Source organism: Corapipo altera, unplaced genomic scaffold, assembly GCF_003945725.1.
Source record: "Corapipo altera isolate COAL_440 unplaced genomic scaffold, ASM394572v1 0, whole genome shotgun sequence".
In the NCBI taxonomy this organism is placed as follows: Eukaryota; Metazoa; Chordata; class Aves; order Passeriformes; family Pipridae; genus Corapipo; species Corapipo altera.
In genome coordinates, this window is record NW_020884872.1 from 54,751,752 (window position 1) to 54,895,930 (window position 144,179).

Sequence of the window (144,179 nt, forward strand, 5' to 3'; positions counted from 1 at the left end):
AAAGAGATGGAAAGGGGAAAAGAAAGAAAAGATGAAAGGGAAAAGAGAGAAACAAAAGAAAATGGAAAATAGAGACAAAAGGAAAAGAGAAAAAATAAAAGAAGGAGGGTAAGGGAAGAAAAAGAGAAGAAGAAGAAAATTATGAATCAGGACTAGCTATTGTTCCCAAATACACTGCAGGGGGAGACAGGTCAGTCCAGGGAGGGACCAGGAGCTTAAGCTCATTTGGAGGTCTATTCCTCAGATAAGAGAAGAAACCTAATTCGTTCTAAAGATTGCCATGCATTTTTTCTAGCATAAATGCAGTAATCTGTGAAGATCTTCACCAATTAAACAACCAACATCAATTCTGGCTGTAGGATTAGTCCAGTGGTTGATGTTTATTACAAAAAACACTTTATGAATATAGCATCCTGGAAACATGCTCACCATATTCTTGAACAAGACTTTAAGTACACTGTCAGATACCTTAGACATGCATGTGGGACACACACATGGTCAGTCTGCACTCAAAGCTCTGCTGCAATGGGGCAAAGTTAAGAGCCATCCTATGCTCTGAGACCTGGTGAGGAACACAGTCTATCACAAGTCCCCTGTTTTTCTCCACAAGGTGAATTTTACCTCAACTGCCACATAAACAATCTCAGTTCTATATTTTAATATCACACTTCGGTGCCCTTGTGTTGTCAGAGCACCTTGGGATGCATTATAATATTTTATTTCATTCACATTTTGAGTAAAAGGTTCCTATATAGGAAGCTGTGAAATAAATTTCTATCTCCATCATGTTCTATCTTAAACCATGGGTCTAAGGCTCTGGAACATTTAACCCTCTATATCTGGAAGGTCTGGGTAAGAGGTGAAGGGCAGGTATCCTTGTGTAGCCTAAATATACTTCAACAGACCATCTCAAAATATATTCTCCAAGTGCGTATTTCTCCCTTAAGCCCTATAAATGAAATCCCTTAACAGTAATTAGGCTTTCTCCAGTTGGTTTTTTTGGGTTGTTTTTTTCTGGAATGAGGATTCTCCACATTTGCACCTAACTTCCTAGGTCTGTATCTTTGTAGACATCTCTCAAATGATTCCTTTTTTTTTCAAACAAAGTGTCATATACAAAGTGTGCTTTTTATTCTATTTGTACTTTTAATTCTTACACAAACAAAATATTTGTTCCGATTCCCTTGTAATTTCTTGTTGATTGGTTCATTGTCCAGCTATAAGCTCACAGATCAAAATATTCAGAGGAGAGGGCTTTCAGGAGGTCATCTAGTGGTGCCCAAAGGCAGAGTTGACTATACATCAGCTGTTCTTGGCAGCCGCTTGTCTAACCGGTTCTTAAAAACCTCTAGTGATGGAGATTTCATCATTTCCCTAGGCAACCTGTGCCAGAGCATAACTGTCCTTATCATTAGAAAGCTTTTCTTCCCAGAAAGTAGGATCATCTACTGGAAGACGTATCGATCACTGAGAAATGCTTTGAGATAATGCTGCGCTGTCATCCAAATCCACCAGGTGCTTACTTAGGCTTAATGTTTGGTAAGAAGTATGCCATCCTTGAAAGATACAGAAATGTTTTTGAACCACTCCCAAGACAACAACTGATAGCAACTGATTAAGATTCAATTAGCTATTGGATCCTTAGTGGCAATAAATATCTCACTGTCTGCTCCTGGATGTCCTCCACACAATGAATGAGTGAACTGGGAACAACGCTTCTCCAAAATACTTAATTCTTAAAGAATAGCCATTAAGGGAAAAAAACATTGCCTGGATCAAATACGGAGAGCATCCAGCCCATGATGAGATCCAGATGGCATTGTGAAACAGATCAGATTAGGCTGGATTAAGCCAAATATATATTCCAAGTTGTTTTGCCAATGAGCAAAAAGAAGAAGCTTCCAAGAAGGCCTACTGAGTTTGCAATTTAAACTGGCACTCCATGCAACATAATCAAACCACTTTAGTGACAGGCAGCCTTGTGAATGTGTGGCTTATTTCATGTGTGGCTGTTCTAAAGAAAAAATAGAGCAGTTGTTTAAGGGCATTTTCAGTGGTGTTCTGACTAACAGCTTTTATTTGCTCTGCACATTTCAAGAAGGAAAATGGAGGCCAGGAGAAATCAATCTATTTTGGCTAATTCAATTTTCCATGCCTGGGATTTTTGACTTTAAAAAGAAAGAGACAGAGATGCATCTTATTTCTTTATTAACTTTTGTAAGAAAAATATTGAAGCTGTTCTCCAGCTCTATTGAAAAACCTTTCCATGGAAACCAGCTAATAAAGGTTAAAATAGAAAAAGAAATAGATAAAAAACCAAGCAGAAACTCCAAATCTCAATCACAAACCCTCCACTAAAATTTTATTCTATTCAGATCCTAACATTCACTTGGTCCCCACCCAAATGATACCTGAGAGATGCTGCTGACTCACCTACTTTTTTCTTCCATTATCTGTCAGGAAAATCAGCAAGCTCTGTGCTAGTGTGGAGGCTCAAACACATGCAGGGAGGCTATGTACAAGGAAATCCTACAACCCCAAGAATGAACCAGACATCATATGAAACACTACAGGTGTGAAAGCAGATGAATACTACAGTGGTTTTCAGTGGTCCCATTCTGGACTTCCAGGGCGCTTGTGCTTGAATTCACCCCCTCTAACTCAGGCATGTAATTGAAGTGCCTCTTCACCCTTGGTGACCTCATTAGTCAGTGGAGGGAGACGGAGATTTCCAGCCCACCCAAGCCTTGTGTTACTCTCAGAGATCTCACTCTTACACTATTGCTGACAGTAGAACTTCGTAGCATCCAGTTCCTAAATTAGATGCTTCCTTTAAGAGGCAAAAATTAGATAAGAATGCAACCAGAGTTTACAGCACAGTGGAATGCAACAGGGCATCTTAGCTAGGCAATTTCATGCTTTTTGCAATGTATGGTGGAATCTGGGGGATGCATCAACCTGTGAAAGAGTGGGGATGCCTGTAAGCTGTTCTAAGAAATAACCTCTAAGAAAGTTTAGAACTTGACTCCAGAATGCAGAAAGGGCTTTTCACTCCTTTGAGATTCTCCAGGACATGGACAACATGGCAATCCTGAGACTCAGTTGGAGAAAGGCAATGCAAGAAACCCCTGACCAGAGTACTCCTTGTTGACACCAGACAAGGAGTCCATGGCAAGCCCTCCTCCTGCCTGAGGGCGTTTCAGGTCACTTCTCCTACAAAACAGCTGTAATCACAAAGGCATGGAGCACCCAGATGAGCTCCATTCAATTTTGGCCATATAGCCCCCATCTTGGCAGGCCAGGTGATCATTTCTGTAGCTGTGATTAGAATATGTCAACAGGGTAGGTCCTAGAGCAAAGCTGAAGCAATACCTAGCTGAGGGTCCACTTTCTGACTCTCTGTGGATTTGCACACATAGGCATGTCTGCATTTCCCTGTGGATTCCTTACCAAGGACCTGAAAAGCTGAAGTTGAGACTGTCCCAAAATAATGTATCCTAGGTTTTAAATCAAACCTCTCATTTGCTGGCAGTAGGAACTTAGTCAGCATTCTGTTAGTGTTCGCACGTTGCAGACATGATCATTAAAAAAGGCTTAGGGTTGTCTGCAGCCAAGACTCCCTTTTAGACCCCTTCATCTTTCAGTACTGAGGCTGTGTCCTGGAGAGACTGGCAGCATCCCCTAATCCTTTAAACTCAACCATTCCAGACCACCAAGGACAAAAAAGATTGGCTATGGTTCAGCCTGTGTTTTTTCAGTTGCATTTTAGACTACCTTGTTTTCACTGTCCCCAGCCCAAGACTGACATTTTAGGCTGCAGCAGCTCTGGTGTTTATCTTGCAGAGGGGACTGCCAGAAGGGCAGCCACCATCTTGCCCTGGAGCAGTGTGGCCTGGGAGGAAGCAGCAGAGCCACTCTCTCCTACAGCCCTGAAGGAGCAGTCCCTGCCTGTTTGAGGAGTGCTGTAATGTGTGAGTGCCAACTTTGACATTTCTAGTGTGTTTTGAATTCATACTCCTCTCCGCCTGAACTTGAGCTCAAAACTCAGCTGGTGGGGAAAATTGTCCTCTTTCTTTTTTCTTTTCAGTTACTTGCTGAGACACCATGCTTCAAGTCTGACTCACCACCTCATAGAAAGACCCAGAAGGAGTTAACTTCCTTGTCACCCTGCTTTGAGGTTTTCTGCTTTGATACTGCAGATACTCTTCATATCAAATGAATAAGAGAAGGCAGAGGGGGGTGAAGCCCTTCTAGTTGTAACACCTGGTCACAATCTGCTTGCATGAATAAAAATTACACTCCTCTCTCTTGAGTTGAAGATAATCAGGACTATTTACCTGCAACCACAATTAAATAAGCATACAGCCAGGCTGAGAGGAGAATGAGGAACTGCACATCAGTCAGTGTCTGGGGTCCAAGCTGCTATTGGCTTCAGCAGCTCTACCTGTATGCTGCAGTGGGGGGATGTACAGACCAGCCCATATTCACGATTCTTTGGGACTAACCCTTTGATGGCAGAGAGGCTATATCTGTATTATGTAGACATGGCCCTGGATCTCTGTCACTGTGGTCCCCTATAAGAGTATCAGACTCATAGAATCATAGAATATCTTGAGCTGGTAAGGAACCATAAGGATCATCGAGTCCAACTCCTTCCTCCTCACAGGACTACCTAAAGCTAAACCACATGACTAAAAGTGTCTTCCAGATGGTCCTTGAACTCTTGACAGGCTTGGTGCCATGATGCTTTCTCTGGGGAGCCTGCTCCAGTGATTATTATTATTTTTCATGCATTTCTTAACTGAAATTTTCTGAAGTAATGAGGACTTTGCTCCAGCCCAAGCGTTTAGTGTCATGGCACCAAGAGTCCATGTCACAAACTCTTGGGGTGACAAGAAGGTGTGCAGGCATGTTTGAGGACACAAAGCCCTCTGAGATAGCGCTGGATGACTGCTCAGGGCATGCACACCTGATGCCCTCCTGGTGGACAATATGAGCTGTTCCAGGTAATCTGCTGGGACCGTGTCTTGGACTCAGCTCACTGAGAGAGCCAGGGAATGAGTTACGCTGTAGAGTCAGCCATGACTTCAGCTCCCACAATTATTTCTCTGACTTTTCTATTTGACACTGTGGACATACCTGATGTGGCTGAGGGTGTGGAGTGCCCATGCACAGACACACCTTTCTGGGAATGTCCACAGTGGCATGCCTGCAAGGCATTTGTCACTGGGAAACTGGACCTAGCAAGGATATAAGACCCACTTAACTCAAATGAGCCAATCCATGTCAGTTAGGTATAAGTCTGCTGTCTGTACATGCAAAGAGGGCCTGTTTAAACCACAGTAACAAGGGGTTAAGCTGGGTCAGATTTCCTCCCATGTGCCAAAGAGTAGAAGCATGCACTCAGTTACTGCACCCCAGCTGCTAGTCAATGTATTTATTGTGCTACAATATGCTGATCATAAGTCTGAGCCTCAAGAAATGATTAACATTTCTGGTTTGATTAAGTGAAGGTCCCTTTTGAAGCTGCAAATGATGCCGCTACAATCTATCAAGTAAATATGTATTTATGAATATTTAAAAATGCTAGTTATGCAAATGTACGCTTAGGGAATTTAAAAATACATGTAATTAATCTCTTTGGGGTTGCTGTGATCTGTTGAGTGAATATATATCCAAGGAGAATAATCAAGTCAATAAGCCAACAATGACTATTGCAGAAGAATATTCAGTTGTACCTCCCTTCTCCACAGATGATGGTAACACACAGTGGTTCTGGAGTAGATAGTTATCTTATGTCTTCAATCATTTCTCTGCTAGGCTGATGAAACATTCTCTGCCACAGCCATACTTAATCAGGGCATTAAGACTCTCAACAAAATCATTGATGCAAAAAAGAAAAAGGGTAATAAAGAATCTTTTCTAGGCTAAATGTTTGTGTTCACATCCTTCATTCCACCATTCATTTCAGACAAAATCCTTGAAGTGTGCAATGCTTATTTTTGTGATATGTGACCCCACAACACCTCAGTCTCTTGTGGAATCCTCATCCCTAAGTGCATGCAATGCCCAAGGAGTGTGGATTGTCTAAAGGAAGAAATCCTGGAAAACCAACCAGGTTGGGATTCACTTAAGCTAGCAAAGACATAAAGGAAAGAGATGGTGCTTAAAGCATATAAGGGTTGTTTCCCTTATCTAATAGCTTACTTTCCATGCTTACTCCTGCATCTTGGTCCTCTTGCACCTATCCTCCATCTGTATTACTTCACACCTAGGATCTCTTTTGTAGAAGGCAACAAGATAAAACACCAACACAGTAATAGCAGGGCAGACTTAGCCTAAGAGGCTGAATGTATCAGCAGCACCTGTCTCTGATCACTTAGCATTCCCACACACTAGCTGCCCAGCTGCTCTCTTATGACTTGCACCTAAGCCTATGAGTCTGTCCTTGTGGAGCAAACAAACAGCTCTAGGAGCTACACATGGTCTCCGGGCTATAGAGTGTAAAGGACCATTGGAGAAATCTGGTATCTTTGAGACTTCTTTCTGTTTGCTTAATTTGATTGAAATTAGATAAAGCATTTAAAATTTATCGGGGGCTGGGGCAGGGGGAAGAGCTAGCAAGAACATATGCCCAGAATGTATTCTCAGAAGACTTTCGTATCATTTTCTCAGAAGACAGCATTTTAAAAAGTATATTTGCACATTAGTCTCCTTGGTTACTTACCTGATGAGTAAATAAGAATCTGAGATTCTTCTACCTGAGTTGGAGCGGACCAAACACATCTCCTCTTAACCTTTCAGACATCCTAGGGTGAGCTTCCAGCTAGATCTATTTCACTTCTTCCCTTATCCATGTCAATTGGTAATTGGTTTCATATTCTGTTCAATTAGGCTTTCATCTGAGGTACAAGAGATTGAGGATCAGATCCTTCTCATAAGCCATTTGAACAGTGTTCAACAGCCAAGATTAAGAAAGCCTTACACCATAATTCTCCACAGACAACAGTTCACCTTGTTATTTAGATCGAAGAGAAGAATTTGAACCTGATAGAAGAAGCTTTTGACTGTCCATGTTCCATTCTTTCTGCCTGTTGGACAAATAGCCTTCGCTAAGACATGGTCTGAGTGCACACTTTAGGTTTGACTGGAGACCATCTGCCCCAATGATTGGAGCCAGCACAGCACCCATCCTGTGTGCATGCTCGGCATTTGATTTTCCAGATTTGGTAGCCATAATTTTCAAGACACGAAGAGAACTTCGTTGAAATATCTTCCGATGAGGCAGTGCCTCATGCATAACTGCAGTAATGGTGGAAAAGTACTGTTCTCCTACCTCCATGGTTTTCATGCCACACTTTGCCTGCTTATTCAGTGACAGAGCTTAAGTCCTTATAGGTCCTGTTCTTGGAATAGTCTCACATGGAAACATCCTTTCCACAGCTTGCAGAGGATTCAGCGTGCAGCAGGCCAGTACTGAATACTGGGGGTCACTGGCATCTACTGCTGGCCTGTCCTTTAAGCCCATCAGCCCGCACTGCCCACATGCTTGAGCAGTTAGGCTCCAGGACAGGAATCCAAGAAACAGAACAACTATTTAGTCCTCACACTCAGAAGATAACACTAAGCCCCAAATATTACACACTGACAGCTCTGTATAAGGACCATAGTTAATTTTTTATTTATTTCACATATCAAATAAGACAAGCAGTCAATTTCCACCTCCAGACTTGTCAGAGTAAAACAGAAAGCATGAAAGAACCAGCTAAATTTTCAGTGACAAAAATGAGAATGCAGTAAAGGTATTTAAAAATAATTGCTTTGAAAACATGGGAGCTGGATCAATTCTTTCTGGAAGTGAAAGGTATATCAGGATCCTTCAAAAGGCATTGAACAGGCTACAGACCTGGGATACAGAGAGTAAGGGCAAAATTGATTCTCATTAAGATGTCTGCAGTAAATTTGGGCTGAACTGAAGCCCACAGTCCACACAGTCCTAAGAACTCTCCATCACACACATCATAACACAAACTCTCTGCACTTACGGTAGCCACCCCACACGGGAGCAGTGCTGGTCCCAGAGCAGGTTTAGGAAATGTAAGGGCAACTGGGTACCAATACAATGCAGCAGATGATACCGTGGATGGTTACACTGACTTAGCAATTCCTTTCCAAAAGCATGTAAAGGCAGCACAGTCTTTCACAAAACTGGTGGTGAAATCTAGACCTAGGGCCAGGCTTGTGCGGAGAGGTGAAGTTCAACCTTTAGGGAACAGCAGTAGTTTTGTAGATACCTTTATTAGTTACATCAGAATCCATCACTACCACACTCATGACCAAAGGAGAAGCAAATGTACCTTTAAACCCCGCATGGAAATCTGATCAGTGTGAAAGGGACCAATGAACCTCAGCACAGTTCAGCAGACTGACTAAAGTTTAAGAATTGACAGCCTGTTTCTAATTTCAGATGTCTGTGAGAAAAAAACAAAATCAGGACCATCATGTTCAGCAGTGCACAGACTGGCATTTTCATATGTTAAGTTTCAGTAACAAAACCACTTACCTCTAGTGGAAATATTGACATAAATACAGTGACACCAAATACTTTTAGAAAGGCATTTTATTTCTGAGCTTATGACTTACTGTTTCAAGCGACCATGACTAGTAGATCTCTTAAGCAAATTAAGTCCAATTAGCTGATGTCTAAATTAGAATCTTCTCCCTCCTCAGCTCCATTTGCAGCAATTTTTAGCACAAGAGCAGTAACAGTTACACACACTTACCTAATTACAGATAATGATCTTTATAAAGAGCTGCTAGAATATGCTAAGCATCTTAGCATAAACATACTCATTTATTCCTACAGGAAGATTATGGTAAAGCCTAGTGATTGTGGCACATAGTATCCCCATGGAAGCTCAGTACAAAATACTGTGTTAGTTGAATGACCTATATCCTCCCTTTCTTACATCCCATCAGCTGCAGGTGATCATTCCCAGGTCAGAGAGAAGATCTCAGTCCTTCCCTCACACCAACAGTTTTGTGGAAAGCATCTTTTATTGCCTCTGATTTGTGACACTGTCTCTTACTGCTGCCATGAGGCAGGCCAGTCTGAAGATCCTATTTTGTCCCAGACCTCACACTGCTCACACTGTCAGACAAAAATTAATGGCCAAATTCTTCTACTAGGGCAGACTAAAGTCACCACTTGTCACAAAAGGGCCAAATTTCTACAGTATGATTGGGACTGTCAACATAATAGACCTCCATTTCTCTCCACTACTACTCCTTCCCTTCTTTAATCTTTGTAGTCTGATTCTGATGTCACATAAAAATAATGTATGAAGAAATCTTTTGGCACCAAATGATTGTGGATGAAACTATAACTGCACTGTATCCCATACACTGAAATTTAACCTGCACATTATAGATTTTTCCTCACTGAAGGGTTCTTTCTAGTAAGTACAGCTCAAAGAAAGAGATCTCCTATCCACTTGTAAAATAGAAGCCTGTGCCCAAATGCGGCACTTGGGGACCTGTGGAAGGCTATGGATACATGAGGAAAAGCCCTACCTCCAAGCAGCTCTGTGTCCCAACAGTGCTCAAGGCACAGCCCTATATCCCTGTGATGTCCAGGACTCCTCAGCTGCTGCTGTTCCCCAACCCACAGCAACCTTGCAGGTAAAGCTAAAGGCTCCCCAGCAACAGTAAGCTTTCCAGATAACTTCAGGGAGCTGGAAAGGGAGAGGATAAATACGTTATAAATACAGATTCCCCAACACCTTGGCAGTGGAGCAACATCAAGATCATGCCTTTGCTTCTCCTGACATTGCATCCTAGGAGCTCGGGAGTAAATGCTGCTGGTTGCTAAGATGGTCAGTGTCACACTTTCCAGCCCTCCCTGCATGACAAGACCAGTTTCATCTCACTGGAAAGACAATATCTCCTTCTGCCACCATGAACTCCCATTGGCACGTCTCTGAAAAACAGATGTGCTGCTAGCAGAGCGCTAAAAGGAAGTGAAACACAGTCCCTGTGTGAGCAGGAGCAGCTGCTGAGGTCCTGGGATAGTCCTTTGTGTGGTTTTGGAGCACCCAGATCCTAACGTGCTATCTGGAGCACACACACATTTTTATGTCTGAGGACCACAACTACAAGATCTAGGGAAGCAGGCAGAGCAGCAAGTGCATTTCCTCCCCTTGCTGCCAGCAGACCTGAAAAACCACAAACCATGGGGCTGGGAGGGACTGTGGGAGCAACCTCTTCACCAGAAAGTGGCCTAGCATCTGCACCTGACACAAGAGCCTCCCAAGAAAGATTGTACTACTCAAAAAGTTTTGCCAGAGTGGTCTGTGCTCTTGTAGCTTTGATAGCACTGGGCTCACCTCCTTAAGAAATTATTCCTGCTTTGTATCCCAATGAAATAACAAAAGAGAAGAAGCCTAGTGCAGATCTTGGTTCACAGTTCTGTGCTCCCATCCAACAAACTGCCAGCAGCTGCCTCAGGGTTTTATGCAATGAGGGTATGACAGCAGCCTGAAGTAGAAAATTTTGCTACCCTCATCATCTAGTAGAAACAGAAATTCCTGCACAGGACATTGTGAGAAGCACCACATGGGACACTTAAAAGATGTGTTTCCATGAGTTGTTGAGAATATAAATAACCCACTTGTGTCAGGAGAAATATGCAAGGAAAGCACCTTTGCTGCTGTCAGGAACAAGAAGAGATGCAGCAATAAGAGAAAATTAGTAAATGACCCCATTAAGGCCTCAGCTGTTCAATACTGCTACATTATAAGGTCAACTCCGAGAACAGCATGATGCTGAAACAAAACTGCTTTGAGAGGCCAAACCCATGCTTGGGAGAAATAGTAGAGATGAGGGTGTTACAAAAGAAGTATGTTTGGTGAAGGACCTGCTTCTACGTGTGGTACTGCATCTGTGTGAATATCAGCTCCTATGCCAACTCATATGACAAGTTACTGTGCAAAACCTTTCGTAACATAGAGGTGAGGTTGCAAGACTGCTAACCTCACCATCACAAACCTCAACACTGTAGGTAAACCCATCTTGTGGCTGCTCCTTGCAGCCTACAGCCAGACCCTCCCCACTGTCTCTGTACAGAGCAACCATGCAATGTGTTTTTAGGAAACTCACACTAATAGTGTGCAGAACAGATGAGCGTGTAGCTGGTGTGCTGGGTTATGAAGATTTCCTGCCTCTTACCCAGGAAGGGCATGGTCTGCAGGTGTCATCTGGGGTGAAAAATAAAGTGCAGTGACTTATTCCTAGTTACTGCTTTGACTTTCAAGGTTTGTGTTACTGAGAGAAACCTTGCTGTATTTATATGGAAATATAAATGTCTAGAGTAGATGTGATAGTAGGGAAAAGAAGAACCGTATTATTTTGGGCAGACAGAGTGCAATTGCAGCTACGCATACACAAAACTCCACTCCTTGCAGTGATAGAAGAATGTACAGGCCTGTTTCCAGCACTTGAATATGTGTCTGCAGTGCCTTTGCATGACTGATGAAAAAAATAGAGATCCCACAATTGAGGGAGACTTTCCACCTAAGCCATCTGCACCATAGCAGCTCTGTGAGAATCACCCAAGAACAACCTCAGCTGGGTGGATTTAACTGTCAAAAAAAAAGGCATTTCCTGCTGGTATGAGCAACAGCACTAACTCTTTCCTGCTCAGAAATTTTTTTGTCCCATTTTACATATTAAGAAATGAAGAAAAAGAAAAGGGCTGTGACTCACCTGACCTAGAGTCAGGCCTAGGACTCATCTGCATTGGTGAAGAGATTGCACTGTCTGTTCCTGATTCAGGACTTTCTCTTCAAAGCAACACACCAGCAGAATCAATATTAATAGCATCAGCCCGAAGCTATTCTCTGGTGAGTGCACACAGATGCACATTTTTCAGTACCTGAAACTGCAGATTTTCTCCCAAATGAGCTCTGAAAAGTGATCTGAAATACTCAATCAAATACAATCTTGATTAAATGAAGCTTTCCATAAAATAGTTCCTTTGCATAACTAGGAAATGTGAAGGGCATGTTCCCTTCCGCGTACACAGGCCTCCTGCTGCACGGGTCCAATAGGCTTTAACAATTCTACTGTTGAAAACTACTTGCCATAGACCTAATCTTGAACAATAATTCTAGTAACTTCCTTGAATAGTTTCATCTCATTTATTACAAAGCTCATTCTTTACTTTCAATTGCTAATCTCTTTTTCTGCAGCTAGTCCTATACTTTGCAGAAAAGATGGCCTAATTTATGTTATTACTGCAAGCATTTATTAAGATAGTGCTTTAAGGATATCAAGGTGCAGTGGGTCAGGTTTCCACCTCCAAGGCCAGGGCTGCAGAGTACAATAACATCTGTTTTACTAAGCAAAATCTAAGCTAGCAAGATGACCTGGAAGGATTGTGAATGGGTATGAGGCATTTTCTTTCTCTTCTCCTGCCTTTTTCAAAAGAAAAGCAAACCCAGCATGCTCTTCTAACTAACTGAAAGAATAAGGAAGTTGTTCTATAGTGGGACACATCAAGGGGCACTATATTTCACCCAGAGACAGCAGAGAATTTGACTTGGTTACAACATTATCAGTGGACAGGACAAAATCCTTTTATCTGCTTCTAAGCACAGTTTTCATCTCTCTTGGACAATGAATTAAAAGGAAGTAAAGAAGCAAAACCCACAGTGATTTATAGACTGATGATGATATCAAATGCCATTGTTCAGAGCAAGAAGATCTCCCTGGCTGTTCTGAACTTTCCTGTTATGATGTGCCCAGCACCCTTCAGGCCTCATTCCCTAGTGACCACCTATTTATGCAGTCTCTGGAGATTCCTCAGACAGGCAGTGAGGAGCAAGATGAGCATTTCTTTTGCTACACTAAGTGGGAAAGTTTGCAAGCACTGTTCTTTCATTTTATGCTGTCATGTCATGTCTGCCCTCACACAGGCATGTCCACCAGAGAGGTAGAGCCAAGAAAGACCACACAAAGCTGTGCAGCATACTGCACAGTGACGCATGAATATCCTGTAGCCCTGGAACTCCATGCCTTCAGGCCTACGCAAAGTATCTTTAGCACAAGGAAAACAGGATCATGGCAGACCTACATTTTGAATACTATGGCATATTTTGGCCCTATCATTTCAAAAAGTATATAGCAGAATTGAAAAGAGTAGAGTGAAGGACCAATACAAAGTCAAAAACTTGAAGCTACTTCTGTGTAAGCAATAGTCAAGGATACAAAAACACTTCAGTTCAGAAATTATTTTGACTTGTGTGAAACAGGACATCCTTGTCTCTAAACTGGAGAGACATGGATTTGACAGATCAACCACTTAGTGGATAAGAAATTGGCTAGATGGTTGTGCTCTATAGTTGTGGTCAAAGGTGCAATATTCAGGCAGAGGCCAGTCATGAGTGGCATTCCTCTACGGTCGGTACCAGGACCAGTGCTGTTTAACATCTTTGTTGGCAATGTGGGCAGTGGGATGGAGTGCACCCTCAGAAAGTTTGCAGGTGAAACTGAGCTGTGTGGTGTGGTGTGGTTGATGTGCTGGAGGGAAAGGATGCTACCCAGAGGGAGCTGGGCAGGCTTGAGAGGTGGACCTGTGTGAACCTCATGAAGTTCAATAAGGCCAAGTGCAAGGTCCTGCACCTGGGATGGGGCAATCCCAAGCACAAATACAGGCTGGGTGAAGAATGGATTGAGATCAGTCTTGAAGCGAAGGACATGGGGTTGTTGGTTGGAGAGAAATTCAACATAAGCTGACAGTATGAACTTGCAGCCCATAAAACCAACCATACCCTGGGTTGCATCAAAAGCAGCATGGTCAACAGGTCAAGGGAGGTGATTCTGCCCCTCTACACTGTTCTCATGAGACCCCACCTGGAGTACTGCAACCACATCTGGGGCTCCCAACATAAAAGCATTGACCTGTTGGAGGAAGTCCAGAAGAAGACCATGAAGATGATTTGAGGGATGGAACACCTCTCTTGTGAAGACAACTTGAAAGAGTTTGGGCTGTTCAGCCTGGAGAAGAGCAAGTTCCAAGGAGACCTTGGAGTAGCCCTCCAGCACTTGAAGAAGAGCTTGAAGGCTGGACTTTTTACAAGGGCATGCAGTAATAGAACAAGGGGTAATGGAACTGAGTGAGGCTGGGTTTAGATTAGATATTAGGAAGAAATTCTTTACTGTGAGGGTGGTGAGACACTAGCACAGGTTTCCCAGTGAAGATGTGGATGCCCCATCCCTGGAAGTGTTCAAGGCTACATTAGATGGGACTGTGAGAACCTGGTGAAGTGGAAGGTGTCTCTGCCCATGGCAAGGGGGGGTTAGAACCAGATGACCTTTAAGGTCCCTTCCCAGCCAAGCCATCATACGACTCTATGAAAAACAGGGACTGAGAGGGAATATGACATTACATATGTATCAAATATGCATGTATCAAATACATGTATCAAATGTGTACATGTGTATCAAATACACACGTATACAATACATACATGTATCAAATACACATGTATCAAACACAGGTATTAAATACACATGTATCATATCTTGAGAAATACAGAGGAAACAGGGAACTTTTCTACATTTGTCTCCTCATATGCAAAGAATTAGGGAGCATTTTATAAAATTAGCAGATGGCAGATTCCAAACAAATGAAGACACACTTCACACAAAGTTCAGCTGTGCTCCTCACAACTGACTACTGTGGATGTTAAACAGTTTAAAAAGCAATCCTACAAGTTCACAAAATTTATGAAAACTTTGAGAGCCTGTGAAAAAGAAATAATCTATTGACAGATATTAAGCACAAGGCAATACCCCTTCCTCCCAACCGAGGAAGTGCCTAGAAGGATAACTCTTGGAAGTCGGGTAAAATTTCCCAGAAAAAGGTGTCCACTTTCCCTTTGTAGCCTCATCCTTAGGTACCCACTGAGGAGGGAAGGGGAGGAAAGGGGAGTGGAGGGGATAGCTCAACCCTGTTGACAGACTGCATCTGTTCCTAAAGTTTTCCATTTAATTCCTAATTGTCTTGATGCATAAGCCTTATGTATTACCTTACATGTAAGATTTAGTTTTGCACCTGCTTGCAAAGCTTGTTTCCATTAGATGTTGCTTCCCTCTGAGGTTCTGAGCTTCATCCACTTTCATCCACTTAGGAGTTGAGCTGCATTTCACAATGAGAATGAGCTGGAGGTGATGGCAACTGCATAAACATCAGGAAGAGTGTATTTTCTCTCCAGCACAAATCACTTCACTTGACTGGGTCTGTGTCAGCCTCATTTATAGAGGTGAATATATTTACCCTCTTTGGGAATCTACAAACACAAAAGCATGAGGTAAGTGTTAAGTATTAGCTGCGGGATGGTAACACTACAAAGAGACATTGCCACCAGCTGCAACTTCCTTTAGCAATAAGTAAAAGACATTGCTGTGAGTAGAGAAAGAAAATAAAATTCCTTCTTATTCACTCACCTACAGTATAATTGTAAATCATCCTTGACCAGATGACATGAGAGGAAGAAATGCTGTTTCTAAACTTGCTTAAAAATTAGTGTCACTAGCACCAAGTGTTCCAAACAGGGACAGTAAAACTACAGTCCTTGCCATGCACACTAGCAATGACAGATAATGTAACTAAACAGCTTCTATTCTGCAAATTAAATGCAAGTGTTCTCAAAGGGATGTGTTTGTATTCATTTGTATTCATTCAACGAACAGCCACAGGGCAAATGATTACTGAGTGTACACAGCAGAAAAATTCTCTTTCTTTGCAGGCAGGTGATTTAAACTATAGACCCCGCACTGCTACTAGAAGGTGCACATCCTAGGACCTGTAGCATTCTGTCCATTTATGCCAATGGGAAGTCTATCCAATTACAATCAATGTGCATATCATTGTTCAAGTCTCTGTAAAACACACACACATACCACAGGTTGGAGGAAATCACAAGTGAGCCATTATAATGATTAAGTAACCAAGCAACCTCTTGAGAAGTTCCAAGTAATTTAGTTTTCCCTGGGGCCACGCTACTGAGTCCATAGAGAGAGCAGTGCAGCAAGACAGTGAGGGGCTGGCTGGGAGGGCAGCCATCCTGCAACTCTGCTTGTGCATGCAAAGAGCGTTTCTGGAACATTCACTTCCTTAACCACTCATCCACCGAGTACACATTTCAAAGCTACAACTATATTACACGCTTCTGCCAAAAACACAGCTGACACATGACGAAATTTTAAAGAATTTTATTTGCAGTCTGACTACAGTGCTTGACCGGCCCCACATCACTTCTCTTGGTAACTTCATGGAAAGACAATTTTTCTTTGGCCAGTTTCTGTAAATAAGGGCTGGGGAAGTGAGCACTTGGATGGCAGACTTTCTTGCCAACTTTCTTCCTTTAGAACACTGATTTTCAAGAAACAGGGAACATTCTGCTGAAACAAAGAGAGACACTGACTTCATTATATTTAAAGTACTTATTAGTCCAGTCTGGGTGATTAAGAAATGAAATGTTAGAGATTGGTTGCAATTTAGCTATGAGCAACTCCACAGGAGAGGCACATGGAAATGAGTATCCAGAAAAACCCAGCTTAGCATCTGGAAGTGCCTACACTGCTGTGGTCCTCTGAAACAAACCCATAAAGTGTGGGTGTGCAAGTGGCACTACTCCATGTACACAGAAATAACTGCACAGGACCTACACACAGACCTATTAGACAATTTCAAATGTCTCTCACAACACAGCGAAGTATCTAAAAGGCTGGAAGGAAGGAAATGGGTATCCATCACAGGAGGTGTTCCCTGCTCAGTGAAATCAGGTCCCTGGAACCGTCATCTCCAACACACAAGAGCATCCTCAGGTGCTAGATACTTCTGTAACTCCAATCCAAACCAAACTTCAGTCACTGGGGAATCTCCACAAGTGCTGTCCTCATCTTCATCTGCAAAATAATCAGGTTCTGATCACCCTTCTTTTAAGGGTCACATGTTCTCAAAAATATCTCTTAACTTGCCAGAATATAGCAATAGCCTTGTAATTTACCTCACATTACATGGAAAAATATCAATGAAATAGCAAAACCTTATGACTTTAACTACAGACTGCCGATTACTGTTCAGAAGCAAATGAAGTCTTAACCAAAGGTGATAAGTGTCACTGTGTCATTTTTCTAAATGAGACAGAAGCAAAAACCAAAATTTGAAACTAATACAGTTTTCCATCTTTTTCATGAAAGAAAACAAATATTTGGCTATGAAAGTAGATTTGCTCTTTCAAAAAAAGACCCGAATGGCATTTTTTGTTATATTAATGCTAGCCCATCACCATCATCACTGAAGTCAAAGGCATGGGGACACAGCAGATGATTTTGGTAGAGTTAGGTTCAACTAGTGTTACCTGTTTTTAAAGACCCAGGCCCTGCTCAGAAGGTCCTCCACATGCACAGGTTGTGCAAAATCAGGGCCCAAATAACAGAACTTCAAGTGAGAAGGAAGTAGGTAAAGAAGAGACTGTAGTGAGTTTTGATGAAAGGGGAACTATCAGTCTGTAGAGAGGCTCCTAATAGAAATATTCAGAGAGCAGCCTTGGCTCCATTTTCTTTAATGTTTTTGCAAGTGAGCATGATATGCAAAGTGAGCGCGCTGCTGGTATTTGCTCATAGCATAAAGGAGACAGGTCCCATTTTTGTAGGAGAGGTTTGCAAAACCAAGAACTGGAGGAGCAAGGTGACTGGAGACAGAAAAATGGGATGAAATTCAAAGCTACTCAACAAAAGATCATGTATTTGTGGAGTAATAGTGAGAACTGCTACCATAAGCTCAGAGCTCATTAAATGGAGATGACTGAGGAGGAGAAGAAGCAGGGAGCATTAGGTAATTATAGGATGACTTAAGCTACCAGGTGATGCAACTATGAGAAAGAGCAAATGTGATCCTACGATATGTCAGCCAAGATATTTCCAGAGAAGGCATACAGTGGTTGTCATGACATAAAGCAGTGGTGCAGCATGGAATGGTAATAACATAGAAATGGCTGTACTAATTCAAATCAAGAGTCCTCCTAGCCCACTACCATTTCTTCAGCTGTGGCCAGAGTAAGAACAGGAAGAATAAGAATAGGACAAGCACATTTAAGACTTCCTTCTGATACTCTCACAGCCTTGAAACATTTTCAGCTCAGGGGATTTCCTTCGTTAGGAGGGTGGTTTTACTATTAAGTAACCCACAATGTTTTTCTCTTCCAAATTATTTTCAATCTACTTGTGAGCCAATGTAAATTACTTGAATATACTGTGTCCTTCTGCAAGGACTTCCTCACATTTACTGCTTATCACATGGAGAATCACTCCCTTTCTTTTCCTTTTGACCTTAGTTCCAAAGTTTCATAATGTGCCCCCCAATTCTTGTTCAGGATGAAACAAGGAACAGTCATTCCCCATCAACCTTTTCCCAAATTTTTTGATCTTCTCTCATATGTTCCCAAGTGGGCTCTCTTCCAGGCCAAACACGTCCCATGTCTTCAGTCACTCCATACCCCTGATCATCCCCGCTGCCCTACTCTCAGTTTAAATAGACCCTTTCTGAGCTAAGGAGAGCAGGACAGATTTCGATAGTGTCATAAAGATGTTGTGTTCTCTTTCTGCTCCTAATAGTTCCTGTATTTGATATGGATGGGGATTTTTCTTTTGCTTTCTGATGAGTATAAATCACTAGTCCACTCATCCATGCCCAAGAAATGTTAGCTTCACCTTGAAGAGGAACAGAAGTACAAAATCAAGCTGAGATAATGAGTGACATGAAGATTTCATCATGTGTTGAGTTTAAAAGAAAAGTTATGACTCCTCTCTGTACATATCGCTGAAAGTACCAGCTAAGGAGTAGAGTTATTGGAAACGAAAGGCAGTGTTAGGACAAAGATGTAAACTGGGTTTAGATGTAAATGAAGCTTGGATATAGTCAGATTGGCGATCAAAACACAGCCTGGAGACTGAGAGACTCTGGAACAGCCTCTCAACAGAAAAGGGTGTAAAAAATTAAATTAGTTACAGGATGCGGCAGAGTCAGTTTGTGAAAGGATGGTTACCTACAGTACCGGGAGATTCATAACACAGGAAGGCCCCACCTAGGTATGCATTTAATAACATAGGAGGTGCTTCACACCAGCTCTCTCTATGGCTGTGTTTAGGCCTTCCCAAGGACAATGCTGCTTGCTCGCCTTGTAGGACAGAGTACAATTCTTTGCACATAGATATCCAGAGATCTACTGAAAGCATTCACAAAGAAGTAAAGGTAGACAAAGGCTGTAGAGCTTGCTGCTGGTTAGGGTTACAAGCCATTACAAGATGAAGAATTAGCATGAGAAGATTCATGAGAGTAAGAAACCTACATTAATCCTACTGCAGAGCAATGTGGTGGGAGGAGCAGGCTACATAATCCCTAACCATTTAAATAATACAGTACTTATTAAACAGTTAAATCATTTAAGCAATTATTTATGGATTGACTAATCCCCTCATTTATTGTTCCTTGTGTAGACAATCTCGGAGTAACCATTACTTCAAATACCCGAGTTTATAATAGATCAGGTAACAGGAGTGTATAACTAGGTATTGGATGGACAAAGAAACTGATTTGGCTTGGGATAAGGGGCTTTTTGGTAGGGTTTGGTTTTCTGGGTTTTTTTTTTTTTGGTTGGTTGGTTGGTTGGGGTTTTTTTTCATCAACCTCAGCATTTATAAAACCTCAGACTACTACCACATTAAAGAGAAAAAAAAAAAAACAAGACAGAGCTGCCAGATGTCTTCAGGATCACTATTTTCCTTATCACTTGATATATGATTAAAACACTGGAGGATACATTCTGGAAAGACAACTAGTCGAAGGTGTTATTGTATACACTGGAATAACACAGGCACATTTCAGAGAACTGTAAGGCAACTTTAAGACATTTATTTCTCTTGGGAAGTCAGAAAACTTGGAGGATCATTTCCATATGCTCAAAGAGATCCTGTCTCACAGGCAGGAAGATTAAAAGTCTTACTTACTAAATTACCAGTAGAGATGACAACCCTGATTCAAAAGGGTGAGATTAGTCCTGTAAAACTCTCTTTACCTCAGTTGTCAAACAACTGCTCTTTAATGTCAAAAGATTCAGTCTAGTGACATTGGTTGTAATGGTCATAATGCTATGTTTTAGTACCAAGTCACCCAGGCAAAACTAGTGACTAGAAGGACAAAGATTTAGAGCTGGTAGATCTGGTTAAATAATCTTGCAACATGAAAATATGAAATGTGAAAAAATAATGTCACTTTTCTATAAGGTACTTGGAAAAAAAGCATGTAAAGGTTGTTGAAAATTATTTATTTCATTACTTGGTGTATATATAGGCAGTGCACAAATTATTCTTTTCTCAACAAAAATACATACTGCCTCTCCCAGAAACACACAAATGTGAGTCTAACGATTGCCCTCTCTATTGTTCTTTAAAGAGTAGAGGAGGGGTGTATCACAAAGGCAGCTGCAGAATTTTGGAGGTAAATATTCACTTCACCCAGCTATTGACACCTCACAAAGAAGCTCCAGCTTGCACATGCATAGAGATCAGTAGAGCACAATAAAACCTCTCTAAAACACAGTCCCAGTAAATCAAAATTCTTGAAATCTTGTTTGGAAAACAAACAAAACAAAAAAAAGGGGGGGGACCCAAACAAACAAAACAAAAACCCTCACAATTTCTGTTCTATTCCCACTGGGATTGTGTCATCTCATCATCAAGAATAACAATAAAATCAATTCATTATGTTCCATTGAAGGCAGCCTCAGGAGAGAGATCAAAGAATGACAGGAAATGAAAGCTGAGCGACTTTATCACCTTTGGAGCCAGTCCCAAAGATCTCAAATTAATTTAGATTGGTGGGGCAGTGCATAAAAGCTGGCAAGCCCTTTACCAGTGCAGAGTCTCTATACAAACCAGTGAAGTGCTGTTGTCTCTGGGGTCTTTCAGTAAGCAAAACCTTTTTGTGAGTGCTAAGTACTTTTTCCTTTGGTCATTTCAAGTTTATTATTGGATACGGGGGGAATACTTTCACGTTTTCCTCTCGAATTCTGCAGGGAGCCATCTCTCTCTCCTGAAGGACCCAGCTGTGACATCTCTGCGAGAAAACCCTTCCCCTGTGGGAGACTGCCGGTCGTCGGCCCTTTCTGCTACCGGCAGCAGCCCTGACTGGCCAGCGACCCTGGGAGAGCATCCCAAGCAGACAACGGCGCCCGCAGGAACTGGGGGCTGCCTGCAACGAGGCTTTCTCTCTGCTCGAGAGAGCAAAGCAACTCCCCAAAGCTGCAAGTCACAGGGAGCTTCCCAGGGTTGCTGTGGTGCAAAAACTCTCTGTGGGACACTGTGACCCGAGGGTGCTGCTCACATGGGGAGCAGGGATCCCCCCTCCATCGACTACAGTAGGCAGCACAAAACCCCAACCTCCCTTCCCTCATTCACAACAGATCCTGGAGATCCCTCACCCTGCTCTTTATTTTTATCGCTTTCCTACAAATTTGACTTCAGATGCTTGAGAACAGCCCTCTGAGTACTAGTTTTCCCTCCGGACTTTCCTTGCAATGCCTTATTGTGTTTCATTTTCAAACCAGGTCACTATTTCCTTTTTAGCCTTTGATTTATTCCCCAGGCCTTAGACAACTAGACATGATACTGGCTCTGTGCAACTGCCCTGCCTCATCCCAGGCCAAATTTCACAGCATCTGTGGTACCACATGCCAGAGAGAGAGAGAGAGAAGATCCTGGCAGATACCTTCCCTTCCCTCCCCTCACTTCCTTGGCAAACAGCTGCTTCTTGGAAACACCCAGTTAGTCAGTGGATCCCATTAACCCCAGTGATTCAAGGCTGTGTCATCTGGTACTGCCTTTTTCCCCTCCACTGCCAGCAACTGCCAGCAACTCTCTGAATGGCATGAAAGTATTAAGCATCTCTGACCTGATTTCTTAGCAGCCCGCTACACAGAGTCTGAGCCTACAACGCTGGAGTATCTCCCTCAAAATAAGATGTGCTTGATACCTTAATACCTTCTACATGAGCTATAGGATGCTTTGAACTGCATGTTTTAGAGATGCTTTGGACTGCATGTTTAGGCAGCTACGCATTCCTCTCCATGTGATAGAGCCCCACCACTAAACCCAGGGCCCTATGAAAGGATTCTTTTTCATCTACTCACTGAACATTCAACAAAAGTTGAATTCCTTCATTCAGTCCCAGTTCTACTTTCAGAAGAGGTAAAACCTCATGAAAAAAATGTATTTTATGGAATAGTTCCTGAATTCCAACTTAACTTACCACCTGAGGACTCCCACAAGGAGCCCCACAGAGACTGTACAAAGTTTACATATCCTACTGCATCAGCCAATTTTGAAGGCTCAGCCATGAAAGAAAGCTGCTATGAAGAGTTAAGAAAAGATGTACTTATTGCCATCAAAAATCTCTACTCTTCACAACCAGCTTGAAAACCAACACTTTCTTTTGCTAGTCCCCTCACCATGTTGCCTCACTGGAGAGCAGCTAATATTTGTGGAGGGTCTCCCTGCCTGTTATTCCCAAAGCATAGTGGAAATACATCATGAATAATCCTTGCCATGAGCTGTGTGCTCCCAAAAGAGAAACTCTGTCCTGAGTCCATCTCTTGATCCACAGGCATTCAAATTTGTGTGCAAATAAAAAAAAAAAAAAGATTTGAGACTCTTTTTTTAACTGTCTGGCAGCTGTTCCTTGACTTGAATGTGAGGAGGAGTCACTTGTCTCAGAGTAGCTCCTGGTGGATATATGCACATGATCAAAACCACTTTCAAAAGCAAAGGGTACTCAGGCTGCTGGCAAGCTCAGAGGACAGAAGGGAAGAGAGACAGAAGGACTTTTCAGCTGCTTTTCCTGGTGGTCAGCTGAGTGTCAAAGTACAGCGACAGTCTAAAGCAGAGATGCTCTCACTGGCGCTTGCCTGCCTTGCCTGTAAATAAATAAAAGGCATCATTTTCCTCTGCCATGAATCTGGCACTTTTCACCAACACTAAATTGATTTAAAACCTTCCAAAGGAAAAGCCTCAATGTTTAATTTCTCTGGCTAGCCTTAGATTCTTGGCTCTACTTTTATTTTCCGTAACATCCAGTTTATTTCTTTTGACATTTGTTATCCTTCAAAAATACTATTGTAATTAGATCATGACACTCTACAACTATCTCCAAACTTAAATATTCCCTTTCAAGACACTTCATGTGTAAATTTCATGAGATTATGAACAATGTTATCTTGAAAGTACACTGTGTTCAGAGCCAGGGTGAAAGGAAAATAAACTCATAGAAAATAAAAAGCAATTCTTTTGATCCTCCAGAATAATTTACTTGATTTTATTTATTTTCCCATTCTTCTTTGCTTCCTCTGTTCAGACTAGGAGGGAAACTCTGAAATATGGTATGAAAAAAACTATTTTTTACTGTATTTTCAGCTCAGCAAGGACTGGAAAATTAAAGAGAAAGTAGTGTGACCTGAAAGTAATCTCCATTCATTCACCTCAGGAAAGTTGTCCGACTAAGGGCTGTTATGTAATAAATTATCTGAAATATGGATCTGTCCATTTCAAACCGGTGTGATTCCACAGACTCACCTAAGGTCACTGGCTGGTACTGCCAAACTCATTCCTCCCCAAATTACTTTGAGTTCATCCTCACATACTTCAACATCAAATAGTTCTCTTTTTACCAGAGTGGCTGTGGCCTAAAACCAGAAGACTGCTTTCTTTTCCCAATTAAATTAATCTGCTAAGGAAACCTCTACAAAAGCAAGCAAACTAAATTGGCTATTTTTGAAAGATGAAAGATTCATGGTCAGCCTCTATTTGTCTCCAAGTGCACACAACTGCTTGGAAGTTTGGCTGGAACCTCTCTCTAACTGCTAGCTATCAGCCTTGAGGGCCCCTTTCCACACCAGCATCCAGGGGTGCATCCATAAATTTCCCCTTGAGTTTATGTATGGGCCAGAAGCAGGTGCTGGCCTTGACTTGGCAAAGCTGGGTGACCAGTCACATAAATACACCCTCAAAACACTGAATACGAATGAATGCAGGGAGAGGAATCTCTGAGCTGCTCTCAGGCCATGTGAAAGAAAGAAGAGGTAGAAAAGAAAAAAAAAAGCATGCAAGAAAAAATATTGGAACCAAGTCCAGTAATGTTCCCACTGCCTTTGTATACTACTGGCACCAAATTTCTGCAAACTAGTGACCCACCAAAACAAAGAATGATGTTATGGGTAGGGTTATACAAAGATCCCAAAGCCTCAAGACAAGCAACAGAGTCCTAGAGGTGGTTCCTTTTACCACAGGCACATTATGGGATCCAACCACAATAACCAACAGACTATCTGACCTACTTGATCCTGATGCTACACAGCAGCCCACTGTGCTGGACAGGACTCAGATTTTATATTCATGCTCTGGGTATACAATCTCTACATAACCTGCTCAAACTGCTATTTAAATCACAGGCTTGCCATGTAGGCTTGGTTTCCATGAAGTTTCTGACTATGCTCAGGCTCCCAACTCTCCCACTCAACCCTTGGAAACAAACCCACTCCATGACACGGTATCTAGAAATTAGCATTTCTAGAGCCTGAAAGGATACCAAGCTCATTTCTTAACATGTTAAGAAGAGAAGAGACCTTTCTTTACCATCGATGTGCTCAGCTTTTAGGAGCCCAAGCTCCCAAAATTTAAGGCACTTGGCTTTGGAGCAATTGCCGTAGAAATCTGGTAATTTGGTGATTTGTTTCATGTTGATTGGTAGTTTTCAAAGCAGATGAAGATACCTTTCTGGCACATTTTGTATGTGAAAAGCATATTTCTTGGGCCTGCCTGTGAGGTCATCCTTCCCCTTCCAAAGCAGACTGCCTTTAACAGCTGGGCTTCATTGCCCAGACCATGAGCTGTTCCTCTGAAATTGTTTCTTCTCCCTGTAAAACTTCTTAGAGTATATTAAAAAAAAGAAAAATCCTCAAGCATGTTAAGTAATCAGTTCAGAATCATTAGGATAAAGCTGTCACTGAAACCCACAGGCATTTTGTCTCAAGGGTCAAAAGGAGTGACCATTACTAGGTTCTTCTGAAGGCTTCCCCTTTAAAACCTCTTTGTCATAGTCCAGTCTAGTCCCTAGGAGCAAACACATGGTAATAGCATTAATCCCCTTCTCTGCCAAACAGGTTTGTTTCCTTCCTCTGCTGATATGCAGTACAACTCCCAACATCAATTCACGACTAGAAGGAAAGGTTGTGAATGAGCAGTAGCGTCAGACGTTTCAGCTCCTCTCACCTTTCAGGGCACTGGGGTACTCCTCAAAACATAGTTCCACACCTCCCAGTTTGAGTGCCATCAGAGGGTATCCTACCTCCTCTCTTACTTTTCCTCTTCTGAAAAAAAAAACAGTTCATACTGGGAGGAAATTCATTCAGGCTTAATGCCCCCAGTATAAAACTTAATAACACTTTGGGTGTTCTACGAACAGATCAGAGGGACTAAAAGTGTACCTTGTACAATTCAACTAAGTGCAATTCAAATTTTAAAAATGTGTGAAAATAGCAGAAGTGCAAGGTTCCTGGGATAAAACTGGCCTCTTTCTTCTGCTGTTAAAGGAGTTAAAGGGATTGTTCTTTCCAATTAACAATGGTAATACACTTAGTGTGTCCTAGGGTCAAAATTCGCCTTCAGTTCCTGCAAGTACAAGATGGAAAGAATTTCATGAGACATTATCAGAAAGAATTCACAGTGAGATAAACACTTACTTCTTCCATTTGTTTTCATTCAGGCTTGACTTGTCACCAGTAATTATGACAGAGGATGTGATAAATGTCCGCTCAACATTCGTAAGAACAATATGCTTTACCCAAACAAGAGAACAGACAGGAAAAAAAGGCTAATCATAAGCTAATTATTTCTTTCACTAGTTGTTACTGTTCTGAGTCACTGTTTCTATGAATTGCCTCACTTTTTTTTTTCCTTCAGGAATGAAGCAAAGGAATATTTCAATCTTGTTGTGTTTCTTACCTTGCATCTTTTTCTTTTAATGATATGTATTTTATTTCTCCTTGTCAAGAGTTTGTTGATGTTCCAAAACCTACATTTGAGTTTTACAGCCTTCAAAAATCTATTTAATGGCCAAGAAAAGTGAAAATACCAAAATGCTGTGTTTTCTTTCATCCAGAATGTCACTCCTGGGAGCTACACTCTTTTCATGGACTTGGATGGAGCTTGAATGACAATTTAGACCTTTAATTTAGACACTTTACTCCTCTTTCACCTGCCACTTTTCCAGGGGGTAGAAAAGCTCTTTTGACATAGAGATAAGACCTGTTCTTATTTTGGGCCTCTGCTTTGCATTCATACCTTAACAATAGGTGAAACATCTCGAGCAGGCCACTTTCTCACCATTTCTGAATGAAAAATAAATATGATACATTGAAAGTCTTGACACTTCCTGCTTCCAGGAGAATGAAAGTCATACCAACAGCCTTGGAGAGCAGGTGCCATAGGTAGGTGGTGAAGAAAATGACACAGGCTCTGTTGGAAGATTATATTTGTTGAACCAAATACATTTAGAAAAGTTGACATTTCACTGAGTTGAATATTTCCTTCAGGAACTGTTGTGGCTCTTTCATCAAAGCAACTGTGTAAAATAGCAAAACTGAACAAACATTTTGGGGTCTTGTAATTGCCAAGAGAGTTTTACAGACACTGATGCTTGCCCTTCTTCTAGGTACATTCTGTGGAGCCTATGTGGACTCTCAAACCCACCATCGCGCTGTCCAGAAATGGAACCAGGTATGCTGCTGGACACCTCCAGGGTTTTGTGCTGCTAAGCAGGTTTTCTACGTATCTTATTATTTCTTCTTAAATGACAAAGTCTAGATTCTGCAACTAACTGTATAGCTCCTGTGCTACTGAGGGCTCTCACCTTTTCTTGGCTTCCTAAGAAGTGCAGGATTCACAGTGCTTTACAGTGGATTCTCAGCAACCCGCTGGATTTACTCCTCAATAAAAATTTAGGAAAGTCAGGTCTGTCGTTTACTTAACATTTGGGAGATATGAGAAGTTCTGGATAGTCCACAATCTCTGGGGAAAAGAAAAAAAACACCAACCACCAACAAATGAACCAGGGAAAAATTAACATATTGTTCTTTAGAAGCTGCACAGACTGACAATTACACAGCAATTTGGAGTTATTATCAACAACCGTATCACCTTGGAGACTGGCTGACGCTGCACAGAAATATTAGATGGGAAATTAAGGTTAACAAAGGGTTTCCTACTGTTGTTCCTAGTAATATAAGCACTTTACACAGCAGTTCTAATTCTGTTGAACTGAGAAAAAGGAAATGGGAGAAGACAATTTAAACAGGGACCACCGATTAAAATTGGAGGCACCCCGTCCTCAATAGACTCACTTTCCCACCAGAAAATCACAGCTGCAGTCTTGCTTTACCTTGGTTGACTTCTTCAGAGGCAGTCTTTTGATTGGAATTGCTTTAAAGTTCTGTGATTTTGCCATTAACCCAAGTTCAATAGCTGTTCTTCAGCAAGGTGTTGATTCTGTACAGGTAGAAACATGATATGGCAATGCCCTCAAAGACAGGACAAATTGTTTATCCAAAAGCTATGTCAGGCCTGATGTTGAGAGGCAATGGCAAGCCTGACAAGCAGTGCCATTGATGCAATGCTGTCTCAGCACTGCTCATCCCAGTGTACATCAAACGTTCCAACTGAATATGAACTCAAGTCTCTTGATAACAGCTGAGTTGTGTTTTGCTTTCCAGCAAGACTCTGGTGTGAATGAAGTGAAAGACAAAAATTCCCATTTCTCTTACATATATGCATCAGCACTAATAAAAATATTTCAAGAGATCTAGGAATTCATTTCCAGTTAGACTGTCTTTTCTGCTGTTTTCTCAAAGTACTGTAATGTTGCCATCTTGCACTGAGAAACCCTCAGGTGTTCAGAGATCATACTGGTAAATCCACATTAATATGAGCGGTTATGGTTCTCCATGTTCTCACATGCTTGGGAAAAAAATTGGTTATTTTGAAGTAGAAGTAGCACAGCATGCCTGCTTAGTGCATCTTTCATCAGGACCCTGAGATGGAGCAAACATTTTCCAGGTCAGAATCCTGTCCAAAGAGAAAAGCCTTTCAGCTTTCTCCTCATTTACATGGAGAAGAACACGTCCAACCTTGGACACTGAACGTTCCTAAGGCACCTGGGCCAAATGAACCTTAAACATCAAGTCTTAAGTTCTGCTCTCACTCAAAGACTCACAACCATCCTGAGAGTGCTGTTAGTTGCACTCTTAAGGATAAAGGTGTTCACAGAAAATCAGGACAGGGAAAAAACAAAACCATATTTGGTCTGTGAAACCTCTGTCATCCCTGGCTGCAGTCGCTGCTGACATGTAGTATCCTGATCCTTTTTGTTGTATTAGCCTCTCACTTCATTTTACCTTTGAATTCAAAGAAATTTGGAGATGGATCCATCTATTTGTACAGTATAACATATGCCTGGTAGAGAATTACACACAATAAACTTTCAGATAACATTTTTATAATTTAGAATTCATGATACTGGAAGTCTGAAATTTTTTAGAACTTTTACTTCTTTTGAACAGTATAAACCTGCTTTAAGAGAACTGTGACAGAATGGAAATCACAAAGACTGAATAGCACAGAAATTATCTGCCAGTAGCAAGAGAGCTGATCAAATTCAGGCATTCTTGATACAGACCTACAGCAGGTTTGTATTCCTTACCCGTCTCAAGCTACATCATGTTCAGCTACCTAGACCACGCCTCTGCAACCTAGTCTATATTCCAGACCTCCTCCCTCCACTTGACTCCAGTTTTCCTTGTTCAGTCAGTCCCAGCCTCCCCTTCTCTTCAGTCACATATCTGATTCTAGCTGCCTTCCCATCTACCTCCCTCTTTGTTAAATCCTTCATCCACTAAAACTGACTTTATCCCCATTTAACCTTTCAACACTGTTTCTCTTCCCTCTTACCACCTTTACCTGCTGAGGTCCTTATAAACCTCCCCATAATTGGATAAGACAGCTTTCTCCTCCATGCTATGGGGGCATCAGGAAAAGATCATGTGCAGAAGAGCTGTTCTCCATTTTGTTCTCACTTCCAGCAGCTGCCCACAGCAGTTCAAAACACAGTCACAGGAGTTGCTTTCCAGCCCACCACACACTCAGATGTTCTGCAGGGGGGTGGAGCATGCACATGAAACGAGAGCATTAAAAAAAATCACTATAGGTATAATAAATTTTAATTTTTCTTTTTATCTTGAATTCTTCTTTGGGGAAAAAAAAAATTAAAAAGCCATTTTGGCATCATTTGCCTGTTATAGTTACCTTATGGCAATATACTGCTTTTAAAATTTCAACCTACGTGGTTGAGAACGTGAGCAATAATTAAAAACAGAATACTGAGCTGCTAGGCATCACATGATAATGATAATATAATGATAACCAAAGCAACCAGCCCCACCTGTAATCACATTTTTAAAAGAATAGAAATGAACCAGCCATTTCTGACATCTTTTTGTTCATTGTTACTACATCTTTTTTTTTTTCCCATCTGCCACTCATCTCAAGCTCCTCCCTCCCAGCCTGAGTACGTTGTGAAAAGACCAGTCACAGCCTGCAGGCTATGATTGTTTTCTAGGACATGTACACAAAAGATTTCACTACATCTGGTCATTTAATGCTACAGCACATTGTACAATAGCATCACAATATTTTCAAGCAACTGTGTAATACTCTGTTCTTTCTGAATCACTCAAGAGTTTCATTATCTAAATCCATGTGAGAACACAGGAAGCTGTGTTTCCCCACCTCCTGAAATATCTGCCGCAGGAAGGAAGGTATATTGTCTTTTTGATACCCCTGTTTTGCCTGTGAGGTGGTTCTGTGTGCCTGTTTTGCAACAGTACTACAAAAGCAAACCAAATCAAATCTGCTATGGAAATGTCATGTTTGCTAGACACAGTTTGCATCCTTATAACTCAAGGGTGACTGGATCTTGAGCATATCTTCAATGTTATCAAAACCTCTATGATTTGGGGAGCTCCAAAGTGTGATCATTTGAACAGCAATGGGAAATGAAAAATATGAAAATTATACCCTGCATTTCAATCACTGCTTGTTTTTGTTTTAAGAGAAGGAAACATACTTCCTGAAAGTCTTTTGCTAAGTCTAGGACAAAAAAAAAAAATACTTTAATCTTTCCTTTTACTGTGTGAAAAATAATATCTGTGGCAAGGGATGATTTTTATGACCTCTGAAGGCATGAAAGCAGAGCTGAAATAATAATGATTATCCAGACTTCAATCTTCCTCATTCTTTGCCTAAACAAATCCTACTTCAGGCACCAGGATTTTGATCTAACTAATAAAAAGTCATTCATGGCTAGGCTTCGCAAATGAAGATATAGGAAGGCTCTATAGTGTTGTCTACTCTCTTATATGGTTCCGAATCATGGGTCGTCTACCTCCACCATCTGCAACTCCTAGAACACTTCCATAAACGCTGCCTCCATACAATCCTAAACATCCACTGGTCAGATTATGTGACTAAAACATCTGTTCTAGAACAGGCAGCACTTACAAGTATTGAGGTCATGTTCCTGAGAACACAGCTGCGTTGGGCAGGGCACGTCTCAAGGATGAAGGACCACCACCTCCCTAAGATCCTGCTTTATGGTGAACTTGCCACCGGCTGCCGCATGAGAGGAGCCCCGAGGAAAAGATACCAGGACTCCCTGAAACAACATCTCAGCCTTGGCCATATTGATCATCATAACTGGTCTGCTCTGGCCTCAGATTGGGAGGTCTGGAGACACACCATCTATAATGCTGCCCTTTCCTTTGAGAACGCACGCAGGATCACTCTTGAGGAGAAAAGACAATGCAGAAATAATCGTGTCTTGCTGAATATACCACCTAAGGAGTCTTTCTGCTGTGCCTTTTGCAATCAAACATGTCTATCTCGTATTGGCCTCATTAGCCATCAGCGTGCTTGTAACAAATGTGGAATAAAAAGTAAAGATATAGAGATTCAGCACAGCGAGGAAAGTAATACTAAGCAAGTGCAAGTCACTGACATGATAAATCTCAATTCGCAAATGCAAATCATCAAAATATCTCTGTGAAATTTAATTTCTTGGATGTAAAAGAAGACTAGCTTTATAAGGCTTCAAAATAGTTTTTGAAAATTATCCTCTTTTTTCTACTCTCTGGTCTTCCCTCCCTATGAACAAGAGACATGATTCAGAGAAGCACTTACACATGCATGTACAATGAGACACCATCAAGTCCCACTACTGGGAAATGAATTGGAATTTGCACGACTCTAAACTACCCCTTTGACTGTTTCTCTTGCAGCATTCTGTCCTTACTGACCATTCATGTTCACTCCTTAGGCCTTGACCTGCAGATGCTTCAGTTTAGCTGCAGGAATAAATGAAGAGAGAGAGAGAGACAGACAGACAGACAGACAGAGACAGATTTATTTCTGCAGCTAAACTGTAGTAGGGATGGATATAGAAAATATATAAAACAGAAGGCTCACAGGCTGCTACTGGCTGCAGAAGCTGTGGGTTTAGACCTGGGAAGACTACCACAAACGCAGGCAGAGACAAGCAAGCTTTGAGAGAATTGTCATAAAAGGCTGGCAACTCCCCTTCTGGGCATCGCTTTGGTCACTAGGGAGTAGCAAGAAGAACAGACAAGTGCCCAAGAAATAGGACAGAGCAGGTAACTGAGTCCACCAAAGACATATCTCCCATGACAAAGTGGGATGTGGTCAGAAAAAAGTCAATAGTCAGAAAGAATCTTTACACAAGGAAAAGGAGCACTGGAGATCCCGAGCCATACTGCAGCCTGCCATACAGATTGGCACTTATTCTTGTGATGAGAACACAAGACAGCTGTAAGCAACAGCTTAGCCTTGTGCTCACCAGTAATTCAGGAAATTTCATACCACATTTACTGTTCTCATATTTATTGGTCTAGGAGAGCTGGCATGTTCTAGCAAGGCTAGTGGGAAAGCATAATGTCTGAAAAAAGGTGAAGAAGGGGGGGGTTCTTCTTGGGCTAATAAAAGAATGTTTTTAGAAAGGCAAGTTGTTACTTAAATTTACAGGATAACTTTTCCCTTCACTATTCATTAGATTGGATAAACATTTCACAGCAAGAAAATAAAGACTAGAAATTGACCCAGTGGGCTCTGGTAGTCCACACCACTTGTTATTCTCTCTCTCTGTCAGCTTACAGAGACAACTTGATTTTTTTCATTTCACATATCCATCTTCATATACAGTCAACATTGGTCTACTGGTATAAAATAGGGCAAAAAAAAATCTGAAAGTCTAAAAACAGTGCTTTTGGGTCATGTATATTATTGACTCAGAAATCTTCCCCACAACAATCTATGGTAAGAAAGGAAGAACAAAAAAAACCACAAAAGGTTGCTGAATAAGATAAAACACTCATTCAGGACTTGATAATATATTCTCATATGGATATAGTTGTACTTCATAATTCAATTTCTCCACTGTCCAATTATCTACAGACAATTTAGTCTTGGGTGGATTATAATAGGTTCTGCTTCAGTTCAGCCAAGACAGAATCATAGATGGTTGGTACAAGGCCAGCAGCAAAGTAGTAGAAGATTGCAGAAGTATTTTCAGGGTCACTTCTCATTCTGAGCTTCCTACAGTGTGTCCAAGCATATTATAATATTAGCTTTTTATGTTCAGCACATATACAGCTCTGAGGTAGAAGTTTTTACTTTCCTGCTTAATTCAAATGTCTTTGAGATGTGAATAATTACCAGCTCAACTCTTGTGCAGGGCCCAGGTATAGCGTGCCTTCCCACTCTCTGTTCTTCTAACATCACTGTTTCTCTCATTTTTTCAAGATTGAATGCTAAATACAATGCTTTCTACTGACCAACATATCTGATGTACAATTAAGCATAAGAGCTTGGTTTTGATTATTTTGCTTCAACCTTTTTACTGAGGAGGACTGGAACTTGGGGAAAAATTCTCTTTAAGTGCTTTTTAAAATTACAAGTCTACACTCCACAGTTCAACCAGTGTTATACTCTATGTGCCTCTGAATATATTGAAAGAGAGATAAACTGAATGCTATGAGACATCAGTTATCACACTGCATTAATACCACAGGCCTTAACTTCTCTGTAATTCTCACATGCAGCTTCCTCTAATGTCATAAAGTCCCTATTGTCTTGTACAGAACAGAGTCTGGTGCTTTCCTCCTTCTTATAACATTGACATTTATAATACCATCAAAAGCTTTGAGGTTTTCTGACAAAAGCTCGCAAACCCTTGCTTCCTGTTCTGATCTACAGGCAGATGTAAAATTCACAACAGAGCAGTATGTTCACGAGCAAGCTCTTGGTTTCAAAAGTGTTTGTGTGTTTTAGGTTGGTTTTTTTTTTTATTTTGCCTCTCCCAGCATGCACTATTGACTGATACTCTATCTGAAAATCAGCATCAAGGTGGTCTTAAGCCCCTCTGTAAGTGAAGGTAAGCTTTCAAAGTATTATCTGCCAGACATCAACATACACTTAAAAGTAGATTTTTGGAGGCCCTGTACGACCTTTCCATTGCCCAGTTTGCTTTTTCCATTATCTCTTCATCAGAGCTAGAATCTGCTTTGGGGTGTTGATGTGGCAATCAACACTCTACAGTGTGAGCTGGAAGAGACCCAGATGATACAAGTTCTTACCCCAAGCCCATAGGCTCTCTCTGCTAGCCCTCGATCTTTCTGCCAAACCATGGGAGCAGTCCACCTGATTCATGTACACAACACAAGTCCGACTTCAGTGGCTTCACTCTAGACTTGGAGTCCCCAGCTGGCAAGAACATCCTACTGCGTAGGTGTTCGGGGTGACGAGCTTTAGATCCTGCCAGTAGAGACACGCCTGGATCCTCCCACAGAGAGCACCCAAGCTGTTCACAAATAACTATCCTGGAGAGCAAATGTTCCATTCCATTCCATTCCATCTACAGGTTTCTGAACATTTCTGAATTTCCTATTGTTCCCAGAGAAGCAACTCCTGGATTATAACCCTGCTTGGTGGAGTACCTCTCCCTAGAGGTAGGAATATGTTGATCACATGAATAATAGAAGTACCTTGGCAATAGCTTCCACCATTTCCTCCCGCTAAACAACTCCATTTCCATCAAAAAATATCTTTAGAAGGATATTTTTCATTTAGACAGTTGTGCTGCCTCCAAGATCAATCAGTCAGACAGGTCTATAGGTTTATTCCTTTTTCTGAAAAATCTTTTTAACCTGATATATCCCTATAATCCAAAGGCACAACTAAAAAGCCAATATCCACAACATCATTAAATCCTTTGCAAAAGATTTAACTTCAAGACAATAAACTAATAATCAGTGGGCTAGCATAAGCTTGGTTGGTTTCACTATCTAGTTTCTGGCAGCAACTCTGCCAAATTTATTTGAACTGTTTACATTGTAGATGGCCTCTTAACTATGCCTCAAAAAATCTAGCAGCTCATCTTGGTCCACACCTTTTTTTTATAGCAAGCAGCACTGCCTTTAAATGCCCATGAGTGACTGTTCTGTAATAATGAACCCTGTTTTGCAGGAGAATCTGGGCTGCAAACAGCTAAGGAACACTCAACTCATTCCTCTCAAGAGCTCATCCCCAGGTCGGAGGACAACCCTCAAGCAGCTCTTCCACATACCTAGGTTCCTGGGCATTTTTTCCTGTAGGGTATTTCATAGCCATGAGGAGTGTAGCAGCAGATTCCATCATATCCAGTGGTCTGAGAGGTACGTCAGAGAAGAAATTACTGTGCTGTGATCCTTTGCACAAGGGGAGATTGTGGTCAAAGGGGCTGAAAAAGGAGGGCTACTCCCAGTGTGCATAGAAGTCAAGACATTCCATTGCAGGTGGCAAATCTGATGTGCTAGTGAAATACAAAGTGTTCTTACCGTGGTCTTAGAGATCATTAAGATCCACAAACCGCAGCTTAAAAAAACCACTAACTTTAATAATACAGACAGTCCAAATATGGCTTAAATTTTTGTCAAAACTATTCATCTTTACAGGTCTGCAGACAACTTTTCTTGCCATCATTACTCATGTTCTAAAGCCTGGTTTCCAATGTTCCCATCCAACATTTTCAGGTTACCAAAGGAAGAAAACCCTTAATACTACAACTCTTAAGCAACAACAATATTTGTTGAGTAAGAAAATCAAGATACACCAAATGCTTATATTTCTGATTCCTTTGTACCACAACTTCTATGTGACTACACTCAGAATATTAGTGCTTTGCTAGGCAAAAGCTGAAGACAGCTGAAGACAAGACAAGCTGAAGACAGACATGCATCAGGACTTCAAAAACCCTCAGCATTCAAGGACGGAAGAAAACTGGAAAAGAGGAAGAGCATGGAAAAATTGTAATGTCATATTAGGAGCCCAGGCTAATGGATAAATAAATAGGTCAACTCCATTCTATCACTATGACACTGAACCTAGTAAAATGATTGGCAAAAGGATTAAGAACTATGTAGAATTATATATAGAAAATTATAATCACCATATATTTATGGAAAATAAATCCTATCAAATTAAATTTATGTCCTAACATGACAGTTTTTCATACCAGTAATAGGCATGGTAGAACAGCTTAAATATATAAAAAGGATTTTAGTGGGCACTAACATTTGCACCAGAAAGATAGAAGATGAAGAAGTCAATAAAATGTGCAATAAGTTTAATCAAAACTGTATTGGCAAAATGTCAATGGCAATAGTCATCAAGCAACAGTCTTAAGGGATGCTCCATAGGCACAGATTCCCCTCAGGCATCCATGACTCTGACCGATCATGGGTCATGATTTGATAGCAAACTTGCAGTGCTGAACTTTGGCCAAAACACAAATGCAATCTCTGGATGTTTGAACAGATCTCTACTAAATCCATTGTGGGAATCATAGGAATAATTCTGTGTCAGTGTACCCATCTTTGATATCAAGGGGAACACTGGAAATCAGAGAGGAACTCAAAGAATGGCTGAAGAGTTTTAAAGATGTGCCTTATGAAGATTCCAACCAATCACTCTAATTTGTTCCTCAAAAAGATTGAGAAAATTTTATCAGAGAGTAGAAATACACCCACTCTATCAGAAAACATGAGGACAAGATTCACAGGCTGAAGGCAGAGGTTAGGCAACCAGTACAGCGTCTTCAGCAGGGTTGGTTACTTTGGACTCCGTTTATAGTCAACAGACAAAAATAGGGTGTTACGGGGTGCAGTTCATCTACACCCATTTTAGATGCCTAACTTCAGATGAGATACATCATACCCCAAAAGTGCCTATATCTCTTTGCTTACCAGAGAGAGAAATTGGAGTGGAGTGAAACAAGTCTGAATACTCCTTCTGCAGAGATCTGAAGCTGGGAACGAGATAACCCACATAACCTAACAGATTCACTTTTGACAGCACTGGGACAACGTATCAGTAGTCAGAGTAGATTTCCTTCAGCAATGACATCTAAGTCAGGGTCAAAAAGTGCATTGCTGTTATAAGTCCCCTGGTTTGCATTATGCAGGCGGTCAGGCAGTGCTATTGCAGTGTTTCCTTCTGGCCTTCCATCAATCTACACTTGGCTAATTGCTTGAGAGTTGGCTTGAATTCTTCACATGAGCAATTTCATTTATGTAAACCATCAGTCTTTTTTCACTGCATATTGCCAGGTAACAATGGCTATACTACGCAGGCTTAAACAAACATTATGTGTTCCCTTGTGTACACCTACATAAATAGATAACATGTGTGTATGCATACAAACACAGAATTTTTACTTTTATGTCTGGATCTTGACCCAGCAACGAGCAAGTTAGAGATACCTCTTCACTACAGTATACTTGGAACTAGGCTGTTGGTGTCTTTCTGACATTTTCTTCGGCGACCAGCAGGTCAAGGGAGGTGATTCTCCCCCACTGCTCTTCTGTAGTGAGATCCCACCTGGAATACTACAACCACATCTGGGGCCCCCAACAAAAGAAGAACATAGACCTGCTGGAGCAAGTCCAGAGGAGGGCCATGAAGATGATCAGAGGGACAGAGCACCTCTCCTATGAAGACAGACTGAAATAGTTTTGATACCAAGACCCTCAAGATTTGAATAGTGGTTTGAGTCAAACTTTGCGATTTTTTTTAGTTGTTAGACAGCTATGATTAAGAAATTGCATTGTGGACATCATATGCTTGGCTAATCTTTTGTTTTAAGGGAAAGGGAAGACAATCCCAAGATGAATAAATAGGCTGTCTGGACAAGAGCCACCAGGAGTGAAGTCAGCAGGACTGAGCAGTGACTGGGGAAATTGGCTCATTCAGGCGATGGGAAATCGTGACCACCAACTCATTGACCAACCATTCAAAACAGACCCCAGACTCAAATGGAGGGAAGAACTGCACATGTGGGTTAATTAGAGTGAGAAGCGAGAGATACAACAACAAATAGGGGATTGAGTAATAATAATTAAAAAGTTATGCAATATGTAACCAATGAATGCTGATACATTTGTTAAAATGTATAAATGGTGTAAAGTTTTGATGATCGGGGAGTCAGCCTTTTGTGGGTTACCACCAGCTGCCTACTTTGCAAAAACTAGGATAAAAAATTGAAATACCTTGCCTTGGTGTGTGAGTCAGCACTGTGCACCAGGTAATGAACCCATGTTCAGGACAACATTTTGGACTGTTCAGCCTAGAAAAACTCAGGGGAGACCTTACAGCAGACCTTATAGTACCTAAAGGGGGGCTAGAAGAAGGCTAGAGAAGGACTTCTGACAAGGGCATGTAGCAATAGAACAAGGGGGAATGTTTTAAACTGAAAGAGGCTCTGTTTGGATTAGATATTAAGAATAAATTTTTTACTTCTGAAGGTGGTGAGACACTGGCACATGTTACCCAGAGAAGTTGTGGATGCCCCATCACTGGAAGAGTTCAAGGTCAAGCTGAATGGGGCTCTGAGCAACCTGGTTCAGTGGAAGGTGTCTCTGCCCACGTCAGGGAGTTTGGAACTTTTATATCTTTAAGGTCCTTTCCAGCCTAAACCATTCTATAATTCAATGATTCTATGATTCACTAAGCAGAACTCTGCTTTAGCACAGTAGAAGTTTCCATCTAGATACTGATGGTGGTAAAGAGTCACCAGTTTGTCAACATACAGTATAAAAAAAAATAGGCAAGATTAGTTGATACTGTTGATACAGTTGATACTGATCTCCTGTGAAGTAGTGAGCATTTTCCTCAATCCAGAGGGAAATGAGCAACAGCAGAAACATATGAAAGAAGACCATTTAAATTGTTTTGCTCAGTAACTAGACATAATGTCTTGCCAGCAGTTCTTCTTGGTTGGTCCATTCTACTGGTAAAAATGGAGATTTTTTTAAGAAGATACCTAAAAATGCCATCCTAGCATCCCTACTAACCGCATTCACACCTCTCACTTGTTTTTCTGCTCTTCAAGTTCTGCCTCGGTGAGAAGCAGAGGCCAAATGAAAGACAGGAGTTAGGTAGGTCAGTTCACATCTTGTGTTGCAACTTTGTGGGAAGGAACGCTTTCTCTCCCTATTGTAAATTAGGGAGAATAATTCCCTCATCTCTGTCTGGGGTGGAGCTGCCACAGAATTGCATACCTTTGCTTTCCGAAATCCAGCCAAGGGCTATTATAGTTCCACATGTGACCAAGAAGCAAACAATCAGCTTAACCTGTCCATGCTAGTTTGGGTCTGGGACTCTCCCTGTCCTGACAGCCCTAGGAACAATGATAATAAAGCAATGGGAGAAGAAATAGAAAGTGACATGGCTATTTTCAAACTATCAAGTGAAATCTGTCCTTTAGTACAGCACATAGCTTAGTTTTGTCAGGTCACTGTTAAACCAAATAAGAACAGCTGCCTAACAAGAATCCAATCCACTGACAAATGGTTGAGCTAACACATGGAGAGAGGATAGTGTTACTAAAAAAAGTTCTCAGAGTTAGAGGGCATCTGGTCACTTTCTGTAGTACCAGGTGACCAAAAAAAAAAAAAAAAAGATTGCAAGATGAGTTTTTCAGGCACTTTTTAAACCATGTTTGTTCTGAGTCCAAAACTCCAAGTTAGCTCAAACACCTGCTGTTTGTGAAACTGTCAGCTCAGTTCCTCAGAAATATTAGGGGATGGCCAAAGGGCTCCTCCCATTTTCCTGTGCAAGGCTCTTGTACACACAGACTTTCTCTTTACAGTGTGCACAAAGGTAAGAGGGAAGCTCTAGCCTAAGTAAACAGCCTCTGTAGGAACAACATTTAGGTGTTCATATGTATTTTCATCTGAAGAACTCAAAATATTTATAAACTGTCATTAACTACCTTCCTAAAATCTCCTGTGAAATAGGTAGGTAGCCCCATGGGTTTGGGGACATGGTATAGAAGCTCTGGAGCAATTTTTTCTCTTATTTTTATTAAATTTTACCAGACCATTTCAGCTAAGTGAGATAGCTAGAAGCTAAACAAATACTGAAGCCGAAACCTTAAAACTGGAACACATTTTTGGATTCAGCAGCTTAAATTTTCCAACAAATGCAGGGGGTTTTTTCCAACGCTGAACATCTCAGACATAAAGACATCAGGCTTAACCTATGCTTAAAGGTCCCTTAGCACCTGATAGACTTCACAGCTGCTGAGTTTTATTGCTAGAACCAGACAGTTCAAGCTGGGGACATCAGCCAGTTTAATAAAAGCGCAGCAAAATATCTCAACAATGACCTATTCCACGTATCATGTGTTATGGGCATGCTCATGCCTTATCACAAAGTCGTGTTTGAACAGAACGTTGGACGGTACGCAGCAGATTGCTACACCTGGTTGTGGAGCGCTTGTCAATTACAAGGAGAAGTTGAACTCCCTGGCAGTGAAATCCACTGTACACCAACCACAGGCTCCGAAGGAACTAACACCACCACATAGTCCAAAAACAAAGGAAAGGAATAGGAGAAGGAAAAAGCCTGTCTCCTCCTCCAGACTTTTTTCTTCAAAGTAATTACGAGATGAGAGTAAATGTGAGCATTGGAATATGTACATATAGTCTTTTTTTGCACAGATCTATCCATGTCTAAAAGTAAAGGGCCTCCTGGAAATCTTTCTATACTGCAAATTATGCATATGTTGGTTTCTGCTAGTTTCTCTAGGGGCTTAAACCACGAACGAGAGCCACTAGAGGGTGGGAGAGTGGATGGAGAAGACATGTCAGTTATTCTGAATTCTCTCATATAAGTGGGAATATGGTAGCTAGCACCATAAATGGGGCTAGACTTCTCAACCAGAATTGAAAGAAGAAGCAGCACTGGGGAATTTTCACAACAGAAGTAAGTTTAGACCCCAAGTCAGACAGGCCTTTACTGCATTTGTTGGAAAATTTAAGTTCCTAAACCCACAACCGTATTCCAGCTTTAAGGTTTCTGTTTCAGCATTTGTTTATCTTCCAGCCAGCTCACTTTCAACTGAAATAGGTTTGTTAACAGGATAAAAAGAAGAAATTATTCCAAAGTTTCTAGGCCAGAAGCACTGTTTAGAGTTCTGTTAATCAAATGGACCTGGTTTTGCAGAGAAAAAAAATGTAGCTGGCATGAACAAAATAATATTTAAAGCATGGTCCTTCAGGGCTTTCTCAAAAGTGAAAGCTTTCTTGCTTGGCCAGTGCTGTCTGTCACTTGTGTTCACAAGCACATTCAGCGGTGTAGGTCTCAGCACCTGCCTTTTAGGCTTGATAGTAATGTCTGGGTTTCCCTGGGCCTTGCTTTGGAGGAAATGCTGACCTAGCATAGTTCCATCTCTTAGCCACAGCTGCTAACTCCTTAATTTCCAAGACCTCTTTTCTGGCAAGTTATTTTTTGGCTGAATCAGCTCCCTGAGCTGGTTCCTTGAGTAGCCACCCTGCATGGTCAGCAAAAGGATCAGGACAAGTAGCCAGAGTCTCTGAGTCTCTGCAGTCACTAACATGTGGAGTTGCAAATGGTGTTGGGTTTGGCTGGAGCTGAAAGGTGTGTCTCAGCTGTTTGTTTTTGCAGGTGACTGCTGGTTTGCAGAGACAACTAATAGCCCCATCCCAAAACTCAGCACTTGGCTAGATGAATCCCATTTCCAGTTTCCCTAAAGACGGGCAGAAAACCAGCCCCACATATAGCCTTGGCAACAGGTGTGCATGCATCCACCGTTTTCTTGAAGCTGCCTGCCTAGACATCACAAATTCATCTGCTTCAGCCCAATCCTGTGACCAAATAGGTGATAGATTTAGAAGCTGATATAGTAACCAAAAATGTATTTAGCAAAAGCTGAGAACAGATTTGATGTCTTGGAAATAAAGCCCAAGGTATATCCCCACTTGTAGTCCTAGGGGTTCAGGAAACATTTTGTCTTTTGAAGATTCCTTTTGGTTCTGAAAAATCTCCATTTCCATTGCCATCTGCCTCATTTTGATTCCACTGCTACCAAGCTTGCACTGACAATGGCTCTATCTGGTGTCAGGTTGTCCTGGCGACTGACAATGTGTTCATTTTATGGGTCACACTTGATCAGCCACACAAATTCCATTAACTACTCCTGGAGCTGAAAGTCCATGGTTCCCAGCAGCCTGGTGGCCTAGTCTAGACCATATGTAGTGTAGACTATTAATTTTATACAGGACTTAAAATACACTCCATAATATTACATAGGTATTCATTCAGTTATCAATATCTCCATTAAGCTCATTGCTTTGACTTACCTTATCAGCTTTGGCAGAAAGAGCATACACTGTCACACAGCACAAATTGGCTGAGAAGCTGCCTGGACACGTGACCAAGAACATGCTCCCCAGCAATGTTTGCTGGCTCTGCACCACACTGAGTCTTAGATCAGGTACATCCTGCCCAGCCGCTGGTTCAAATGACTGGTAACTCCTCCCCGTCTCTCTGCTCTGCACTGAGCAGCAACTGAGTCTTCTCTTTGCCATTTCTTTCTCCACCTGGCCCTCCCCTCTCCTCCCTAATCCCCTTTCATTTACCTCCCTTCCTTTTTGCAACTCCTGTCCTCTAGGTTTTCCTTCCCCTTACTTCTCTCTTGCTAAACCCATCAAAATCAAATATGAAAGATTCGGATCATAATACTGGTTGCCAGCACGCTATTCAATCCATTTTTTGTTTTCCCTTTTCCCACCCTGCTTCCCTCTCCACAACAAAGACCATAAAGGCTGCAAACCAGAGATGACTTCCTGGAGAAGGTTTTTCCAACATTCAGCCCAATAGGACCCCATTCTGCCATATACAATGCTGATAAATAGGAGTATAAATCTCTTTGAAGAGCAGAAGACCATATAAATGTAATAAAAAACAGCCCAGAAGCCTCTCCCCCCTCGATTTTCATCATCTGTCAAGGAGTATGTTTATCTCTATGCTCCACGTTATTGGATTTCTTTCGGACTGTGTCTTCTTGAAACCAAATCAGTTATTTCTCCACACAAACCTAGTAACTAAGATATGCCTTGTTCAAATGTATAGATGAAATGTGTTTCAGTATTGTCTATAACCTAAAAGAGTATGAAGGAATAGAGACTATTTTTTTTATTTAAATTCACTGATCAGAGACATGTTTTTGTCTTGCCTTTAAAAAAAAAAAAAGTCAAAATAAGTCATTAAACATGTTCCTATTGGTATAACAGAATCCTTTCTCAACTGAGCAATAAGTAGATAATTTTCAAATATGGTTAATATATCTTAACCTTAAGAAAGTAACACTTAGGAATTTTTAAAACAGTACTATGCCCTAAAAAAATGACAGTCCCCTAGAGAAGTGGGTCACCTTTTCAACAGATAGAAAGCACCCCAAGTAAGCACAGATGCTGTTTTCATATGGTTTCCAGTGTCATTGAAGTTAGAGTCTGCTCTTGCAGCTGCTGAGCTCAATTTATTATGTCTGCACCACTAAAGCCTCTAGGAACCTGAACACACAGAATCAGAGATCACCCTCCCTACATCCTGCCTTTGATGAGTGTTTTCCAACTGGGTAAACCAAATCCTTAAAAAAAAAACCCAGAAAATCAGTCCCATTGTGAGCCCCACAAGGACTGCTCCCTTCATGCAGGGAGGGCTCAGGATTCTCAGTGGGCAGCCTAGAAGCACTTGCGATGCAGCAGTGAGTCACCTAAGCAGAGCAGCCTTCAGAGTAGGGGGCAGCCATGGGCTTGGCAATGGGCTAGGCAAGCCTTTCTTGGCCAGGGTTCATGTTCTCCCCTTGTGCCGTGGGTAGGAATCGCATTCCGGCAATTAGCACAGCAGCCCCAGGAACGCAGAGCGTGCAGGGCTGGCTGACTGAGACCCTGCGCCAGCAGATCTGCCAGCTGGATTTCATCCCCTTGGCTGCCAGAAACAGCTTTGTATCATCACTCAGTTAACTAATGCGCAAAAGGCAACTGTGATGTTGGTATGTAATTGCCTCTTAAATTATGGAATTATAAGGCCTTCCTCAGTCAGATTATGAGGATGCACAGTAACACAGTGAATAAAGGAGCCGTCAGGGTCACCTATGTTGTGTGTTCTCTTTACCCAGGCAAAGGTGCAACAAGTCATAACTTCTCCACAAAGCTGCAGTAACTGATTGTGTAAGTAGCACCACATCACTGCACATGAGGGGGAAAAAATAAATAAAAAGAAATAGGTAAAAAAAGAAGTTAAAGAAAAAAACAAAAAATTAATAATAAAAAAAAGGTGATACAAATCACCTCCAAATTAAGTTTATTCAGAGGGAGTAGGCTTACATGTTTCACTTTGCATTTGTAATAGCTTCAGAGTGTCTGCACAGCTTCTGGAATGGGTGGCAGAGAACTTTCTGAAGTTCTCATAATGACCTTAACATATCTTAATGTTGCTAATGGCTAATGCAGTCAAAACAGGGTTCAGGACAAACTAGGAAACTTTGAGGAAAGACATAGAATCCTTCAGAACTGGTCATACAAAACTATTGCCTACTACAAATTGTCAGTTGCAAGTTTTTTCAGAAATAGCATTATTTTCATCATGTTTGGAAAGTGCTACACACCTTGAGAACACTCCTAATGAAAGCAGGCAAAAGAAAAGCTGCTAAATAATAGCAGATGCCAATATAAACAGGAAGGAACTCTGGATGCCCAGTTTCGGACATTGCACACATGATTTGAGTGCCACTAAACCGTTGCCAAACCTATCACCAACGAGAAAGTGGGTGAGAAAAGACAGGGAAGAGAGGATGGATCTGCTTGATAATAAAGCCTAACCAATGCTTTATAAAATGCATGGTTCTCTATTATCCAATTTGAAATATATTAAAACACCCAGGTTTCAGTCAGTTGAGGCACCAAACATTAAGTTAATTTAAACACCTTACAGTTTGCATTTATGGAGGTTTAGATATTTCCACTTTCTTTTAATAGTGGAAATTTAGAGAAAATAACCATGCAGTTTTGAAGAGGAACATAGAGAGGTGACATCTTTCTTAAAAATTCTTTTTGAATGTTTTGAGAAGAGTCAGTGTTGATCAGACTTCACATTTCAAAGCTTCACAGAGGAAGCAGCTTTGGACACAGATCTAAGGAAAGAAAGTGACGTTTGCAATGCATACAGTAGTCCATTAGCATTATATTTTCAACACGTGAGTGAAGTCTGTGATTTCCTGCATGTTGACTGGTGAGCTACAGCATAAATTCACTCTCACATGGTATTTATAGCTGCTGGCATTCAAGACTCAGTTGCAATGTCTACTCAGTGTCTCTTCACATGAAGTCCTATAATGGGCTGATTTAAGCTCCAGGCAGGATGAAACTTACCTTTCCTTCACCTTTAGGTCAGCATCTCTTAATCAGTTATTGTGAGTTAACAAGCCTGGTGTCATTCTGTTAACATCCAAAGGAAAAAGCTCAGACTATCAATCTGGCAAAAAAATGCTGTTTTGTCCTCCACTGGAATTCCATTATACATCATTAAAATATTTAAAAAGCAATAAAACTGCATATTTGACACACATTTCTCTTCTGGCTGACCCTGGCTATCAGCACTGGAGAAGCTCCTACCACTGACACACCATTACTTCTGGACCAGTATTGCTAGGTTCACTGTCCAGTATCACTGTTGAATGTCTTTGAAAGGCTTTCACATGCCCACATGAATAACTTTAACCCCTTATGTAATGGTCTGGTTTTTAGGCCTTCCTTGGTGACCAGCTCGAAACCAAGGAAGTGCCTCTGTCTCGGTATTCCCTCCTATTTTTTATGTAAGTAAGGGTATAAATAAAAAAGAAAGGGGAGGTTCTCCCCTCTTCTTTTCCGGTGGACTCGAGAACGGCAGGTCTCTGTGGTTGGTCTTGCTCATCTGGGAGCTGAGGACCTGCAGGACCTGTTCTTTCTGCTGATCCAGGAGGTGGAGGGTGGCAGGGGCATTTGGTACGATTCTGTTTTCTCAAAGGGAGTATTAAGATTTTCTTTTGCTAGTTCTTTATTGATTGTGTATTCCTGTTTTGTTGGGGTTTTTTTTGTTTTTGTCCCTTGTTCCCTTTCCCTTTGAGGGGTGTTTGGGGTTCTCTTTTTATATGTACATAGTATTGTAACTGTATATAACTGTGATATATGTAAATATATATATTTTGCTATAGTTCTGCTATTTCGGGTTTTTCATTGGTTTTTTTTCCTCTCGCTCTTTGCCGGAGAAGGGGCAGGGGGAAGGAGGCTTTTCGCTGGGTCCTGGAAACTTGGTGGGGACCCAAACCGAAACTAAGACACCTTATCAGCCAACAAAATTTAAAAAAAAGCAGTGCTTTAGTCATGGGTGTGGGAGGAGGCATGGGATTTCTAACACACTGTCTTATCCTTGCCCTGAGCACAGCTTCCATATAGCTGCTACAGAAGAGCTGCTTGGAATGAACAGAAATTTTGGTTCTCCGTGCTCTGTCTTCCTCTGACATATTTCTGTGCATTTTTTTCTGCCCTAAAAGCTTAAAAAATCTAACCAGCAATTTTGCATCTGTTACATCATAATTTATTATGGTGAGAACATAATTCCAGTTGATGCCTCCCAGTGAAAGGTATCCAGTAAGACTCCCAACACAATATCCATGATCACTGACAGAGAATTGGAAAGGGACACGTAGATGTTTGAAACCTCTTCACGGACGGGTGTCAGGCAACTGTTTCTGATTGTACCTATTCCCAGCATAACTAAGACTCTGAAGACAACTCTTGTAAGGTCAGATCAAAAGGTCCGCCTACAACAATGTCTAGTCACTGATAGTGGCCAGCAGTGGATGCACAGGAGAAAAGAGCACAAGGGACCGGCCACAAACTGAGTAATCCCTTCCCTGGTATATGCTCCAAGCTTCCAGACTTCCTGAGCTATGGGCCGCATTTGGATCACTGTATTTAATTGGATGGACATATCTTGTATTAATTTTTATAATCTTTTTTTTTAATCCATTTCTACTTTTGGCCTTCACTACATCCCATGGCAACAAGTTCCAAATTTTAATTATGTACTACATGAAGAAGCACTTCCTCTTGTTTGTTTTAAACCTGTTGCCTGATCATTTCATCGGGTGCCCCCAATTGTGTCACAAGAAATACTGATTAATCACTTCCTATTCACCTTCTCCACAGCATCCACAATTTTACAAACCCCTATCACTTCACTCATCTATACCTACCCTCCCTCATCCTTTCTCCTGTTTAGTCTCTGCTACAAACTCTGCTAGTCCTACTATTATTTCTACTGTGGGTTTTTTTGTCCACAGCTAATTGTAAGCTGAGATCTGGAAGAAATACTTTCAATGACTCCAAGATCTTTCTCGTGGTGGTAACACCTCATCCAGAGTTCACACTTCCCTCCTCCCCTGTGCATTATTCCACATTTTTCAACACTTAATCATATCTGCTGGTTTATCAACGTATCACAAAACATGCTGAAACCCTTCCGCAGCTCTTGGCACATCCTGACATTTCACTGTTCTGTATAGTTGTGCCCTCAGTGACTTACGTTATCAACTGCTTTTGCTGACTGTTCAAACTCATTGAACAACACAGGTCCTTGAGGAAAGGCAAGGTTCCCTAGCATGGAAAAGCCAAATATTACTCACATTTGGATGATCAACCCTTTAAATCAGGGTAGGCACTGAGGACTTCCATTATATCCCAGTTGTCTGAGGAACTTAAATAAGGAAAATTCTGAAGCAACTGAAAATCCAAACAGGTCTTGATCACTCATGTTCCCATGCTTGCTGACTTAGGCGCATTCGTGAAGCACAGCTTCCTCCAGCAGGAACATGGCTGCCATTTTCCCCCAGTCACTCCACACAGCTCCTGAGTCTGTGTCACATGTTCTTTGAAGTTACCCCACTTGGAAGACAAGCACAGCTCCTACGATTGTGCTAGCACTACTTTCGAAGACCATCATCATCATTTTTTTAACTTGATTTATCTGGTATGAAGTCCTATTTAAGTAACAGATCACCCAGTAGTTATGTTGGAGTCTAGCATATCCAATATCATTATATTATTATTCAATGTTATTTTTGGAGTAAATACTAGCCCCGTCTGCCTGGCATTCCTCTCAGTCACCAGCAGGCTCTTGGCATTCTGTACCTACCACACCAGGACCACTGAGATGAGGACAACCAGCTGCTCAAAGAGACTGTAGGCAAGAGGACCATACTTCCTATTTTTTGCTGAAAATAAACTTCCAAACAGATGTGCTTATACTAGCAGTGTTTGCCCGTGGTAGAACAGGACGTGGAAACCCTACTCAGAAAGCCCTCTTCAGAAAGCCTTGCCTTGAAGATCAACAAGGGTGTGAGAGTTAAAAGACACTGAGGCTGGGTGAGACAGGGCCAGTAGTGGAACAACTGAATGGCTCCAAGACAAGTCCCTTTCCCAGAGCCTCCCCTGCCATCCCAGGCTATTTTCAATTCAGAAGCCTCCCAGCAGAAGAGTCAAAGCAGACAAAACTTCCCACCTCAAAGGGCTCCTGGTGTTATCCACTGAGTGAATCAACTTTGGCTTTGGGGCTCATTTGGGTGTTAAATTGAGAGATCTGTTGTACAGGCTGAGGAAGGAAGAGGCAAAGAACTTCCCTAGCACAGCTCACCCATTGGCATTGGAGATAAAAGGAGGGCACAGGGCCTTGCCTAGTCCAACTCTTCTGAGCAGAGTGGAAAGATATTTTAAAAAGAAAATACAAAAAACAAACAGGAACACTCCTCTCAAGTGCTGTAAATTGGTGGGGTGCAGGAGGAAGAGAGGGAGGAGCAGGAAGTGGTAACTTATTTGGACTCCTGAAATGAAACTCCAGTTCTCACAGGGTTTCACAGCTCATCACTTGTTTTCACCTGGTCAAAAACACTCAAGCAACAATTCAGGCCAGGATTTTGTGGCATCTGTGGCTGTTACTGGACACTTCGAAATCCAACAGAAAGGAAGCTCTTTTATTTGCTGCTTTAGCCCTTACCCCTGAGAGGTTCTTCGGCCTTCGAAGCAACCACTTAATGTGCATCGTCATCCCAGAATCTCTCACACATCCTCCCTTTCCAATGCATATACGTTTCTATAATGGGCTTTTTCATTAGCTTTTCTCATTTGATTGAAGTTGATTGAATATTTCAGAAACAATTTAGATATTCCTGCCAAACACAATTCCCAAAAAAAATTCTAAAACTCTTGTGCAAGGTCTGGGTAGTTGCCTGCTCAGGTAGTGTCCCTCTAGGGTACTGAGAAGGAAATGTGACCATAGAATCATTGACTAATTTAGGTTGGAAAAGACCTTTAAGACCATCAAGCCCAACCATTAACCCAGCATTGCAAAGTCCACCACTAAACCGTGTCCCTGAGTGACTCATCTACACAACTTTTAAATACTTCCCAGGATGATGACTCAACCACTTCCCTGGACAGCCTGTTCCAATGCTTGTCAACCCGCTTAGTGAAGAAATTTTTCCTAATAACCAATCTAAGCCTTCCCTGGGGCAACTTGAGGCCATTTCCTCTTTCTTCTTGTTACTTAGGAGAAGAGGCCAACATTCACTCATCTCGCATGGAAAGACCTCTTCATTTAAGGGTGGCATGAGCAACTGTAGAGGAGCAGACAGGAAGGATGTAAAATGTTGAGGTTCCAAGTTATGAACAAACTCTTTGTCTGCTTCTTCACTCTACAGCCCTATTGTACCCATCAGAAGCTTCCTGTAATGCTCCTCCAGTTGTACTGCCTGAAGCCCTCATCCATTTTCCCATCACCTCAGTGATAAACACCCACACAAGAAGTTTACTTGCAAAAAATACATGCAAAATTTCTGAATGCCCCAGGGTCCAACAGCAAGTAGAAAAATATAAAATAAGATGGGGCGCTGTCCCTGCCTCCTCATTTTAGCTAACATATTGGCACATGCCAGAACATTACCCAAAGCAAAACATCACCAGGTAACAAACAGAGATTTGCATGCAATCCAGCAGTGGGCATGACCCCAGCTCTGATCACTGCAAGTTATTCCTTCCAAGGATCTTCACAAACCACATCTTTGCACACCAGCTGCACAATAAATGGCTGCAAGATTTAATGTCATTTGTAGTTTTAATTGGATTATCAATTGGCATGACATAGTAGTTGATGTTTCTGCACAAAAACATATTTATTACCATGACGTAGAACTCACTCAGAGCACAAGCATACTTTGAGGTTTCCGTGCTTGATCAGCAAATTCAAATCCCTTGTTGCCAGATTGGCATAAATTGCTAGCCAGTCCCTTCCCAAGAGACAAGCTTTGACTATCTCTCCTGGCAGCAGTAACTAGTCATGTACCAATTAAATGTGCATCCATTCCAACAACAACTTCACGAACACCCAAATAGAGTCTCTTTAGATGTTACAACCCTCTCATTCCAGAAGTCAGCCTTTTCAAAATGTCAGGGAAGATATCCTCAGCTTCCCCAACACGAAAAAACACTTCCAAAATGTGCGCTGAAGAAAGAAGGGCGAAGCTAAAATAAAGATGGAACTGCAAAGTACAAGTAGAAATTATTTTTTTAGCTATCTTTAAAAATTTCTATTTTTATGTGCAATGCGTTCTTTTATGCTCTTTAGGTCTATCTCTGCTCACTTTAAGATCAAACTGGCTTTTTTTGCCAGCAATTCACTTAGAGCCTGCTTTCTGCCACCACTCTCCCTCCCCACCTGCAGGCAAGCAGGAATCTGGGCCTCACAAGACAACTGTGGCGTGGGTGTTATTGGCTGTCTGTTTTGGCAGCCTCTCATCCTTTCTTCCAGCTCTGTTTTGAAATACAATCTAAATTAAAAAAAAAAAAAATAGAAAAATTAGACATTCCTGCTCTCTCTACTCACATCAGCAGTGCTCCCACTGCCACAGCATAAAGCATGGCTGCCAAAGGAGCGGCACCGTGCAAGTTGGCCTATGTATTGCAAATGTTCTACAAAGAAAACACATACTCTGAGAAAAGGTACATATTTCAGGAGGGGCAGAGGAAGGCAAGAGGTGAAAACCAGGGCAAAGAGGGTCAAGAGGGCTTTGTGGACTGCCTTGCTTTAACAGGGGGAGTAGAGGGAAGAGAAAAACCTCGCTCCAGAGCCGACTCTCTCCCGCATTTAATAGCATTAGGTTCTAACATGTAATTTGCACTCAAAGACTAATTCTTTCCTGTGGTTTGATGGATGTTAGCATCCCTTTTTTTTCTTCTTTAATAATGTATTACATAACATTCCGATACACTAATTACCATCTCATGTCATAGCAATTTTATTAAGAGCTTATACTTACAAATACCCATTCTGAAAGGATTTCAGGACTTTTTTGTAATTTTCTCTGAACTACGCTTGTTGAAGCACTGGCAACATGGTCTGATGCCACCTAATGCAGCTTGCAGTAACAAATGACACATCTCTACATAAAGATCTCATGAGCCCTAGGAGTTAGGCATGGATTCTTCTTGCGTTTAGTCTCAAAGACTTGTAAACAAGTTACTTTTAGCACACTAGGTTGTGATAGAACACTGGTAACACAGCCCTGTTAGGTTCCTGTACCTGCTACAGTTCCAATTCCAGAAGCAATGCCAAAAGAGAAAAATTCCTTTATACCAAGTAATGGAAAATTTGTTAACTATTCTGCAGTTAGTGTTTGCTCATTAATATGTTATCATCTCACCAGGCAAAGCTTGGTACCATGAGGTATTTTTCTGTATAAAATTGCTAATGCCATCAGGATTGTCCAAATGGGATCATCATCATTAAAAAGATTACATGGTAAGGAAAGTGATTACAACAAAGTCTGAGTAGAAGGATTACTAATCACAAGTAGAATACTGGTACAAATCTCATTCTCTGTATACAAGAAAGGACACAAAACCTTTTAAACATAATTTATATACATTTATGGCTTTATACAACAAATTGTCAGGGATTGTTCTCATGTGTCTGTAGAAGTACATCAGGCACTTTTTCTGAAAATATCCACATATGAATTTTAATTTTGCAATGTGACTAAGTCAGAGCAGTGAAGCGTTGAAGAGCTGTCACACCACTCACAAATAGAACTAGCAGTATGTACATGCCAATCTTTCATAATATTGCTGGTTTGTGGAACACCTTCAAAAAAGAGGCCAGTTTTAATGTTGAATAATTTGCTTTTTGCTTGCATAAACCATGCTGCATCTTACATTATGATTACCATAATAATAATAATAATAATAATAATGAGAATACCTTATTTAAAATCAGTCATAAATTAAGAATTCTAGCAATTTCATAATGAAAATAGGAATTTCAAATCAGTAAAAAAATAAAAAAGTACTAACATACATCCAGTGGTTTAACAAGTGCAAATTTTATACTGTTTTATAATTGGTCCAATTTTAACTTCTCAGGGATGCTCTGTTGATTTAAGCCAATAATAAGCAATACGATTTTTGCTTATAAGTGTAGGCAAACTGTCAGTTTATCAAAGCAGAGCTTTCCAATTAATGCATCTACTACCTAAACATATATCATATAGCTATATTATGGAAACCATACATCTTTATATTTAAAATATCTGAACAGCTCTATAATACAATAAACTTTTAATAACAGTACAAACCAGAGAAAAGTCAAAAACAAGGCTGCATAGGTAAGATCATCTGCACAATTCACAAATCAATCATTTACAACAATTCTGACAATTACTCCAGAAACTTGGTACTTTTACTGAAAAAGGACTTATTACTAGAGGTCACATAATGTTTGTTTTCAAGGCAGAAAACATGCTCCTTCACCAAACTTCACAGTATTCCAGAATTACAATTGCAAAATAATAGAATGGCACCACCAAAAAAAAAAAAAATTGATCACACATCCAAACCTCTGATTACCTACAACTGTTTTCTCACAATAATTAAAAGGGCTTCCTACAGACTGTTGTAATTAAGGAACGGCTACATTTATGTTATTCATAGTTATAAAAGGAAATGAATAAAATATATGTTTACAGGAAGTTATACAGTAGCAGTTAATAATAAAAAGGAGGTATATTGTTAAATGTAGCATGTTCAGCTGCATCCCCATAGAGTACTGCTTTCTTTGCATGCAGACATGAATTTTACAACTACTTTGGCCTATGTGTATCAGTGCCTATTTGGGAGCAAACATTTTTGCACATGCAGCAGAAAGAAGGATCTTCAGAAACCTATATGTGAGACTTTCACTTGCTCCACTGCCAGTACTTACTATCACATTTCAGAGATTATGAATTTGATAGTGAAGATCCTACTAGAGATATTTGCCTGTAAAAGCAGGTGGCTTCATTGAGGCTTTGGCACTAAGAACATTTGATTTTGCTCAAAACAAGTTCAAAGACTGATTTCACGCTGGGGGAGATCCTGTATCACAAGACAGCTTAACATCAGCCTCTGGAACTGCTGACAACCATAACAGTATATCTAAAAAAGTAGGACCAGCTGTAATTAGTAGTGATTTAAGCCCAGCAGGGAGCTAAATGCTAGCACATCAATAAATACATTGCAGAGCCCTAGGAAAGTCATAACAGGATCATTAAATATATAGCTTGTTACTAAACTTCATTTATTTGGCACATCCTGTTTCTTTCTGCACCATACACCACCACTACAGGGAAGATAAATTTCAATTAGAATGTTTTCCAGTTATGAGCCATTTAGACAAAAGAAAATTCAGTGTAAAAACATTTGATTCTCCCCTTCATAAAAGCCAGCCCTAGCACAAAAGCTGTTCATCCTGTCAGTGCATAAAAAAGCTCCAAGGATTTCTACACCACAAATGTTGTGTAGCAACCAGTGAAAAGACAGGTGAGGCCTGTTATCCACACATCCATAAAAACTGCATCGTGCAATTACAAAAAGTCAGAAGTCATGTATTCCAAAACCCACTCCTGAAAATGCTCTGGTAGCTGTCAGTGTGCCTACTCCAACAAGAGGAAGTTTTTCCACAGAAACAAGATCTCTCTCATTAATGCTTTCCCCTACCCTAAAGCTCATGCATTTGTATAAGTTTGCCACTTACTTTATCTTTCTTATTAAAAAAAAAAAAAAGACAACATAATGTTTTGTCTTGCAATAAGGCGTCACGGAAATTTTAGCCTCCCACTCAAAGGTAGCATTCTTTCCTCTTCAAATGTACTACTTTACAACAGAAACACTGATGAACCCCAAAACTAGTGCTAATTATGACAAATGACAATTTTTTCATTACTTTTACTACAATTATGAATTTTCCGCAAAAAGGTCCTGCTCTTGAGTGCACAAACATTATGAGACCTCCATGAAATAAATATAAATGTGAAGCATTGTACAAGCATCTTAACAATGAATACTTAACACTTTGTGGTAGTCAGAGTGAAAATGATAATAAAAGCAGATGACATTTCTAAAACTGCATATATAAAACTGATTAAATACTTTCTAAACATAAAGTTGTCTATATTTATACATCACACAACAAAAAAAAGGGATGTCAAAACAGAAATGTTTTGTATTCAAGATCCTTATTAAGCTTTTTCTTTATTAGCACTCCCAAGTGCTATGGAAATTTATAAAAACATGTACTTAATCCAGTTAAAATACTGTACAAAATTGAGAGGTTATGAATGCTGCCAGATCTCAGATTTATTTTTTTTTAAGTTGCCTATGTAACAAAAGTAGATTTTAATTATAAGAAAAATAGCTTGGAAAGTATTCCAAAAATTATCTTAAGCCCAACAATAAAGTCATTAGTCTGACAATGAAATATATTCTTGCATAAATTTACACGAATACAGATAACTTACCAAATGGCATTTAACCTACTGTTTGCCTTGAAAAGTCAATGAGTTTAGTAGGATCATATTTAACAGGCTATTCTATTCCCATATGAAATGTGTGGCAATTTTGAGTAAAATAATGTAGTTCATACTGCTGCAATGCAAGTCCACAGTTATCTCAATTCATCAAAACACAGGTAACATCAACAAAGGTTAAACTCAGGGCATGAGATCATCACAGTATTCTTACAAAAGTTTATAAATTTTTCTTGGACCAAAACAGATAGTCTTAGAAAACAATTCTTCTTCTATAGATCACACTGTACAAAATCGAAAGCACGACATGATGTAAGTAGGAGTCTTTGCTGTGATTATATGGTGTAGTGAATTTGGCACTTCAGAGTAATGAAATTTCCAATGGCACAGTTCTTATCTACAGCAGCACATAACCTGCAAACCTTGGGCAAACATCCTGTACAGGAAAACACTCTCTCTGCTGCCAACTCTGACGAAAGGAAGAAAAAAAAAAAAAAAGACCCCCAAAAAAGTCAGTGCATGCGCACAACTTTGTCAAGAAAATTAAAAAGAAAGGTGAAGGATATCTTTGTACTGCTTTTCTCAGTTCCTGCTGTCAGACAAGTCTGAAGAATTTAACCATAGCCTAGGAAGAAAGAAAAAACAACAAAAAGAACAAATTAACATTCACACTAGAAGATTAAATCTATTAAAATATGCTCAAACTATATTTAAGATACCTTAAACAGAGGGAAAAAAATTATTCATTACTGGCTAGTTACCAGCAAGTTTTTTGTTCAAAACATCAATGACAAAACGTTAAGTGCTCCACAAGAAGTAACAGAAGTTGGTACACAACAATCATAATGCACCAGTGGAAACCTGATTTTCAAACTAACAAAAGACTGGAAAGTGACTGACTGTTATAGAAGCAGTTCATATGCCAACACAGAAGACCTCCCAGATTTTAAGCATTTTGACATCTTTTTTCCCTTTAGCTCTTTTGCAGATTTATCAGAAAAAGCACAGCTTACCTCCTACTACATCCTAGCCTGACACCCAACTGTGTGTGGTTGTCTTTACGCTGTGCTGAAAACTTTGGTTAGGCAATACACTGTCAAAGTTAAAATCTAATGTTTCTCCATCCATAAGGTCATTACGGATAATCGACTCCATGTCACAATCCAACCGTTCAATTAACATGTCATCTAAGTCACTGGGAAGCTTCTCCTGGTGGAGGGAAACAATTCCCACCCTTCCGTAGCCGTTGCAACTGTTAACGGGGGCATACGGATTCATAGCATTCATCTGCATTGGGTGACTCATAGGCACTTGTAACGAAGTCTTCACTGTTGACAAGCGATTTAGACCTGAAGTGTGTGACATGGTGTTCACTGTGTGTGACAAGGCACGGCCATTAACTGCAGGTGTTGGCTGGTTATGTCCTTGGTGAGGGCGGGCATTAGGGTTCATCATTTTGTTGTGGGGTGGTTGGCTGCCATAAGTTGGCATCACCGAGTTAGTGACCATCAGCACACTTTGGCCCAGCACCCTGCCACCAGCCTGGGAAACACCAGTGTCTACTGATGCCAAGATATCATTGTGCGGTGGAGAATCGGAAGTCAGTAACTCCTTCAAAAGTCCAGGATAGTTATATTGGCTCATCGATCCATAGCTTGATTTACTGTCTTGGAGAGTCTGCATAGGAATCTGGGACAAAGAGTTCATGCTAGCTTGAGCATAGGTAAATTTCCTGTAGTCTGGATTTGGTGAGCCTATACTTGTGGTTGAGGACGCAAATGAGTAACCTGGTGTTTGCTGCATCAGGGTAGCAGATGAAGACTGGGTTGACACAGTCATTGATGTATTAGGTGACAAGAGATTAAGATTATCCAAAAGATTTTCCATGTTCTCAGAATTACTCATCTCTGAAAGGCTGGGTAGAGTAGAAGTCATTTTTGTGGCTGATGATGGGTATACCACAGAGTGCACATCCCCATCTCCAAGATCATCTTGCTCTGGCAAAATAGGAGAAAGTCTTCCACTAATTGTACTAGCATTAGAGCTAGTTCTAGGTCGAAATGTACTCCAGTTATCAAAGTCATCGTTACTGTGAGAGCTGGGACTTGCAGGCCACTTTGAGAATTGTGATCCAGGGCTGTCACCATTTCCCTCTTGACCAGACTGAAGGGCTGCTTTTTTCTTGGCAGCTCTGCCTCTACTCTTGGCAAACTTGCTGTTGTTATCCATGGACGCTGCTCGCCTCCTAGGAGATTTGCCACTCTTTCCTCCTTCAGGATTGAGCATCCACCAAGAACTCTTCCCTGTTCCCTCATTCTGCACTCTGATGAACTTGCTGTGCAGAGACAGGTTGTGACGGATTGAATTCTGAAAAACAGAATAACATGTAAGAAATAGAGAAAATATGCATCTTTTATGGCATACTAATATTTGCTTTTGTAAACATACTCTCATTTTGTTAGAAACACAGGGGTACTCATAAAATAAGAAAACATGCCAGTATGGAAACATCTTTTATCAGCTCACCACCTTGAACTGGCTGAAACAAGCTTACAAAGAGTCATCATGTCAATTTGTCTGTCATCTGGCCCGATCACATCTGACATTATAAAAAGTCAAATAAAACACTGAAGGAACTGTTCTGAAATAAAAATTCCTCATAAAGGAGACAAAATAAACCAGAAGACCAAGAAGATGACTGAAGATCTCATTATCAGCTTCACCCTAGTGAACTGAACCTGACTCCATTTATGGATTTTTTTAATTATTATTTTACACTAAGTTCAGGAATGCTAAATCCCGCTCCGTGGTCCTTATAACAGATTCTCATCCTGCACATCACTAAATCCTGCAAACCTGCAACATGCAAACTGTAACTGTTGTCACTGAGCATTAGTGAGGTTTATATTACCTGTGTTACATGAGAAAATACATATAGAAAACCAGTTAAGGTTAAAGTTCTAATTTTTATAAATAAACATCACAACTTGCCTAAGAAATCATAAGAGAGGAAGGAATGCAAAGAACACAGACATGTAAACATGAAAACCTCAGTCTTCAAACCATCTTTTTCTTTTAAAATCAACATTTTAAATATGCAAAATTGACTCTTCTAATACCTGAGGGCATCAGATACCTTGTGCCAAGAACGACCAGTGGTACTGGAGCTTTTTGTTACCTCCTCAGCTATAAGTAATGTTTCATGTTTTGTTCTTAAATACAAAAAAAAAATAATAAAAACCCAAATAATCCAGAATGGAAACCCACAGGTTGACCTGTTAATAAGAGACTAATCTGTGCTTTACCAGGCTGTAGATGAACATATTTTTCCTCATATAATTTTCTGCTGAGCACATGTGAAAAACATTGTATCAACAGAAAAGCTTTCCTATATCTTGACACTGTGGCTAAAAAGGCCACAAGTTCACAGAGTGCTGAAACAGGCAGCCACAGATATTGGTAGAAGGGTGGGACAGCAGCATGGTCTACACAGAGATCCACCTAGATGGTCTGTGCTAGGACAGTGACTCATGCAGAACAAGTACGAGGGAACCACAAAACAACATATGAAATGTATAAACAAGAAATTAGACCTCAATGGCAGAGAAATCAGTGATTCGCTATTTGCCTTCCATCCATAGTAATTTTTAGCAACTTGTCCAAAGAAACTTCTGGGAGAGCCAAAATGGAAAGACTGTGTCTAGAAAGCACTAGAGTAAGGTTGATCTTCACCAAAAACCCAGTTGACCAATTATGTCAAAACAGTAAATGGCTGCCAGGCCTACAAATACCCTGTTCTGTATTTTTTGTTTTCCTATCTATCGATTAACTCCAATCTATCTTCTCCTAAGTTTTTAACCTGGCACCCAACACCCACTACAGCACCAAACTATGAGGATGATACAGCTCATGGACCTTTGCATGCCTTGTGAGGCAAATCAGAGGATGAGGGACACAGCCACTGCTCTGGTCTCTGGTTGCTTTTGCTGAATTTTTGAGCCCAGAGTGTTGCCTGTGACAGTAGCATCTTCAAAAATGTCTTCTTACCCTTTCACTTCTCTACATCTACTTTCTCAAAGATGCATATCTTTCCCCATACATCTCACTGACAGAAGAAAGGAGCAAAGACCATAAGTAAGCATGCAAGATGAGAACAGTTATCTCATGGGCCCTGGCTCAAATCAGAGACAATAGGCTCAAATTCCCTGCAAAAGGCACAACATGTCTGGGGCCACAGAAAACCAACCAGCCAAAGCAGGACTGGCCACCTGCAGAGCTCAACAGCAGCGATTACTCTAGGGTCAAAGATGAAACCTTCAATAGGTGAGGGCAGCAAGGAGGTCTTACAGTCTTGCAACACCTCACAGGCACCAGTGTCTTGAGACTACCCCCCCAAAAAGTGCAGCTTCACCCTAAACAGGGACACAGGACATTCCCTGCAGATGATGGCAGAGCATGGCCTCAAGGCTAGCTGTTCAACCAGCACAGCAACGAGTCAAACCATGTGCCTAGACTCAGAAGCATTTCCAACCTCTCCTCCAAAGAACCATCTTTAACAATTTATCCCAGTTAAACAAACACCAGAGACAAGTCCCCTTCCCTGGCAGTGTTCAAGGCCAGGCTGGATGGGGTTTGGAGCAACCTGGTCTAGTGGAAAGTGTGCCTGCCCATGGCAGGAGAATTTGGAACTAGATGATCTCTAAGGTCACCCAAACCATTCTACGACTCCATGATGATTCTATGATTTGAGCACTTCCTCACTCAATTTCAAAAGGAAGCCATTCTCCTACAAATTATCAAGTAGGACTGAATCTCTTCCCTGCAGGTAACTCTGCAATCAAAATATCATCCTCAATCTAGCAACAGGGTGTTAGGGAAGGTCTTGGAATTTTATTTGCACCAGGTGCAGCTAACACATGGAGAGGGTAAGCCTGAAAATCCATCTTTGGACTTGCCCGCAGCCTCAGGGGCTGGCTGAGAAGCCTTGTGAGGCTGGCCTGGCGCAGCCTGTTGTTTTCACTCAAAGAGCCACAGCCAAATCCCTGGCTGACACAAGTCCAGCTCTAGAAATGTCGCAAGAAAGTTGTTCTGCACGGCTGTTGATTAAAAAACCTCCTGTGCCAGTTCATTTTTGTACTGTATTTTGTAAACATACCCAGTTGGCTAAGGATCACTGTTTACTATCAAAATAGGCATATTAAACACACGAAACATCGGGCAGGGAAAACACCATGACGAGGTTCAGCTCCCTTTGCTCTGCAACACAAGTGTTAAATATTTAAGATGCTGTTCCTTAGTCATCAAAAATGTTATAATCTGGTATTATTGTACCGAGGACATTTGAGGTCGCTCTTTGAGTAACAGAGCTGTCTCCTACCTCTGCCAGCAATGAAAAAAAAATTTTCCTAACAGGAAAAGGTTTGCGGCCCAGAGCTTGTTACATAAATTCCTGTTTTTCACGCAGCCAGCAGGACATTAGAGAAGCTATGATTTACTAACTTGGAAAAAGTGTTGAAGAGGTAAATCTTGTGAAAATATGCACTGCTGTTAATGATGTTGTGTCTACAAATCTTTGCCAGATGTAAACACAACCTGATAAAAAAGTATAGTTTCAGCAGTGGATCTTGGCCGCCAGAGGAACAGCGTGGCTGTCAGTGGCTGGGGCACACAGTGGCACCATCAGCCCCAGCACACTGCAAGATGCCCTCAACCATGACTTTCAGTTGGACTTTGAAGCAAAGCCTCCCAAAATCTGGCCTGAATGACTCCAAAAGCAACCATCTGCATTTTGAGGTGGGTCTCTGTGCAGCAGTGATACATGACAGATCACACTGAGAATAACCATTCTGGAATTTTACCCAAATCTGGGTCAGAATGGCAGCAGGGCTGCTGCCACCTGTGGAGTGCTTCCTGGGATTGAGTTTCCGCCTCTGGGATAAAGTGAACCTACTTCATGCCATACTTCAGTATTCAGACCAGAAACTGTGGATATGCTTATTGTTACCTGCTGATTTAAGATTCCAAATATGCAAAACCAGTATCTGCTACGTGAAATGTGATGAACCCATACCAGCTAATAAAACTCGTGAAGCCAAGAAAATTATTTCTTGAATCTACACATTTATATCAATCATCTCCATTTCCAACATTTCCATCAGCCCTACTGATATCTAATACTGCATTTAAACCCAGTATTAATACTAAAACATGCAAATTAAGTTTAACTTAACTAATTCCTGAAAAAAATTATATCCCTATCACGATTGAAGTTAAGGTATTTAATTACTTTTTTAGTAAATTGTTTTGGGGTTTTACTAAACATTCAAAAACTTTTTTACACTTGAAAACATTGTACTTACTGAAGCAAGACCATACAGTCACAGTGGCCATCTTTCCTTCACACCAGCCCTTGGAGCACCCAAAGGAGAGGGAAGCAGAGCAATGTTCTGCTGAAGAGCTCCTCTTTAACCCCACTTTAACCCCTGCTTCTCAAGCAGGATCTACCTGTGAGGATCTGTGGGTATCTGGGGAGCTGCAAGATCCAACATTTATTTGTAAAAGCACCTATAAGTGCTCATGGTCTCTCCCACCCTCTCACCTGTGGGCATAGGCAGCACCCATTCATCCACAGTGCCATGATAGCCAAGAAGAATGGATGCATCAGTCAACACACTTTAGAAAAACAAGTGGATTTGCTATCAAGGTGCATATGCTGACAGCATTGCAATAAAACATACCATGGCATCTCAGAAAGAGATCCAATAGTAATTAGTAACAAAGGCAGGAGTTGGTCTCCCGAGGCAGATGTAGCCATAACAAACTGGGAGGCCATAGGAGCAACACTGCTTCCATAACACACAGGTCAAGGATTTCTATTAAAATTAGGTCTAATGACTGCCCACTAAGTTTTCATTTAGAAGACATCACAGCAGTCCACTGCTTTCTACACCCCATCCAAGAGGGTAGTCTACAGAAGTTGCCAGTCAGTTTATTTTACCATCAGCTGAAATGCCTTCAAATACAAATTGGGTCACAAGACTTGACTGTAGTTCTCAGATCTCTTCAAACAATATCTGAAACAGATTTGGAAGTTGAAGAGAAACTTTCAGGGAACATGATACTCAAGACTGCTTTTGCAGAAGAGGGGAGGCTGCTTATTTATTTATTTTAACTGATAGCTGGAGGATACTGCAACAGGAACATGCTCAGGAAAGAAAGGGTTGAGGACGGGTAGGAGAGAAGGTCAGAGATCCACCAGCTAACATTATCACTGTTGAGATGTGTCTGCTGTGATCAGTGGTGACTGGCACATGAGCCAGCTGTCCTGATGCTGATGTCCTGATATTGACAGCTTACAGCAGCATTCTGAACCAGCAGAATCTCCCCGTGGAGATACAACCAAAGCAAAAGCTTTGCAGCAGAGAAGTGAAGACCTCAGGATTTCCATATGCTATTGCAGAAGACACCAGACCTGTCTCTAGGTCTTTGTGTGGGGACTCTACAGCAGATCCAAATGCTAAAATCATCCTCCTCTTGGAGCCTCAGTGGCAAGCACCACTCCAAAAAAGAAGTCATTAAAACTTCTAGGAAAGTGTACAAAGGACAGGAAGTTGTCTAGCACACTTTCTCTGGGTTTGTTCAGCATTAAGAGCTGGACAGCAGCAGCAGGGGCTAACCATGGCAAGTAGCACCATGTAGCATCTATCCAAGGCTAAGTTAGACTGTGCCTGGCAAAACAGGCAAGTCTGCCTGCACCCATTTTCCTGTGGTTTCCAACTATTCTGGTAAGTTTGCTGGGGCTAGGTGAAGACGCCAAGGAGGAAAGAGAACATTGGTAACTCCAGACCTACCAGAATTCCCTTTGGTATAAGAGTCTGATGTAAGGCAGTCCTGTTTGTCTTATCTAATGACAATGAAATACAAGAAGTTCAGATGCAGATGCTGCACATGAAGCTCCCTCAGAGCTGGTGTTGGACACTCAAAACTGATTCATCAACAGACAGCACATAACATATTCATAAATCAGCCTTAGTCACATTTCTCTCGAAGAAGGGTTCCTGATACTACAATGTTCACCAACACAACCACACATTGGCTGCTGTGTCAGAGGCTTCAAACGCTAAGGAAGTAGCTAATTTTGCCACCCAGTTGTGGCATACTTTGATTACCACTCAGAAGCCTTCTCTGTTGTCCAATAAGAGCATGGACAGAAAGCATGATGCTTAGCCTCAGGTCAGAGTTGTATTTAGAAAGATGCTGGAAATTTGCCACCTGCAGCTGCATGCAGGTGGAAGGGCAGGATTTCCTCCCAAACAGGTCATGCTTTTTTGGGTCCTTTGTTCTTGTGGAGGTGCTTTTTTTTTTACTTCATTTTTTTCTCCTGCACTGTTATATGGTAAAGAAGTATCAACTGGAAATGTGAAGAAATACTTCTGTCTTACTAGAGGGACCTTGCACTGTTTCTATGTGTTTTCCATTACAGATGGTGGCATAGTGAGAGTCTTTCCCAGACCACCACCCATGAAACATCATCTCCAAACACAGACATACTTCCATAAACTATTTCACGTGATAAGATTTTGGCAATGCATCCCTTATTTCATGCATGAATGTACAAGAACAGGACAGACTGCATCTTATGACTATATGGTTGCTATACATGTCTCCAGCACAGAGAGAGGCTTCCTGTGACCACATGTCAGTGGCATTAATATAAGTCCTGTACATTCTGCAATCAAGTCCACAAATTTATACTATCCCACATTTCCTTCTCATAGCTGTCAAAGACTAAAAAACTTTGAACGCTGAAGGTGCTTGGTCATCCTCCAGTTTGCATCCTGCTGCCACATATGGCACAAGGGACACAATCACTGGAGTTTTCTCCAATGGAGCATGGTATATAGTAACAGAAAATACATACCCAGCTGCAGATGCTGATGTTTAAGAGACTTGGCTATGCATTCCTACGTGTCAGAACTGGCAACTCTACTAACATGCATTTGAGTAATTTCCAGTTTCCATCCCCAGATATCCTCCTCCTCATTCTAGGTAGATTCCTTGGAAGCACTTTTCCATAATGGCAGTTTGGACATTTCTAATGAGATGGTAACACCTGCCTACTTTCTCTACACAGGCATTTAGAAAGAATGAATGTAAAAACCATGAACAAGGTTCATAGTATTAGAAGTATGCATACAGGGCAAGCACACTCCTGAATAGTGTTCCACATATGATGACCCCAACCAAAACTTCTTATGACCAGTCTTATGTTTTCTGTACCTCCGAAAGAGACAGAGCCACAACCAGGCTAACAATGTCCTTATGTCAGTGTCAATACTACGTTTTATAACTACATTTATTTCTATGACCACAATATAGGTGTGGTATATCATCAACACAGTGTACATCAAATATATAAACATTTGCTAGAATTTCAAAGCCAAGGAAACTAAGTGACATTGACTAAGAAAAACAGCAGATAAAAATGCACACAAATATATGAGGTTTGTTGGAAGGACCTTCCTCCCTCTGGTAAAATCATTTGGGAAGCCAAGACAGCCAACAGGTTTGTCTAAAATCTATCCATTTTCAAGTGAAAGAAGGGAACAATAAGAAGGAAATATAGTGTAATTTAAAAAAAAGGTAAATAGTGATCAGAATAAATTATAGCTTCATTTATCAACTTCATTTATCACAACTTTAAAAGTTGTGAAGTGTAAAATATTAGGGAAGAAATAAATATCAGATAAGAAAATTTAAATCTAGCAGGAATAACTGTATTTGTTGATCCAGAAAAATCCTAATGCTGCCTTTACAAAACTGATGCTGCAACCTTTCTATTCCAACTGACGGAAAACAAGTGTTTGATAAATATAGGAGTTTCATATTTGTAAATAAACATTTCTGTTTTCCACAAATATAGAATATATATATATATATGCATATGTACATATATAGCTTATGACAAAGAAGCACTTCCGAAGTTCATTAGTGACACAGGGCCTCACTGAAGAGGAACGTTTCAAAGCCAAGATACCCTTATAACTGGGGCTTCTTCTCCTCTCTCTTTAAGCACTCCCAGACCTCCAGCCTTCACAAGCAGCCATGCAATTACGTCAGTAATGCAAAAACAGCAAAGCAGGAGGACATATGCATACCCTGACTGACTGCAGTCCCAGATCCTATCGTAGAAAAGCTGGTAAAGGATTCAATTAATAAAACGTCAGAGGTCAGGGAAATAATTAGTCTTTCAAAACAGTCCCATGTAATACAGGCCATTGCATGTACAAAAAACTATCTTTTGTTCAAGAAAGGTAAGCGAGGGAACACCTGCAGTTATGTCAATGTCACACTGAATGAAAGACAGGGCAGGCAAGATTGGCACCATGCACCACTGCTAAGGTGTGCTCATCAAAGGAATTAAGAGCATTATAAGTATCTATAGTGCAGTAAGTCATGAGGAAGGCTGCTGTGATTCATGGCAGCCAGGTAGCCCTCTCACAATTATTCACCACGAGCTCTAACGCAGTGACCAGGAATGCAACTCTAGAGGGATGCAGGCACCACAGCAGTCATAACAACTTGAGGCAAAGCTGTCCTGGAATGCAGAGCACAAGGAAGTTATTGCAAGGAAAACATTATTTGCAATTATAAGTAAAGTTTACTAAAATTATTTGAAAAAAAATTTGGAGGAATAAAGTAGCAGTTCATCCATACAATGTCAGAATGACTAATAGTTTAAAATTTTATTATGGGACTAGAGTAAAGAGAGACTAAGGAGTATTTTTTTTTTTCAGCCAGTGGGAATAATTATGATCAGTAGGACAGAAAACGTTAATCACTCATTTCCTGTTTAACAGAAAGCCTGTTTCACCTCTGCCACTCTTCACCGTTACACCCAATCCATCACAAAGACTACAGCACTGTTTATAGAAAGCTTCAACCTCCACCCCCCTTTTTGCCTTTCTAAAGCTAAGCTGTCTTTTATTGACTTTCATTAGCTCTATTGAAGAGGTACAAGTGTCTATACATGCTAAATATATCAGTACTAATTAGACCAGCAGATCATCTTAAAACAAGAACTGGAAACACATTTTCACCAGTAAGAAGCAATAAGTTGAGAAATAGGCCAAAGTCTCAGTGCAAATCACAGAGGAGAAAAACATCACAGGAACTCATTTTTTTGCATTGGCCTTTGTCGACACACAGAGAACTTTCCAATGAAAAAAACAAACAAACAAATAAACAAAAACCCCAAACCAAATAAAAAAACTAAACAAACCAAAAAAAAACCACCAAAAAGAACGGGGAAAAAACCCAAGACACCCAGATATCATTACTCCAAAAGTTTTAACAGGGTAAGTGAAATAACTAGAAAGATCCCTGCCTGAGAAGTCACATAAGCTTTACATGCTAAAAGCCCTGCATAATGACCAAAGCAGTCCTTTGCCACTTGTCTAGGTAAAGGCACAAGCAAACCTAGCCCTAAATGTTTGGTTTCAGTTGGATACTTTACTAGGGAGCCACACATCTCTTCCATTTTCATGGATTAAGACTATTTGCTTTCACAAAATCACTGATAACCTAAAGAGTTGGAGTGATTGTCATGAGCTGATGGATTTACAAACAATGTGTTACCCACAACAGCCGAAAATAAGTTAAAACTGAGTCAGGTAAAGCAAAGCAGGGATGTGCTGGAGACATGGGCTATGTCCATGACACTTGCCCATTCACTGTATTGCCTTATGGGCTAGCCACCATTGGAGAAGCTTGAGGACTCACTGACCTGCAACAACGCCTACTGCCTGACCATAGACCTCTCCTTAGAGACACAGTGAAGGAGCAGATGCCAGTTTGCAGTCACGGTTCTGCAGACAGAGCCAAGGGTGCCTGCGCTGCACCCACAGCTCCTATAATGCACACTCATCTGACAAGGGCAGCAGAGATATGTTTAGGAAAGGCATTAAGCCTGTCTGTATTTCTTACCTTGGGAAGTAATATACCAAGGGTGATGTACAGATCCAATAACATAAAAAGTTGTGTTGACTGAGCCTTTGCATAGATTGAAGAAAAAAAAACACAAGGAAATATATCTCCTTATTATCCTTATTACATCTGTATTGCCTCAGAAGAGGAAGTCTTTTCCTTTAGCAAACAAAGCACTAAAGCACTCAAATTCTCTGGACATGGATGCTACTGAATACTAGCTTTTCAAAAACAAAGAGTCAATGAAAGCAGCAAGCTTACTTTGCAGCAGGGTTAGCTGTGCCCCACAGGAAATCCCTGGCTTGAGGAAACTGCAAGTCTTGTAAAAAGAAGGGCAAAGCCTTTCATTTAGAGGCTGAATGATATCTTACGTACATCTCACCATGCATTTGATCTTTATTTTGACTGCAGCAAGTGAAAGGATAGACTATCAAAATTTTAGTGTAGTCCCCAAAAGTACAAAAAGAATACTAAAACATTTGAGTGGAACTTTTTGTTTGGTTTAGGGCATCTTTAGAAACTGTTTAGTGCATCTAGTGGTTAAGATGCTGAAGATTTCACATTTGTAAGGGGATGATGTCAGCTTAAAAATAAGAACCACCCTATTGATTTCACCTAATGTTGTAAATATCTGATATGGATGTAGTGACAAAGAGAAACTTAGGAAAGAAGAGACAGACATTCCTATTTCCTTTAGTTTCTTTTGTATGTGAACATGGTCCAGTGTATAAGGCACTGTTTTACTATTTATTTTTACCTCTAGCCAACTCACCCTTTATCTGTCTCATACATAAAAAGAAAATAAAATATAATTTTCTTGTTAACAAAATATTAGCATGAAAAAATAGATTTCTTAAGTCTTTATTAAAATAGCTTAAACAGGATCATACTTAAGTTCTCTTTAAACTCCTGCATATCTACCAATCTGTAGAGGATGCTGCCTTATGCAGTCAACATTTGCTCATTTTCTTTGTGTTCTGTTCTTTTGCTTGTTCTTTACTGCAGAGTTACATGAAGCAATTATATATTTTCAATTACTCCTCTTTGTACATCCCAAAGAGGCACCACATAGACTAGGTATTGGTTTTTTTCTCACTTCTTTGAATGCAGTTTGCCTTGGTACTTTTTTCCCCTACCACAGAAGCAAGTCAGACCACCAGCGCACTCTCTTTGGGAGAGCACTTTTCAATTCAAGTCTGCTCCCACCGCCTACCAGATTTTACGTAACGTGATTTACTACTCCAATGCCAACAAAAAACCCTCATCCAAATTTCAATAAAGCCTTGGGCTATATTCTAGTGTGTATTGCCTCTCCACTGTCTGGCCAGTTGCAGCCACCCTCTTTCAAAAGGTGTGGTTTACTTAAAGGGATTTTAGTTGATTTTCTAAGGACTCCGAGGACTCGTGACAGGTGGTTGCACTGTTCATGCCAAAGTCTTCCTCTCGAATGCTGCTTTCTGTGACGTTCTTCAGGCTGCAGTTTCAAGAAATGCTGGCGCTCGTCACAGGTTTTTAAGACATCTGTTCAGTATTATAAAGCCAGAGTCGTCCAATCTTGCAAAACATGTAGCACCAACTCTGAACAATTACCCCTGGACACAGTCACAACTTTCAGCAGTCTGTGGGAGGCAGAGTACTATTTCTCAAAGCAAGATGGGCAAACAGAGAAGGGAAATCTAAAGAGCAATTTCTCCCCTCACACTCATTTTGGAAGCATTCCTATTCCCTCACTACTGGTAGGCTGTGTTCTGTACTTAATAGACCCTTATTAAATCAAAGGACTATTTACAATCTACATACTGGCAATTCTACATTCCCATAGAATGTCATCTGGCAAGATTGACTTAAACCATCAGCTCTTTTTATTGCTTTCCTCTTTCCCAAGCAAGAAAAGTAAAAAGGACAAGAAAAAGCTATGTTTTTAATGACATGAACGGAATTAAAAGAGTAAAGCCCAAGAGCTCTGGTGCACCAGCACTCATCACAATACCAAAATGTGAGGGTTTTTTAAGCAGTAAATTATTACAATGAGGACCATGAAAAGGAAGATTAGCAACACCATTGTGGCTTGAGATCTTTTACATTCACACCTGCTGCTAAAGGTGCAGGACCATGCTGGACACAGAATAGGACAGCTTCCAGAGTGGGACACTGTTATGCAAAAATGAGCTTTTTTAGGCATTTGGGTCCTAGTTTTCTTGTGACAACTAGGTCTAATTATTCTCCTCTCTTTACTGTTTCCCTCCATTTGATATATGTAAGAAAACTGGCCTCACCATGGTTGCCCGGAGACCAGACCTCATTCATTCAATCATTCTCCCATTCCCCTGAACAGAGACTGTTCAGACACAAGGAAACTCTGGGTTTAAGGTGCCCATTGCCAGGTACAATAGGAGATGTCCCATGAAGGACATTGCTATAACTCTCATCAGTTCAGAAAAGAAAACACTGCTTTTGAAAAGCCTCCCCTCCTCTTTCCTTGAACTCAAAAAGCACTTATCAATTTCAGATTAGGCTCCCTCCTCCTGGAAATCACAGCCTTCACTTGATGCAAACTTTGCCATCATTGCTCCCATCCCCCCATTCAATGAAAATCCCATGGGTAACTGGGCAGCCCGAGCCTACTGGCCTACTTATTCACATTTAAGAACTGCAACAGCCAACTTCACAATCACAAAGCCTGCCATAGGCCTCCCATCCCTCCCATTCTTTTGCCCAAAGATGAGGAAGGTGAAGGAGCTTCCCTCCAGTTTTCTCCAGATATGCATTGGAACGCTATGGCAAAAGCACAGCTGACACAGGGAGCTAAAATGCCCTAATCGATTCAAAGGGCTGCAACAAGGAAGTCTGAAGATACTCTACGGGGACTTGCTCGGTATTTGTCTCCTTCTGACAGTTTTTGCTTCTTTCAAGTACTGCATTTTAGTTTTCCCTCCTGCAGACATTCAGAGAGAGAAGCAACATAGCCCCCCATGCAGCTCCAAAGACACACAAGCTCTTTTCTTGAGTGGGTCAGAATGGGGCACTGATTTAAAAAAACAAATAAAAAATAAAAATTATGGGACATAAACTTACATCAGATTAAAAATAGCAGGAATGCCAGCAGTAGGAGCTGTCATTTGTAATAGCTACCAAGACACAGGGAGTTATTTATTCTGTGGATCACATAAAGGCCTCTTTAAAAACAAGGATGAAACAGAAAAAAGAAAGTATGTTTACTGAAGCATGTTTTCCAATACTATTTATCTGGCCAAATTGTTTATGAAGTTTTATAATAGTTTGTCATTGATACATCTATGAGTTTATGTCCACAGATTTGTTAAACTGCTGGCAAACTCCAGCAGACACTGCAGCCCTTGCTAGTCTTGCTTAAATTTTTAATTATTTTCAATTTTTAAGATATTGCAGAGAATGTTTCCACATTTTTGTTTGTTTTTAAAAAGAAATTAAAGTCTTCCCCCAGAAAGTCAGGTGTTTTCAAGTATTTTGCTTGGTGATTATTCATGTAGTCATAAATTATGCAGAATATTTGGCAGGCCATGTCTTTCTCTTTTAAAATGTTTGGTTTTACATTTTCAGTTATTGTTTAGATCCTGGTCATAACACACTTCAGGTTGTTTTGAACAGCAAAGAGGAAATAAGCAATATTTTAACTTATATCACACTGTAACAACATTAAGTGCCTACGCAGCAATATGCTGCCTATTCAGTATTTTCAGCTTTCTTCCTGTCCGCTGCTGACTTACAACAGCAAGATAATTCACAATTTTACAGTTTTGCAACCTGTAAATGCAGACTCACAAGCATGCTCGGAACAAAACACAAAAAGAAGCAAGAAATAGGACATCAAAAAAAGGGGCAGAATATAAAGTAAACATATTTGCTGAAGGTTGGTTTTGAAATCATAGGAAAACCAACAAAGGTCTTCTGGAGTCAGCTCACATGCACCCAGGCATTGAAGGTAACAGAGTTGGACAAGGCAGAGCCCCAGCAAGGCACTGTTTGCCTACATTCACCCTGACACTATGGTAGAGAGTTAGAAAAGAGACTTTGAACTACAAGCCATCCCCACTGCTCATTAGGATCACAGTCTGCAGTGTATCTATTTAATAAACCTGTAACAACTCCTAAGAATACGCCCTATGGATTAGAAAAAAGAGACATCATTCCAAATGCCACACAATTCATGCAAAGCAGTCTCTGTGACAAAGTAGAAATTACAGAACTACATTTCAAAAATTTCTCAAGGATTTTTTTTCTATAGGTTTAAGTTGGACGCTTTATTTCAAGCATTCAATTCTCATGAAGAAGGATTTCCACCTCTCCTCTGTTGGAGAAGTCTTAGGAATTCCTCATTTACCTAGGAAGGAGAGGGAGGTGAAGAAAAGAACATAATTTCTTCCAAGACTGGCTTTTTAAAAAGTCAGTTTTAGATCCATGAGTGAAGGAATCTGGACTAGTATCTTGAGGATATCTAAGTACCAATTGCAATTTTAATAAAGTTAGACACTCCTTTTAATGAAATTCTCAAGTCATTAGCTAAGTTCAGGACCTACCACCTAAAAACATATTCCTCAAATGATGGAAACTGGCAAAACAGCCACAGGCTCAATCCTCCTTTTTCCTCCTCAGCCAATTATTCAAGTACCCCTCATTCACTCATCCAGTGCTGCCTACTTCTTTCAATGCCAGGCATTTCTGGGGCATCTGATAAGGAAGGCAGAGTTATCTTGCTCAAAGTTTGCCTAACAACAGCAGCCATCCCACACACACATATATATTCAATAGGTTTGACTGATTTTTCAAGGAGAGTAGTAGCTGAGTAATTTTTGACAAGAAAAAATACAAATCTCTGTGTTCTACAGCTCTTTTAAAAAAATAAACCATATTTTAAACTGAAAAGATTATTTTTTTTTTGCAATTCTCGCCTATTTCTGTCTGTCTTTGTGTTAAGTTTTTAAATGTGAAAACATTCAAGACTGAGCATAATCAACCAAAACATTAAGATACACATTCACCTCAAAGGAGAATAGAAGAGAAGCCTGCGATCTGTACAAATCCTCCAGCTGCAGTGATTTCTGTGCAGTTTGTTGGCAAACAAACACCACAGAAACACGTGTAAAGCAGATTTAAAGGTCTATGAAAGAACTTGTCAGAGAGCAGCAGTAATAAGGAGCTTGCTTTCTGGCACAGCTAAAGGTACACCATCAGCTTGCATGACTCCTCTACACTGCCACAGAGGCTCCCCACTTCTCAAATACCCTTAACCATATAGATTTCTATTTTTTAATCGGGTCTGTTGACAAATTCGCATGCTTTCTACTGTAGCTGTTCTCAGCCTGCAGTCCACATACTCTTAGGGGCTCCAAAATACTTGTAAAATCCTTCAGAAGGCAGCCAAGGGAGGTAGTGGCAGTCAAATGTCCCCTCTCTGTTTGCACTGGCTTTCCTGTAATCCTGGCTTAAACACACATGCACCACAGGAGGAAAATAGACAATTTTAAATTGCTGACTCTAGAAAAAGAGCAAGAACCATCGAAGATTAAATCTGGACCCCAGACTTTGTCAAAAGGCTGACTTAAAGGATAAGGCCAAAGAAGATTAACACAAGTACGATGTCAAAGTACACTCAAATAGCAACAGCTTCTTGACAAACACTGACAGGTTGTAAAAACCAGAACATTTAAGAGGAGAATTCAAAATCCTGCAGTCTGTGTTTGAAGGAAAGCTCCCCTAAACCAGGTTCTGGCACCTCGTAAACTCCAGCAAATAGTTTTGGTTGCAGTGATGCAGCACAACTCACTAAGCCCATAACCAGAAATGCAGACAACCCAGATGACTTCAGAGTAAAAAAATCCTTCAAGAGACACACTGTCCAGTGGAAGAGGTGACATTCTCCTTTCAGCTGCCAGTAGTCGAAGAGAGATGTGGTAGTGAAGAAGCGCACAGTTCAGCAGGGGACATCTGCAAACCCATCAGTAATGTTAGTAAGTACAGGGAAAGAGGTGGATTCTTTGGCTGCCTCCTCTCATTTCTGCTATGAGGGGCAAGAGGCTTTTGGATAACTCCTATGGAAAGACCTTTCATCTCCTCACACGCAGAGACCAGATAAGAGCAGGTCACAAGTTAAGAAACTGTACCAGTTTGTGGTTGTCTTCCCAAAAGAGTGAAAAGACATGATGAGAATAACCGCCACTAACAGCATTAACAGAGAAGGTTTTAAAGACCATGACTCGTATTGTACAGCAGTTTCGTCATAACTGCTCAATAAGCCACAGTAGATACCAGTCACTCAAGTGACAGTGAGGGAAGGAGTACTGACTTCTGAAACAGGGAATACTTCCCTGAACACTTTGGGTTGTTCAGCTCCTCTGAGGCAGTCATAGGATTGCAGGGTGGTAGGAGCACCTTCCCCTGGTAGGGGATCTGTCACTCAAGTTGTTTCTACTTCAAATGAAATCAGGAACCTGCAACCTCAGCAGCAGCTTCAAAATAGGAAAGCTACTGCTTCAAATACACAACCAGAGAGCACCTCTAGAAGAGCTTCAGCCAAACATAATACTGATTCCCAAGCACCACCCACGAAGAAACAAGTTTCTTGTCAATGCAATGAGTTTCCCCATACAGAAGATACTTCTCCACAGCTCAGCTGCCATCCCCTGAATCTGCTTGTTACTGGACCCAAGCCTGTCACTGACCAAACTTTTCTTTCTTGTCCTGCCCACACCAAATTTAGCTTATTTCTACTGGAATGATGACATCCCAGCATCAGAACTGAACACTAGCACTTTCCCCAGTAAAAGAACCAATACCCCCACACCAATTCCCAGTAGCAAAAGCTGCAAGTAAACAGGTCTCAGTGATTCAATATACAGACAAAACTTATCCTACTCCAGTCCACAGAAACTTACCATTTATTTCTCTATGCCCAACACGTTTTTTAAAATACTAAAATTAACATTGCTAGTTACAGAAGGCTCTAGGGAGGCCTCATTGCAGCCTTTCAGTACTTAAAGGGAGCTTATAAGAAAAGTGGAGAGTGGCACTTTACAAGGGCTGATAGTGGTAAGACAAGGGGGAACAGTTTTAAACTTAGAGAAGAGATTTAGATTAGATGTTAGGAGGAAATTCTTTACCCAGAGGGTAGTAAGGCTCTACAACAGATTGCACAGAAAAATCGTGGATGTCCTATCCCTGGAAGTGTTCAAGGCCAGACTGCATGGTGCCCTGGGCAATCAGATCTAGCAGGTGGCATCCCTGTCTATGGCGGGGCAGTTGGACCTATATGATAGTTAAGGATGGTTGGAACTAGATGGTCATTAAGGTCCCTTTCAACTCAAGATATTCCACAATTCTATGATAGCTCTACCAGATGAAGATCTGCTCTGCTTTGGTGCTATGTTTCCTTTGCCTACATTATGTTAATTATGCTTAAATCTTGTTGTTTCCTTTTTTTTTTTTTAATCCATTTATTATCCATTCCACGACCCCCAAGGTAGGAGAAAAGGCAGTAAAGGCAGTATAAGGAGTACCTGTGAAGATTAAAGACCATAATGACAATGACAAGTCACACACACAGAAGAGGCTGACACCCTCACTGGTATTCTGGTTGTTGACTCTCTTAATCGCTTTCCGGAAGTCTGACAGACCAATAACAAGCAGCCATGAAAAATAACTTTCCCTCCCAGATGCAGCTCTCCCCAATGGGTTGAGACACAAAAACCTGTGACACACAGTAACCTGACCTTCCTTATCTACAGCACCACCACAAAAAGGCACTTCTGCCAGCCTGGTGCCTGCTTGAGTGTGGAAAGGTGGAAGGAGAAGAGGAGGGAGACAAAATGGTGCCTGGCACCTTTGTCAGACGTTTTGGAAAATACCATTTTCTCTAGGGCAGAGAAGGAAGCAAACAGCAAGCACTGCAAGCACCATCCCTCAGCCATGGCAGCACACACGCACATGCATACGCACTTCCTCCGGCTTCAGGAAAACAATGAAGTGTGGGGAGGCCGGCTCTTATATAAAGTACATGCTGGCTATATATAAAATAAGGAAAGCAGCTGCTTCAAAAGCTCAGTCACCCTTTTATCATCAACAAGGCTTTAATTAGTACCCATCTGCTTCCTGTTTTATACTACAGAACTGACTTTCACCTGTTTCAGCAAAACCCCCCTTCCCCCAAATGGAAGTGTGTGTACACACACGAACACGCACAAGATGTTAACAAACACCTTACGCTTAAGTAATTAACATCTGAAATCCTTATTCTGAGTATGTGGGCTATATATTTACTTTTCTAAAAAAATTAAGCCTTGCATGATCTATCAAATGTCCCAGTTCACAGCTTTAAATCATGCACATTATATGCTTCACTACTAATATTAATTCATTGGCACTCAGGGACCCAAAGGAGACTGAAGCCCTGTTGTACTGGCACTGTACTACAGAGAGGCTGCCCAGAGTACTCACAATGGAAGTGTGGGTTTTTCCTGAGGTCCGTCACACACATGAAAGGATTTAAATAAACAATGGCAAAGCTGATAGTTTGAATCCATTCTTAACTCACCCCATTGTTTGAAGAGAAGAAACAACACGTAGAAGAAAAATATTACTGAGGGAGGAAATAGCTTCACCTTTGAATTTCCTGACATTTTTCCTCCCACGCTTTTCCCCTTCACACGTCAATTATTTATTTATTTTGCAGGGAGAAGACAAGTGAAAGTCAAGTACACCAGCAAAGCTACGTGCTGTCAGACCTGCCCACCTCTCCTGCAAGAAGGAGCTACCAGCACTTGGAAGCTTGCCAGGCACAAGGTAACCAGAGAGCAAAACAAGAGGAAGTGAAGCACTAGGAAAAAGAATTGCTTGGCAATGACTGAGCAAGGAGCACCACTTGCCTGCTCCTAGGCCCAGCTGTAGAAATGCGAAGAGGGGCAAATGTCAAAAGAAGCAGTACTCATAAGGGCTCTACATAAATTTTGTGAGTATGCAAAGCCTTCTCAAATTTAAAGTCACTCATCATAGAAAGGAGCTCTTCTTAGCACACCTTTAGCATCAGCCACCACCTACAATCCCTATTCTGACAAAATAAACCTGGCAACTACTCCACTCTAGATCCAGTTTTGGAGTACGAGGAGATCTTTCTCTCTTTACATTTAGAAACCTCATCTGCAACAGCTTTCCCAGATGCACAAACCTGACCTAACTCAAATAAGAGTTTTCTTCCACAGCATCTTGGAACTGCTTCCCAAGATTTTGGATCTGCCTGTCTGCAAGGTTCATTAGATTCACATGCAGAAGGATATTTCAGAAAACTGAGATTTTTTTTTTGTTTTCCATTCATTTGAAATCTTAAATAATTTGCTAGGTTGGGTATTTAACTTTTAAGAGATTGCCAACAAAGCAGGAGAGCCATGAGAACAGGTAAACATATACACTCCAGAATCAACCATGGCAATTATATTTATTCCTCTTTCTTTCCCCTACAGTAACAAAAACCCAATTCTCCTGACGTCTTCCTTATTAGGGAACTTTTCCATTTCATTTTATGGGGTTGGAAGAAAAAGAGAGGGATAATTCAAACATCCAAAGACTGAAAAAGAAGGAAAAAAATAGTCATTCCAGTAAACAGAATCACAGCAGTTACCCCTTTGATGTGGCTACTCATGGTGCTAGCATGAGTAACCAGCATACAATATCCTCCTGTGCCCCCGACATGATCAGCCAAGGGGAGATCACATTGTTGGCAACACCAGAAGGGTCAACACTAACAACACAACACTGTTGGTTGTAAGACTCATTATTCAAGGAAGCCTACAGGAAAGATGGAGAGAGACTAAGGGCATGTAGTGGTAGGACAGGGGAGAATGGCTTCAAACTGAATGAAAGTAGGTTTTGATTAGATATTAGAAAATGATTCTTTACTGTGAGGGTGGTGATGCACTGGAACAGGTTGCCCAGAGAAGTTGTGGATCCCCCATCCCTGGAAGTCTTCAAGGCCAGGCTGGATGGAGCTCTGAGCAACCTCACCGAGTGACAGGTATCCTTGCCAGTGGTGGCAGGGGGGTTGGAACTGGACGATCTTTAGAGTCCTTTCCAACCCAAACCATCCTATGAGTCTATGATTCAGACTAGGAACCCTACAAAATTTATTTGTAGCATACTGCCATTTGTTATTAAAACAGCATGTCAAAGTACCATCTACCTCTGTATACACAGAGAGACTTGTGCAGTATCGCACAAATCTCATACAGATTAATAATTGTCATTCCAAAGTAAAGATCGAACCTTGCTTTTAAATCTCCAACTTCTGAAAGTTCTCAGCAATTCTTCTGCTACATCACTGTCTAGGAAAGGCAGGATTTTGTATGCACACTAAGGGAGGTACTAGTAAAGAGAATAAGCTCTGTTGCTAGAGGAAAAAAAAAACAAATGAAAAACAAACATTCAGGCACAATGAATGCTCTGAGCATGTGAAATAGGTGACAAAGGCTGAAGCAAAATGAGCATCACAAGTGAGAACTCCAAATATTTCTTGGAAAAGAAAAGGTGGCTCACTTCTAACTCAATTGCTTCAGAGACAGAAAAAATAGGTGCACTAGTCTCTTGGTGTTTGTTTTGTTTGGTTTTTTTTAATGTATAGATTTTATTCACTGGTAAAATTGAATAACTAATTTTTTCCTAAAAAAAAAAGAAAAATATTTCTAACCTTGTGTTTTCACCTAGAAGATTACACCACTACTTAGATATTTTTCCGTGATATCTCAAGCAAAATATTACAAAACTTCATCCAGGACTGAAACAACAGATTGTCTCAAGAGCAAATGACAAAATATTTGTACCAGAAATCCTGGCAATGTTGCATGCAGATAGGTTTCTGAAAAATGGGGTTCCAAGAATAAGTCACCCATGATTCCAAAAATAAGAGTTAAATTCAAACAAAAACTGGATGTTCACTTTGCACGGTACTGTAGTCCCTCCCCAAGGTCCCACCCTCGCCACACTCGAGACACTTGCTAACCACAAGTCTCTGAAGTCTGAGCTTCAGCTAAACACACAAGACTGGGGAAATGCAACTAAGTCCAACATCCTGGCTGTGTAAACCAGAAAATGGCACACTATGGGGTGGTCAGCCATTTCACTGCCAACAGACTCAAAACTGACTATCGGGGCAGTCCCAAAATTCACGGCCACCATCTACAGGGGTCTGGGCTACAGCCGGTGTGGGATCATCCTATCAAGCAGAGCCAGGAACATTTCTGCCTGCAGCTGTGGGCATGCTGGTCAGGTCTCTCAGCCTGCCATGGCACAGCTCAGACAATCTCCACAACACTCACCCTCCCCAAAGCACTGGGGCAGGCACCCTGTGAACTGAGGCACAGAGACATGTCATGCTTTGGTGCGGGGAGCACCGGAGCATGACTGCACCACAGCAGAAACAGATGTCTGATACTACGCTTATAAACAGGAGTGGAGAAATTTAAAACGTGTAGGTTACTTCTCCACCTCCCCTTTTAAAAGGGGAATGAGCAGCAAAGTTCATTGGACAGTACTGACCTTTTTTAAATTATTTCTGGTGTTTGGGACGCACTGCATTCAAAGCTCTGTTTGGTTTTGAGAACCTTACTCAGCCAAACAACCAAGTTTACTGTATTTTTTTTGTTGTTTTTACTGTCAATAGCTACTGACCTGACAGGGAATTCCAGCATATTTTGAAAGAAGAGTAAGAAAAAGGATCCTTGATTTAAAAGACATATTTAGTCAATATGTTTCTGATCCCTGTAATCTAGAGCCTTCAACAAACTTTTCACCACTAGCTTTTCTTCCTTAGCGATGGCCAACTTCATATATATAAATACTGTTCATAAAGGCTATGCAAAGCTAGTGATGTTTGGCACGAGACAGGCACACACTAACAGTTCCAGCCTGATATGAAGAAGCTAATACAAATTTTATGAAATTCGGCACTCATTCGTGACCAAACTTTTCCGTTAAGATGACTAAACAACTGGTTTGATGTATTTTGCATAAAAGACTTTAAAAATGTAATATGGATATGGGGGAAGGAGAAGTGAAACAAGAATGGGATAATGCCATTTCAAGATAACAAGAGAGCCTTACAGTCTGGTGCACATAAGCAGTGTCCTCCCTTTCCTTTCTTCCCCTCCACATTTCTCTCTATATATGAAATCAATGGAACTTCTTAAGCATAAAAATCAGAGCTTTAACTAAAAGTTTGGTTGTACTCAATAGAGTCCAAAGGAATGTGATAAGAGGAATACAAAACAAATACAGTACACATCTATATTTTTGGTTATAATAATTACAAAGCCACACACTGAATTTTATTCATTCATATGACATAGCATAAATTTTCAACTTAAAATCCCGAGTTTTCAAAAAAAAATCAAAGCTGTTGGTGTTACCACAGTAGCCATGTAGGTTATACACAATTCTCAACATAAAATTAGTTCAAATGACAATTAGACCAAAACTTACTTTCTGAACCCCAAAAAGTCAACAATAATCCATCAAGCTGATGACTTTAGAAATTCAACCACTTTCCAACATTTAACTGGCTCTCCATCATATTTGTCTTACTTTGACCAAATACATTTACTCACATTGGATTGTCACGTGCTGTGATTGTTGCTTCAACAAATTTAAGACTTACTTAAGTCACATTGCAAATTTATCTTAAAAAAAGACACACATAAAGGCTTGAATTAATGTTCATCCAATATAAATTCAATTTGAGCAGGTCAAATCAGAGGGCAGATCCTGCAAATGACCGTGGAGACTACTGCTACCAAGAGATATGCCTGAATTAAGGCCTATCAGAGCAAGGCACTCTGTCACAAATACTGTGTTTAAATAAGTGTTCATTGGATCTATTAAACAACCTGCTTAGTTGGGACAAGCAGTATTACATGCAAATTCAAAGTTTTGGCAAAGAAAAGTAGTCAAAACTTTCTATCACAGTTAATTTTATTTTCTTTAAAGATATTCTCTTTTATTTCTTAAAAACTTAGGTTAATGAGAAAAACAAAACATGCAGCACTGCAGAGTTCAAATAAAGAATAAGAGAACTACCTACATGAGCACAAGAAAACTTGCTGGGACTCAAAGACCAGTGATAAACAAACAACACAACTTCACCTGATATTTTTTTCTTTAGAAGAGAAGCATGGGAAGGGCCATTCAGTGACAAAACACAATCAAATGACAAGTCTGCAGTCCAGCTGGACCCCACAGAAATGCAAACCCCAAATGAAATCCAGCAGCTCTGGATTTCAAGGGAAGTGGGAAAAAGGTTCCCTGCTAAAGAGCAGAGATGGCAACATGATCAAGTCAGACCTCATTCCATACTGCTCCCTTCATATCACACCTGAGGCCAAAGTTCAGCAAAACTGGATGAGGTTAAAAACTGGTAAACCTAAGACGATTTCCTTTGGTACAAGGAAAGGCAGAAGACAGACCCCTGAAGTCTGCATGTGAATGCAAATACCAGCTGTAGGACACCAAAAGTTTCACACTCCACCTGAAACCTAATGTCCATACAGTGGCGGAAGACAACCGAGGTCCTATATGCTTGGTTTCTAAAATAGGAAAAAAATCATTCTCTACCACCTTTTTTAATTTTGCGTCTGGGCATTGCAGTAAGAACAAAAAACTAATAAGAACAAAGAAATTCTTAGAAATTCCTGCCTTCTAAAAATACTAAGTAAATTAAAACTAGAATTTCAGAGCCAGTGTAACATTCAGTAATCTGAATGATAAAGCACTACTAACCCTCGGTCCAGTTATTCCATCATGGAGAGTAACCCTTAAAAAAGACCTCAGATATTCAGAGCCAACATTTAACTGTCGCTGTGTCCCTGTGACTACTAATGTATCCTGCAGTTTGATTTACTGCTAGTAAAACTCTTAAACACAGCTGTGATGAGACATCTTTCTGCATCCAACTATAAAAATCACATTATTTTTAAATTGATTCATTTAACTTCAGTGTCATTTACTTCTGTAGTATCTCAATTATGGCAAGGACATGCTACTGCTTTAGGCCACAGATAGATGACACATTATAAGAAGGAAGACGGAAAAATTAATTTTCTATATTAATGCAACAAGACCTCTCACTTTTTTAATATAGTGATGTTACCTATATTACACCTCTCAAAAGGGGGGAAAAGCATCTTCTAGAAACTTTATTACAGCAGTCACTGTACTCACAGACACCGAATCTTGCCAACTGGTGATCGCTTTACAAACACAACCACAGACAATATGGTGCACAAATTCAGCTGGTCATGTCACCAAAGCCAACAGGACCACAAAAACCCATCAGCAGCTACATTACTTCTCCCTGCCTCCAACCCAACCATTGACAGCTTCTTGCCACTACAAATGCAAGGATGATTTGGGTAGTATATTGCCCAAAAGCCAGGGATGGAGTATGCTGAAGTAGAGACACACGGAGTTATGTCAAAATTCCCAACAACCAAACCCACTCTGTTTTATTTTTTGTGGGCTTCATCTGGCTGATCTTCCTCGATAACCTCAATAACCCTGCCTAAACTGATGTAGAGCAGCTTTGCAAAAAATAAATCACCCCAGAACTGTTCCCCTCCCACCCAAACCAAGGCCAGGTTGTTTAAAGAGTTCAGACCTCTTCATCTAACAGAAGACAACCTACAAGATTACTTAAGATGTTTCTGTTGTCCCTTTTTATATGTTGTCACTTTAGTACTTAAACCTGACTGTACTCTTTGGACCATGAGACTCCCTGTAGAAAGGAGCTGTTCATCTAAGTTCACCTAACAAATCAGATCTCTACATCATAGATCCACCATAATTTTCTTTGTTGTGGATTATTCTATCAACACAGGTATTGCATCACATTCTACCAGCCCTTCTGCAGAGGAGGAAAAACAGTAACCTCTCAGTTAGGATGGTACAACCTGAGACAGGAGAATACAGTCACAGACAACAAGTGATATGAGAGAAGTGTAACGTTGAACCCATGAGGAAACACGCATCTGGCAAGGGAACAGCATGAGCACACAAGCAGCCCAGCCTGTCACCAAGGTCTTTAAAACACTACAAATAGTTAAATAGACTTTTGAATAAGAATAATGAAGCAGTTTTGTAGAAAGCTTCTCTCCAACAAGAGACCACCAAAATGTATGTTTTGTACAGGTGCATCCAGAAGGCAATGGAGACAGATACCCTAGGCAAACTAGAGGCTGGTGTGAACACCACAGGAGTGAGTGAAAGTGGAAGAGAAAACAACAATAAGTTTAATGGGGACCTGAAAGTTAAGAGGAGACAGATCAGATGCGACAGACGCAAGGGAGGAGGAGGTGGTTAGTCTGGCAGGATGCGGCATGGCCTAGTTAGGAATGTGGGGTGTTGACTTTGCAACCACACTGGGAATGGACACAAGTATGGTGCTTTTCTCATAGCTAGAAGCACAGTGCAAACACAGAGCAGCTTCTCACTTCTCAACAGTGTTCTCCAATTTGTTTAAAATGTGCTTCAGAGCCTTTAGCAAAATAGAAAGCAGTCATCTGCTTTCATAACAGCACCGCATCTGGCACTATCTCCCCTTTTCCCTAGGGGATCGCCATTTCCCTGTAAAAGGGAAAAAAACCACCTTTACTCTGATGGTGGTCAAACAGTGGTAAAAGTTGTTCAGAGAGGCTATGGAGTCTCTACCCTTGGAGATACTAAAAATCTAGCTGGATCTGGTCCTGAGCACAGCCCTGGTAGATCCAGCTGTGGGCAAGGGGCTGAACTAGACAATCTCCCAGAGGTACATTCCTGCCTCAACTACCCTCTAATTCTGTGGTCTCTCCCTCATTCTGTCTCCACTGATGGTCTTCTTAGAGCCTGGAAACTCTACACTGTCATGGGAGGGATGGCCACATACACGGTCTTAAACAGCACTTTGATCCATGCTGCCTCTCTGCTCTTTTGACAACTTGGCTTAGAGAGTGCAATTCCTTTGGAATTGCACTCTCTGCATTTTATGAAAAGCATAAAAGACTTTCAAATACTTAAATGAAAGATTACAAGGGGTCTCACGTTCCCAAACCATCTTGGACACTGACTCACCACTGTCCGAGCTTTCCAAAACCATGTCACTGCTCCTCCAATGTACTCTATCCACCCCTTGAAACAGAGTTGGCCCAGCACAGCTTTGATTTGCACTGCTTTGGAGTAGGTTTGGGTGAGACAAAGGAATTTCCCTGCAGAATGTAGTCATCAAACAATGACTTCTCCCTAAAACACAGGATGGATTGAAGAGCAGATGGGTTAAGGAGATATTACTGTTTCTGTGCTTTGGAAAACAGTGTTTAGATGCAGTCACTGCTGTATTTCAGCTACTGTACGGATAAAGTTTAAACCACCCTTAATAGGCCCAAACAGCCACAAGTGTGCACCTGAGGAGCTCTGCTCAGAACAGCAGAAAGCCTCTCCTTGCTCCCTCTATGCCCCAAAGGATGTCTCAGCTACAAGGCTGCTCTTAGAGGATCTGGGGTGCATTGTCAATGGGGCTGTCCAGCTCTTTTAGCTTCAACCTGCAAGGAAGGTGTTAGGAGGCATCTGGTAGCTGAGTAACATTGTTTGTGGTACTTTGGAGATGCAGGACAGCTTTATGGTCAGAGGCTCTTGTTCTGGCAAAAGAAAGACTGCAGAGAAAATAATACACAAGTCAAAAAGATGAGTCATTAGCAAAGCAACTAGTGCTTTAAGTAAAAGAAGGTAACCTAAAATTGTATCAAAGATTGCAAGTATTAATGTTATTGATGTTTATACTTTTAAACTTTTTTTTGCATGTGAATTTCTCCCTCCTGAAGAAATTACAAAGGCAGAAAACGCAGAATGATTACAAAGTAATATCCCTCAAGAAAGACAGCCCAGCAACTTTCTTCAAATTAATTTGCATTAAGCACTCTGAAAGCATTTCTTTTTCTGAAGAAAATGTTCAGTGTAAATTCTAATTCATTTTCAGCTCATTACCTCCCGATACATTCAAATGTCATCAACAAATAAAGACAAGAGAGAAGAAATATCATCTCCCTCTCCTCTCATTTATCATTATGGAAGCTTGGTACAAAGTCTATCCTTAAAAAAAAAAAAAAAAGGAGGGGGGAAGAAGGAAGGGAAATCCAATACCACAAGCTGTAGAAGTCCCCCAGATCATAATACAATTCTTAATGAAAAGAATGCAAATAGCTGTCATAGTGGACAGTTTTCACAATGGACTAATTACTTTTATTTTAAATCAAGGTTATAGGATAGAAAAAGAAAATTCAACAGTGAAATGAATCTATATATCATTTTGATGAACCATAACTAAGACTGTGTAGTATTACTACAAATTTCTGAAAGAAAATTCCAAACATTCACAAAAATCAGACTATTTTGATTTTTTGCCAGACAGGCTACCTTCCAAGAATAAAAGTGTGGGAAAAAATGCTAGTACAGCGACAGAACAACATCCTTACTTCTCACTGCTAAAAAAGAGACAAACTGAAGATAAAATGAAAAGGTTGACAACTACTGGTGGATCTTAAAGCTCACATCTTCCAAGAACTAAGGTGTGATCATAAGTGATGTCATCTGGAGAAAGGGGATGAAAAGATGAAAAAGAGTGTCTAAAAAAGCACTAGGATTTTCCTGAGTGTTTATCAATGACAAATACTAAAGGTAATGAAATTTATTGATAAAGGCATTTTTCTATTAATTACTAGGGATTTTTTTTTTTTTAATTTTTTGGGGGGAGGTGGGGGGAGGGTCTGATTAATTAACTTCTCCCATTTCTTTTTCATGGACAATGAAGAGACATCTTTAATATGCAGACTATGTAGGTTACACCAACCTGCACTAAATGTTTTAAGTGTAATCAAATTAACATGGTCTCAAGCATATTAAGTCCATAAATTTTTAATATGCTATAAAGCAGGAGGCACTTAATGCAACTTTCTGTTTGTAAGGAACCGGGCAGTACTCGATGGTGTAAACACGGCCACCTGTCTCTCTCTAGTCTTCACATACTGCACAAGAGCCGGCTTGAACATTTGTTTGCCTAAAACGTTCGGCATATGGTTGAACTGACAATTTAATAACATTTCGATAAGGATGCTGCCAGATTTTTGGCGGGAGATAAGCATGTTTTATCATTAAATATTTGTACTGCAGTAGCACCCAGAGACCTTGAGCAGAAAGGGCCTCACTGTGCCAGAAGCAGAGGGTAACCGAGTGACCCACAGAACTGACAGCCCAGGACAACCAGGCTACAAGACTGAGCAGAGTATGTACTACACGTTCAACACTGGAAAAAAGTCTTCCTCCCAAATTCATTTTCACTTACCTGTTAAGGCTTCTCCCACCAGTCATAATTGACCTGGAGACAGAAATTGGAAGGATCTACTCCACACCAACTTCCTACCATGCTGAGGAACCACAGTGACATGCATGGGGGAGAGGACTTCTTTATCTTTGAAAACCATACTTCAGAGGCAAAATCAACATGTACATTTGTTTTCTGGACCTAACAGCTAGAGTCTTCATTAACAGCACCACACACTGAAGCTTTGCCTCCTACATAGTTTCCTTTAAAGAGCTGCACGTGAACATTGCTCAGTTATTGAAGATCATTCTATCTGCAAAATTTATAGCATACTCTTATTCATGTTCCAGCAGAAATACCTCTTCCTACCTCGATTTCCATAAATACTTTTTTTTGTTATCAGAATATCTTCTATCCTTAACAACCAAGTGCAAAGTGAATAGAGGAAATGGATTATGCATGAAATCAGGCCTTGGGATACCTTCATTCCATTCACACTGCTAAAGCTGACTTCGTGATGTAGACATTACCAGAAGAAGTTTTCCCAAGCTGTGCATTAAATCTAGTGGCAACCCTGTAAGAACAGAAAACAATCCCCTGTATATCACAGCTGTAGAAGTCTTACCCTTCAAACAATATTTCCTACACAGTTACTTCCTACAAAAATGGGCTTCATTAAACCATGTGCCAAGAGATTCAAAATAACTATGACCCGTGGTACAGAGAAAATGAGAGAAACAGAAGTTTCTATTTAAAAAGAAACAGTGTATGTGGAAACTTAGCAGTAAGAGCATAACAATGAAAGACCTCATTAACAGTAGAAATGTCTCACGTCTGATTCACCTTAATCTTTAAATAACGGTACAACACATTTGCTCCACCTTTAAAACCACGACATGAAAATAACTGCTGCAGAAACAGGATTTGAGCACAGAAATGATGCCTGTCTCCTAAAAGTTCTGTGCAATTAAAGCATCTGCCTTTGCAGCAGCACCAATATTCGTTTATTGGCCATTCTACACAGTTCTGTTTTTTTAAATATACACACATCATACACAAATTAGCAACAGAAGCACTATTTTTTAAATATATAAGTTTTATACATAGGTATGTACTATATATGTATATGTGTGTATTTCCTTATATGTGCATGTATATATATATATATAATCCTTAGATGTTAAGATGAGACAACTCGCAGTCTTACCTTTCACTACAGCTGGTAACACCTCCTTTTCCTGGGCTTCACTCCCAAAGGAATAAGCAGAAACAGACTCAGATAATTTACTTTCATCCAAGGCTCATTCCAACACACGTATTCTTGAATACTTTTGCCTGGCATGTGTTTTTAATTGTTTTTTCTGTATTACATTTGCTCTGACTTCGTATTTAACCAAAGGTTTAACTTAAGTGACCCATAGTACTTTAATGTGCCTTTACAAGCCCCATTCACAGCTGAGGAGTGAACTCTGTCCTTATTGTTATTTGCAGACATGTCTGCACGTGCCTCATACTGCCTTCTTGCTCCTAAGACTTGGGGCAGCATGTAGAAGACATAAATTCTAAGAAAGTAGTAATGGTTTTAGTGGAAGTTATTCTAAAAGATCACAGAACCTCATTGCATTTTTTTAAGGTAGCTGACGGGATTCACAGTTTTATTTAATATTTTTGTGATTTCTTCCTCTTAACAAGAAATGTGACTGAAAGTTTCAACAGTATCAACATCAAGAAGATTCTCGGCTTGCAAAATTTAACAAGTATTTTATGCACATAAATAACAGTAATACTACATCATATTTTAGGAGCCCAATGCAACACCATTAGCATTTCTTATTCACTTAATCTAATATGATAAATTGAAAAAAAAGAAAATGTGATATTTATGAAGATACATGTGTAACTTGAAAATTCAGTGTGCTCCAGTTATCCATCTACTTTAAGTTATAAGTACATGCTTTCAACAAAATACATTCAAAGCCCTTGCTTGAACATGAAGGCGTTTCACTGGATAGATGCATTCCTTGATCTTGGACTCTAAATACAATAAATCCCGGGCAGAGAAAAGACTGGAGTAGAAGGATCTTAGGTCTAATTCCCTAAAGGTCATTTTTATATTCTGAAATTCACTTTTAAAACACCATTTGACTGCGATCAAGAAGTGAACAGAGCCTGTGGGCAGTGATAACTGCATTCAGACTAATTGGGTTTAATCCTGGCATTAGGCCTGATAGATCAAATATCTCCTGTTTTCCCCAGCTCTATTTCAGGGATCCCCTGCCATGGGGTACCACCTGCCTCCTCCCTGTACATCACTCCTTCCCCCAGCAGGTTAGAAAGCCAGGCACAGCTTTCCCTGGACAGACAGCAGTAGTAAGGAGGGAGAAATCCTTTTACGACTGGGCCTCCTCCCCACTCGTTCCTCCCTGCATTTGCTATCATTGTGCTGTAAAACAAACTGGAAGGGAGATGTCAGGATAACAATCACAGGAAGAGAGTTTGTGACAGCCTGGCCTCAGAATTATGGTGCCCCAAGACAGGAGGGCAAAGGTTCATGCAGGAAACGATGCTGAGACCAGGACCCTGCCCTGGCTGGCAAAAGGCCTCTCAGCGCTACAGGGTTTGGGAGGAGGAAATGTATTTTGTTCTTTACCATTTTAAAGAGCCACTGTACAGTACAGGATGCAGGATGTTTGCATTTACAAAAGATCTCAAGGATTTGCAGTTAGAAAAGCTCACTGTGCATGGCTCTGCATGGCGACACAGCTCACAGCATACTCTGCTCCACAGCATCTGAGCACCACGCAAGAAATCCAAGCATCTCTCTCACTCGAGTTGTGAAAAATTTCAGTATCTCCTCCCATAGAGGAAGGACTTCTCTGGCTCCCAAGATGACTTCCAACAGTGGCAACAAGTTAGACCATTAAAGAAAAGCATCTGTCAAACCAAAACACAGACTTGTGGTTTCCACGGGACTAGGGTGCATTTGAAAGCTGCTGCAGTTTCCAACACCATTAAACACTGACTATAACAGAAATCATGCAGTAAGGAATGCACAAAAAAGTGTCTTTGAAAAATAAATACATTTATTTTAGATGACTCAGAGTACTGTTTGCTCTAAGTTAAAAAACTCCTTGTGAGAGGATTTCAGATTACACTAAACCAAGTCATACTAGCTTCTTTCTAGTGACTCTCCCTTCACCTTCTGCTGGAGGAGAAACAACAACATCACATGTTGCGCTGCAGGTCTGGGGTGGGATAGATGTTCATAAACACTCAGTCATGTGTCTCTGCTGTTTTCCACATTTGTAACTTCATGCCATTTATTTATATGTTTTGAAATTCTAACATAAACTGAAGTTTAGGATCCTCTAAAAGCTGCCCTTTCTGGGAATAACAAAGTTTCTAATTTGTTTCCCTAGAGATTTATATATATATATTGGAATAAAAATGCAACTTTCACTCATGTTTCTCTACCCCATTTCAGTCAATACTCCCATGTGGCCATTCACAGCAGAAACACTGGGCTTTGGCTGTGCATACCCTCATATTTCTGGTAACAGCTTCCCTTATATTTCACCGTCCCACTAGTGTGTTACTGCAGCCAGTGACTTCAAGGGTGTTCTTTGAACTCAGCCTGCCCACATAAATGCCTCTTTGAGAAGCTCTACCCTGGCACCACTTTCATGCTGATGCACGTGATAGAGTCTAGAGTCTCAAAGCTATAAAACCCAGCAAGTTCAATCACCCACAGGAGCAGGAGGCACAGCATTCTGCCCACACATTGCTGTGGAAAAAAAGCATACCCAGACGTCCTGATCCGATTAGCAATTCTGGCATCAAATCCTCACCCAGACAAAATATGTGTGTCTGATACTTGCCTAGGACCAGTTCAAGATTTCTCAACAGTGTAGACAAAATTGAATTTGGTGGCATCACCAGGTTCATAGGTGGGAAGTTGAGAACAGCCCCAAAAAAGTGTTTTCTACTCCCTGCAGCACGACCTTCTCCATCCATCTACTTCATATGCATTCCCATTGCAGCAGGCCTATCCTCTATCTTCTCAAACCCAGATTCAACTAACCACATCTGTCCAAGTCTCATTCCTTCTACAAAAGCTATTAACCCTCCACCTTGTCCAGCTGCAATCCTTATTCATAGTCAGGCAATTTTCAGGTTGCTGCAGAAGGGAAGGAAGCACCAGCCAGGGGGTTTCTTTGCCTTGGGGAAAGGAGGCAGTGGGATTGGGCAAAACCACATGGACTGAGAGTTGGACATTTTTCTTTTACCACAGTCCTACAAGCTGCAGTGATGACTGATGCTGCTGAAGAGGGCTTCTCTCCCACAAATACGTGGGCTGCTCCTCCCAGTGCAGCAGAGGGCGGTGTGAAAGAGAAGTCAAATAAGCCATCTGGGCACCAGTTCACTCCTTGCAGGCTCTGGTTCAAGCAACACTGGCAGCCATCACCCTGCCAGCTTCACACATGCCATAGTATGTTCCAACACCCTCCCATGGCACGCACAAGGTCTGCTGTTCAAGGATGCAGGGACATGTCTTCACCCTATGTAGAAACCATCATTAGAAGGTCCATTCCTGATCAGTGTAAAGAAAAAGACACTAGATGCAATGCAGAACCTCTTTCTGAGAGCAGCTTTTTCAGGGTGCTTATTTTATAGCTGAGGGATGGTAAAAGGAATGCTCTAACAAGGAAGAACAAGCCAGTACAAAATTTAAAAAACAAAGGGTATGGGACCCTGTTGTACAAAGCAGTGGAGATTAAGAAAAGCTCTGTGTGCAGGCAATACACTTAAAAAAGGGATTGTTTCCATCTCCCAGAAAGGAAGAAGACTCAAAACCACACCTAAATACTTCCTACAATGCAACAGCTTAAAACCTCTTTGCTGCCTTCTCTGGTTTTCCATGGTTATCACCTTGGGAGGCAGAGGCTTCTTGGTTGCATATTTAGTGGCTGGTTCACAGAGCAAGCAATGGCTTAGAGAAAGGAGATGACCAGAGACCCAGAGGCAATAAGGATCACACTGTGGTTTATGACATGCTATGGTATGGGTTTTCTTTGCAACATGAACTCACCATAACCTTTTTAATTAAATAACACGCTTCCTAGAAAGACCCTAGTTATTTGGGATAACTACCACAAATAGGGTCTAGCAAAATACTTCTCACAGAATTTGTTCAGTGTTTATGTAGAACAAATTCAGAAGTGGTCCAATAATAAATATTTGTTCTTAGAGGAAAAATTCAAATTTTTACTATGAATGTTCCCAAGTTTTCCTCAGAAATATACAGTAAAATATACACATATATCCAGCTAGAGTTTCTCAACTTATCGTAAGTGAACTGGTGCCCAGATGGTTTATTTGACTTCTCTTTCACAAATTCTTATCGTAAAGCAAATGAGGATGGAGGCATACATACTTGAGTTTAATACAAACCCAGCTCGATAAATTGATGGTAATTCATTCTTAGCCTTAAAGCAGTCTTTGATAGTAAGTGTGAAGCTAATAATACTAAATAACTGTAGTAGAAAGATGGTTGGCATATGTAAACCTTTGGTTGGCATATGTAAAGTAGAGTTAATCACCTATACATTCCTGTTTTATGATTACAAAGATGCTAATAATCCAGTACTGTGCATCTAAGGGGAGATGAAACCACTGTATATTTCTTTACTAACCTGGATTTAAGTACTTAGAATTTAGTCCTGCAACTCTCATTTTTATTTCATCACTTTTTCTCCCAAAACATGTGCTATAACATCTTTGCTATTTCATAAATAATTATTTGCATGAGTCTTATGAAGTTTAAAGGAAAGTATCAAGCAGAAAACTCTCAGCTTGATACCTGGTTTGCCTAGAAAAAGCCTTGTGGTAACAAACACCTAATGCAGTGCCACATCCAGACCAAGTAACAACAGCAGAGTATGTATTTTGACAACACAGTGATCTTACTTTAAAAACCCACCTTGTAACTCCCAAGGAACAGCTACTTATACTTTCTTTGTTGATACACATACAAAGGTAATTTCTTATTCTAAATTATCAGGCAGCTCTTCCTACTTACAGTCGCATGACCCCAGTGAAAGCACCTACCAACTACAGTTCTATCTCCAAATACTCGTTAATCCTGTTCTGGGAGAAGCTCTCTAGTTCTGCAAACAGCATAATCAAACTCTGTTCAAAACCTATGTTTTCCAGCTTTAACACAAGTTCAGGTCAAATTAAAAATATATATATATAACTGTTAAAGTAAATGACATTATCAACATAGTCCATATTATAAATAAAGGGTTAACAATACAAACTCTCTCTTCAATCTACATCACCTTAGTGTACTTTGTACAACATTTTCTCATACTGTGACTTTTCAGATTATATATGTCAGTATTTTAGCCTAGAATCCAGCATTTCCTCTCCATCTCGGAAAACCTGTGCAGACCCGTGGCATTGGTAGCTGACAAGCCTACAGAAAACAGGTACAATTTTGGATCCTTGGACAATTTAAGGAGAACTACACCAGTTGCATACTTCAGTTTCTCCTACATGCAAATATGGAAAGATTATTCTTACACACACTGGAGCTTCAGCACAGGTAGTGAAAATTCCTGGGCTCCTATGATGAACTGTTATACCTCCAATTTTGCCATTGCCAAGGAGACTGAAGCTATCAGACTCCCTCTGCTAAGTTTTAAACCATGTGATTTCTTGCATCCTGATTTTGGTAACACATTAAGTACCACATACTCCATAAAGATGATTTTAAAACAAAACACACAGCAAAATTTGCTATGGAAACATACCAAGCAGTTTTTGTGATCCCTTGCTCAAATCACTGCACAGCTAAGTGGGCAACCTGCATTGGTTAAGCAATCAATTATCGTTGCTTATTGTTGTTGCAACCAAAAAATATCAGATTTTGCATATATCCAATATTGCAAGACAGAAATGCTGCAACACTGGTGTACTTTCTGAGCAACCAGGGAGAAAAGAAACAAAACAGTAAAATATGTGTTGAATAGAGGATTTGATGGTTAACTACAGAATTCTGTTAAGAAGTAGTCTTCAAGAAGACAATAATGAGTAGTCCTCTCATCAAGAGAAGGCGGAAATATGCAAATAAAGGGTCATGCAAAGCCTAACTTCTTCAGGAGAATAAATAGCAAAAAGTTAGCTTTTATATGCACAGGAAAACTCATTGAATCTTGATTTAGTATTTGTACTCAAACCTGTACTCAGTATCTGGCAACCAAAAGATTATACAATCTCTGTAAGATGAACTCAACAGCAAACCTCAGCATAAGCTGAACTTTGAGGTTAACTTCTCCATCTTCCTCATAAAAAAGCAATTCAAACTCTTATGCACATAAGACTCCACATAAAATCAAGGGGCTAGGATCTTCAGCCATTTTACCTACAGTTTGTCTTTTGCAAGTAACTTTTGCATATGCTAAATGTGGAAGGGCACATCTGAATCACACTCCATTTGTTACTCACTGACAAAAACCAAGTCAGTACGAGGGTGTCTCAGCTCTGCAGCTCAGGGAATATATAGCCAGATATCAGATTAAACCAAATGACCAGCAAAAACCAACCTGTAGAATCACCAGTCACTTCCTCTCTCAGAAGCACCAGACCTCAAGCCTCTGCTGTTAGAGGAAAAAGTAATGAAATATTGGCAGAGCTCCTGTATGTGGAAGGAGTTACAGTACCCACCTGCATTCAAGACTCGTCCCTCTCATTGAGCAAACCTTCCTTCCTACCAATGCCCAGAGCAGGGCACTGGCTACACTCTTATTTTTGAAGACACTCTCAAAGTAGACATGATTTTCTGACTTACATTTCTACTTCTCTCATCTACTCTGTATGTCTGTGATTGAGTAGAGACATCCAGCCACAGATTGTCCACTGTGACACTTATCAAAGAGCAAGAGACAACCTAATGTGCTTAAATAGCTACATGGGAGGAGTCTTAGCTCATCCACTAATGAAGATCTCTATTCCTTTCCCAGTCATCTTTCAACATTTAGCTGTCACAGGGATGTGAATTTCACAGATGCCCTAGTCATCAGTAAATGCAATAAATAGGCTGATACTGAAGGAGTAAAGGACAAGATGATGTCACACACATCATAGGAAAAGGAGCATTTTAGGAGTTGGTTGGGCCAGTCAAACACTTGAATTCTGGTTACTTTTATTCCCAGGCCATAAAGTTTGAAGTTATTTACACAAGCATTAAACACAATGGGATAGATACTTTTACAAAAGAATGAAAAACCAGGACTTAGCATCCACAAATGCACCCAAGCATTTCTTAGGCTACACGCAAATGCAAGAATAAAGCCACTCACCCGATGGCAAAATACAGTTACCTCTAAGGTGCGATAAAGCAGCGGCTCCGCTTCAACACTGCAGGATTGTTTACAAGAAGGGAAATGAAGCCCAATTTCTCCAGCTGAAGCTGCAGAGGAATTCAAGGCAGGCAGAAAGTAATTATTCAGCTGGAGTTTGGCCAGGACAGTGGAGTTAGCACTGCTGTTCTCACAAACTGTATTGGGGGACTATGCAATGACCACCAGCACCGTCTACTGAGTCATCAGTGCCACTTCCCGCAGAACCCAGGTTCTCCTTGGAAATCTCCCACTTCTGGATTGAGCAAGCCTATCCCTGGTCAGTTTGGGAACAACACTGGACAAGGAGAAAGGGCGAGAAGTATAACTATTAGTGTCACTTTCAAGAGCAGTAAATTTTACATGGATTAAAAGGATGGAATCTTTATATATAGTAAAAAAGATAATTATAATGAAGGCATCTGTCTAGCTGGCACCACCTACAGCAAGACCTGCAAGCAGTAATTGTACAATAACAACGTGGTGTTTAGTGTGAGGTTTAGGACATTCTGCCAGAAAACCTAAAGTATCCAGGTTGTAAAACACTGTAATAAGTAGGTAATCCCCAGCCTGGCGTCCAAGTTACTGCCCTAACCTGTTCCTTATGATTATAAAATGTCTCAGTGTCAGCAGGTTCACTGTGAGTCAGAGCTGAAATAATAAATGGCTTATTCTCCATCCTGATGGAGGAAATACATCACGGCTCATTGTGGCTCACTTACTGAGGCTTTTTTTTTAAACAGGAAAATGTAAAAATAACCAAGTCATTCCGCCTTATTGCACTTATTTTTGATTAACAAAGCCCTTATTACAATCAAATTAGAAAAGAAAAAACAGCATGTTTTCAATAAGGTCTGCAAAAACAATACCTTAGGAAAAAATACAGAAGAAAAAATACTGCACAAACAGCCAAAGAATATGAAATTTGTGACAAATAGCCTCTTTGCCAAAGTGATTCCACCACTTGGCTTCTGTAAACAACAGGTTGCCTGATCTGAGGTAAAGGTCTAGACTCTAACCTTGATGGCACTTTTGCTCCCTAAAAGCTGTCTTTAATCATGTCCCAGTGTTCACAACACGCTCACAACTCAAGTCATGCGCTTGCACACTCAGGACCTCAAGCTCCAGAGGAAAACTGCTATCTCTTGCTTCCTGCATTGCTAGCAAACAAACAGTGCCCTACTTCTCTCAGGTCTGCCCCAACACTACACACAAACCACACAAAATGTACCCTTGAAAGCTATTAAGAGACCCATGAAACATCAGCACCCCAAAAATACTCATGCTTTATCTAACACAGAAATATATAATAGCAGGAGTACTGTAAGCGAGTTCTGCAATCAGTCCTTAAATCTTTTGTAAACTAAAAGAACAGTAACAAGTAGAAGAAAATAAGCATCATTATTTTATGGACTCAGCCAAAAAGTACAGACACCTTAAGATGACTATTTCAAGCTCAGATTTGGAGTACATGTATTTTTATACACATACAGAGTGGCCTACATACATAGAACACTTAAAACAACAGAATAATATAGAAAAGCCAGATCAATATAGAAAAATATATGAGCAAGTTATATATAAAAGTCTTAAACAACATCCATTTTCAAAAAAGAAATGAAAATACCTAAAATAGTAGAAAACACAAATAGACAGTATTTGCACAAATTATAAATGAAAAAATCTGAGGTGAATATCATGAAGACAGCCCTAGCTGTTTCCAGGGAAATATCTGTTTGAAAGGATTGCATGTTCTGTGACTGCATATTCAAAAGACACAGTAATTTACATTAGACATATAAAGAATACAAAATTCTTTGAATTACAATAACATGCACTAAGAATATAAATTTTCTACCATATTTCATGGTAGGAAAAAAATCCTGACATCTTTTTGCATTATATGTAGAAAAACAAGTTATAAACCAATAATTTAGACTGGAGTATGAAAACCAAATGTTAATTCCCAGACTACTACTGCTAATAAACTGGTAATCAATAACTACTAAGTTATTTATGACCAATACTGTACCAAAAATGCAGATTAAAGTACAAAGTCACTTTTAAAGCATTGTGTCTTGATTGCAAGTTTTTTAAATGTACAGTTTAAATGAATAAATTAACAATTTCCTTCTCTTGCATATCCCTTTCTGCAGCTTCTTATACATGCCTTAGTAACTCAAATTTATCATGACCTTTAAAACCTCAAGATCCTGTGGGTAACAGTGGCCAGGACTCAGAGCTACAGGACAGGCATTTTCATCCTATGCATGTTTGGCCATGCCAGAGTCTGCATGTGAGACACACTGTAGTGTTGGTTTCCACCCCATGCTGTTTTGTAGTTGAAAACCCTGAATAATTTGAGTTCTGTTCTGGTGCTATCCATCAACCCTAATTCTTGGCAGCTACTTAAAAGGACTAATGGTCTTGCAATGGAGTCATGGGACTTTGACTCATGGTCCCAGATTCAGCTCCTGGTTCCACCACCAGCCCCCACGCTGCTCTAGCCCTCTCCTCTGCCCTGTGCTCCTCCTCAGCTGCCCCACCACCACCAGTGAGGATGCCAAACCTCCTCTCCTCTTGGGCCTCCTCCTAGGCTTTAGATGATGTTTTGAAGGTTCTTGATACGTTCAAGGTTGCCTTTGCTTGCAGTTGCTCCTCTCAGTTGCCTTTGATAGAAATGCATGTCAAAATATGTGAAAATACTGTTGTGTGAAAGGTTGATACACTAAATCTACGCAAGCACAACAAACCATGTCATAGTTTCCTGCAGATTTACCCACATCACACCCCACACCACCATGTCCCCCACAGCTTCCCATGGGCATAACCTCAACCCCACAATCTGCACCCCTCTTCCAACTTTGCTACTTTCACTCCTTTATCTTTAGCAGCCCCCAAATACTGCAAGCCCCCAGTGAAAGGCCCCCAAACTCCACAGCATCCTTAAGCCCCTCCTAAACAACACCCCTTGGCGGGGTCCACCATGTCCAGAGTTTGGACTAGCCAGCAAGTTGCTATCCACCAGGAGGAAAACAGGAGATCCAAGCATGGTTACTTAACTCTTGAACTGAACCTTTTTTTTTTTAATTATGTTTTATGACATTCATAATAATGAATATTCCAATGATGAGCACAGAAACTGGATTCATTACTGCCTTGTGACTCATTAAAGGTTTTTTCTAAACTGAGTAAAGTTTCCATATTTTTTGGGCCACATCTCATATTAGAGCTACACTTGAAAAAAGTGTTACAAATCAAACAACTTCAATGACAACACTACAAAGAAGAACAAAACACCCAGCATTTGGAATGGCAAGAAATTAGGATTTATAAATATCCCCCAGATACATTTAGAATTTTTAATGCCTTTCAGACTTTGGACTTCAACCCTTAAACATACAGGAAGAATGTTTCATTTTAAGCTTCTGGACTTTTCTTTTTAATTTATTTCCGTTTCGGCTTGTGATGTGAACAGATCTGTTCAGTGACATTACACAGCACTGCTTCTGAAAGCAAAAGTCTGCTCTTTTCTATCCTACACCAGTAAGAGAAAAAAATCTCTTCCTTCTGACCCAAAGATCACAGAAAAGAATACATGTATCTAAAGACAAGACTTGCAGACAGTTGTCATAGCTTGTATTGAACAACAGAGTCGGAAAAAGCACACAAGTCTTGAAATACAGAAGCTTCTCCTTTAACTCTTTTCATTATTTTAATTTATTAATGAGAATATTTATTTTCTTAAATACCATTCATAACAAGCTATCTTCCTTATTAATTGTTTGTAACACTCATTTAATACTGTATCTTTTTCTTTTATTCTCATCTGCATTTACCATGTTAGTGAAGAACTGATGCTTCCAGGTAAAGATTGCATTTTTGAACTGATAGGAAATCCTATAAGGTCTTACGGTTGTAGTTTTTCTCCATAACAAACCCTCCATTACGTAGCAGATTACCTACCTTTAAGATATTCCTTTTCTTTGTGACACACATTGTCTTCTCTTTAGAAAGTAAAACTTTCCTAACTAAGCCTCAGCAAGAGAAAGCAGGATTTTACAAAGCAAAAAAACAGAAAAACACAACTCATGGCACTTACGATTTAACTCACATTTCAAAGAGTTCTCATTTCCTCTCTTGCCTTTTCTTATAAACACCACAACCAAAACACATTTGTTTGCTTTGGTTTTCAAAACTCTTCTACTCCAAAATATGAGAAAATTTCTCTGCAACCCACTGAGCTTACTGGCAAGTTATACCTTTTGTTCCATATCAAGATCTTTCAGCCTTTACAGACTTTCTAGACAGTACCAAACTTGCAGTTCAGATACACCTTACATCTGTCCTGGGAGTTGGTAAGCCCAAGGTTGATGGATGTCATGACAACCTCTGGCTCAAAGAACATATTTCACCACACAGAACTGGGACACATGGCATACTGCTGTGTATCCCTGGTCTTGCTTTCAAAATGGAAAAGGGTGACGACCCTCTTGGGCTCCATAGGCATGGAAGTTATGCTATTTATTCGAAAAAACCCACACCTATGCTGTGCGTGAATTGTGTGGTTGTGCTCAGCCTTTAAGAGCCCAGACTTCCCAGTGCTGGCAAGCAGGGAGTTAGGTGTGGGTTAAACCCCATGTATGACCATCACCTTTCCACCTCCTTGGAAGAGCAGACTGTTGCAACCACAAGTGAAACTCATGATTTCTCTAGTGACTAGGAGATAGTTGCTTTTTAATCCTTCTTACAGAACCTTCTTCCCAGTCCTTTAGTGGCCAGTGTGGTATAAGCAAGACGTCCAGAGCTTGGTTGCCAAATCAGTTTGTCAAACTATAGCCTGTATAGAGAGAAACCCAGACGTTTCAATGTCTGCACAACATGGCAAACTGGGCCAGTCCCCTATAGAGTCAAAATGCAAAGTCCTGAGATACCATCTTAGTCCCATGCACTCAGGACTATACCTAAAATCATGGTGTCTCCTAAAAGGAACTCTAGGGATGTGCAAAAGGGCTGTCTCCTTTCTTGGCAGTTATTCACTGTGCCTGATGAAGTTTCTCCTTGTGAACATTTAGAACAGGAACCTATTCTCGTTCACTGACTACCAATCCCAAATAGACCAGCCTCCTAAGCTAAAAGCAGACTACGTAACCCTCTTCATATCCACCTATCTTATTCCCCTTCTACAGTTACCCAAGGGCTTTTCTTGCAAGACCAACAGGTACACTTTGAATCACAAAAGTCAACAAATGGATAGGAACCACGAGACATAAATAAAGGCAACTATTAATCCTACAGTTAGGAAGGAACCTGCAGACAACCTCACCTGTTGTTCAGAAGAGGACTGTGGTGTCCACACCAGCTATTCAGTCGGGGGCAAAGGAGAAACCTCTATTTCCTACTTTAAAGCTTCAATGCTGCAGAGGAACCTCAGAACCTTAATTGGACTCTCGCACAACTGGTTTCCATAGCAGTTGCACACATGATCTTTAGGTTGCCAGTACAAAATGAAAAGTCAAATCTTAAACAGTAAGCAAAATCTGGTTTTCTTATTGGTGCAAACTATGTGAACATTAACACAAGATTTACACGGAAAACGGGTGTTAATGGGGAGAGGAAATATTCAGTACAGATATGTTTTGCTACTCTATTTCTATTCCTCATGTAATAAAATCTAGTGTAAGTGGCACTTAAGCAGATCAGCAGCACTAGCAGTGAACTTGGTCAGAAGTTTCTGACAATAAAAGCATATTCTAGCCTCTGGGGTTTTTTCCTTAAATTTGGAAGGAAGTTTAATATTTCAGTGTAACTCAGTCCATGTTACAGACATTTCTATGAAAAGGCACATGTCCTACAGCAAAGCTCATTTAACAGTCACTTCCCAGCAACAAACTTAAAGCCTTTGTTGGCAATTTCAATTTCTGCTCTGCATGATTCATTTATCCCTGGGATAGGCCTGAGCAAGGGATTCTCCCAGCAAAAGACAGACTAATCAAATTATTTCAACTCAGTCAGGTATTCACTTTATGCCATCCAGCCCTGATGGTAAAATTACTTGTAATAGCAGATCTCCCAACGTTAGAGGAAAAAAAATTATCTTCACAGACTAAACACTGGCTTAATCAGAGCCAAGAGGCAAAGTTCCTACAGTCAGAAAGACGTAAATGTTACCTTTTTCTCATTGTCATTCCTAACCTTTACGCTGCTGGAAAGTGGCTTATATACATATACACAAAGGTCTTTTCCAACCTAAACAATTCCATGTTTCTACGACATGCACCCTCATTTCAGACATGCACTAGACAGAACACAAAATCACCCCACATGCAAGGCAGCATTGCTACATTGCATTCCAGTGGCTGGCATGGAAAGGACAGATTTTTGTGAGATGCTGAAAGGTCCCAGCACAGTGGCCAGGACTGAGCAAAAAACCTGAAAAGGCTTGAGGCTTTCCACCCCTCTTTCTGAGCAAATGGGCCATCCACGTGTATCCAAACATACATACTCCAGAAGAGGAAAATTCTCCTTTCCATTTTCCTTGACCTCCAGCAGGGAAGGGAGGTAGAACTCAAGTTGGTTAACCCAAAATTTTATAGAGGACAGCACAGTAAGGTCTCTCATGCCCATGTCCCCTGTCTTGTGTGCTGCCATTAGGCAGGGACACCAGCCACTGGGCCACCACAGGGATGCTGACTCAAGAGCCAGCTCACGAAAACAAAGCACTGCCCTGGGCCACAGCTGCGAGTTCAGCTGGTGTGTTACTAAACCCTGTTGTTCAGGAGAACAACTGGAACAGTTTGGAAACTTCTACCTCAGAAGAAACCTCCACAACCACAGCACTGCCTTGGCTACCAGGTAGGTTAATGCAAAAGGCCTGAAGACCCTGGTGTAGTTGTATTTCATATCTCCATCATTTGTTGCTACTTTTATACATCATGCCTCGCTAAAGGCACCTAACCTCGTGATTTTTTGTGTCAGTTATCTCTTACCTCTCTCACCCTAAAAGATAATCTGAAAATTAAGAGGTTTAATGTACTTTCCCTTTAGCCTGGTTACTGAAGGACAAGCTGCAGCATTAGTTCATCTGCTGAGCACCTGCACAGCACGGCATGGCGGCTGGCTAGCAATGACAAGCAAAGGAAAAACCAGCTCTTGCCCCAGGAGTAGACAGGAAACAGGGGTAAAAGATCAAGCAATGGTGCCAATAACTATGGTGGGTTATTCTCTTCCTTTGCTCCCACCAACCCCTCTAAGCACCAACAGCTTTCATCTGTCTCCCTGAGGAGAGCCATTCAGGCCTCCACCTCCCCTGGTGCCCCTTCTCTACATCTGCCAACAATGTTCTTGCTCTCATCATCTTTGAAAATGGAAATATTTCTTCTCAGCTATACAGTTTTTGATGTTGACAGCTTTTATTTCACACATGAAGAACCTCCTGCACGCCTGAAATCTTGCCAGCCTTTTCCCATGGTTCCCTTAACCCTAAGAAAAGGCACTGCCTCCTATAAGAGCATCATGACGCCACCATCACCACTATTTCCTATGTTCTCAAATCCAATGCAGAAGGCAGTCACATGCTCCTGTTTATACATCCCATAATACAAGGCCGCTATTTATCAATAAATGCCTTGAGGTGCAGAGCAAAGCTCAAGCTAATAAAAATCTGCTGGGATAATCTGCTAGTGTTTCACATCAGCAACAGCAGTGGACAGGGAAAACTGAAGGGAAATTGTGGATGCAGCAGAGAGTGTCCAAAAAGTAAAGAGCAAAAGGTATTTGAAGAGTTGGGGAACTCTATAGCAGGGGCACCGATTATTAGTGGGACTAATCAGTTGCCAAATCCTCCGATTATAATTGGTATAACTATAAAAAAGATTATTACAAAAGCATGAGCGGTAATGATCATGTTGTAGATTTGGTCAACTCCTAAGAGAGTTCCTGGTTGTCCGAGTTCTGCTCGAATGAGAAGGCTGAGGGTGGTACTAATCATGCCAGCTGGAGGAAAAGGCAGCAGAAGTAGAGGTCCAACTTTTTTTTCCCTTTTTTTTTTTAAACTCAAATCCAAGGCGCTAAAGAATGACTTAAAAAATACACAGGCAAACAGATATACGCTATATTTTGCTCAGTAAATAACTAACCATTGGAACCCATGGCTGCAGGATAACTGCTGGGAAAATGACTTGCAGTGATTAAAAAAGGATTAAATGGGTTTTATAAGCAACAGTATCTGTTGTTAAACATGCTAAAATAAAATTACAAGAGTTAATAATCTGTTTGCTTCAGGGCATAAACTAATCCTCATCTAAGGGTAGCAGAGATCTGCTTGTATGTCAGCTCGATATCTGGTGCAACAACTCCCTTCCACAGGCAAGCAATCCTTGCTTTTAATTCCTGGCATTTAAAAATTGTCTTTCTTGCCTCAAAAAGAGAGCACGCTATTGCTCAGGCCTTCAACTGACCTCACATGATTAAGTGGCGTTTACTAGATACACCATTTCCTTGAGGGGAGGAGGTGAAATGCATGGAAAGGGAGGAAAACAGTTTAATTGCTCCACATTTCAATATTCTGTTCTCAGTTTCTTTAAATACAGTTGTCAGGGCACTAAAACCAAGCACAAGAGCTAAAATTATTATAAAAAGCTTAAAAACATGAACAAAGCATTAGTACTTTCTATTAGTACTTTTCAGTGCAAACAGTTCATCAGCCAAATCATTCTGTGAGAAAATTAGATGTTTGAGACAGGCAGCAAGGGAAGATTTTTAATGTCTTAGAACAGAAGAATTTACTCTGCCTGGTAATAATTAAAGCATTATCTAATATCATAGCTTGGTTCTCAAAGATGGAATAGGGTTGACGTACAAAGTCCTTGAGATTATGATTCCAGCCCTCTCCAAACCCAAATCTAAATTCATGAACCTTACTAACAGATTGGCTAGTCTCCCAGATAATTGCTTCTGGACAAAACACAAGATGGGACATGACGCGCCCAATGCTCCAGTGTGGTTATAAATTTTTGGTTTCAAACACCAGTTTGCACTTTCCCACAGGTAGGATGGCTGCATGCTGGGGACACTCCTCCCCTAGCTCAGGACAGCTCCTAGTAAAACAAGTCTTGAACATCAGCCCCACCGAACTCATTCCACAACTGACCTTTCCCTCTACACTGCCAGGCTACACCCACCAGTTTTATCTCTCTGTAAATGTTTTGTTACCATCTTTGATTTTTAGGGGGGGTGCAAATTATAGCTGGCTCGGTTTGATAACCCAAAAGATCAACATTTGAACTGTGATTTCAAAAAAGGACTTTGCAATTAATCACTTCAAGTCACTAGCAAGTCAGATCAAGCAAGTCCAATGTGCTTCTGCAAAGTTTGGCACTGATCACCCAAGAGAGCAGTATCAGTACTAGAGCCCCATGTTAAACTGATAACTAATGCAAGAAATATAAAATGCCAAAGGGGGGAAACTAAAAACAAACAAACAAAATAAAAAAAAAAAAGTCTCTGAAACTTAAATTAGTTTTACAAAGAATGCAAACATACCATTTCATACCACTGCATGTATATATTCCCTCTCCTCCCCTACTGCTGAAGCAGCAAACCATGCATGGCAGATGGCATGATTCATCTGAAAATTACTCTAGAAGCACTCTATTAGCCTCTAAGGAGTAAACTAGGATAAAAATATTCTGAATGTTAACTGAAAGTAGGCAGTTGTCATGAGGAGTCGTCAGGTCAGTCTTCTTGCTTAGTTTGCAGAATTTTCCTTTCAATCAGCAATAAGCACTACACATGAAGATAACATCACTTATTTGTTCTACCTATCAGGAATTAATATAGAAGCAAGAGAAGCAACTGCAGGACAAAAAGATTTGTTTTCCCACACATAAGTAAAAATGTACCAGCCACAGTCAGGCCAAGAGCCACAGAACGTAATGCTAACCATGGCCCCAGCCATTTCTGGTGAGATGGGATAGATTCGGTTTCTAGAGACTGCACATCTTAGCTAGGGGAGCAACTTTCCACATGCCCAGTAGCTGAATGCAAATCTGCTCAGTTGAAAACATTGAAGGGACCTCAGGAAATCTGTCCCTGCCCAAAGACATCAACAATTATGTCCACCACCCCATATGACACACAGAGTAACTTGCCACGGAAGTGACAAAAGGCCTGCATCACATTCAGTGTCAAGGCAGTCTTACCAAGCAGCCTGCCTTAAAAATTCAGTTAGAGCACTATAGTATCAGTCCCACTGCTTCACACAAAAGACAGGAGTCAGTCGTACTGCATGTCTTCTCGCAGAGGAATTAAAAACCATAGGAAGTAAGGAATTGGGTTTCCAGATGCAAGGAATACTGAGCACTCACTCACTGACCTGTTGGACTAGCACAGGTTGCCTCCAACTGAAACAATATCACTCATTTGAAAAAGAGAAACAAAAAACACACTTAGGTGGTTCAGATTATGCTGAGAATAAAAAACTCATTACAGTGCAGGATACTGCCCCGGGACTGACCACTGTAATTGCCTGGACTCTGAGCCCCAAGCTAAAAATCTCCTTCCCATATAAACAGTCCAAAAGAACTGATTTATTTTTCTGCTCCATCAACAATAATCCTCAGTCAACAGAAGCTGAGTATTTGCTGGGTTTTAATATGCAGGTTAACCAACCAGGGGGTGAAGCCAGTAACAGTTGCCCTCATCTTTGGAGAGAAGGTGGTGAAACTGTGCTTAATGTCATCTCTTCAAAAAGGTGTTTTCTACATATGTATACACTACCACGTCAGCCTTGTTGCATAACCAAGTTGTGCAATCATTGCAAATTCATTTACATCTTCATTTTTGTTTCAGAGCTCCAAAAAGGGGAAGGAGGGATCTCTGTCAAGGGATGGTGTGGACTTTGCAGAAGTCCTTGGTCACAGGAGGATAGTCTGAAGAGGGGTTGGAGGCAGTGGGAGGGCACCGGGACACCTTCACTAATGCCTCTGTTGCTCACCCAGAGCAGATGTTTGGAACAGAGTTTTAGTTAGAAACCTCAAAGCAAAGAATGACTTCATAGCATCAGGGGATGACTAGCGCTGGCTTGGGCTGCAAGCAGAGAAGATTATGGTTTCTCCTTTTAATGCTTATTACTATGTCATTGCCACAGAATTGTAAAGAAGAAAATGGCAAGAGTGCAGTATCAAGTTTTCATAGACTGAACAAACTGGATTATTCAAGAGTGACTCAAGTTTCCTAACAAGCACGGAAAAGCCGGCATTAAGATAGTATCTCTTGATTTTCCCAAAATCAATTGCAACAGGCTGCACTTTTAAATTCTGCTTTAAACTCTTATCCTTGTTTGTATTTCAAGAAGGTATTTACTGGATTTACTACATTTGTATATAAGGAGGAGACAACACATCAAAAGTACCAGAGACCAGACCCTAGATCAGCACTAAAACTCCACCAACTAGAATATATACTCAATGTTGAGTTCAGCTTGCAGTAAAGGTAAACCCTCAGCCATAAAGATCTGACACCATAGTTTTACTTGGAGGTTGTGTATATTCATCAAGGAAAAAGGAGAAATAAGGCAAAAAAATTAATCCCCCAACTTGACCCAAAGGTGAAAGCTCTTGGTTCAACTCTATCCATCCAACTCGGAGGTTTACAGACATCGTGCCACCTGCATTTAAAATGCTGAACTGCCTTCCAGTTCTGCCTTAATTTCCAACTGAATGATGGCAGGGACAAGATACTATAACAGTTGTGAGAAAGTAAAGCTGCTCTGAGTTAAGCATGCAGCCACACTCTGGGTTTTCACATCTAACAAAAAAAAGTATACTTTTTTGGTATTGCTTCCTTCACTATAGATTTCTCAATATTAATCAAGATCTAAATATATCTAACTAGATAAAAATATATAGTGCATTTTTATTTATGTCAAAATTATATAACACGATTTGATCAGATCACATATGAGGCTGCATCCTCATCCTGAATTTCAAATACCTTCTGGTTTGAGCTGCAGACCTGTCTGCCAAGCAGAGCTCAGCTCAAAGAGTCAGGGCTGAAGCAGGACAAGCGTAGCACTGTCAACAGGCAAACAGCAACTGCAAATACCTTACTAGCCTCACCTGGCTCTGGCAACTGAACCTTCCTAAAAGTCACTACAAAGTTCATTAAAAAAAAAAACAGTAATAATAATGAATCTAAAAAAACCTAGTAGTAATAACGAATCTAATCAATAAACATTTACCTGGGAACAACATTTCATAGAATCACGGAGTCATAGAATGGTTTGGGTTGGAAGAGACCTTAAAGGCCATCAAGCTCCAACTCCACCACCACAGGCAGGGACATCTTCCACTAGACTGGGCTGCTCAAAGTCCCATCCAACCCGGCCTTGAACACTGCCAGCGATCGGTCATCCACAACTTCTCTGGGTAACCTGTGCCAGTTTCTCATCACCATCACAGTAAAGAATTTCTTCCTAATATCTAATATAAACCTACTCTCTTCCAGTTTAAATCTTTCACTTTAGCACAGGCATTGGTTTCCTCACCTGAACCTCCAGAGACACTGAAAGATGTTACTGAGGAATAAAGCCAGCAACACAGTATCCTCCAGAGAGCCCAAGGGATATACCTTAACTGATTTAAGTAGTGAGGTATCTATTTAGTGAATCACTACAAACTTCTCAGGTAACTGCAAAGAGGAAATGTGATTCCTTTCCTTGACCTCCTCTTCACACCTGAGCAGCAAGCAGAAAAGTACCCACAAATGCACCTGGAAGACAAGCATTTCAGCAGGACTCTGCTGGCAGGCTTGGCTCCTGCACGAGGCAGCTGCCAGGTCACAACTCACTGAAATCTGCACAGCAGCACTCTGCCAGCATTGAGGCAGAACCCAGGCTCTAGGCTTTCCCAAAAAGCCTCCTGCTCACACCTCCCCACACCTCCCAGTGCTTGCACATGAGAGGGCTGCTAGGGGCAGCTGGGAGCAGCCCTCAGCCCCACAGTGCTTGGATGCTGGAGCTTCATAGGGCAGTCCTGCAGGGGAAGGGTGCGAAGCGACAAGGAAAGAAGAGAGGGACTAACCAAACAGTCACAAGTTACACCTGGTAATTGCGCTTTTCCAGGCATAGACAACAACAGCAGGTATAATTCCTCTTCCCTCAGAGCACTACCAGGATGCCTTCAGAGAGCCAGGTTTTCTGGAAGAAGGGGCTTGGGGGGTGGCAAATAATTATATTTAATTTGAAGGTTCACATTTGAAGAGAATATTTTTGGAAAGAGAAATCAACACATTAACAGTGAGCAGGAGCACAGAGCACATAATCCTTTCACATCGTGACAGGAGAGAACTGCGGAGGCCTGTTATGAAGCATGTCTGAATAACAGCATCTTCATTTTTTGAATATCTAATTAGGAGTTTCTATATATTGCAAAGCATTGCTATAAGATATAATTTAGTTGGCAAACACTAAAGATCTCTTAGTCTGTAAGTATGCTTTTGGCAATCAAAATTCAAATCTGGATATATATCCAAGATCTGGATGGCACTGGTACCTTTTTTTTTTTTTTTAATTCTAACAATTACAATCAAATTAGCAGATTAGTTAAAATCAGTTTTAAGCATATACAAACTACAAGCAAATGAGCCTACACCACCACAACAACAGTATATTTTTGGATTATTAGTATCCTTACTCCTGTTAGCAGCTCCAAATACATTTAACACATATTAAAGGGCACTAAAAATCTAAGAAGGCTACAGATGCCAGAACTTAGCACCAACTTGAAACTCACATATGCCAAAAAAACATTTGCAATTGCACTAATTCCCACTGTGGGAACTGAAAGGCAGATTCATATAACACAATGGGCAACAAATCCATTCCTTTAATTTCAGTCGCCAAATTTTAATTAATTTCCATCCAGGCAAACATTTCTGCTGATCTTGCAGGATGTAAGCTCATTTGCACAATAAATGCGGTCTAACAAGTCACCACATTTATAGCAAGTTGCTTCAGTCTTATCTAACTGCATAGTTTGAAAAGTCAGTGATGGGTAAGTGAAACCCCACCCACGTCATAGTTTCTGGAGTCAAGCACAAGAAAACTGAAGAAGTCGCTATCTTCCCATTGCTAGTGAGACCACCACCAGCATATTGAAAATTAGAGTCCATATTCTGAATCATGTGTATACTCCTTATTCAGGAAGGGAAAAAAACATGCACTTTGATTTTCTCCTACAAAATTAATGTCCATATTCCAATGCCCCAGAGCTCCCTTTTCAATAAATCAATCAAACTCAAAGACTCTCTGCTGTATAAACTTACATAGGTCAGCATATAAGCAAAATGGCCACAAGTTCTGCCTGTGTCAGGAGGCACATATCACTACAGCACTAAAGCAGACACCACCGGGAGGTGGATCTGCCAGCAGAATGGGAAAGTGGGGCAGCTCAGGACACAGCCTGTGCATAGCAGCTGCTGCCCATCCACATGTGGCCAGCTCCAACACAGAAACTTATGGCCAGGTCCAGGCAACCAGGAGTGGTGTAGGGCCCTCCCTGACACAGTACTTCTGCTCACTTGCTACCTCCTCCTCTGCAGCATCAACAGTGGAACAAGAGAGCGGTGCCAATAGTGCACGGCTACCAAGCTGCAGGTCAGCCTCACCAGCAAGCAGCTGCTCTCTGCATCTCCTGTCCTTACGAACCTTCAACTTTGCCCAAAACTACAGTTTCCATGGAGAGCACAAAGGCTGCTCACACATATCACTCCATATATACACACCATTCATTTCATTAAAAAAGGTTTTAATTTCCTTATTTCCACGCACGATGAACATTTCATTCTGGTAGTAGCTAAATTACAGGAGGGGTGTCTCTAACATTTTCAGAGGGAGACACCAACATGCAAGAAGCAGAGAGCAGCCCACTTCAACATTTCACATCCTGGCACAGAATCATGGAGGCCTGGCGCTAAGCAGCCTCTGAACAATATTTTAAAAAAAATTAAGATGCTAATTAAATAAGAAATCTTATATATTGCAAAGCACAGCTAGAAGATGTAATTTAGTCAGCAAATACTATGGGTTAAAGGTATCTCTGCTTGCAAGCACTTTTTTGGTAATCAGTCCAAATTTACATCTGAATATGTACTATTTCAGAGACCATATCCCCAGTACGTTCTCTCAAGTACGCATGTGCCAGGCCTCAGAACCTACACCTCTTAGACCTCTGTATCAACAGCTTTGACAAAATTAAAAAGGAGCCCCTCATGCTCACACCAACACAAGCCTAGATTGCACACATCAGTAAAGCACTTGGAGAAACATAGGCTACTTAGAAATGCAATCACAGCCATCCCTGGCATGCTGTCTTGAAGCAGCAACAGGACTGAATGCAATTCCAGCTGCATGGATTCCTAGCATTCCCAAAAACTAGATTTCTAAGATTAGAACAAGAGAAGACTTGTACCTTTAAGTTTAATTAACTCTAGAATAAGATGTCTTTTCAAACAGAACTATAACATCATTGATACTATGCAGTGATGCAAGATGCCTTCAACAAAAGTAAGCTGTCTAAGATAACCTAGTGTTGCCCTCCACTACTCCAGCGATTCGTAATCTTTGTCTGACACGGCAGCTGTCAGAGTCCCAGGAGGTTTTAAGTGACTACATTTTTAAAGCTAGAGCCACTTCTGGTCCCAGGTACCACAAACCAAAGCATTGCTAAACCTTTACCATATGTTCAAAACTTAACACATTTGCCTCCTTAGATATCACTTTAAACAATCTAGTAAAGACCAGTATCCACTATTGAAATCTAGAACAAGCATGAGGCCTAATGAAGTTCTTAGAAGATAATCATCAACCCAGTAAAAGCAGCTGACTTAGTTCTTTTTATTCCTCCACCTTCTACGTTAAGAATGAAGACCTACCAAGAAACCTCATGATACAGCTGCTGCACTGCTCACTTAACACATCTGCATATTACAAACAGGAATAAAGCACCTTTGTTGGATGAACACAAGTGATTAATGTTTACTAAGGATATTTAGAAATAATAGTTAAATGTGAATAGCACGTGTCCTCATAGATCAATTCAATTCATGCTGAAGTTCTCTACAGAACAACAGAGATGCTGTTCTTCTAAATGTGAGTCTTCCCAGTGCACTTTATATTTCTGAAGTGCAACCTGCCATCATGAAGAGCAGTGTTTCCCCAATATTTAAAACCCATTTTGGCAACCAGACTTACAAATAAAATGCTAAAAAATTCATTAAAATATTAGTATGCACTACCATATGCTCAACTATGACTAGCTGCAGCCAGCATCCGTGAATTTGAAGTTCCTTCCTCACAGGAGTTGACAATAAAGTAAATATATCCATCCTCTACATATTTCTGAAAGAGGAAAACAGTAAACTATTTATTAGGTTATCTTCACTATGTCTTACTTTATTATTCATTACTCAAGGTTATAAAATCATTTCCATTAGGAATCCTTGTTTCATATATGAACTTTCTCCCAAAACAGAAGGGGCTGAGGGTTGAATCTCTGTAGCCACAGCCTTACATATTTCACAAACCTGTGGCTGCAAAATGTATCTGCATTTTTACTCCTAAAGCCAAGCACTCATTTTACAATATATTCACCAGTTGAGTAAACAGAGATGAACATATTTAGATATCATTATGCTTTGAAACTGAAAAAAGCCTGAGTAGACATCTCAAGACTACATAATTTCAGGAGTCTTATTAAAAAACCCAAAATATTACCTATTTTATTGTTGATCATTGTATTAAAAAAAACAAACAAGAAACAAACCACCTCACATACCTCACCTAAACGTTTTGTATCTTGTACCACATTGCTTCCCCTTTCCATCCCAGGCAACAAAAGCCCCAGTTCTTGAAACCACCAATTTCACCAATAACTTGTAAAACCATGTAAGTGAAGCAAAAATAATGTTAATAAGGAAACAGCTGACTGTGCCACAAAGAATACATGGCAAAGAGAGCAGTTACCCCATTTTTGTATCGAAGTTCTTTAAAGTCAGGCACTTCAAGAAAATTTAGTTCATTATGTCAGTATACAAAGCCACTCGCATGTTTTGTTTTGTTTTGGTGTTTAGTCTTACTTATAATCTTACAAGTAAATGAGCAGATATCAGAGCAAATAGAAAATGGGCAAAGAAAATTAAAAGACAATTAACACATAATTCAAGGCCCTGATGGGAAGCTCAAAACCACTGATGAACACTGGGGCACATTGGACCAGACGGCACAACCCACTGGCAATGGGCGTATCTTGAGCATCCCAGCTGCTGAGAGGTGGCTCAGTCTGTCCTGGTCTCGGCCTGCCTGCAGGACAAGGCCAGGGAAGCCCACCCCCTGCCCCAAAAACAGGGCAGCATCATATAGGTTTGAGGCTAGAACAGACTTTTTTCTTCAAGCAAGAGCTGAGGTCAAAAGGACAAATGTAACAGAAGAAACAAAATTTAAGTTTAAAAGGAACAAACAGTTAAGGGTTTGTTTCGATAAACGTTGTGATATAGCTTCGCCATGAGTTACTCAGGCACAAGCAAGGAGAACACCTTGCACCTGCAAAGACTAAGTTGAACTTTCATATCTGAAACTAAGCAAAGTGCAAGCTGGTGACTCACAGACGACGTAGGCTGCTACAAGAGACATTTTGTTGGCAGCAAGCAGGTATGCAGGACACGAAATAGTTTTCTCCCAACAGGGTCGGCAGAGGTTGGAACTGGCGTGGCCATTTCTCTGAGCATGCCCCAGCTGAGGCCAGGTGTCATGGCAGAGCAAACTCAACTACAGCTTCCAGCTGTTGAGGCTATTACTAGTGCCACATATAAAAAGGTATGACTGTAATAGCATTTACCTTGACAGAATCCATAAACAGAAAACCAAACATACACACTTGTATCTGCATATGTATGTGTGTGTGTTGCATGTATGTATAATATAATGCATGGTGCTGGGTGGGGGTACAAATCACCTAGGGAAACATCTAAAGGGACAGAGGTAAATGACTACAGGTATGTAATCAGTACTGAGGGAATACACAGCAATTAAACGCAAACTTCAATTCAGTTGAGCACAATTCAATTGTGTTATTTCCACCTAAAAATAAAAAAAAAGTATAATAAAAACCTCACAAAGATGATAGTTAAGGTCCCTTCTAATCCAAACTAATCTATGACTGTGATTCTATATAGTCACTTTAAATAAATCATACAAATTTTCACAATTTAAATTGTTCATTATCTAAATTCAAAAGCTTCAAACAGCTTCATCGAAGATTATTCTTGATTTCTCAGCCTTTCTAACATTTTTTTACTACATGTGGCTTTCAAATCAAATACACCACAACCCAAAATTCATTTTGCACAGAGACCAATCCACTACAGAATAGAGTGCTGACCACCAAGTACTCCTGTGGTAAGGCCATGTCCCATGCCTGTTTTGTCCTCAGGCTTTGAAGCTTACATACACTCATCCTTCTGCAGCTAGATATCTATTCTCATTCCTTCAATAATGGTAACAAATGCATTTAGGTGATCAAGTTTCCTTGGGACTAGAAGTTGAGGAGGTATACATGCTCATTTGACCTTAGCACCTGCCACTGTGAAAAATCAACAACACATCCACCAACAGATGAGTGACACCAAAACTCCATGTTTTCTATTTAAGAAAGTTACAGGTTTTTATTTGAACCCAGGCTAAAAGGATGAGACCATTCAAGGAAGCTTAACTGTGACAAAACCTTTACAATAAATCCCCACGCTTGTCATAAAGCAAAGACATCATGAAATATGCACATCACAGAGATGTTTTATATATGATGATTAGCCAAAAAGCTATCAGATTTAAGTAAAGGAAGAGCTATCTACAGGTGCTTTGAAGTTCTTCTCTCTTGTCTCTCAAGTCCTGTGTCTCCCACTATCACAGGAAAGGAAAAATGTTGCTTTCACTTGACTACTACTAGGAGAAAAGTTTCATTCTTCCGTGCAACTTGCACAACAATTTCTTTGTTATCTCTGAAACACATCTTGTTCTTGGCTTCTGCTTTCTCTGAGCAACACCAGTCGCTATCGGCACTCATTCACAACCAACAACGAAGCAGGTCTGGCAGAGCACATCTCAAGTGCTTCATTCAAGGCAGCTACACCATGGGAGTTCATGGGGACTTTGCTCCCTTAGAGTTCATAAAGCAGAGTTTGTGACAAGAAAGTCTGGAATGAGAACAATTTTACCTACTTAAATAAGCTATTAATAATTTTATGTTAATACCTTTAGCTTATACCCTTATTTTAAAAGTAATTTTTTAATGTTTTTATTCTGAATAAATTGGATGCTATTTCAAGCTCCTAACAGATCATGTTGCCACTTTGGAACTTCTTTATTCAGTAAAAAATGAAAAAGCATCTCAACGTCAGGTATTAAATCAGGACAGTACATACTCACAAACATTTAGCCCTCATTTTCTAGGTAAAAGAAACACAGCAGAAAGTGTACATTCTTTTTAAGTTCTCGTGTGTTTCATATATTTTTTGTATAATTAGAAAGGTGCTTTATTGCACTCATAAATATGCAAACCCCAACAAGACCAAGTATCTCGAAGTTTTACTTAAGGGGAAAAAAAATACCGCCTCTTTCTCAGACTGCGTCACACCAGTGCACAGTGTACTCCCAGCCCTAAGTCAGTGCCAGGCTCTAACGCGAACCCGCGCTCCTTCTCAGACTGCGTCACACCAGTGCACAGTGTACTCCCAGCCCTAAGTCAGTGCCAGGCTCTAACGCGAACCCGCGCTCCCTCTGTCAGCAGAAAAGTCGGTTGCTAATCTGTGCTCATCTGCCGAGCGATGTTCCTCCTCTGCGGGGCCCTCCGCTGACTCAGGCTTTGCTCTCAGCCCTACGCCTGCACCTACATCAGGTCCCCAGACCACGAGCGAACCAACAGCTCCCAAACTGCAAAAAATAAAAATAGTCGTTTCTCAAGATGAGCCGTGGAGAAGTGGGGATAAACAAGGCAAACGGGCTGCACGCCTCAACCAGATCGGTTATAGCATTGACACCCAGTGGCTGCTGGTAACTAAACCTGAAAGTGTGTTTCAGAAATGCCACGCTTACTTAGCTTAAGTGGTAAAATCTGCAAGTATGTAACTTTCAGGGCAGCCTGGCAGTGATGCAGCCAAAGGAAGGGATGAGAGCAACATGAATCCAATGCATAAAACAATGACTATTTAATTATGGAAGGAGAGTACATTTGTATTTACCTGCCAGCAGTGGCAGGGTACGTACTGCACTGTACCAGAGGGTACTACAGCCAAAAAACATACCAGTAACAGCTCTCCCTGTCATAGCAGAGGTATGTGAGCATAGGAAGAGCTCTATCAGAGGGAGGTGTGCAAAACTTCTTCCTTTCTGAAGCACCACAGGACGAGCAGCAATAAAAATAGGAAGAGCCTAACAAGTTATACAGCTATCGGTGTTTCTTATTTGCTCGCTTGAATTTGGGAGTTCTTTTATTTTGGTTTGTTTGGCTTTTAGTTCTCTTCTACTCCTTCTGAAAAAGCACTTAAAGAGACTAAAATACCACTGGAAAAAAAAAAACCAGCATTTCCAAGTGACAAGTTACCTTATTTAAAAGTTGTCAGCTATCAATCACTTCACTCCTATTAAAGTTTTTCATGACAGATATCTTCAGACAATTATCCTTAAAATTTTTTTAGTCAAACACATCGATAGAAACTAACAAACGACTTTTACGAGCCTTAAAAGCCTTCAGCTAAAATGAGTTACAGATCAATCTGCATTGCCTTAGTAGGATGTTGCTTACCTCTAAAAAAAACCCAGGACTTTACAAAAATCGGATGTAACAGACATTCCTAGCGACGCAATTAAAAACACATAAATACAGGATTTGAGTTGATGCTTTCTTTTTTTTAAAAAAAAGGTAAATAATACAAATACTTCAAAGCGAAGCAAAGAGTTCAGCTGGCCCTAACTGGAACTAAGTCAGGAACACAGCAGAACGCGCCGATGCCGTGCTGGGTGCGTGCACCTCACGCATTTACTGCCATCCTCGCAGGGCAGAGGAGGCTCTGCCTGTACGCACACGGCAAAAACTCGCTCTGACACTCTCATGCAACAGTGTCACGAAACCCGGCATGCTTCTGCCGCACATAGGGGCATGGGTGGGTGACACGTTCTCGACAGAGGCCTCGGAGGAAAGAGGACTGGTTCACAGCAGCGTTAAGACTTTATCACCCATTGGGAATACAAAGCTGAAGGGTACCACGGGCCTGGCACTGCCACACAGCCCCACTGGAAGCTTCGCCTGGCTCGCCCTCCAACCGTACGGGGGGCAGCCGGTGCCCACGGGGCCACTAGGGACCTGGCAAACGGGTCCCCCAGGAGCCGGGGGTGGCAGCGCCGCAGCCGGCCCCACCGCCTGGCTCTGGGCAGCACCGGCCGCTCGGCTCCGGCCGGCGCGGGACTGAGCACAAATCCCGGCCGCCAACAGGTTGCTCCCACTGGTCTGCTGCGACGGCAGGAACCGCGCTGCGGGAGGGAGGGAGAAGCTCCGTCTCACCACGTAACACGAGAAAGACGCTCCCGCAATCCAAGTTTAACAAAGCCATCACGACAAATATTGCGGCTTACTCATTAAACACACGGTATTTCTGCAACCCTTGTCCTGCCTCCGCTCTTTCCCCATCCCTGTTTGCCTCTGTCCCGCTCCGCCGCCCGACGGCAAACCCCTGCCGCGCCGGCACGGACTGGGGCCGGGCAGCCCCAGGGGCCGCGGCGGTGCTCCCATGGCCACCCCCAGCACACGGGTGTTGAGCCCCGGCCCTGCCGGCCGCCCCAGGGGAGCAGGAGGCGGCGGCGCTCCCGCCGGGTTTGCCCGGGGACTGCGCCGTGACACCGCGTGAACTTTTGCTTTCGGCGGGGCAGGGCTGGCGGGGGGAGGAGGGCGGAGAGCAGGGGGGCGGCTCCGGCCCCTCCAGCGCCCCACCGGCGGGAGGGCTACGACGTTTTTTTTTTTTCTCTTAGGAGTTTTCCCTCTGGAAAGGTGGAAAAAGAAGTAAAAATGTAAGGTTAAAAGCAAAGCGCGGAGCCGGACCACTGCAGGCTGCGCGGCGGGCAGCGTGCAGCCGGGGAGAGCGGAGTGCCCGGCCGCCTGCAGCGCTGCGGCTCCTGCCTGCGCGGCAGAGGAGCCTCCCGAGACCCCCCTCCGACGGGGCGTCCTCCACCACCCGCCCCTCACCTTCCAGCCGGCCGAGCTGTTGCTGTCGCCCTTATCCTTGAAGTAGGGGACGCTCTTGACCATCCACTCGTAGATCTGGGAGAGGGTGAGCCGCTTCTCGGGGGAGCTCTCGATGGCCTTGGTGATGAGGTCCGCGTAGGACAGGTTGCCCCAGGCGTTGCGACGCGACGAGCTGCTCTTGCGGGGCTGCCCGGCTACGGGGCCCGGTGACAGACCGGCCACGGGCGGCGGCACCGGCGGCACCGGCGGCGGTCCCGGCGGGTGGAGGCGGCAGCCGGCCTCGGGCGCCGGGAAGTCCCCGCAGCGGCAGGCGGCCGCCTCCGGGGGGGCAGTGGCGGGGGGCAGCGACGCGAAGTCCTCGCTCTCCTCTAGCAAGCTGAGGTTGCTGATGAAGTCGGCGCTCAGCGCTCCAGAGGCGGCGGCCCCGGCCGCGGCCCCGGCCGCCCCCTCGGGCTGCCCGCCGCACGACGGCGCCGGGCTGGAGGTGGCCGAGCTGGGCGGGTTGAACTCCGGCCGCGGCAGAGGCCAGGTGCAGGAGCGGGGCCGCGGCAGCGGCTCGAAGTCGGGGTCGATGTCCACCAGCTGCGGTGCTTCGGCCATGGCGGGGCCGGGGCGGGAGCGCGACGGCGGCAGCAGCAGTGGGGTGACTGGGGCTCAGCGTCGCCGCCCCATGCAGGCTCCGGGCGTGGATCGGCGCGGCACCGACGGCGCGGCCGCCAACTCTCCTGGCCCCGCCGCCCTAAACCTCCGGCCTGACCTCCTGGCCCCGCCGCTCTAAGCGCTGCCCCTGCCCGGTTCCCGGATCCTTGCCCTCCGCGGCAACTGCAAACAGAAGCGACCCGGCCGCCCGGCGCACACCGACTGGAGCGACCGCCCCGCGCGGGCCCGCCTCCAGCCTTCCTCCTCCTCCTCCTCCTCCTTCTCCCGGCGGGGAGGGACGGCCCGCGCCGCGCCAATGGCAGCGCCGCACCGCCCGCCCGCCTCCCGCCGCGGGGCCGGTTTGGCAGGAGGGTGTCGGTGCCCCCGTGCTGTGTCTGGGTGGTTTTTGTTTTCCGGCGGCGGAGGGGGGTGAGAAGCGGCGGACGGCGGTGCCCCCCGCGGCCGGGGCTGCCCGAAAGCAGTAACTGCCTGCACGGCGAACCGCGGGGGATTGCCACGGAAAATGCACCCGCGAGTGTTTCTACCGCAGCCGCTGCCGGCGGGGTCCTGCCGCCCGCATCGACGGGCCCGGTGCCTGACGCCTTCGGGGATCAGCAGGGGCCGGGGAGCATCCCTCGGATGCAGCGGGGCGGCTGGGGGAGTGCACGGAAGCGGGGAGGGGATGTTCCCACCAGCATCCCGGCAGCGCTGGCTCCGAGCGGAGCGCTCCTACTCCCCGTCCGCCCGCCCGCCCCGCGGGGGCCCTGGCAGCCCCCGCGCACGGGACCGGGGGCTGCGACAGCTGCCCTGGCTCCCTCCTTCGCTCCCTCCCTCCTTCCCAGGCCGCTCCTCGCCAGAAAGTGTCTGCGCCTCACGAAGTGATAAACCTCCCCTTCGTCTGAGCGTGTTTTCATACCGTGAGTTGGTGTTTTATTCCATGAGCAGCCGCGGGAGCGCGGGATAATTTCATTTTAAGTCAACTGTTAAACATACTTTATATTTTTCCCGGCAAACCCCAAGGGCACACAATTTATTAAAGCTTGTATTCCTCCCTTTCAAAAAGGTAGAAGTTACAGGACACATCACCTCTACCTCCCCAGCCCATCCACATTCAAAGATATATAGAGAAATATATAGATACATACATACATACATACATACATACATACATACATATATGTTCGAGGCAACTCAGAGGTGTTACTCTGTTTAAACTTAAAAAGAAGACATTTGCTTAAGCTAGGGAAATGATCCCAGGGATGAGGCACGACTCAACACCTTGTTCGAATTGGCAAACCCTACTTCTCAGAAAATCTGTTTTGTTCTCAATAGGAGGAGAGCTTTTAAAAAACATATTTCAGACATGGTTTAGCAAGTGACAAAATTCACAACCAGCCATGGCATTTGATGTTGCTTGTCAAAGAACCACCGGAGCTGGGTAACTGTCAAAGCTGAGCCAGAAAACCTGTTACTCTTCTTCCCTCCTCTATGCATCAAGGCAGAGAGTGTTAATGTTATTTAAATGCAGTTCATTGTTCATATAAAAATATTTTCTGAAAATGAGTAACAATAATGAAGGGGAGAGAGTACAAGACTGGATTTAGGCCCACAGCACGTAATTTAGTGGCAGATCATACATCTAGATACACACGCTGTCTATTATGAAAACACTCTTTAAGACATACACAATGACACCCAACTATATAGTTTGTGCAAAATATGCATGAGTGCATATTAACTGCTCACATTTTAAAGCACTGTTTTTGTCATGTTTATTTTACCAAATGCCAAAGGTGATTATACCTTATTATAGGTTGGCTGCTTGTCAGATTTCAAAGTTGCTTTGCCTCTAAGTCACTTCTATGTTTTGTAAATCCTTTAAAGGATTCAACCCACAAGTTTATATTGTTTAGCCCACAGATTTTAGAAAACACCTAAACACCTTTTTTTTCCCAGGTTTTTTTTCAGTTAAAAAAAAAAAAAGCAAGCAAAATAGTCACAGTTCAAGCCAATAACTTGCATGCCATGTTCAGCTTGGAACAGCTTTATGTGGCAGTGTTACACAACTCGGCTGCAGTAGTTGCCCTGCAATAGGGGAGAGCACCCTGCCTAGGAGAAGCAGAGGTTATATAATGGTGAGAAGCAGCCAGGGACGTGCAGCGAATGGATGTGTTTAAATGGGAGCCAAAACAGAAGAAGTGCTCAAGAACACAGAGCACTTTTTCTTTCCTGGGTTCCTGAAAAAAAGAGATCTAAGAGCCAGACTGGCACCCATCCTGCTAAAGGAAATGGATTTATTACCCAGGCTTTCTTCTAAGGACTTTTTTTTACTCTTGTAGTCCTTGCTCTTTTATTTTGTCAAAAGTAGAGATGTTATTCCCTGAACTCAATTAGTATACATAGATGTTGAAAAAAAAAAACTTTCATTTTTCAGATGCTAACTGTGAAAACTGGGAAGAAAGCTACTGCTGGGGGATTTTTAGGAAGCCCTGGTGTGTCCGTGGTTCAGCCCAGCTCATTCTGCAGGACAGTGGTTATACTCCCCCTTTCTTGGCCCTACATCACATTGCTGTTGTTCACCTCACCTTCTTGGTGGGGCTCTACCACATTGTGCCTGATATCACTGATGTTCTTGCGGCTCAAAAGTTAGCAGTGTATACAGTGAGTACAGACAGCAGTTTGCAGTGAAGGGTGAGGGGCATGGAGGTAGAGACAGTAAAACCAGAATCTTCCAAATGCTGCATTTGCTCAGCAAGTGGGTCCCCATGACTCACAACACAACAGGCAGGGCTGAGCTCTGCTGCAGGGATTTTGACCAGTGCTTGCTAATGGCTGAGACCAAGTCTGCTGAGGTTTGGAGGAAGGATGAAGGCCGATGGGACCTTTCCTGGGATGAGTAATGCTGGCAGTTTACTCTGACTTTGGCAGAACTGCCCAGGTGAGTGAGTTCTTCTCCAAGGCCCCAGTCCATGCATGCATGGACTCCACTTTTCTTTAGGACTTCTTCTCTCCATCAAGTATTTGGGGATCAAATTAACAGATTTTAGAATCAAAGCAACAAAGTGACATGCATGCAGTGCACAATACAAATGTCTAACCCTGTCTACACTGCTCTCCCAGTGCACTCCAACACTGTTGACCACACTTAGGAGACACCACAGTGAACAAACCCACCCATTCTGCTGCTGAAGGGGAGCTTCCAGCTCCTAAAACAGCTCAGTACAAGAAATTTTCCTGCATCTACAAATGACAGCATTAGGTTTATCTCATCTCCCACAATGCTGAAATGCTGATGGATGCACCACAATTCATTTTCTACTCCCACCCTCCTCCTCCTACACTCCACCTTTTCATTTCTCTACTCCTACTCCTGCTCCTGTTTTCCACTCCTCTACAATACAATGTCTCCTACCAACCTTAACATCAACTTGTTGTTTTTTTTTTTTCAAATTTAAGACCTGAAGATTGCCTTTTATCATCACTGGAATAAAGTGGAGCCTTCTATTCATATTCTGGGTCTGAGGAAGCCAAAATAAAGGATCTGTGCTGTCTTTTTACTACTGTCTGTATAATTCGCTTCCTGAGGTTTTGATCAAATTCAGCAGGAGATTACATAAAGTTGAAAGCACTCATACTCTATGTACAGCTCTTTTTTTCTACATGAGTGTGCGTGGTGAGAGAGTACAAATGTTTTAACAGAATAAAAAGCAACAATGAAATACCAATTTTTGTGTGGTATCATAAGAGCTGGGAGAAAGCTCATTTTCTGAGGAAGGATGGGGAAGTCCAGCCCCTCCAGTTTCCTCCCATGTCTCTCAAGAAGGGACTGACTTTGATTGGAAATGCATGTTTCCAAGGAGCCTAAGTTATTGCCGCGGGACCTCAGTCACATCTGTTCCCAGCCCAGGGTAGCTGAGTGCTGCCCCACACAGGAGGGTTTGGACATGTCCTGGTTGAATAAGGCATTTACATTGCCCTGCTAAGAGAGTTCAAAGTGTTTGAAGCTCTCCCAACCCATCTGAGGCTTCTTACTGAGCCACTGGAGAAAGGCAGTCCCTCTGCACAGCATTTCAGAGCAGGAGCTTCACTGCTGTGAGTTTCCTCCTGGCACTACTCATCTCTCCCCACCAACCAAACGAACCGCAAATGGAATTTAAAGATCTGCTAAACCCTCACCACAGTTTGGTAGTGCTGAGCTCCCACTTCCTTTCCACCTGCCCTCTGCCTCCTGTCTCACACAGCAGCACCCACAGGCAGGGCAGGGTCCGTCTGGGAGAGGTGGAGGTCACGTTTAGGATCACTCTGTGGTCAATGGAGAGAAACACATTCTCCCTGTGAGTGATTCACCACCCCAGATAGTGGAGCTGACTGGCCATTGAGAAGCCAGGCACTTACTCCCAGTGGTTCCCACTCACTTTTAGCTAGCTGCCTTCAGGCCAGCAAATCCTACTCGTCCCACTTTATAGTGCACAGAAAACACATAATCTCTGATCCCTCTGTCATTGCATCAACAGTAAGAAAAAGGCTATGCCACACAAAGTTGGGCTTACGGGCTAACTGGGCACTGCAGAGAGACAGCAAAAGAAAGGCAAGATGACTACTCTTGCTTTTCAGGGGGAATTGTGGCCACCATGAACACTCATAATGTGCAGAGGGCCTCAGAGAGGATGCATGGGCAGAGACCAACTTGGAAGCCAGGTCTACCAAGACCCAGTCCTTAGGCTTAAAAAAATTCATGTCACCAAAGAGTTGTCAGGTACTTGCTGGTGAGGGTTTTGAAATTACCTTGGTTTAGGTCCATCTCTTCCTACACAAAGGCAAAAATCTTGAACACTCCCCATAGAGGCAGCAAGGCCCTTCTGGATTTACATCTGTATGGTTAGAACTGGGGCCCTGTGCTGACTGCACTGGTTGCCCACCTCACTGGCCATATTTCAGACTTGAAAACTGACAGATCCTCAGTGTGGTGCAACTCCAGCCTCCAAAAAGCCTTCAAGGAGCCCACTTCTTCTTCTCAGAGGAGATGGGGAACTGTGGCTGGTGATGGGAGAGCTGCCCAAGCAACCAAATACCATCTCCTTCACCTCCTCACAGCCTGCTGCAGGGAGCTGGACTGCTGTGACAGAGGTTTGCACAGCAGCTGCTGCATCCTTTTCCTTCTCTCCAATCTCCTACTGCTTCTTCTCCTTCTCCCCCTCCTCCTCTTCTTCACCACCAGCAATTGACAACAAGCCTTCAAACTAGACAGCAGCAACCCAAGCCAGCCCCTTCCTCCTTCACCAATTTCTCTGTAGCAGCTTTAGTGGTAGAGAGCAGTCAGAGGGCTTGGCAGGCACTGATGCCAGGAGGAAGGGTGAAAGGGAGTTGTCAAGAGGGACAAAGGTGGGGTCATGCTTCCCAGACTGGGAGATGGAGCTGCTGGATGTTGGGCTACCAAAATCTTGGTGCAGACCTAATGGCTGCTGATGTTGGACCACCCTGGCTTAAAAGAAGTGCCACAATAAATATTTAGTTACAAAAGTTAAAAAATAATTCAGTATTAAAAATATTTTTTACTAAAAATAGATAGCAAAAATATTTACCATGTGTTTTGGGACAGTTTCCTTTGATGTTGCTCATACTTCATTTTTTCTCAGCATCTGCAAAAATGTAAACAGTTAAGATTTGAGGGCAAGATTTCATGGAACCATTTCTAAGTTGCACTATTATAAGGAATCAGAATTTAATTTTACATTTTCCTGTGCAAAAGTTCATGCCAGAAGCACTTGTATGTTTTTTCAGTCAAAGAAAAGAAATAATAATAAGACAACTTTACCGGTTGGTGTGATTTATGCAGCTCAAATTCCTATTAAGCATGGCTCTTAACATTTGGACAAAACTATATTCACTGAATGAGCTCAAATGAGGCATAAGTTACTGGGAACCAGAATCTGCTGCCACAGTTTGTAAACAGAAGCTAAACAGAAGAAAATATTTGACACAAACTCTGCTCTCAATGCTGTCACAACCTAGGCTCAAGACCTCCCATTTAAACATATGTCCTCTTGCACCCGCATATACACACGCGTAAGTGAAAGATTGAGGTACAGTATGACCAAGAAATGGTCCTTACCAGGATAAATACAATAAATAAATACCAAAGGTAGTGTCAGCATAGCGGTATCTGGTTTTAATGTGTCATGTGCAATCACTGGCTGTGATGTAAAAACAGAAGGCAAGAGTTTATCAGGCTTCAGATTCAGCTGAATCACCTGGCCCACCCCTATGCAAAGGCCAATGTGCCTGGAAGTAAATACAGTTCAAGTGCTGTGTGTGTTTTCCAGGGTGTTGAGTTTCTGTTTTGTTGTAAATATGATCTATTACAATATTCTCCCACATCCTACTGTCAATGTTTAAACATTTTCAGGTGCATTTCTCATTTCTTTGTTTCCTTTATATATCACTGAAGGAAAAACTGACTAGCTTCGCATGATAGCTTTTGTATATTAAATAATTTTATTGTGTTTGAGCAACAAGCTAAAAACAGGACACTTGACAGTTATGATATAATTCAGTGATTTCCCTTCAGCCCTTAGAAAGGAAAATTCATGGCACAGTACAATGCAATGCTTGACAACTATTTCATCTTCTTTTCCCTTGTTTCCCTGGAAAACTGATAGCTACCTGTTATCAAGGAGAAAAATAATTTATAGCCAGAATCAGCAGGAAAGCTGGCAAAACAAATATTTTTTCCATTGTTGAATTTGTGCTTGAAAAGCATATTTATATATGTATATAACTGGATTTGCATACAAAGGGGTCATTATGTATATGCCACACAAATACATATTCATGATAACATTATATGCATTTTTTGCTAGATTTATATAGATGCAAATATGCTCAGACAATAATAGTAAGACAGTATTTTGGCATATATGCATATATTCCTATGCTGCTGGTGACTAACACACTACAGAAGGCAATGTTTGGGCAGGACACTCAGTAGGTAAGGTCTGTAGTTAAAAAATATCATCCATAGGGTAAATATCCACAGCAGGACAGCAACCCTAGGCGACCCTAGCAGAAGGACAGCAACCCTGCACTCTTTTATCTCTCTGCAAAATGGGTATGTCTATCCATTGCAAACCTGATGTTTGCAATGTTAACTGGTAACTGCTGTAAGTGCTTTGAGATCTGGCGCTGCAAATGCAAACCTTGCTCATGCCTGGGCTGTGAGGAGAATATACTGATGAAACCGAAACCAGCAGAGTTCTACCTAAAGGCAGAGGCACACCACGTACCAGCCTGGAAATATATAAGAGCAGCAACCAGTAGTTTCAATTTTACAATTGCATCTGCCAAGCCCCAAATAGTGAACCTCAACCATGATCAGACAAGTTTGTGCCATGTGATCAGTAGTGGGAAGGGGCACATGTTGGGCGGCAATTTGGTGGCTTCTCTTTTTATGCAAAAAGGAGATGGGGATCACCAATGAGATTTAGGAGGGGGATTGAGGCAGAGAAAGGCATGGGCTGCAAAGGGGTAAATGGTGGGGCTATTCAGATCCATCCACCCACACATTAGAGAAAAGCTGCTGCAGCTGCACAGAACTCAGCAGTGGCTCCCTGAGAGACACCCACTTTCACTCTTTGCTGCTCTTGTGGCTGATAAAGCAGCTTGCAACAACAACAACAACAAAATCCAAAACCTCAAAAAAGACCCAAGCAAACAAAAACTGAATCTGACAGCAACTGGACTCTCTGGTATCTCTTTGCTGTGGCGGGGACCTGTTCATTGAGGAAGAAACACACAGGAGATGTTCTGTCCTCTCCAACAGGTGCCAAAGCCACTGGAGGATGGGAAATACAATGAAGGGGAAGAGGGGAAAGAGTGAGAACAAAGATAAAAATGAGAAGAAAGAAAGGATGGGGGGAGATAAGGGAATCACAAAAAGAAGTCACAATGAGGGAAAAACCCTAAAGAAAGGAAAGGAAGAAATAGAAAGGAAGAAAAGAAACATGGAACGAAGAGAGGAATGACCAGTGTATGAAGAAAAAGGATGTGTATCAGAGCACTCTGAATTGAAAATTTTGCAAAACAAAGAACCCTCAAAGATACTTAAAAGACACTGAAGGACTGTCATTCCAGAGCTGTGCCTCCAAGGGTCAATGGGCAACCCCCACAGGTGTCCAGAGCAGGTCTGCATGGGTTACTCCTAGAGAGCTCACCCAGGCCACATTAACATCCCCACCACAATGTGCATTGTGGAGATTTAATGGGCAAATGGATCCAGAGTTTCTGCCCTTGGTACAGTCAGAAGTAATATTGCTTTTCAAAGCTCTGCACTGTGGTGAAGTTCACACGGTCGAGTGCGTGCTGGAAAGCTGGACCTGTGCCTTTGTTTCTGCCATGCATGAACCAGTCAGCATTTCCTTTCCCTGTGATTCTGGGGCATGGCTGACGTTGCCCTGCAGCACTCACAAGTCTAGAGTAACTACCCCATGCTACAATTCCCTGTGATGTTTCCAGCAAAATCAGGCAGTGCTGCAAAAAGATGGAACATCTGGAGTTGACAAAGGAGTCCTTGTCCAGTGGTGCTCCATCCTGAGCAGCTGGGCACAACGCATTGACTGATGGGCTTGGGGATGCCAGGGACTGACAGCTCCTCATGAAGTGGTATATCAGGCAGCCAGCTGCTCTCACACCTTGACCCACCTGAATAAACAGCAAGACACCCTCAGCAATTCTTGCAAGCCATCTATCCAGGAGGACCCAGCAGTGATAGCCACTGAGTGTTTGGATACATACTTGAAGAAGCACTCAAGACTCAAAATAAAATGGACAAGGGATAAAACTGAATTTTAAAGAATTCCTTAACATATATGGGTTTGTAAAAAATTTGAACCTTTCATAGTTTTGTTGTAAAACTGCACTTTTACATTACAGGAAATTCAGTGCAGAAAAGCAAGAATCCTTGTTTATTTTCCAGATCTGTCAGATGTATTTTCCTTTCAGTTGATATCTTCTTGTAATGTTTTTTTTAATGAAACCTTTTCCTTTTATTTACACACCTCATCCTACTCTCTGTAAAATATCTGCTGTGCGGTCACTTTGCAAACAAGCAAGAAGCACCCTGTTCTCACAAGACTCAAAAAGCACTACTATCCCTAAACATGAAACTTCCTGCAAAATAAGACTTCTTTAATGAAAAACAAGTAATGCAATTCTAGATGCTGAAAGTGTTAAGGCTTTAACACAGCCAGGCAGAGTTGCCTTCTCTGTTGTTCCTGAACAAGCCTTTCCAACCACTCGTGATGTCAGGAGGCGCCATTCGGACAAATAGCAGCAACCCACATCTCTGTGGATTTTCCTCGGCCTCCATAAATAGACACTTTCTTTGCTGCTCCATCATGTGAGTCTAATGAGTGTGGGTTTTTAAACATTGAAACTAAATCAGCAGTGCAGATACAGGCACCAGTCTGAGCTTGTCTAGATCCTTTCTCCTCAAGGCCCTGTTATCAGAGGGGTTGTTGTGAAGTTGTGAAGCAGATGTACAGCCTCCTCCAGAGCAACATCCAAAGTCCTGCACAGCAGTATGTAACCATTCAAAGTCAGTTCCCCAAACCAATAAAACTCCATGCCTCACACTTCTGAAAAGCACAGAGGCAAGGAAACTACTTTCTCCAGAGCCACAAGGCTGTGGAGAAGGAAACTACAGAGGCAGAAGCCCAAGGCCAGGAGATGACTTGGTTTGTCACCAAACAGTCTCTAGGTTTGTCGCTGTGGAGACTGACCAATGGACAATAACTGTGTTTTACACCTCTTGTCTTATGGGGCTGGCACCTACATAATTCAGACCCTCCAGGGCAGCAACTTCAACCAATGATGAACATCTGGAAGCTTGAAGAGAGGTAGAAAGGGTGAAGAAGGTGGTATTCAGTCATCTGTGGTCTCTGTGAAGAGTGGGAAGGATAAGAAAAGGAGAAGACAAGAAAGAGAGAGAACAAAGAAGCCCAAAATGATGTCATCGTATTCCTAAAAAGCTATCAAAATCTGGTAGCTGAGAGAGGAAATTGTAAAACTCACTGCTGAGTACATAGAATTTCTCAGCAGCTGGCTGGTTATCAAGGGTCGTAGTTTGCAGATAGTCATGACCAAGTATTTCTGACTCACCAGAACAGTTCTCAGTTTTATTTTCTTTTCTGACAGATCTTCAGGAATACGTCTTGTCCTCCTGCAGTTTTTGAGCATTACAGGTTGACATTATAACCTTTCACTTCAATTCTTGTTTCTCCAGGGACAAGACAGTGCTTTGTGGCCCAACACAGCCCAGAAGAAAGTCCTTACAGAAGCAGTAACCCAGATCTTTCAGCCTCTCTTTGGTCTTCAGCTTGATCCAGCTACGGGTGAGAGAGGAGACTCAGCGGTTGCTGGTGATATGATAGCAGCAGCCAGAGTACCTTAGAAGCCAGATGGATGGTTAGCAAAACATCAGCTGTGGATCATTGACACATCGGTTACACAGCTCTTCATCCCAAACACCGCTGTTACACAATGGGTAACACTCCTCCTCCATGATCAAGCCCAAGATTTTCTTGCAGTGGTCAGAAAAAAACATCCATTTGAGCAACATCTATGAAGTCGTGCAAACAGGTCTACAAAAACACCTACATCAATAGATTCCTTCTTTGATAATTTAATCAAATTCATGTGCCAATGTCAGATGAAATCAGCATATCTCTTCCTCAGTGGGGTTACGGTTTAGCTGACAGATTGCTGTGTGTGCAGCACTGTTTTAGCCAGCCAACAGGATCTGCACATGAGCGAGGAAGTGGGTAAGTGCCACGGAGGTAAACACAAGGTCAAGAAGATGGCTAGAGAGAGAGTGCAAAGTGCTAAGCAGAGCAGTGACAGGCATCCAGAAGGGATTTTTCACAAGCATGCTGGCATGCTCTGTTGCACAGCTTGCTCTGCTCCGTAGGTTTCAAGCAAAAGCAGACTGTGACAAATATTTAGAGAGTGCTTCGCAGGAATCGAAGTTGAGAGATGTTGAATCTGCACTGGCAGAGCCAAGCAAAGAAAGTGACGAGTGAACTTTTTCCTACACAGATTGCACAGCAGAATAAGTTCCCTGATTTCCAAAGACTTTTTTCACTTCTTGTCATAGGCAACCCTGCTGTGAAAAAGTTTCTGGAAACCTCTTTGCAAAACCATAGTGGCATATCTTGTTGAATCAACTGGGATGAAAAAAAGGCCAAAAATTTTTGAAAGTCCTATTAATGACCCACAAAAGATGTTGAATGCTCACGTTGGGCATCATCTTGCAGCAGACTAGGAGAGCAGCCTGGCAGCTGCTACGCTCAGCACGGTAGCGGCGTTGTGTTGTTCCCTTGTGGATGATTCACAAGGGCTTGGTGGGAGAAGCAGACAAATTGTGAAGGGGATTTCTTATGATGCAGTGAGTTTAGTTAGAAATCAAAAGAGCAACCCAGGCCGTTGGAAACAATTCAGAAATATGATTTTCCTTTTCAGAAGACAACAGCTTTTGTTAGCCATATCACTGTGGGCACAGCAAGAATGTGGGAGAAAAGCCCTGTTTCACAATATAGTGCAGGTGGCTTACATAAAACCTTTGCTCAGCTAAGTTGGGGGAAAATAGAGTTAATTAACTTGTTATGGTGGTAAAACGGGCCTCTGCTACCTTCTAACAATATCTTCAGGCAAAGGGGAAAGTACCTGCAATATTCCCAGTCATAAGGTAGAAGAGCAGCTTTCAAGTCCTTTTTCTGCTGTCCAAGGCTTCTGGGGAGATGGGCGTTTAAGAATCTGTGTGTGGCTTCATTTAGTAGTTCAACATGTGTGTAAGATTCACCTGCCATGACTCAGGCATCTTGGTCCTTGGCAATCACCTTTACCTCCATTTGTAGTTGAGGAAGAAAAACAGGCAGAGAAAATTCACTTATCCAAAACCTGGCCTGAGAGACAGGAGAGCTGAGCAATTCTCTGTTTTGACTTCATAGAATCATGGAATGGTCTGGGTTGGAAGGGACCTTAGAGATCATCTTGTTCCAATCCCCCTGCCAGGGCAGGGACACCTTCCAACTGACCAGGATGCTCTAAACCCCATCTAACCTCGGTCTTGAACACTGCCTGCGATGGGGCATCCACAGCTTCTCTAGGCAACCTGTTCCAGTGCCTCACCACCCTCATAAAAAAGAATTTCTTCCTGGTATCTAATCCAAATCTACCTTCTTTCATTTTAAAACCATTATGTCTTGTCCTACCACTACATGCCCTTGTCGAAGGTCGCTCTCCAGCTCTGTTGTAGCCCCCTTTAGGTTATGGAAGGCAGCTATAAGGTCTTCCTTCTCAAGGCTGAATAACTCTTACACTCTCTCAGCTTGTAGGCAAGGTGCTCCTGCTCTGATGCTCTTCATGGTCATCCTCTGGACTCTTACCAAAAGATCTACATTGGACTTGAGCTGAGGACCCCAGAGCTGGACACAGTACTCCAGATAGGGTGTCATGAGAGGGGAGTAGAAGGGCAGAATCACCTCCCTTGACCTGTAAAAAAAGTCTAATAATAGTATCTTATTAATACCATTATTACTATTATTACACAGTACTATCAAGCATACAAATTTATATTCAGCTGTGAGTCTAAGAGACCTTTAAGGTCCCTTCCAACCCAAACCATTCTATGAATCTATCATTTAAAACAATCTTTATGCTTCACTTTGATAAAAGCTACATAAATTAGTAATCTGTGAGTGTTGTTCAATCTCTGCTACTAAATTTACTTTAAAATGCCATGCCGGTGTTGTAGACTTAATAGCAACTTTAAAATGAGTATGTTGACTGAAAATGGGTTGGTGTCAGACGAGAGGGAGAGGAGATTGATAACAACTTTAAAGTCTGCACGGACTATAATCAGAATTACCACTGGCCTTTAGAATACCAGAATATACTTGTTTGGAAGAACCACAGATGGAGTCAGCTGTTATTGGTACTATGGGGTAAGGTAGATTTCCCTCCTCTCAGATTGCTCCCTTCACCTGTTAACCTGTTATAACAAAGACTTGTTTTCATCAGCTAGTCTTCTACAGGGCTCACCTTATCTACCAGCAGAGAATGCTGGTTTCGTATCAGAAGTGGGGGCAGGGCAAAGAGCGATGGTGAGGCAGGGCAACGAGTGGAGGGGGAACCTTGTGGCAGCAACCAGGGATTCCAGGGTGTTGATGTATCTCAGGAATGCAAGGGATTTTTTTGTCTTTTCATGAAGGTAGGAAAAACTACTTTAAAGCAAACTGATACAAAATGAGGGCCCATGGAGACACTGGCAAGAAGCACCGAGGATGAACTTACAGAAAATGGCATGGAAGTCTGTCAACAGCATGGAAAGAAGCACATACTATCAGTGTCTGGCTCTCCAAAGATCTTTTTCACTTAAAATAAACAAAACTTTCTAGCACTTACTGAGAAGCAAAGCATGCACAACCTGCACAGTAAAATAGAGAAAGATCGCAGAGGAGCAGGAGAGACCTTTCAGAAGACAGCTATGTCCAGTGCCATCTTCACTATAGATAGGACTCTTCACCAGACACTGATTCACAAAGCAACAGTGCACTAAGAAGCAGCATGAAAGGTTTTGAAGAGCAGACCTGTGTTTGCTGAACACGGCATCTCATGGTCTGCTGAGAGGTAAAGGATTTAATTTCATTTCAGCAGTGACTATTTGATAGAAAAGCAGAACACAGCCTCAGACATACAAACCATAGAAATGTTCACAGGAATGGAGAAGCAGTGCTAGGGTCAGGTGCCAGGTTTTATCCCTATATGATGGGACAAGATGAAGGTAAGAATGAACCTGAAGGCTCTCAGGCAGCCATCCAGGTAACCTCAGATGAAAGCCAAGGGTGAATATGCTCTGAAGTACATACCTTTAGCTTAGTAAGTAACAGCTAAGGGTAAAAATAGGGAAATCTTACAAAGACTGTGAAAAAAAATGGAGCAGAAAATGCTCTGTGATACCCCATGAGCTGTAGCTCTGGCACACACAGAATCATGCGCACATTTGTAGGGATGAACGTTGGCTTACAGAAGCATTAAGTGCTTGTGGAGGCACTCCTGAGTCCTTTAGGGAGAGTGTTAAATCAAAGCAGACATACCGGGGAGATAACCCTTCAACTTTTACAATAGGAGGAAGATGATTGGCCTCCATGACCAGCTGACCCTGTTGCCCTGTTAAAATGTGCTGGTTTGAATCAGCTGCAGCTCACATCAGCCTGTTAGCCAAGCACAAGTATCTTGACACCATGAGAAATCACCATGTTTTAACCCCAACTGAAACTAAGAGAGAAATACAGATTCTTTTTCTCCCCTCACTATTTTCTTCCTCCTCAAATGTTTGTGTAGCTATTGTTCTGCAGAAGATACAACTATCAGTCCACCTCATCACCTCCTTCACCAACACCAGCACCACTAGCAAGGAGATATTTCACATGACTTTTGGCCAGAGCCAGATGGGTGGTCCTGCAGCGCCTGGGGCCACTGGCCATGTGGAGGAGCAGGGTGAACCCACCCACAGCACTGACTTACAGCAGAGCAATCTTACCACATAGGGACTCCTGATGAAGCTAAAGCCACTCTTCATTAAAACACACCTACCTCATTCCTGTCACTAAGAAGCAATTGCATCAAGAAGTGCCACTTTGCAGCAACACCCTTTGGGGAGATGTGATGCACCAGATCTGGGTCACCTCCTCTTGCCTTTGAGGTACATCTGTGCTGTGCTGGGATATGGGAACATCCTAAAGCAACTGTTGACATCTCTTCCCAGCAGTGCCTCTTTCAGCAGCTGCAAACCCCACCAGAGCTCATGCTGCTCTCAGTGCTGCTGACACAGTGTGAACACCCTTTATTGCAGCACAGTGGCTGGAGGAGATGACCTCAAAAAGGCACTTAGTAGCAGAGCAGTCTGGAGGACATCTCCTATGGTGCACAGGTTTCCTTACATTGGGTATCCTCACCGTCACCTCTACCACATGAAGGAGAGCCACACAAAGCTATCTTGATACAGGGGTGTTTATGGGCTGAGAGAATCTTTCCTCTAAACAGGGGAAAAAAGCATATAAAGTGGGTGTACATGGAGAAGGAGTCCAGAACATGACAAACTGGTATTCACCACTCAGCAATTACACTGCTGATCTGCCAGGTGCTCACACTGGTGTCTGTAGACACATCTGCCTCCCTCCTAGACCAGGTGGCAGACATTCACATCTGTCTCATAGGGACCATGGACAAGTGAGTGATTGGTCATCTGGGACTTTTTTTTTGTTTGCTTTGGCTGGTTTGGATGAGGATAAAACACAGGAATGTTATAAAAGGCTTCTATTGTGCAGGCCAAGTTCACACCAGTGCAGTAGGCATGGAAGGGGTTGTGTTCTGTCTTTGAAGGGCTCAAATTCTCTCACATCGCATCAACTACATGAGCCTTTCTTGGCTCCCAAGGAGATGGATTAAGGATTACATTTTACAGGGCCTTCCTCAGATGCTGTCAGTATCATATGTCAGCAACATACTTGGGGTCATTCATCACCCTTTGATCCCAGACAGCACTGGTGACAGTGGGCTTCTGGCACAGCCACATATTGCCACCTCACTCTGCAGTCCCAGAAGAGCAGTCTCCACCCTCTATCTGGAAAGCATCCTCTGGGATGTAATTCCTCATTTTCTCCCAGCTAAGAGAGCAAGTAACCTCTGGAAATGATACATTTCAGTGCCATGGTGTTATGACCTTATAATCAGCATGAAGCAAACATTGAGTTAACGAACAAGTAAAATATCATGGACAAGGAAGAAGAATTATCCTTTGGGAGCATTTTTGCAGGAGGTTATTGAAACACTGAATAAGCATAGTCCAAGAAACTTTTTAAGCTTCAAAACATTTCTGTGATGTATGTAAAAAAAAAAGATAAATATATGCTGGAGATCCCTGTTCACATCTGGGGTGGGAACTTGTAGCTTCTTTGCCATGTACAGCAACCATAGCCCCAGCAGTTAAGCACAGGAAGTTAAGAAGAATACCACAGACATTTCTCATGTGAAGAGGTAAGTTAGCTAGTCTGAAAATATTTTACCTGAGTAAGGATGTGACTAGTCTATAGGGCTTAAAATCTTTTTAGGGTGTAACAAACTACAATGTTCCTTCTTTCTCTGGGATAAAGGTCTTCAGTCCTCTCGCAGAAATTTCATCCACGATGGAAAAGCCATTTATCAGGACATCGTCTCAAGGGAAAACCTTCCAACACATTGGGTGAGAGGGGTGATGAGACATAACATTTGACTGGGACTAAGAACCGCAGTGCCATTTGCACACAATTTCACATTTATTAACACAACTTCAGGAGAGATTTCAGAGCTTTAATCACCCCGATTGATTGTGATTAGTAATGATTTGTTGCGGTGATTTGCAGTGTATTTCTTTATAATGCAGTTTAAGTATAAATCTGCCTTGACTGGTTCTGGATAATTCAGATAGTCTGTAAGAATTGTTCCTCTGGGAGCGAAAGCCTGGATGTTGTAACACCAATTTCCATCATAAGATGCTTTTCAAATAAATCAAAACAATTGTTTTCACTCAGGTCTTTACACTAAAGTGACAAATGTTTCTTGCCCAGCTGCTGCAAACTCTGAACCCATTTTTAGAAAGCCTATTGTAACAATAAAATTGATGCATAAGCTTTAAAGGAATGAGTGTTGACCAGCTTGTCATACCACAACATTCATAACACCTTCAGGGAGCAGAACAAACGGTTAAAAGGAAAGTTAGCTGACTCATTTCATGAGTAGCCGGTGTTACTCGCAGTAGCTTGGAAGTTAACAGATAAAAATGTTATCACAGCCAGCAGCAATATAGCCCTAACGACAACAGACAGACTGATGTATAAAATAAGTCCAATTAACTGTCTTAAGCATGGGTGCAACTTGGATTTTTGTATTAATATTCCAGTATACTGGAGACCAACTGACTGCTGTAGTATGCTTTAGACGAAAAGTATTGCATTTCTGCATCTTCCACTGGAGAATAATTTTATTTAAAGACATATAGAGACTTCAAAGTGCTGCTCCTTTCAGGTAACTAGGCCAAATTTTTTATTCAGTTACACTAATATAACTTCAGTTTACAGTAACTCCATTGACTTCATCAGCACAATTAACCACTGCAACAATTTACTCAGTGATGCTGTGGGCTCCCTGTTGCTGGAAATCATTAAGTCACAAATTTTTGGCTCATTTGCTTGTTTTTTTCTGAAAGAAGGGGGAAAAATGCTCTAGTTGAAATTAATAAGCCACACAGCTTGCACTGCACATTATATCAGATTAGAGGGTTGTGTTGCCTCACTTTGACTTCACAATACATGAACAAGACTCCCAGGTCTTGTTCACCTGGGAGATTCAGGAATTCGAGGATGGCATGGATAGCCTTACCCCAAAGCAAGCATCTTGGTTCAACACAGCTATCTCCATTTAGGACCATTTTGATGGGGAGGGATGCACATTGATCCCAGAGACAAACCCTTTTAAGGGACCTTTGAACTGACTTAGCCCTGAATATCCTGGATTCAAATCTTTATCTCCATTCCTGCAAAAAGCCAGACCATGCACCCTGATATTCACAGCTCATTTTTCACCATCAAAAACCGAGCATGAGAGTGTCTTCCTGTAAGTTTCTAGGCAATTAATCACCTACGTCACTTGGATTATCAGATACCACGAGTTATTTGTTGATTTGTTACATTGGCTTCTGTGCAGTAAAATCATGTGTCACTGTTAGTGGAGGTGAGCAGGTCTAGTAAATGGTTCAGAAAAGGGTAATGTCTTTCCATAGCCCAATTAAAATCAGGGACTGCTGCTAAAAAGACTGTCAGAGGGGAGCCACAGAAACTACTCAAATTAGCAGCTGCTCTATCTGGCCTAATTATGAGAATCAGAGTGAGGAGAGGTGTGTTAACAGCAACAATAATTTTTTTATTGCATTTACTTGACAGCCACCACAGTCATTTACTCCTGGGCAGGGTCACGCTGCCAAGGCAGAGGAGGCACTGTTCATCCCACACCGCAGTTACTGTTCATCCCCAGACCACAGTGAAGTAAGGAGTTTATGATCTAAATAGGGTAGGTTTACAGCCCACATCCCAAGGCGAATGCTTGTGGAAGGCCCCAAGCCTCTCAGCTTCTTCTTTTTAAGTATGAGGAGAGCAAAAAATGTAGGGGAAACTTGCCACAGGATTTTAACTTCTTCCCATGTTATGCCTGATTTTGCATCCTTTTGCAGCAGTAACAACTCCTTCCAGCTTGAGTACATGGGGTGCTCTTTCAGTGCCGGTGACTGTTCCCGTACACCACAGAGGCAAGCCACAGTCATAATCCTAGAGCTGACCCCAGACCTGCTGCCACAAGTGACCCCCTCCAGGATCAGCATATCCTGTTTGGTGTCCAGACCCATGCTGTCTGGATGGAAGGGTTGTTTTTCCTTCTCCAAAAGGCTCTCACCCTGCACCAGGGATCCCACAGAAACAGGTAGGGGCAGCAGGGGGCTGCGCTCCCTTTGCCAGCTTCCCTTTGCCTGCTCCCTCCTGCAGTCCCAGCACCCACAACTGTGGCACATACCTCTGGTGCTTGTTACCAGGAAATTTTTTTAATATTTCTTTTTTTATTTGCCAAGCATTAACACAGACTCACCTCCATATCTCTGTGTCACTCCACCCTTCCTTGTCTTTTTAAATGCCATGCTTAACTGTCATTCAGGTGAGGTGTGTAAGAAATCTCAGTGATCAGCAAAGTGAAAATGCCAAAATAATTTAAAAAAAAAAAGAAAACAAACAAAAAATAAACCCATAAGAGTTTAGCTCTATTTTCCCAGTTTAAGATCATGTTCTTTCCTGAGCAATGGCTTGAGTGACCTTCTCTGTCTGGGAAGAATTGGGACAAGTAAAAATAATAATTAAATGTTATAAATAACATCCAGCAACACCCCTGACACAACCACAGATGGGACAGATTTTTCTCTGGGTCGCCTTCCCAGTTTGCCCTGCACTGTTACTGTATGACTCAGTAAATGCTTTGTCTTCAAGTGGGGGTGCCACACTGTAGACTGCCCACCTTGTGTGCCCATTTCAGGTTTCAGCAGACCCCAGCATGGTCATTGATGGGCATCTCCACACCCCAAGCCCCTCCTTTCTCCCTTTCCAAATTCTCTTTTCTCCTCCTCCTTTCAGCTACGAGGCAGTGGAAAGTAAACGCAACTTCTCTTTCCCATCGTGGCCAGGAGAGGAAGGATGGAAGTTTTTCCTTCCCCATTTTCCCCTGGTGAGAGGAGAGAGAAAATCTGATTAGCAAGTCTCAGGGCTTTTCCCAGCACTCATCTCTCTGCTCTGGATGATGGCCAGAGAAGTGATGATGCTGGGTCTCAAGGCACTGGGTATCCTGGAGAAGAGCAGGGACATCCTCTGCACCCTCCTGATCAGGCACTAGCTCCATCTTTGGCCTCCTTGGCCATGCCTAAGTCTGCTCCTGTCACCAATACAGTGCTTTGGCAACTGAAGGAGATATAAAATGACTCAGGGAGGGATACAGTGAACCCTCTCCTGCACTGCAGTGTGGTTGAAACACTTCAGTGCTGGTGATAAGACGGGTGAAATCTGTCTACTTCCTACCTTGGATTCTGATTAAACACCCATTTGGAGGATGTGCTGCAGAAGAAGAGACAAAGAATAAGTTAATGCCAACATCCACAGGGAATTGGGAATAATCCTTGCACAGTCTCAATCAAACTCTAATGTTACTGCCGGGATAGAAACCCAGGTTTCTTTTAAAATTCTGGGAAATTCGGGGCTCAAGGACCTGCAGGAGCTACAGCCCAGAGCCAGTGGAAGTGCAGCTGGGTACGCCAGTGCTCAGGGACTAGGGGCCTGCAGGCCAAGCATCAGCCAACCGAAGCCCTTGCTCTCTGCTGCCAAACTAAAATGTGTCCGTTCAATAGCACAAGGGCTGCTCCCCTCCCCTCTTAGCCATCACTTTTCTGCGAAGAAAACGACCCACCAGACAGCACAGCACAGAGTGAGGCTTTGGAAAGCCAGCCGTTCCCAGCCTCTTGGTTCACTGAAGCAAAATATCAGGGTTGGGTGTTTTAGCTACAGTTTTGGTGAGTCCTATTATCATCATATTGCAGAAAAACTGCCTCGGGTGTGTCAGTTAGGTTCACACCAAAGCTACATATTACATGGTACACACGTACCCAGGGAGTCGATGCCTCCTGGAAGAAGGTGCATCCCCTCCAACATTTCTCCTTGTCAGATGCACAGCCCCAAAGTCTCCTCCAGTAGGGACCTGACCACAGGGGGGCCCCAGCGTGACTTTCCAAACAAGGCTACATGTCTTATCTCACATGGGAATTGACACTGGAAGCAATAGCACTAACAGCAAAACTGCTGTGGAAGCCAACACACAGGGTCAGGCCTCCATGGCTTCTGTAAGTGACAAAAGGCAGCTCTGGGCAAGCAGAAGAGGCATGGCAGGCACCTAGAAAGATAGCCGAGCTTGTTTCACCAAATTTTTAGAATTATTAGATAGGGAAAGGAGCCTTAGCTTCATTTTTCATATTTGCAAACACCCATCAGATTAGGGTCTTTTCTCTATGGATGGGGAGGATAGAAGCTGGGCAGCCCCCACAGCAGGGAAGCTTAACAGTCACTTTTAAAACATCTGCAGAAGGCACTTACCAAGGAGCAGGAGATGTTTCAAGTTTGGGAAAAAGGGAAGCGGATGGTTGTCCTCTGCAGAGCACTGAGGAATTCCTCTTCTCCCTGCTGCATCCTGGCAGTGGGGATGCAGCCATGGTAGTGCCCTGAGTGGCTTTAGGCAACCTTCATCTCTCTCTGCCACTCTGGTTAGTAAATCACACAGCCTGCAATGACAGAGGAACCAGTTTGACTGCAGTCCTGAATTCAGGCAAGCAACCTTTCATGTGCCTGGCAGCTGCTTCTGATTTTGAAGCAATCGGAAACTCGGATTTACACCCTCATGATACCGGCACAATCTGTGTCTGGATATTGCTGCTCAGTATCGCTGCCAATCTGATATAGCACTGCCACACTGAGGCCTGTATATCTTGTGACTGTCCTAAAACAACCCTTTTTAAAAAACAGCAATATTAAGTTGCTTGCAGAAGAGAGGGGGGAAAAAATAACTTTTTATAATTTCATTAGAACAATGTTTGCCAGGGTATGAAACAGGGCCTTTTGAGCTGATCACATTGAGAACAAGACTGCAGAAATGTTCATTTTCATCTTAAAATTAGGCTAAATTTGAAGTATGCCTTATGTTTTCTTTTCAACCTTTTCCTTTTATTTCCCCACTTTTTGTCTTACAACTTGTGGGGTTTTAAATCCACCTTTTAAAATAATCTACATCCATTTTAAAATAATTTTGCACTTGCTGCTATCATATCTTACATATATATATAAATATATAGAATATAATAAACCCTGGTCTAAGAAACCGGGAGGTTTCCAGGAGCAGCTGTTGGTATGTGCCTTCGGTTCCGGTTTTCCCCTTGGAAACCACTAAGCAAACATCTCCTCACCAGGTAGGCTTAGGTTTAGTTCACAGTAAAATCTTAGATTCAAAATGGCAACTTGCTTGAGCAATCCCATTGATTTTAGGAGGTAATCACTAACATGAGAAACAAGATCACAGCTTTGCCCTTAAATCTCGGTGGCTGCTTTGTTCACACCTTTTCCTTTATTCAATGTGGTCGTGGTGTGCTGAGCAACAGGATCCATTCTATTTAAAAATTGTCTTTAAAGATAAGATTATCCTGTCTTTGAAAACTGCCCAGCTTTAGAGAGCACCCTGGGCAGCCCAGGAGCACATCCCAGCCTCTGGCCCATTCCAGGGGCAAGCTGCGGGCAGAGTCCAGCCTTTGAACACGCAAAATCCCTTCACTAGCAAGAAAATAAGAATCATTCTCCAATGTGGTCACCAGTCAAGTGGAGTCCAGCAGCTGCTGTGGCATAGAGAGCAGGAAAGCACCAGTGCCTTCTCAGGGAATTTCCCTTTACCCCAGAAAGTCATCTCAGCTGTCTGCAGGGTGAGCTGACATGACACATCAAGGGGAGAGGGAGTTTGTATCCCACTCTCTACCTGATCTGCACAAAGCAAATGCTAGGAGTGGTTCGGATCCCCTCACATTTAGGTGGGCAAATGCTTGCCCATAAGGAAAATAGGGCACTGCTTTCCCCCCCACACCTGGCTACGAGGCAGTCTGAGAACGGGGCTGAGCATCACACTGGTCTTGATCTCCCTCTCTGCCTCCCCACCTCCCCAGTGAAATCTGAAACGTGGCTATTTCTGCCAGCGCTGACAAATACCGTCACCTTTCGCTCCCTCGCTCCCTCCTCCCTCGCGGGTGGCAGGGTGCAGCGCCCGGGACCACAAATGAATCATCGGTCCCGCGGCTCCCGAGCACAGCGATGGGAACGGGGCCACCCACGCCACGCCAGCGCCGTCGGGCCGCAGCCCCAGCTGCAAGGAGAGGCGCCGGGGTCTGCATTGCATTTGGCTTTTATTGGGAAAATGGGAATAAATACCAGGGGCTGCAAGGGAAAAAAGAGGAAAGCTGGCTCTGAAACATCCCTCTGGCTGCTGGCCATGCTGCCTCTTTTCCTTGCCGTGGTCGCAGCAGCTGGGAGTTGGCAGCCTGGGGGAACCTTAGCTGTTCCAGCAGTGCCCAGGGTAGGGTAGTCCCAGGAAAGGCTGGGCAGTGCAGGGGCATGGAGCGGCTGGGGAAGCTCCCTCCTGGCCATAGCCAGGCTTTGGTCATCATCTCCACCAAAACGGCCCACTGCCAGCACTTCAGGGGATTTTCTGCCATGAAAAAACTCCTCTTTTGTTGACATCCATCTCAGTTCACCTCGACAGGCATTAAAAAGTCTCTCTGATAGGCAGGGACTGCTATGCGAAAGAGCTAAAAGATGAAGGGGAACTCCCTTGGGCTAGATATTATGTCCCAGTTTCTTTGCAGGATCACAGCTCATTGGACATTGCAAGACTATTTTTCTATGTAAAGAAACCAAGCAACCTTTGGACACCACATGCCAGCTTCTCCAATACATGACTTGATCCAACCACCTTCACATCCTTCCTGCCACCCAGGCTGGCCCTTCTAGTTTTAATTCAGGCTTCCAGCTTTTCTTTGAGTAAATTGTAGAGCACTTTATCACACAAGTGCATATGCAGCTTGTCCCCAAGGGAATAAGGGCACCCTGATACAAGCAAAGCATTGCATGTTTTAGCCAGGAGCTGCGCTCCCATTTCAGGGTGTCACTCGCTCTCCTCCCTGGATGCCAACCCTCGCCACCTCACTGCTCCATGGGTAACACATTCCAGAGCACAATCAAACCTATTGTGCAGCTCTAGAACAGTTTTTGCTTTAATCTGCTGGAGGGAACAGCACAAGGATTTTTATATCTAATCCAATAAATCTACACTGACATCTTGTGGAGATCATGAGATGAAAATGCCACAGCCACTGGGCAGGGTTGGATTTACAACCTCACCATGTCATGCTGGACACCATTGCAGTGGTGGCCTGACTTCCCAAAGCACCTGTAACTGTGTCTGTGGTGAAAACCTGGCAGAGGGGCTAAAATGAATGGAGTGGATACAGAGGAAAATCTTGCCTTTGTCCCAAACTGCAGGCTCCTCGTCATCTAGAAATACATGGTTTAAGCAAAAACTGCCTGCATTTTAGCCCTTCTGCCAGGTCCAAAGAGTTAAATTAAGCCACTGCCATCTTTCTTCCAGTGCTCAGATAAGTGTTTGCACAAGCCTCCAGTTAGGCATAAGCCACAGCAATGCTGCAGCATAATTGCTTTCTAGGGGTTAACATCCTGAAATCCCAGCACGGATAATCTCTCACTCCAACCATACAATCATTCCTCCTGCTTCTTAATACCTCACTGGGGAGCAAATGCTCTGTCTCCTCCAAGACAACCAGAGACCCTCTGGAACTGCTGTGGTAGCACTAGACAGGTGGAAAATGGAGACTACCCAGATGTAATAGAAAGTGAGGGAAATGGAACTTGGACTTCTTCATGGTATAGAAGCCAAGCTGGGAAGCCACTACCATCATTCACAGCACTAACAACAGCTACCACTGTCTCCAACAGCAAGTCTCTAAGCCTTTGCATGCAACTTTGCAGTAGTTCAGCCACCTCCACTCAACATGAAATTCTCCTTTTGCTACGTACCCACTGTAGTCACCTCAGAGGAAAAACTGTCACCTAAAAGTTGCACATGGACAACGTTCCCTGCAATTATGGCTCTGGGTCAGTCTGCTCCATCTTCTTGCTCTCCCAGGGCAGCACCAACCCTAGCTCCCCCCAAAGCCAGATGACTTTCCAGTGTGGGTGTCCAGGAGATACATCATTAGCAGCGCATTACAAGACCTCAGCTTCATGCATAAAGATGGAAATGTAAGTGTAGAACACAACAAATACTATTTTGCCTTGGACAGATCCTAATGAGTCCATTGAGTTACCATGTAATACCACCTAACCAGTTACAAGACATGGAAAACCAACCATCTGAAGAAAAGCCAAATGATTCCCAGAGGGGAATCAACAGCTGCAGCACTGGCTCCACTCTGAACAACAGCAGACAGCTTTTATCCTTTGTGCTTCAAAAGAAAAGGGGGGATTTTTATGCTTTAAGTAACTAATCTGTAAGCCATGCTTTAAAAGGTAGTAAAGCCTTCCACCGAGCAGTGTACACCCCAAAAAATCCACACACATAAAAGCCCTGCCACTAGGGCTCTCTTAATGTGCCGTGAGCATTCCCAGTAAGCATCCGTACATATGGGCAGCTAGGTCTGATTATTCAAATCCTGTTGCCTAGTATTAACTCTCAAATCTATATTTAAGCACCTAAGTAGGAATTACTACAGCTTTCCAAAGATCGTAAGCATCAAGAGCTCTTGTTAAGAGCTTGCCAGAGGACTGACCTCCTAATGAATCTGTTTAAACAATAACATTCACCTCGCTCCCAGTGCTGGGAAACTCAGTACTTTCATATACAGCTTATGCTCCTGAATCTCTTCCAGCAAGAGCCGAGCTTCTGAGTATCTTGTCTTTCCTATCAAAACACAGACTATATGCAAATACATAGAGGCTATTTCTAGAATCCTGCACTGACTTCAAAGTTACTGTACCTTGTTTTAGCAAAGGCTTGAATACACCAGAACGCAGGCTGTGTGTTATAGTTTGGTAGAAATTTGGGAAGAATGATATTTTTTGAGCAAAACATATCTGGGCATTGAACCAAAATCTATTTGAACCAAACTATCACAGTACCAAATACAGATATTTTGATTTAATTCTTACTCTCTCCATTTCATATCCAGAAAACCTCTAAAAATTTCTGCAGAACTTGAACCTTTCTGTTCTTACAGCCAGAAAGTCAAAAAAGTTGCTTCTCCTTTCCACAGCCTGAGTCTTTCCTTTGCCAGACATGCAAACTAATGTCTTGGAGATGAGTGGATCACAGCAACAGTATTCCAACTCATAGAAAAAGGCCGACTCTCTATTTTTCATTCACTTTCTTGTAATTCTTATTTTAAAAACATTTTGCATATGAAGCTAGTGATTTACCTTCCTTCTATAATGAATTCTATATACATCCTCCTTCCTGCTTGAGTTACGAGGAAATGTGAGAAACAGACAGGAGTGCATTTTATAGGGCCAATAGTTGCTAACATGGTTGGAGAGAACAAGGAAGAACACAATACGCAAGACAGGAAATGTTCTCGAAAGTTAAGCAGCAAGATGGTCATTCAGAATCCCCGATTATGAGTGAGTAGTTCTGGATGGACAGAACTGAAGTAAAATATGTTGCAACAGCTTAATAGATGCAAAGGACCATACACATTTAATTAGAAGAAAGTATTATGTAGAAAATATGAAGTTGCTTCACCAGCATCAGAGAACTAGACAGAAACCAGCAGTGGCATCATGAGGATGATGGCAACAACCCTCCTTGTCAGGACTGCCAAGTTCTCTTCCTAGCCCTGCAGATGCAGGAGATAAGGTCTCAGCTCCAAACGCTGCAGTAATCATAAAAATGCTTGCTCTAGTGAAACAGAATTTTATGTATTACTTGACATCCAGACCCATTTTTAAACAACAAATACCAATGGGAAGTTAGTCAAAAGCTTCAGAGTGGATGTATAGATGGTAAGAGAGATTTCATAGAATCACAGAATCATAGCATGTTTTGGGTTGAAAGGGACCTACCTTTGAGATCACCTAGTTCCAACCCTTCTGCCGTGGACAGGGACACCTTCCACTAGACCAGGTTGCTCAAGGACCCATCCAGTCTGGCCTTGAGCACTTCCAGGGATGGGACATCCACAACTTCTCTGGGCAACCTGTGACAGTGCCTCACCACCCTCACAGTAAAGAATTTCTTCCTAACATCTAATCTAAACTTGCCCTTTTACAGTTTAAAGCCATTGGCACCGGTCCCAATATCAACCACTCCCTTATTATTTTCTATAACTTACCCGTGTTATGCTGTTCACACATCTCATGAACACAACAGCCTTTCATTGAGCAGATGAACCAACAAGCATATAATTCAAATTACTTGGTCTTTACCAAAAACTTTAAAATGAACCAGTAAAGATAATTAGTGAAAGGAGGAGAGAAAGGATTAATACTATCCAAATATCAGTGTGGTTAATGAATTAGCAAAATGAACCCTTACTATCTCAGTAACAGTTTTTCAAAATTAGAGTTGTATCAGAAGTTTCAAATTCAAAAGACAACAATTTTAATAAACTAAATTTTAAATGCACATTCTACAAAAGCCTTACTTTTCAGTTCCTTCTTTTGTTGTCAAAAGTATCTACATATACATGGACACGCACATAAGAAAGTATGACCTTTCAGTTTATTATTTAAAATACAACTTTCAGGTCACACAATTACTATGCACTGACAGTATTTCCATTATAACAAATCGTCATTCGCGACACAATGATTCTTCATTTCAAGGGTAAGCACTTTCCCAAGTCTCAAATCTCTTGAAGAAGTTCCTTCTTTTCCTCAAAATACTTCTCAAACCATTCAATATGTTCAATCTTCTGCTTAACACTGAGGTATGGGTTTTTTGAGAGCCCACAGATGACTAGTTCCATGAAGTGGCGAATAGGTCCTTCCTTGGGAAAGCCTTCGAGGTGTTTGTCCAGAAAGATATGTTCATGAAATTCAGCGTCATCATCCATCCCTAGTAGAAAACACAAAAAAAGACAAAGTTATTTTCATAACATAACAGAGTAAAAAAATATATAGTTTGCAAATAATCTTAAATTAGTAAAATTAATGGTTCTGCTCACATTTATAGAATATGTAATATTTAAATCAACTTTCTGGCTGGTAATCTCACTAAAAGCTGATGCCGGAATAGGAGTAGGAATAATTATAACCATAATCAATCTTCTTGCCAAAATCCGGTTTGGTCAACACCTGAAAATTTTGATTCACCAGTGGTAGCTGGCTGGGGGCACTTTCTTAATAAATTCTTAAAGAAAACACTGATTGCCTAAATTCTGCAGAGGATTAAAGAATACAAGCTAGCCTTGAACAAATGAGGCAACCTCGTAAATACTGAACAGCTAACACACACTTACTTGCATGTCCGTTCCGAGTCACAGTTTTAACATCCTATTGCTATCAAACGGGCAGAGAAATTGTTTTTTCTGACATCTTCTGAATCTGTGAGTATATGCTGATGTAAAAATGTTGTGTCTCTCACCAGCTGCTACTTTTAAGTCACAACCATCACCAAAGATGATAAATTCAGAAGCACCCACAGAACAGGGGATAAGGGATTATTGGAGATCTCTAATCAAGCACAGCTCAGATCCTACACCAAATTTTTGTTCTCTGTCCCGT

General features: G+C 41.8%; 2 protein-coding genes across 2 annotated transcripts in view; both read right to left on the bottom strand.

Annotated features, from left to right (window-relative positions):
• Nucleotides 1-50,949: 50,949 nt before the first annotated feature.
• Nucleotides 50,950-116,407, bottom strand: FOXO1 (forkhead box O1). The gene is made up of 3 exons (XM_027647700.1): nucleotides 115,543-116,407; nucleotides 55,522-56,875; nucleotides 50,950-55,133 (listed from the first exon to the last, which is right to left on the bottom strand). Exons 1-2 carry the CDS (start codon nucleotides 116,140-116,142, stop codon nucleotides 55,535-55,537), a joined length of 1,941 nt encoding a protein of 646 aa, XP_027503501.1. The 5' UTR covers nucleotides 116,143-116,407; the 3' UTR covers nucleotides 50,950-55,133; nucleotides 55,522-55,534.
• Nucleotides 116,408-143,027: 26,620 nt separating this feature from the next.
• Nucleotides 143,028-144,179, bottom strand: part of MRPS31 (mitochondrial ribosomal protein S31) — a 25,908-nt gene continuing 24,756 nt past the window's right edge. The window contains 1 exon segment of the mRNA XM_027649306.1: nucleotides 143,028-143,511. Within this exon segment, the coding sequence (XP_027505107.1) occupies nucleotides 143,300-143,511 (212 nt within the window). The 3' untranslated portion in view covers nucleotides 143,028-143,299.

Coding starts and splice junctions, on each gene's coding strand:
- FOXO1 (XM_027647700.1), bottom strand. CDS start 116,142: ATGGCCGAAGCACCGCAGCTGGTGGACATCGACCCCGACTTCGAGCCG. Junction 56,876..115,542: donor ACAGCTCGGCCGGCTGGAAG/GTGAGGGGCGGG, acceptor TCTGTTTTTCAG/AATTCAATCCGTCACAACCT.